A 121,896-nucleotide genomic window follows, 5' to 3' on the forward strand; every position below is an offset into this window, starting at 1 on the left:
TAATTGATCTAAATATAATCAAAGAACTAATCCATTCAATAGAAAAAGCATGACTAAATCCATAAACAGAATAAATTTTTTGATTATTCGGAGAATAAAACATCAACAATGAATTAAAAATGATAAAATAAGAGAGTTTTAGTAATTGAAAATCAAATATCTAAATTAAAAATACCATCTAATGTACAAGTTCATTTCTAACTTTACTTGAGAATTTAGTTTGTTTATTTATTCATTTTTTTTTACAGAAGAGCCAAGGATCACCTGTCCAACAGTGACCCCGTCCTAATTTTATTAAAAAACCCTTACTTATGGCGGAAGAAAATCATGGTTACAGACTGATACTTGGGCTTACAAAATAAGCGAAAAAGTCCAAAACCAAGTGTCATAAAAACCTAGGAGCCTCTAACTAGAAAGAAAACAAAACAACGAGAATAATACAAAACGCACCAGAGGAAAGAAAAACCACACCTGCAAAAAAGACATCAGCACAAGAGAAAACAAAACAATAAATTAAAAACTTACCAAACCAACATGACAAACAGAACTCCAAAATAGAGATGACGTTAGTTGCAGTGCAAAGAAGGGAAGCCCAATTTATCCAAGTGAATTAAGCCTCAAGGAATCCTAGACATATCCCCAATAATATTCCAATCCGTGTGAAGGCCAACTGCACCACTCCGAGCCAACTAGTCAGCAACTTTATTACCCTCTTTATAAACATGCCGAAGCATACAAACCATAGAGTCGGTAAATACAAGAATATCCTCCAAATACCACACATCACATCTCCTCCTATTCCACCACGAGATCACCACTTGAGAATCTAGTTCAATTTCCACCAAGTTAATCTCCAAATGTTTACAGGTTTTGAGACCCTGCAAGAGAGCTAACAACTCAACTCTATTATTCGAACCAAAACCGATATGAGAAGTAAAAGTATGAACCAGATGATCGCGATCATTTCTAATAATCCCACCCACCCCTGAAGGACCTGGGTTACCAAGACTACTGCCGTTTGTATTCAACTTGAACCACCCTTGAGTGGGTTTTTTCCAAGTCACAAGCTGAAAATGCAGTCTAACGGGAGCCAAAGCCAGAATGTGCAAGGCCTGCAAAATTTCCTAATCTTGCATGGGACAAGTTTTAACCTTATTCATATCTTGACATACAGAAACCATCAAGAGCTTAATAGCATGCCAAACTGAATTAAAAACTCAAAACGCCCCTCCATACAGCCGTACATCATCCGCGCTAAAGCTGCCAAGTAATAATAGAAGGAAGAAACCTCACCATGCGCCCCACTTGAGAAGAGGAAGAAGCACATCGAAACCAGGTTGTCACTGTCTCCATCCAAGTACGACCAAGAGGAAGACCAAAGATAGCACCACAATAATGCCATACCTTTGCAGCAAAAACCCCTTCAAATGGTACATGGTTTTGATCTTCATAATTACCTTCATCACAGCATTCGCAATGAGAAACTATTGGAATTCCAATTCGTCGAAGACGATCATCAACGCTCACAACCATATTCCAAGCTTTCCACATAGCAACCAAAATTTTAAGAGGAAGTGACTTATGCCACATCCAAGAATGCCATTCCATGCTTGAACCTCGTATACGAATACAATCCCAGGCCAATTTAGTATTGAAACTGCCACTCTCATGTTTCGTCCAAATCAACACATCAAAACCGCCTTACAACCGACCAAAACCTCAATAATGTCATCCACATTATTCTGACCCACTAAAGTAGTCAACAACTCCACATCCAACTATTAGACAATTTACAATCCTTAATTTTTAGCAATGGGTTTCCCACAAGGTGGAAATCATCAATTAACGGGCACTTATCCCTCCATTTGTCATACCAAAATAAAATGTTCCCATCCCTAACACGCCACTTGGAGTTATTGAGGATACCAGGAATACTTTTAACGATCATTTTCCAAAACCTCGTACCCTTTTTCATGTCAATGAGAGACCAAGGGCAAGACCCACATATTTTTCCTTAAAGAATCTAGCCTAGAAGGACTTACCTTGAATTAAATTCCACGCAAACCGCATGTGCAAGGCCTTTTGCATATCATCCAAGTTACGCTACCCCAAACCACATTCCTCAATTGGCTTACAAATATTGTCCCAAGCCACCTATTGTTTTTCCTTTACCATTCACCTCACCCCCCAAAAAAGTACTCATTAGTTGATTTAAGATTTTGATAATAGACTGGAGAACCTACAAAATAGCAAACAGATGTAAAGCCATGATAGAAAGTACATGCCGAAGAAGAATCAGACATCCCCCTGAGGAGAGGATCTTCATTTTCCAACCATTTTTTTTATTTCTAGACTTTATTCACCACGTCCTCCAAATGCACATGCTTGAGAATCCCCAAAACAATCGGAACCCCTAAATAATTAAAGGGGAAAGAACCTTTCGAGAACCCTGTCAACCTCTTGAGGGCTCGCTTACGGACCGAAGAGATTTTTTGAGAAAAAAACTTGGAAGTTTTATCTTTATTGATCATCTGACCTGACCAAGTTTCATACTTCTCAAAAACACATAAAAGTTCCCTAATAGAATTCTTACTACCATTCAGAAAAATCACAATGTCATCTGCATACATAAGATGAGAAATCTGAGGAGTTCCTTGAGCTTGGAAAAATTGACCAATCTTGTTTTCCACCACACTATGCTTCAAAAGTCTAGAAAAAACCTCTTGAAGAATAAGAAAAAGATAAGGAGAGAGGGAATCCCCTTGCCGAAGCCCACGACCACCACAGAATACCAAATATTGGAAATGCAAGCATGAATTAAATCACAGAAAAAGGGGGAGGGGGAGGGGAAGCCAAAACAACGAAGCACCTCCAACAAAAAATTCCAACCCACTCGATTGGTCAATAGAGCACTTACTTGAGAATTTAGTTACCCATAAATATAATGGACAAAAAAAAAATCCAGAGAAAAATAAAGTAAAAGGAGGCCATGGAAGTGATTTTCTCCTATATTCAAATATGCCTCTTGTGCTTCTCCTCTCCCTCAATTTCGGGCTAATGATATACTTATATAGGATAGGAAAGAAACCCTAATGTCTTCATAATTCCTGTATAAAAAAAGCCTAAATTTTTTGACTAATCTTGGTAGCCACGTACATACTTCAAGAGTTTGAATTTAGAAATTCTTATTAGATATATATTTATAGCCCTTTAAGAAAGCTGTCCAATGTATTAAGAATCACATCAATCCAATATGTAAGTAGAAAGTTATGATTAAAATACTAAAATATATCCATGCTATCTCCTAGTGAATTTCGGATTTGGATTTCTTGCAATTTCCTTTTGTGATTTTTTTTTTCAGGATCCAAATTTCTCTCAAACCCCATGAAAGTCCTCATTTAAATTTGATTGAGTTTTGACTTGCTCTTTTATAAACTATGAAGTTAAACATAAAAACCTGCTTAGGAGTTTTCCAAAGTTAATAGAAACTCAATTCAAGAATACACATTAAATTCTATTATTTCTCTTTACATATTAGCATTTTAATCCAATAATAAGATATTTGAAGTGCACTTCAACACTCATCAGGCCTGGAAGTGGCACGTATAAACAAAGACATATTTTTATATCAAAGCATTATGCCTTGGAGCTTCTAAGTGATGCAAGTTTACTTGCTTGTAAACCAGCACAAATTCCTATGGATCCCAATCTCAGATTAGTAAAGACAGATGACAACATTTGATCAGATGCTACAAGCTATAGGAGACTCATTGGAAGATTGTTTTACTTAACTGTCACTAGACCAGATTTAGCTTTTGCTGTGAACAATTTGAGCCAGTTTATGGATAAACCTACTGCTGTGCATTTAGATGTTGCCACAAAAAAAAAAAAAAAAAAAAAAGTACTGCATTATATAAAGAATACAGTAGGACAATGTGTATTTTTCTTTGCAAATTCTACATTACATCTAAAAGGTTTTTTGGATTCAGATTTGGACACATGTCCAAACACTAGAAGATCAATTACTAGAATTTGTATGTTCCTCGGAGACTCACTTATCTCCTGAAAATCTAAGAAGCAAACTACTGTATCACGATCATCTACAGAGGCTGAATATCGAGCTCTTACATCCCGTGCTTGTAAAATCACATGGCTGATTTCTTTACTTAAAGATCTTGGTGTGACACATTCTACTCCAACTGTGTTGTATTGTGACAGTAAGGTAGGCTTGCATATAGCAGCAAATCCAGTCTTCCATTAGAGAATCAAGCATATATAGATCGATTTCCATCTTATTAGAGAAAAGCTACGATTAGGCCTCATTCATAAACTGCATGTCTCTTTTCAACATCAAATAGCTGAATTTTCACCAAAGCTTTGCCACCTCAACAGTTCTGTTATCTACTTTTCAAGATGGGTGTTATGAACATTCATTCCCCATCTTGAGGGCGAGTGTTAGAGTTGTATAGTTTAGTTTTAATTAATTGTCATTAGTAATATCACACGTGTGACTAAACCAAGTATATATATTTAGTTGATCAGTAGTTTAGTTACTTTTTGTATAAAGAAAATAAGGTTATACACGGAAGTCCTTTTTTCCTCAGTTTCTAGATTTTCTCTTTTGTTCCTTTCTTCTCCGTTTTGTTTCTACAATTATTTTAGCCCAGAAAAGCTAAATAATTGTGGTTGACCATAATTTCTCTCTGAAACTTCGCCGAGCAGATGAGCTATTTTCGACCAATTACCTACAAATGAAAATCGCAATTCTAGTTAATTGCTGCGAGAAAACAGGGAAATTGCATTGATCTTGCTCCCCCGCAAATAGGCAAATTTATTGTAGAATGAACAGTGTAAAAATTTATCCCTTGTACTTCATTTTCGTGCCTATGCTTAACATGGAAGCTTAGGGATTATCAGTGGGGAACACGTGCAAGGTATGCGTCTAATTCCCCGAGTATAAAATGCGATCAATAACATAAAAATAAGTAGAATATTCTTCTCCCTCGAATTTTTTATTTTTGAAAATAATATGAAAAATATTTTTATTTTTGAAATAATAATATATATAAATATTATTTTTTAAAAAATTTCTTTTATAATGTTACTTCAATAATGTTATGGGATTAGTTTGGGTGATGGGAAAAAGGGTAAACGACCTCCTAGTGATTTGGGTCAATGACAACTCAAGATAACGGTTTGAGTCTCTAATTGAAGACCCTTTGGGCTGTGTAATAGGTCTATGGTTTGGTTTTTTCAACACACAATGCTATCATCGTAGTTCGACAAATTCCCAAGACAACGCCGTGAGTCTAGGACTCAAACTCACATCGTCCTTGTTAATTTCACAGATCCACTTATGTGGGTCTCTCATTCTCACGCTGTTGTGCATCTGGTTTGGTTGGCTTGATTTGTTGCTTGACTTGATTTCTGGATGGTTGGTTTGATTGGTTGAATCATCTAATTTACGTTGGATCGTCTAGTTTGATTTGGAGGACATTTTAATCCAATCATTATTTATAGTACAGGCATTTTAGGCCTAGTTTGTTTTTCATAAACATTTTTATCTCATCTCATCTAATAATTATAATTTTTTTTAAATTTATACACAAAATAAAATAAACAACTCAAAATTTTCAAATTTTAAAATAAAAATAATATTCTAACAATATTTTATTTAATTTTTAACTTTTATCTTAACTCATATTTCTAACAGTATTTTAGTCAACTTTTTAACAAAATGATACTTCAGTTTAATTTGGAATCCATGGTAGGGTCATTTTGATGTGATACATAGCAGAAGCATTTTAGTCCAACCTTAAGCCTATAGCATAGTTATTTTTAGTTAATCAACTGCAACAAAACATACATCACGGGCATAAACAAATGTTTTATCATAGAAACTGGATTTGGTCCCACTTCCCCTCTTCCCTGCCCGCGTGTACGGAAAGCTAATCAAGTCTGATTTGAGAGAGTCTTATGTTCAGTTTCTTTTTTCAAACTCTTTTAATGCTCTCTCAACTATTTCGAACACCCAAGGGCCCTCTGCTTCGTCCCATAGTCCCATATTGGGCTGTACTGATAGGCTCTGTCTCTTGCCTTCTGTTCCCACAATTATCCTCCTATATGTGGCCTTCGCATACATGTTTTTTCGGTTGCTCTTCTTTGTTTTACTAGGAAAAATAAATAAGTATTTGTGCAACTCCACAGCTACCATTGACAAGAGTCACTTCATAGGTCCCTAAAGTTTGCATCTTTATCTCTAGCCATTCACTCCTTGTCTTGGTCAAGCATGCCGGCCACGTGTTCAGATTGTCAAGTGTAAGCCTCTATGCATCCTCATGCTCTCCTGCCAAATCCGCAATTTCGAATTTCCTTTCATTACCTTCAGAGCTGTTCGTTTGCGGACCATCTCAAAACTCACTCTTGCCACCGCCATCTATTGGCCTGAACTTAACGTTCACCTCAATTTAGAATTTAGATTCTTATCGTAGAGCCCTCCTTAGGCACTCTATTTCTTGATTATATTTATTTCTATTTAGCTTTGAAATAGGATGAATTTGTTGGAACGAAAAAATATTATTCATTATCATTTTAACCGCAATTCTCACGTCATCCTCTAATATAGTATTAAATGATTGAAAATTTATTTATTATCATTTTCTTATTTTTCAATTAATTAATACCGCGTAAGAGAATGATAGTTAAGTATACGATACATAAAACTTTTATTGTTGGGATCTTTACATAGTCTATCATTTATGTGGACCTTCCTTGCAAATGATAATAAAGTTCCCAAAAAAACCAAAAAAATAAAAAATAAAAAAATAAAAAATAAAATTATTGAGTAATTTTATGAGGTCCATTAATGAAGAGGCAAGGAAGTGCTGAATCTTAAATGGGGTCACTAATACTTTAAAGATTAAAGAGAAGAAAGAGTTCTAATTTTCCTACTTGATAGTTCCCTTGAAAAGACACGTGGTGGAGAGGCCTTAGTACTTTAAAGCTTGGATGTTCCATTTGAAAAGGAACCAGCTGAGTTGGGTCATCTCCAAAATCATATACTTAAATTAATTCATTTAAGGGCACCATTTTTATCCCAATTAAATTCTTTGAATAATTTGCCAAAATTTGTTGGCAATACGTAATTGGAGCATTGTTGTTGAACAAAAGGCGTTTCTTACAATGTAACTACTTTTTGGAGCCTTTATATGATGGACACGACATCCCACGACAGTGCTACGAGTCTCAAATTGAGGACCTTTCGGGCAACCATGGATCTGTGGTTTGGTTTTATCAAATCCACAACGCAATCATTGTAGGTCAACAAATTCTCATGGCAACACTATGAATCTAGGCCTCAAACTCACACCGCTGCTGTGGGTTTCACAAAACCACTAACACGGGTCCCTCGTTCTCTTGTTGTTGTGTATCTGATTTGGTTCGCTTGATTTGTTGCTTGGCTTAATTTATGGATGGTCGGTTTGATCTGGATTATCTGGTTTGGTTGGTTGGATCAACTGATTTATGTTGGATCATCTAGTTTGATTTGATGGAAGGACATTTTAGTCTAGCCATTATTTGTAGTAGAGGTATTTTAGTCCAATCTGATTATTATTGGTTATGTCTCTCAATTTCGCTTGGGATCGAATGAACATTTGAAGTATCGAGACATGCAATACAAGATTACTTACCCTCGTTCATAACAAATAAGATGCAATGTTCCTAATATTCTTCTAGTATTATGCAATATTTGCAGTAGATGATTTTTTCTTGAACAATACTATGCATCAAATGGATAATACCACAATTATTAAAACATATCCATACATATTGAAATACTAAACATCTATGATTACAACATGAATCCAAAATGACTGTAATCATAAGGGTATTGGAGATCAAGCTTCTTAAGTCTAAGTAGTAAACTAAAGCAACTACTAGGCTATCCATCGAGGCTCACGCAACTCATTTAGGGATGCCATAATACTATCGATAGATCAGAGCATTGAGGCTATGAGCTCTATGTCTTATTGTCATAGTCTAATCGACCGTCTCTAGTTGGTCGACTTTTGGTGCGCTTTCTGATCTTGACACATGGTTTACCATTCTGGAGAAATGGTAGTTGAGATTACTACAGTGAGATTTAATTACAAATTTCAACAAGTTAACAAAGAACTTTCACACAGGTTAATAATGCATGCATGACAATAAATGCATGAATGTATAATCAAATTCATAAATAAGTATAACACAACTTGACATATAACATGGCATGAAATGAAATAACTTGAATTGAACTTGAAACTTGATATGACATGAACTTAATATGAGACTTAACTTGACATGACATGAACGTGAACTTGAACGTAATATGAACATAAACTTGAATTTGAATATAACATGAACTTTAACTTGAATATGAAATACATAAATTTGAAATCTTGTTTATTAAACTTGATAAAAGTGACTATGTGGGTGCTACATGGGTCCCTTTAAGCCATGTATCACTGCCGATTACCATATCACAACACAGGCATTTGCATCAGCTTTGAATGTGTTAATATACATGCCACACATACGGTAGACACACGTATTGTACGTGCCAATTCACAAGTACCTGCACTTACTATGGACACACATATTATACATTCTAGTTCACATGTATCTGCACCTGTTATAGACAGTACGTATCTAGTGTCAAGTATTTGCACACGCACGAGTACGCATAACGTGAAATGAAATATGGCTCCATTGGCATTAGTGCCTATGCGCTCTGGTGACTAGTTACTTAGGCCCCATTAGTAACTTGTTGATTGTGCTTTGTCAACTTAGAAAATTTCACACTATTTTAGACACTCTATCATGAACAAAGGAGTTCCATATTACCCATCCTAGCACTTAAGGGTGTGATCGACATGAACAGACTTGACATGACTTGAAAGATTGTTCCTGAGATACATAAACTGTATTCGAGATGGTACGTGATATGACTACGAAAGGACAAAAGCCTTGATATAGTGTAACATGACATGAACATAAGTCGATAAACATGAAGTATTTTGAGATAGAAAATATTTTATAGCATGAAAGATATCATGTAAAAAAACAGATAATATTTCGTAACGTAGCATAACATGTAAAAAAATATTATGTTACATAATATACATGTAACATATATCATAACGTAACATGACATACTTGCCATATGTAGCAATACGTGATAGAATAGATTGCATAACAAATAAATATTTCGTGATAGAATAAATAATGTGTGATAGATAAACATGTAATGATATAGCATGCTGTAACATATATGATAACATACATATATAAAATGTAGTTCACTTACCCATCACACATTCACAATAAATTAATAGTAAGTTAAAAGCTAACTTACTTTGCTCGTCACATTTTACAAAATTCAAGTGCGACCATGAGAAACTATAATTAGTGTTTCTAAAAGTTAAAAACTTCATCATTAACAACTTGTAAACATGGAAAATGCTAACTTAGAGTAAAATTATCATTTTACTCTCTACATGTGTGACATTTTTCTAAGAGCAACTATGTTTTGAATCAACAAACAAAAGTCACCAAAAATCAGAAAACATCACTTGGAGTACTCGGCTCCATACTTTGTCCTAAAACAATTTTTTTTCTCTTAACTAGTTTTGATTAACCACTTGATTCATGGCTTAAAAAATTAGATCTTCAAACCAAAACATCACATAGTTTAAAAATGTGTCCTAAAGCAAGTCCAAGATTTAAATTTAAAATTACAAGACTAAAAATAAACCAAAACACGGATCTAGCCAAAAACATCAAACCTTTGGCCTAACTGAGTATTCTCTTACATAAAAATCATATATCTCAAAATAACTTCAAAAATTTTCAAAATAACATCATAACATGTATATAAAAAGCTTATAATCCTTAAATAAATATATCAAAACCATTGGAGTAAGATTAAAGCACAAAACATCCAAACTTTCTTAAAACAGAAACTGTTTTTCTTCTTCCAGTTTCTAAGTTTCTAGATTGAGAAAAATTTTCATCAAAAGTTTTAATCATGTAACAAATCCTCAACCAACATTTATATACACATATTAATAACACTCCATAAAACTATCAGACCAAGATCTATTCATTATATTGGTCAAAAACTTTAAACTATAACACACTCTCTAGCTTATCACCTAGAATAACCTTTCCATGGTTAAAACGACTTTTGACTGATCAAATGACCATCAAATGGAACAAACAAGATATCCACGGAAACTAGACTCCAAGACTTTAGGAATAAAACTTTATGAGAAAATACTTACAAAAACTTCAAATAGGGTGTGTAATGTGACTAAGAAAAACTATTCGAGAGAACATTTTGCTTTTTTTCCAAGAAAAGTGTGAGAAAGCAATGGAATGAGTGTGAAATAGGTTAGACTACCTCTTACAAACATGAGGGGCTTGTGAATAACCTTGAGTGATGGTTTTGTCAGCCCAAAATAGTGGGCAAAACCAGTGCATGGCATTGTTCTCCAAGGTCTCGTGTGAGAGGAGAAGAGTGAGGTAGCTCTAGTTTTCACTTCAAGTACACTCCAGGGCTATAATAGGCAGAGGCTGATCAGCCATGTGGGGGTAGAAAACTTAGCTAAGAAGTATTTCCAAGGTGGCTTAATTCGTAGGCCTTAATGGGCCTTATCCGAATGGGTTTCAATTTGGGGTTAAAAGAGGGTTTGAGATGCTATCAACCCTAAATTCAATTTTTATTAACTCAATAAAATTTTCAAGATTTAAAAGGTTGGATAATGTTGTCATAACATAAAAAATTAAATGATTAATAACATGTAGAAGTGATTTAATCAAGTGATTGAATACAATGCTAGAAATCGAATCAGTTAGGGTTTGGATGTTAACTTTAGGGTTTGATAATAGTTACTCTTGGTGCCAAGTGTTCATTACTATTCATCAAGCGTGGCTAAGATCTTGACAAGTGTTTAAATAAAACTTCTCTAACCTAATTTGAATATTTCACACTGTGATTTCAAAAACATTGTACTTGGTGTGCTTATCGAGATTATTATTTATCCGGTAAAATCCTAAATATTCATACAAAGCTAACAGTACAAGTCGTTTATCAAAATTCAACCTCAAAGTGCATCGAAAAATAAAAACACAGTTTTGAATAGGCGTTTCATTTGAAAAACTGAGAAAAGGGATTATTATTCCCTAAAATCCTAAATATTTGACTAATTCTAATGGTGTAGACCATAAAACATTGTGAAACTTTTAACTACCTTAAATAATTAAAATCGTGCCTATGGCATTATAGTAAGTGATAACATTGACTCTGCTGATAGACTAAAATTTACATTATAGGTCGATTAGTGAAAACTTACGAGGTTTTTATGAGGTTCCTAAAGCCTATAAAAATTCTACCATTAAATTTTCAGTGGGCTATTACAATAAAAATGGTACTTTAGTCAAATTCGAAATCTATGGAAGGGTCATTTCGATCTTATATGTAGCAATAGCATTTTAGTCCAACCTTAAGGCCTCATTTGGTTATACAAACAAGATGAGATGAGAAATATATAGATAGTAGTGAGATGATTTGTGAATAATAGTGAAATAGTTTGAGTTAAGATATTCTGTGGGTTTTCGGAAAGAAGAGAAAAAAAAATTGAATAAAAATATTATAAAGTTAAAATTTTGTTATAATATTATTTTTTAGTTAATCTAACCGAACCAAAACCTACATCACAGAGCGTAAACTCAATGTTTTATCATGGAAGTTGGATTTGGGCCCATTTCCCTTCTTCCAAGCCCGTGTGTACGAAAAGCTAATCTGGACTAATTTGAGAAAGTCTTATGTGCAGTTTCATTTTTCAACTTTTTTTAATGCTCTCTCAACTATTCAAACTCCCAAGGGCCCCCCATTTCATCACATAGGCCCATATTGGTCGGTTGTTCTGATGGACTTTTCCTCTTGCCTTCGGTCCCCTCAATTGTCCTCTTATATCTGGCCTTCGCTTACATGTATTTTCAGCTGCTCTCTTTGTTTTGCGAGGAAAATTAAATAAATATTTACAGCATCATCTTTGTGTAAATCTACAACTACTATTGACAAGAGAGTCATTTCATAAAGTCCCTAAAGTTTTGCATCTTTATCTCTAGCCATTCACTCTGTCTTGGTCAAGCAAACTAGCCATGAGTTCATATATCAAGCATAGCCTTTAAGAACTATCATGCATTATTTTTAAATTTAAAATTTTGGCTTTCCTATCGTTCCCTTCAGGGTTGTTCATTTATGGACCATCTCAAAACTCACTCTTGTTGCCGCCATCTCTTGGCATGAACTTAACATTTGTTGGCGTGAGCTGCCAATGAACAACTGATTGGAGAAATTGCAAGAGTGGTGTGAATTGAAAATCCCTTCGTTAATGGTTAATCATAATATTAGTCTTACAGATTGTACAATCATAAATAACTTCCATATTCTTTCTCAGTATATTGCTATGTAATTATATTTGTTCTATACAAAGAAAGATGAATAAGAAAAAACCTTTTTCTATCATGATATCAAAGCGGGATACTAGGATTTCCACTACAACTGAACTCTCACTAGAAAAAATTCAGAACTAATTGAACATATGGAGGACTCAACTGAGGTGGTGCAGCATGGCTCCAACTTGGATGAATTAACAAACAGAATGATGGAAGTCTTGACCAAAAATCAAACTCAAGTTCCCACTCCCAACTACAATTCATCTACCGCACAGATCGACATTATGTTGGGTGGCACCAACTATGTTTTATGGTCCCAAGCTGTTGAGATGTATATCTCTGGCAAAGACAAATTTGGATATATTAATGGAGACTTCCCACACTCTCCACCCACATACCCTACCTTCTGAAAATGGCGAACTGAGACTGCAATCATGGAAGGATGGCTGATCAACTATATGGACCCGCCTTTGATCAGAAATTTTATTCGGTTTCCAACTATAAAAATGGTATGGGACTCTATTAATACAACTTACTTTGATGGGAATGACATCTCCTAAGTGTATGATCTAAAAAAATGAGTGACTAGAATGAGACAAGCCGGAGGATCAATTGAAAAATATTACAATGATCTTCAAGGCTTGTGGAGAGAGATTATTTTTGATCCTAACACAATGAGTGTGCTATGGATATACAGAAATACAATTCAATTCAACAAGAAGATAGAGTCTTTATATTTCTTGATGGATTGGATGATTGGCTAGATAAGATATGAAGTTATGTGCTCTAGCTATGATCGTTCCCTACAGTAGAACAAGCTTATGCTCATGTTCAAAGGGAGAATATTAGGTAGGTAGTGATGAGAACAGACATAGACACTACACCTGGCGTTGTTATGGCTTCTAAAGGAGTCAAGACGGGCTAGGCCGCATCTAACAACTTCACTTCAAATGTACAAACACAAATCTCCTACTACAAGGAATGGAAAATTGAATACAACCTCTAAAGCAAAGGAACAATCAGAAGGAGGAGGCTGTACTCATTGCGGAAACATGAAACATATCCGTGACACTTGTTTTAAGCTACGGGTACCCCGAATGGTGGGCTGAACTCAAGGCATGAAAACAATGTGAAGCAGCCTCTGATAAAGGCTCGAGTTGGGCTGCTTTGGTAACTGCAAAACCTCAGCTATCTTTCATCTCACAAGTAAAACATTCCGCTGATCCTACTACTCTCAATGATCAAGTTAAATGTGATTATGCATTGCTTAGTGCTAACCAAGGTGACGACAGTGACTAGATAATTGATTCAAGGGCAACAGATCATATGACAAACACTCCAAGTGACTTTATTGTGATCACTCCACCAAGGTGCATGAGGATTGCTAATGCTAATGGAGTCACATATCTAGTTACAGGGTTTGGAACTGTTGCTTTATCACCCTCACTCTCTTTATACAATGTTGTACTAGTCCCGTCTCTCTCAAATAAATTGATGTCTGCTGGCCAAGTTATTGAGGAATTGAATTGTGTTGCACTTAAATTTCTTGCCTTTTGTCTCCTCCAAGATATTCTCACCAAGGAGATCATTGGGCGTAGTTCTAAGAGGGGAGGGTTATACTATATGGATGACTTCGGTCCAAGTAAAGCTAATCATATGCATCACACGAACAACATCAAGGAGAGATAGATTTGGCTATAGCATTGTTGTTTGGGGCATCTGTCCTTCAGTTATATGAAGTATTTATTTCTAGATTTATTTTCAAGTTTACATGATTCATTTTTAAAATGTGATACAACATTTTAGCCAAGAGTCATCATGTTCCTTACCCAATAAGTTTGAATAAAAGTGATATTTATTTTACCTTAATTCACTCTGATGTTTGGGGACCCTCTCCAATTACAACTTTTGTGGCATTCGTTGGTTTGTGACAGTTGTTGATGATTGTACTCGCATGACTTGGCTGCACTTGTTGAGAAACAAAGATGATTTGCTTGGGGTTTTTCAATCTTTTCATGCAATGATTCAGACTCAATTTTTAACTAAAATTCAAATTCTCCATTCTGACAATGGTGGTAAATATGTCAACAAACAATTTAAAATTTACTTTGAAACTCATGGCTATCTCCATGAAACTTCTTGTACTCAAACACCACAACAAAATGGGATAGCCGAATGTAAAAACAAGCACATTTTAGAAACAACCCATGCCCTATTGATTGGAGCCCATATACCTACTCGGTATTGGTGTGATGCGGTTATTACTGTAGTACATCTTTTGGATCACATACCTTCGAAAGTATTGAATTTTAAGACCCCATTACAGATTCTTTCTAACCATGTCTTCTTGCCTACTATGTTGTTAATTCCCCCACGTATCTTTGGATGTGTTGCCTTTGTTTGTCTTCATATGAATCAACGCACCAAGCTTGATCCATGAGCAGTTTGGTGTATTTTCTTGGGGTGTATGCAACACATAAGAAAGGATACCACTGCTATGATCTTGCTACTAAACGCACTTATATCACTATGGATGTCACTTTTTTGGAATCAGATTATTTCTTTTCTCCGTCGGAATCCAATTTAGCCCTTTAGAGGCGGGTTGCTGAGAAGAATTGGTGGAATTGGCCAAGATTAGAGGACAATCTAGTATAAATTGGAGAAAATGAGGTAGAGACTAGTGAGGAAAATAAGGAAAACAGTGCTGAAGCTGAAAAATATTCAAGGAGCTAAATCATCTGGGCCTGAATCCCTTCTCTCCTTAGTACTCAAAGACCATTCTCCTAAGAATATTCTTGAGGTAAGCTCTCCTACTACACCTTTACCTACTAATGACTTGGATACGTCTGTTGGCTATCAATTACCTTTCATACATAATCGTTGCAAGCCACTAAATCGGTACTCTCTAGAATCTAAGGATAGAAGATCAAGATACTCGATTGCCAATTATGTGTTGACTTAACGACTAATAGAACCTCTCAAGGCGTTTGTGCATAATTTATCCTCATGCCATCTTCCCAACGGAATACAAGAAGCATTAACAAATCCGAAGTGAGTTTAAGCTATAAAGGAAGAAATGGAGGTCTTTAGAATAAGAACAATGCTACGCCGCGCAAACGCCGCGCAATCGCTTTGAAAAAGAGTGGGGTCCACGATTAAAAAGTTAGTTTTTTTTTTTCATGTGGGTCCCATATTAATTCATTTTTTTCAAAGCGACTGCACGTCGCTTGCACAACCATGACCACAAATATCATTTCTCTTAGAATAATAATACATGGACTCTTGTCCCACTACTGAAAGGGAAGAAGAAAGTAGGATGCAGATGGGTCTTTTCCCACGAATGATAGAAGGCGAGACTAGTAGCAAAAGGATACACAGACATAAGACATGGATTATCAAGAATCGTTCTCACCAGTGGTAAAATTGAATATTGTGAGTCTTGTTGTCTCTCGTAGCATATTTAGATTGGTCGTTACATCAGTTTGATGTAAAGAACACCTTTCTTCATAGCGATCTTGAACAAGAGATTTACATGGATATTCCACCACGGTACAATGCATCCTCAAAGACTGAAGTTGTGTGTAAATTACAATGATCATTATATGGATTGAAATAATCATCCCAGACATGGCTTGGTTGATTTAGCATGGCTATGAAAAAATAGGGCTTCCAACAAAGCAACTCAGATCATACTTTATTCCCAAAGCACCGATTGGGAATAATACCCTTAATTATCTATGTAGATGGCATGATCATTACAAAGGATGACGTGGAATAGATCTCTAGACTCCATAAGTCATTGGCAACTGAAGTTGTAATGAAAGATCTTGGAGGACTCAAATATTTTTTGGCTAGATCAAAGCAAGGTAGATTTCTTTCTCAAAGGAAATATGTGCTAGATTTGTTATCAGAAATAGGATTATTAGATTGCAAGCAAGTTGATACTCCTATTGTGCAGAATCATAAAATTGGAAAATGCTCAAATCAAGTGCCAACTACTAATGAGAGGTATAAAAAATTAGTTGGTAAGCTGATTTATTTATCTCATACTCCGCTAGGAACCTGTTCTGCGACAACAAGGTGGCCATTGACATTTCCCATAATCTAGTCTAGCATGATCGCACTGAACATGTAGAAGGGGATCACATTTCATCAAACAGAACCTTGAAACCAAGGTAGTTTGATTTCCATTTGCTAAATCTAAAGACCAACTGTCAGACATACTTACAAAGTCTATTTCTAGCAAAATCTTCAACAACTCACTTGACAAGTTGGGCATTAGAGATATATATGCACCAACTTGAGGGGGAGTGTTGTCATGAGCTGTCAATGAAGAACTGATTGGAGAAATTGCAGGAGTGATGTAAATATGGAAATCCCTTCCTTCAAGTGATTAGCCTTAGAGATTGTATAACCATAAATAACTTCCATGTTCTTTCTCAATGTACTACTATATAACTATATTTTTTCAGTACAAAGAAAGAAGAATAACAAAAAACCTTTTTGTATCAACATTCACCTCAATCTAGATTTTTATCATAAAGCACCCATTTGGCGCTCATTTTCTTCCTCATATTTATTTCTATTTTGCTTTGCAATAGGAGAAGTTTGTCGGAACGACAAAATATTATTTATTATCATTTTAACCGCCATCTAAATCAGCAAATGGGGTGACTAATCATGTTAGGAGAAATAAATAGAAGAAATAATACTAATTTTTCTAGGTTTTGGTGTAGAGGCCTTGGTACTTTAAAGGTTGGATGTGCCATTTGGGATGAACATATGAGGTTAGAGTGGATTGTTTGGAATGTTGGGATTTAACGATGGAGTGTGATCGGTGCAAAACTACAAGTGCACAGTATCGTAGTTTTATAATAAAGTGATAAGAAGAGTATCGTCCTCAGGGATTGGTACCTTACTTTTGCCAAATACCAAAATTACACTAATCTCAATTTTATCTAGAGGAATCACTAAGATTTTTGTAGCTGCCAATTAAACTAAGATCAACTCAGAAAGTAATATGCAAATGAAATAAAACTGACGTTCGAAGATCAAATTAATGGGAAAGAAAACTTCTAGGAAATCGATTTCACCTAATTCTTCACTATGCTTTTCTCATCCAGCTAACTTAATTTAATTCTTTTTGTTCATTAGCAAATCTCTAATCCATCCAACAACCTCTTTCAATAGTCAATTGGAAATTATTCTCGTTCATCAATTCACACAAGAATATGCAAATTAATAAAGTAAGAAAGCAATAAAATCAATGATTTAATTACTACATAGGTTCATACAAGTCTTTCGATCTCTATACTTACCTATGCTGAAATATTCAAGATCTGCCCTATGATTCCCTCTTTCGATAGCAAATCACAAGATTAAATATCATCTAATCATTGGCCAGTTAATTAGAAGCAATAAACTTAAAATAAATCAGATAAACAAAGAGAGAATTGCCTTAAATTAGCATAGACAATCAAGCATAGTTCAGAAATAGGTTACATCGTTTTCCTAGAATGAATAAAATTTAGCTCATGCTAAAAATGGAATTCAACATAAATGAATTCCCCATAATTGTTCTGAGAAGATTGGAAGAAAATAAACGCTGAAAAATACTCCTCGAGCTCACTGTCAAGCGACCAAGGAAACGATTCAATGTTTTTCTCCCGTCTGTCCTCGTGTATGATTCCAACGTACGTGCAAGAATTAGAATTCCCTCGCCAAAACAATTGAATTGAATCCTTCTATCTGTCTTTTTCAGTCCCAAAAGGTGTTCTCCAGTCAAAAAGTATAGCCATAGAGTGAAAAATCTATTTTATATCGTTTGACGGCGGAAGACCCTAGATCTGTCAAAATACGATGTTCGCTTGAGCGGGGTGTCTAGCGCACGTCGAGCGTTCGACTCTGCCTGATTTCGCTCGAGCATCCAATCAAGCGCACATCGAGTGTTCGACTCTGCCTGATTTTGCTCCAGCAGCCAATGTCTCCGCTCGAGCGATCTTGGTTTTTCAGCAACCCGCTCGAGCTCCCTGTCTAGCAGCAGTCGAGCGTTTGAATCTGCCTGAATTCGCTCGAGCGGCCAAAAGCCTCCGCTCGAGCGAACTTGTAAAATTTGCAATACGAAATTTCTGCAAGTCATCAGAGTGCAGTGGGTTGAGAGGTATGATACTGATGATTTGTACATCTGTAATGTATTTTGTATGGGTGGCAATTGTAAGAACAAGTGGGTACTTAGGAGGATTATATGTTAATTTTAGGTGATAAAAGGGTATGACATATGTATGTTTGGGTTGGAATGTGTAATTTGCTGTAGGTGAGAAAGTGAGTAAGGACTTAGAATTGATGTTGGTTTGGATAATGAATGGGGGAAGGATGTTATTTAAAAACTGGTACTGTGATTGCATTTGGATTGTATGGTGAATTGAGGTTAAGTTGTAGGCTCATAAATAATTGTTGGAGATTAAGGTGAAGCATGAAACCTCACTTTGTTAATCAGAAAATGAAATTGGGATTTTAGATTCATAGTCTAGGCCTAAGATTTATGAAAATGGTTAAACTTCGAGGAATTGGATGATGACATGTGTAAGTGAGGTGATGGAATATTTGGGATACCTAGAGGTGTAAGTGGCAGAGATTTAAGTAAATGGCCAATTGGTGATTAAGGCGATTGGAAGAGAATGGGCTAAGAGTTAGAGATAGTTTCATTATGCAAGTTTAAGTTTCGTGTTCATTAAATGAAAAAGAAATGATGTGGGGATATGAATGTATGTAGGTTTTCATCTGACACGCACATGAACAGGCTGAATGAAACTTGCTTAACATGGAGTCCAAATAAGTATTACATTCATGTTCTTTTAGAATTTTCTAAAAGTCTGAAAATGAAAATGAATGTTTTATAAAAATGTTCTTTTATGAAATGAAAAGAAAAGAAATGATTCTTATAAAGAAATATTTTGTGAATCTATGCTAAGTATAAGTTTTTAATATATGTATGTACTGGCCCTCTTTGGTAGCCCATTTTTATGCATCCCAAGAATAGTTATATGCATGTAATTAAATATTATACGTAGTATGTATTGTATATATGTATCATGAATTGAACGATGAAGTTTTATGTTTTAAGTCATAAAAAAGATGTTTTATGAAATGACTTGATGCACCTAAGGAATGAAAGAAAAGTAAATGACTGAAATGAATGAATGTTTTAATGTATGAATATACGTAATGGCCACGATTGATGAATGATGGTACCAGAGGACTAGGCAGATGGTAATATCGAGTAAGTAGTACTAGTAGTGCACCCAATGCTGTCCCCTAATAGAGGTATTTCCAACCCGCTATCATGGGCGGAATCAGGACCGTTAACCCTAACACATTGGGTGTCATTGTGTGTACACCCAAAGGAAAGTGATAAGCTTAATTGTATGCATAAAGGTTTTAGTTTTATGAAGGAAGTGTAAGGTGGGAGATGTTAAATGAAAACCCTTTTAAGAGAAAAACTCCACCTTGTAATGTTTTAAATAAAAAAGAATATTTTATGTAAAGTATGTATGTGAGTGAGAATGTATGAATGAAAACGTATGCTTTTATATTTTTAAAGCATGAAGTAATATTTACTGAGTATTTGATTCATTTTGAAATGAGGCCGAAGCATCAGAACATAGATAATCCAAGGAAAAAGTGACGAAAGCCTAGGCCCCCTTTTTTTTTATGTAATCTTTGAAACCAATTCTGTAAAAAGACTTGTAATTTTTTTTTTTTTTTTTTTGAAATTGAAATTTCATTAAGCATTACTCTAACTTCACCTCTGGGTTCGCCTAGCAACTAGGAAACTCAGAGAGAAGACTTTAAAAGACTTGTATTTTTAAATAAATGATTTTCCTCTGCAAAATACTCTCTTAGATTGTAAATCCAATTTTTTAGCTTTTAACCATAGAATCTTTTATATCCAGGAAAGGGAAAGAAAAAATTTTAAAAAGTTGATAATTCTCATCTTATTTTCTAAAAACAATTTTTCTTAAAATCCAACTACAAGGACAAACGTTACAAGTTATACAGTAGGAAACACCATATGTTCAACAGCAATGCTCTAATTACATATTGCTAACAAACTTTGGTGAATTATTCAAAGACTTTAATTGGGATAAATATGGTGTCCTTAATAAATGGATATTCAAAAGATGGACAAGCTCAAGAGGTCCTTTTTCAAATGGCACATTTGAGCTTTACAGTACAAAGGCCTCTCCACCACATTTTTTCAAGGGAACTATCAACTATCAGCTAGAATTCTTTCTTCTATTTATTCTTAACGTGATTAGTGATCCCATTTGAACACCCAGACCTTCCTTGCCTTCGCAATAGACCTAATAAAATTACTTAATTTTTTTTTTTCCGCACTTTATTACTATTTGCAAGAAAGGTCCACATATTGAATAATTTTATTAGGTCCATTGCGAAGGCAAGGAAGGCCTAAATCTTCAAATGAGGTCGCTAATCATGTTAAGAATAAATAGATCCAAGAAAGAATTCTAGTTTTCTTAGTTGATAGTTCCCTTGAAAATATGTGATGGAGAGGCCTAAGTACTTTAAAGCTCGGATGTGCCATCTGAAAAAGGACCACCTGAGTTGGGCCTATCTCCTGAAAAAGGACCAAACTCTTAAATCACTAAATTCATTTCAAGTTAAAACTTTTTTATATGTGAGTCCCACAAACTTTTTTTAATTAAACACCTCTTTACACACGGGACGCATAACCTTTTTCAATTTCTTAAAAATAATATAAATTCATATTAACATCCAAATATATTTAAACTCATCTTAAGTAAGTTCTACAAAACTTACTCTACAAAACTTATTCTAACATCTCAACTTACTACTAGTCTTTCAATTAACTACTACCATGTAAGAGAATGATGAGAAATTAATAATGATCATGTAGACGATAAATAAAATTGAGAAATGTTGCTCCTCCGGGGCTTCCAATAGATGTGTTTTTTTTTTTTTTTACTTGATAATTAAGAAAGCGTTTTAATGATGTAGTGATTTTTTAAAATATTTAAAAAAAATTAAAAAAATGAATGAAAAAATAATGAAATGTACTGTCGGGACATCCTGGTGGTGGCTGATCCAATAAATTTTCTATTGTTGGAACCTTTACATATGCTATCGTTTATGTGGACCTTCTTTGCAAATGGTAATAAAGTACGGAAAAAAAAAAAATCAAATTTGAGTAATTTTATTAGGTCCATTGCAAAGGTAAGGAAGGTATGGTTCCGTTTCGTTTTCTAAAACATTTTATTATTATAATTTTTATAAATTTTCATATAAAATATAATAAATAATTTAACTTTTTTAAATTTTAAAATAAAATTAATATTAATAAATTGTTATAATAATATTTTATTTAACTTTAAAAAAAAAAAAATCTCATTTCATTTGTATAATCATAGAGAGCCTGAATTTTCAAATGGGGTCGCTAATCACGTAAATAATAAATATAAGAAAGAATTCTAGTTTTCTTAATTGATGGTGCTCTTGGAAAAATGTGGTGCAGAGGTCTTAGTACTTTAAAGCTCGGATGTGTCATTTGAAAAAGAACCATCGGAGCTGGGCCATCTTCTGATTCAGGTACTTATATAAATATATATATATATATATATATTATTTGTTAAGGACACTGTCTTTATCCAAATTAAATTCTTTGAATAATTCACCAAAATTTGTTAGCAATATGTAATTGGAGCATTGCTACTAAACAAATGGAGTTTCCTAACTACTTTTTGGATCCTTTATTTGATGGAGATATTCTTGAATTCTTACCGATAACTTTCTTATATTTTACGTGGACAGAAAGAAAGATAAAAGAAAATTAAAAAAAAAATATTTAGGCAAATTTAGTATATATTAATCCCAAATACAGTATTAGAGTGTGCAATTTTTATATACTCATTTTTCAAAATAAGTTTAATCCACCAATAAATTTTTCTTATGCAGATTACAAATTTTTCATATTTTTTCAAATGAAATACGGCAAAATTGCACACTCTAGGATTATATTAATTACTTCATTTTTAGGTATTATAGATAAGTCTTTTGAAAGGTGACTTGGGTTGCCATGTACGAAGGTGAGGGTGGAGAACTTGTATGGGTTTTGAGTGCGTGTGTGGCGGTGTGACAGAGTGGGAGAGAGTTGGGGGAATGGGAGACCATGGAGGTGGTTGTGTCGGTGGAGGTGGTTGTGTCGGTGGAGGTATTCAGTGGCTAGCACGGCGACGCAAGTAGGAGATAAATGAGTTTAAAACCCATTTCAAATGGAGTTACCGTGGGAGGAGAGAAAGAGCATTGGGGGCTGCCGATAGTGGAGAGGGAACTTGCCGATGGAGAAGAGAGCTGTCAATGGTGGCCGTGACTAATGGTGGTTAGTGGTGGAGTTGGGCTGGGAGGAGGCGCATGGGTCAGGGGGGAAGGGTTGGAGAGAGGGAGAGGAGAGAGAGGGAGGAGAGAGAGGGAAAGAGAAAAAGTGAGGGAAAAAAGTTAGGGGTTTAAGTATTTAATTCAGACCCTTCATCGTGAGATCCATAAAACAATCTGACGATGAGTTTAAAGATTGATTTGAAAATGTGTAAGTATTTATTTAATTTAAAACACTAGCTAAGAGGAAATAAAATAGAATATTATTTTATAAACTCAAGTTCATAAAATAATATTCATTCATCATTAATTAAAATGATAAAGTCTTGTTAATCACTTGAATATGATAAAACCATTTAAATTTATTTAGAGCTTTTAACATAATTTAAATATCGTAATATTTTAAATGACTAAAATCATTTAAATGATTTTCTATAATTATAATATTTTTGGAACTCTTTAAAAATATTTGTGTTATTTAAAACAAAACTTAGTTTGATAATACTGGAAATATTAATAATATTTTCAAGGCATTTAAAATATTAATAAATTTTAAAACATTGAACTTGCTTTAAAAATTCGCTTGATATATTTAAAAATATGCTATTGAGACTTCACACGTAAAACGAAATTCGTAATTATAAAAAAAGGAAAATGAGAGGTTGTTACATATATTATTTGGAACAACTTCCTTTGTCTCAAAAAGTTTCGATCGAGTTAAATATAAAGCAATCAAACTATAAAGGTTCTATTTTAGTTCCATAAAAAAATGCTTGAAGTTCGAACAGTATAAAAATTGTTCGAATGGTAAGTCTATTTTCCCACTTAAATTAAGCTCTCGATACCACCATTTTTTAGTTGAACATCACTAATTTTCGTTTGAATAGTTACTCTTCTATGGTTGAATGTTTTATTCATCGTTCAGACTATTAGAGACGACATATTTTGTCACTAAATTATCTGTTTGAACGGAATATTTATTGTTTGAATAATAAACACATATCATTAGTATTTAGGGGCAAATTTCGTCCATAAAAATCATTTTTTGAGACGATTTTTGTATTGTTTAAAAAAAAATCTCAAAGACTATTTTTGTTGTAGTACATGATATAGAAATGAAAGATTCTATTCATAAGCCTCATACACCACAGCTACTGCTTTTATTAGTTTTTTAATTTTTTTTCTTAACAAATATATGGTATATGGATAATGAGTAGAATAATTCAATTATTTAAAAAAGAATAAAAGTAAAAAATAAATAAATTAAAAAAAATTAAAAAAAATTGTGTGGTGTAGTGTATTGTATGTGGCTTATGAATAGCAAAGCTTGGAATGAATAGAATTGCAAAATTTGAACTTAATAAAATTAAGGGGCATAGAGAGATGCTACACAAAGCATGAAACTTATATTCTACCTCCATTATAAATTCATCTTAAGATTTAGGACCCGTTTGGTTACACAGATGAGATAAGATGAGATGTTTTAAATAGTAATGAATAAAATATTATTATAATATAATTTTTTAATATTAATTTTGTAATAAGATTTGAAAAAGTTAAATTATTTATTATATTTCGTATGAAAATTTGAAAAGATTGTAATGATAAGCTAAGATGAGATGAAATGAATTTCTTAATTTTAATTAATCAAACAAAACCTTAATTTGAATAGATGATGTCATTTGAATGACATCACCCTGTAACCTCATTCACAATCAATACATTAATTATTGAGCCTCCCAACAACCAAATTGTGTGGAGTATACAATCTTATCTTATAAATCATGTTAATTCTCAAAACCTGGCCTTATGAGTATTATGTCATGTTCTTCAATCTTTTTGGAGTGTGAAAAAAAAAAGAAAAATCCAATCCAATAAAAAAATCAATATCTTTCTCTTGTGAAAAGAAAAATCGAAATTCTTTAGGTTTTCAAACATGAGAAAGACACTATGATATATACATGAATTATAAATATTGCTGATGTGAATATATCATAACTCTTATTATTATTTTTTATTATTAAAAGAAAATATTGTAAATATCTAATTTGATAAGATGATTGTGTGAGATATAACTTACATATATCAAAATCGATAGAAGCATTTATCAAAGAGAAAAAGGCCTTTATGAAAGAGAAAAAGACTCGCAACTACAAACAAATTATGTGAATCAATTTCCACTTAAATATCTTACAATATTAAATGCTACATGTGATATATGTCGGTAGTCGCAAATACGTACTAATAGCTGTCGAGTCCTCCCAACTTATCTTATAAATCATGTTAAACATGAAAGAGAGAGTACCCCACAACATTAAAAATGCTGTTCATAATTAAATAGTATCAGAAAATGATTTTTTTAAATAGTTATTCCGGTGAAAAAGACTACAAATAGGGCTGTAAAATAAACAGGCTACTCGACAGGCAGTTCGAATTCGACTCGAATAAACTCGAAATCGGCTCGAATCAAATATTAAATGGGCCGTTCGTAAACACAGAAATAAACTCGATTATTAAATGATACAAACTTGTATAAAACTCGACCGACTCGATTAATGTTCGTGAATATACTCGTATAAAGCTCGACTCGACTCGTGAGCTCGACTCGTATATATTTATACATATATAGTAAAATATAATATATATATATAATAATCAATAATTATATATGTATTATTAATTATGTATATAGAATTATAGTGACTTATAGTTAAACATTTTCTTCTACATATACTATAAGTTTATATATTTAATTTATAATATTAATATATGATATTGATATATTTATCTTATTCTTATCAAATAGTGAAATGTCATATAAGAAGTTATGCTTATAGGATAATAAGGCTCTAGGTTATAGTCTATAAGCTATAGTCATAACTTATTGCCCTATAACATATCACTCATAAATCATAATTATATCATTCTATTTACAATATTTTTATTAATCTATCATAACATAATTATTAAATACTTATCACCTATGATTCTTAGATTATATCATTATATATTCTATGAATTTGCAACACTACTTGCTAGTTTTAAAAATTAATTTATAGAACAATTAACATGCATTATAATTTATAACTTATAATATTTTCTAAAATAGAATACTCTTTTTGGTTAATATACGGTATTAGCCTATAGTATTATTATATTATACTAATTAATATAACTATAAATTTATATTATGAGTACCAATTTGGAGAATGTTTGATAAAATATAATGTTAGACAATTTTATAGTATAATTAATTATTATAAATAAATATATATTTTTTTTACAACACTACAGTCACTACTTGCTAATTATAAAAATTATAATATAAAAAAATTAACATGTATTATAATTTATAGACTATAGTATTTTTTTTAATAGAATAATATTTAAATATACTTTTTTATGCTAGTATAAATTTAATTAAAGAGCCGATTAAACCCTAGATTGATTTGAACCGTTGGATATGTGGTTACTTTTTCTTGGGACTTTGGAGCCGTTGGATTTTAATGGAGGCACATTTACCCTAGGGTTACAACTTTCAATGCTTCCTGAGTCTTCTACAGTTCTACTGCTGCGCCGTTTCACGTTTCACTTTCACCAAGTGAAATTTCACTCTCTCAGCCTTGCCGCTTCACTTTCTCTCCTCTCACTCTCAGACCCATCGAGAAACCCTAGCTTCTTCTCCTGTTATCCATTCTCTGAATCTCTTATGCTTACACGGTTACACCGATTACTATTTACTAGTTACCTCCTATATGCCATCTTAATCTATCATTCGATTTATGTGGTGCATTTGGGCAGCATTTGTTCTCGAGGGGCCTCGGGCCATCGAGTGAAAATGGCTGCTTCTGCAGTCTGCTAGAAACCCTAGCAGATGCAGTCGGCGTCCGTTTTAGAGGGGAACCATGGCTGTAATCTCAGCCTTTGAGAAAGCAGCCGGTCCTCGACAAATGGGTCATTAAATGCATGCATTTATGACTCCCAACCACTGCTTCCTTGATTTTGTGGCTTGTGGTTCTCTGGTTCGTCGATTCGTCCATCTACGAGTCGATTACCCAATTTAGTTTCCTTTTTCTACGCATTTGGTTGAGAATGTTGGCAGATTTGATTGATTTATCTAGTTATAGTTTTATCTAGCTATTTTCAATGCCCATTTTTGGTTCTATCCTAACTCTTTTTCATATTGTGATTTGTGGTATTGTGGGCACAATAGATCTACATGAAATCATCTAAGTACACTGTCATTCATGAATCGTGATTATGAAGCAGTCGTATATGCTAATTTTGGTAACTGTGAGACACTGAGACTATGACTGTTTTGGTTGTCCATCACTTTGATTGTTAAGTTTATGTTTTAATTTTAATTTTTTCTTTTAATTTGTAATAGTTGAATATGCCCTGTTAGAACTTAGACCTTAGGCTGTTAAGTGTTAACTTCATGTTTTGGTTATTTTGCTATTGCTTATAATTTTTGAACTTGGCGTCTAACTTGAGCTTTCTGCTTTTATATCTGTCTTTGCTGCTTGCCTAATCATCTTGCCTACTGAGTTGTGCTCAAAGAAAAATTTATAGTCGCAAGTGAGTTCTCTCAGCCTCTCAAGTTAATTGCTATTTAATGATGCTTTATGTTCTTGCTTGAACTATTTAATAATGCTTTATTGTTCATGTTTGGGTTGATTAATCTGATCCTATGGTGATTTTGGCCTTAAGTAGTGGTGCATGTTTTATTTAACATGTATTGGTTGTATTAAATTTACAATCTGTCTTGTAGTTGTGTAACTGTGTTTATGTTCTAATTTCAAGTATTTAAATATACCTTTTGAATCTGTTTTGGTTGCTTATAAAGGATCATATATGGTGATTGCTTCAAGTATTAAATTTACAATCTGTCTTGTAGTTGTGTAACTGTGTTTATGTTCTAATTTCAAGTATTTAAATATACTTTTTTGAATCTGTTTTGGTTGATTATAAAGGATCATATATGGTGATTGCTTCAAGTATTTAATGTTGTTATCTTTACCATGTGTTACTTGATTCATCTTAATTCTTATCCAATCTGTTTTTTGTTTATGTTCTAATTTCAAGTACTTAAATATGCATATGTAGAATCTGTTTTGGTTGATTATAAATGTTTATACATTGTTCTTGAGAAAGTATTTAATTATGCCATAAAATTGTGTTGCTTGATTAATCTGTTCCAATCTGTTTTGTGTTTTTGTTCTAATTTCAAGTACTTAAATATGCATATGTAGAATCTGTTTTACTTGATTATAAATGTTTATACATTGTTCTTGCTTCAAGTATTTAATTATGCCATAAAATTGTGTTGCTTGATTAATCTGTTCCAATCTGTTTTGTGTTTCTGTTCTAATTTCAAGTATGAAATGGCATTTGTGTTTTTCATGTTTCTGTGGCAAGTTTTATCCAGTTTCTTCTATGTTTATGTTTTTGAGGTGCCTTGCTTCTGGAGGCACATCGAGCCACTAAGGCAAAATTGAATACTAAAACTGTTCAAGTCAAATTAGTTTGACTTTAACATCTGTTTTAGTTGAATTAAATCAACTATATCAGCCTTGCCTTTTGGAGGCACATTGAGCCATCAAGGCATGGCAGTATAACAAAACTGTTATTGTGAAATTGTTTTGACTTTAACATCTTTTAGTATCCTTGCCTTCTGGTGGCACCTTGAGCCACCAAGTTGAAAGGTTGTTTTGATTTCTGGTCTATGATCTCATGCTTATTGGATGTTTCTGGTTTTGTGTTTACAAAATATTAGATCCCACCAAATGGGTGATCCGGTTAATGATGTTGATCCGGTAGAGGAGTATGAAAATGAAAACTCTGTTGGAATTAGCTTAGTAGAGGCCATATCTGATAATGATAGAGACACTGCCCAAAATTCTCAGGCCCCTAATACTATGTCTACTGAGGGCCCTTCCACAGAAGTTCAAACAGGAGCCTATGAAAGAAAAAAAAGAAAGAGGACTTCTGATGTATGGAAGGATTTTGTTGAAGTTGATAGCAATGGGGTTAAACAGCCTCAATGTAAGTGGTGTAAAAATATATTTAAAGCTTCTCGCTCAAGTTCTACCACTACATTACGTAGGCACTTGCTGACTTGTTTGCCATACATGGGGTTTAAGAAAAAACAAAAAGTCTTAGCAGTTGAGTCTAAGGAGGCAGATGGTGCCTTCACTGTCTCAAACTTTACCTATGATCGTAATAGGGTCCGAGAGCTTGCCTCTCATATGATACTTTACCATGAATATCCATTCTCTTTAATGGAACATGTGGTATTTAATAGATTCATGAGTGCAAACACTCCATATTGGGAAAAAATGTCTCAGGTTGCTGCAAAAAAAGAATGCATGAGAACTTATGAGAATGAAAAGACAAAGTTAAGGGCTTTGCTTAAACATGTGAATAAGGTTCATATCACAAATGACATGTGGACTTCTTGTCAAAAACTTTCATATATGGTAGTGACATGTCATTTTATAGACTCTGATTGGCACCTTCAGAGGCGTGTCTTGAACTTTTGTAATATGCCACCTCCACATACTGGCCTTCTTATTGCTGATGCTTTAGAAAAGTGTTTCCAAAGTTGGGGGATTGAGAATAAAATTAGTTCAATTACTGTTGACAATGCTAGTTCTAATGATGTTGCCATTCGGATCTTGAAAAATGATTTTAGATTGAAGAAAACATTGTCTGTAAGTGGCCAACTGTTTCATGTACGTTGTTATGCACATATAACAAATTTACTTGTACAGTATGGAGTTGGGGAGATTAGGGATATTGTTGATTGTGTTAGAGATGCTATAAAATATCTGGTAGCATCAGAGAGTAGGCTAAAACAGTTTAGTGAAATTGCAAAACAGTTATAATTGCCCTCAAAGAAACTGATTTTAGATGTGCCTACAAGATGGAACAACACTTATTTAATGTTGGATGCTGCAATTTAGTTCAAAGAAGTTTTTCCTAGATATGGTGATAGAGATAGATGTTTTGAATGGGTTCTAACTGATGAAGAGTGGGGGCAAGTTGAAAATGTTTGTCAACTATTAGCTATTTTCAATGAAGTCACCAATATTGTATATGCAAGTGATTACCCAACAGCAAACTTATTTCTTTCTGAAATTTGGAGAATGAAGGACATCTTAGGTAAGAAGAGTAGAGATGAGAATGAGTACGTGAAATCAATGGTAAGAAAAATGAGTGCTAAGTTTGACAAATATTGGGGGGAGTGTAATCTATTGATGTCAATTGCTGCAGTGTTAGATCCTAGATTCAAAATGGTCCTAATCCAGTTTTGTTTTCCTTTAATTTATCACGGGCCGGAGGTTGCAAAGAATATTGATCATGTGTCTGTTGTGTTGCTTGAGTTATATAATGAGTATGTTCATGAATACAATTCAACTGTTGAGGCACAAAGAGAGCAGGATAATGCTCGAATGAATGTATTTGGTTCTTCCTCAAGTGTTGGGACTGGGAGAAGCATGCAGGGTGGCCAGTCATTATTTAAATCTTTTGTTAGAAGTGTTGATACCTTGCAGCCTAGTAAATCAGAACTGGACAATTATTTAGAGGAGAGCATTTATATTTGTGAAGAGGGTTCAGATGCAAGTTTTGATGCCTTGGAATGGTGGAAAATAAATAGTCTCAAGTTTCGAACTTTGTCCAAACTGGCCCGAGATATTTTGGCTACTCTAATTACCACAGTTAGCTCAAAATCAACATTCAGCGCAGGAGACAGAGTCATTGATCCTCATAGAGCTTCATTAAAGACTGAAACTGTCCAGATGTTATTATGTGGGTCTGATTGGGTTAGAGCACTATATGGGCTTAAAAGATCATCCACAAATTCTGTAAGTGTATTTTATTTACTTTAATTGCCTATTGCTATTATACTATTTTATACTTACTATTATTAATTTATTCACAAAAATACTAACTACTGTTTTTTTCTTGTCAATAGATGGATGTTTTATCAGAAACTCATATTCTCTTGCCACAGCAATAGGCCCATACAAACTTACATTCTGTTTTTTGAGCATGTTGAAAAAATGGAGCATTTGGGCAGTTTTCTAGTTTTATCTGAATTTTTTTGTTTAGTCTATATTATTTGCTATATGATATTTGGACAGTTTACTTTGTAATATTTGGACAGTTTGGTTGTTCTATTTGATTTTGTTTGGGATGATATGAGTCATGATAGTTCAGGTAATTTCTAAGCTCTAACTCCTCACCATTCAGATTTCCTTAATTTACTTTAAATGACAAATTAAATTTTGCATTGCAAACATCCCTTGACAATATTACTAAGTTAAAAGTACTTGAGTAATTTTGCAAGGGAATAAAAATTATATTAATGTTTTTTTATTGGATCAGTGTGTGCAGGTTGTCATGGTGATTTTGTTCAAGTTTGGGAACTTGTTGACTTCTGACATGGTGAACTCCGATTTTGTATAAATTTGGTAACTTCCTGTCATCGTGAATTTCCTGAAATTTTGGTAACTGCAGTCTGCAGTTAGAAGAATGAGATTAATTTCAAACTTTGGTAACTTGTTGTGAACATCTATTTTGGACACTGTAGTTGGCCATCTATATGTTTGTCTGGCTGATTTTGTTGAACTTTGGTAACTTGTTATGAACTTGTAACTTCTTTGGTAACTTATTTGGTAACTGCCAATGGTATGAGAATGAGAGTATTGTGGGCCTGTGGCTGGTAACTGTCTCAAATTGCATTTTGTATCTATTTTGTATTGATATTTTGTGGCTGGTATGAGAGTATTGAGTTTTGAGTATTTTCTATGTGTGTGCCCATTGAAGTTGTCAACTTGTCTACCTCACAGTTTGCTGTCTGGCTGATATGAGTCATACCTATTGGCTATTGCCTATTTCTGGGCCGTTGTTTTGGATCTGTTCTGTGGTAACTTCATAATGCATTTGGTAACTTGGCTGAATCACTGATGCACATATTTCTATCAGATTTTGGGAACTTGCTGACTTATGTGACTGTCACGGTGATATCAGATTTCAAAACTTGTCTAAATCCCTAATGCACATATTTATTTATGATATTGCCTATATAATTGTATTGTGTAACTTGTTAGAGATATGATATTGATTTTTCACAGCAAATTAAGTTTTGCATTTTTTGTGGAATATCCCTTGACAGTATTGCTAAGTTAATGGTACTTGAGCAAGGGATTAAAAATAACACCAATTGTTTTAGTGTATTAGTGTATGCAAGGCAACAATGTCAAGATTTCTAGCTGGCTCCATGCATGATTCCATGAAGATTGAGGATTTTGTCATTTGACAGCCCATTTTTTGTTTTGAAATATAATGTATATTATTTCATAATTTATTGTTGTAATTAATTTTTTTATTCACTTGTTCTGTTAAGATGTAAAGCTTCGTCTAATATTGTACCATAAGTCCATAACCATGATACTCTTAATGTAAATTTGTATTTAATTTGTTATCAGTATTGATGCATTTATTTTAATTTTATAATTTTATATGGTTATATAAATAATTTAATTAGTGGGATTTTAACATAAACGAGCCGAGCTCGAGTCGAGCTTGGGCTTGGCTCGTTAACATAATCGAGCTCGAGCCGAGCTCGAGTTCATTTACCTATTATACGAGCCAAGCTCGAATTGGCTCCTAGGCTCAACTGATAAACGAGCCGAGCCCAAGCTCGACTCGAGTAGTGAACGAGCCGAGCTCGCACACCCCAAGCTCGCTCGAACTCGGCTCGTTTACAGCCCTAAAGTCTACAAATAAATAAAATGGCTATCGTAATATTGATTATTCATTTAATATTATTCAAAATATTTTTACTAATAGTAATAATTAATACCATCAAAATTATTTTATTTCTCTATTTCTCTTTTTTCAGCACCCTAAATTTAGATAAAAATTTAAAAAGAACTTGATCTAACAGGCTGAAAGTCCGTATTAAATGAGATAAAAGTGCAATATTGACTTTTGTTTATAGTCCCTGGAATCAATCAATTACATTGCGGGGTTTTGCTATTTATCACACACATATTATATACTATATATATATATATATATTTATCTTTTTGGTAGAAATACAAATTATTATTTTTATGGCCGCCCTCTCTTCACCTCTCCATATCATGGACATTGTGAAACTCAATCAGGAAAAGGTTGTCTCCGACACTTTTGAATTGTACCCCTCTTTTTTTTTTTTTTTTAATAACAGGAAGACTAATCCTCCATATATATAAATAACCTCATTTTTGGCTGAGAAACCATATGCTTAGTGACAATACAACACAAAAAGGGGAAAAAAGACCTCTTGCTAAACCATTCTATAGAGCACAAGGATGGCCCTTTACAGAGCATTTCTAATATAAGGAAGGCCAAGTTTATCTGTCCTATATAACCCCTTCAAGAGGCAGGGGATGGATGCCAACTCTGTCCAAAAACCTGCACTATTTTCCGAAGCTTTTTGGGCCAAGAAATCAGCTGGTGCATTGGCTTGTCTGAATACATGTTGGATTGAGAATGTTTTTTCTCTTAGTGCTGCCATCAATTCCTCCCAGAAGTCTACCAGGTACCAGATTGGGCATTTTTTCTTTCTCACCCAATTTACCACAATTAAGGAGTCCATCTCTATTTCTATCCTATCCAAACCTCTTTGACAGATTTCCCTCACTCCCAGGAGGAGTGCCATAAATTCAGCAAAGTTGTTTGTGTCGTGAATCAGTGGGGAAGCAAAAGCAAAAATCATATTACCTGCTGCATCCCGTAAGATACCTCCTGCACCTGCTTGTCCCGGGTTGCCTCTACTACTTCCATCCACATTGAGCTTTAGCCAGCCATGCTTAGGACGATGCCAGTAAACAACCTGCACCTTTTTCCTCCTTTGGTATTTCAGTTGGATTTGCAAGCCTTCTAATATCCTTTCATCTTGGAGTGATAAGGCCTTTGTTACACGCAGCTTTTCACTTAGCTTCACAATCCAAAATTTTATCGTCCTCCAAGTCTCCTCCACCAATGTGGAAATTCCTTCCATTCTAGCCTTGCATCTTCGTAGCCATAGCACCCATGTGACGATAGTGGGAATTATCCCAATCAGTAGACCTGTTGTGGTCGACTTGGAGGCTCTGTTAAACCATACCTGCACCATTTCTTTCCAAGTATTAAACTGGGTTCTCAGCATGCCAACTTGGGTCGCACATTTCTGCCATATGTACCGTGCCACTTTCCCATTAGCTAGTACATGGTTCAGGTCTTCATAGGCACCTTTCTCACAACAGTTGCACTTGGAAACTAGATGAATACCCAGTCTTCTTATTCTATCATCTAGACTAAGTGCATTGTTAAAACTTTTCCACATTGTGATAACCATCTTTTTTGGGAGACATGGGTGCCAAACCCAATTTGACCACCTGATTTTTGGGGTTCTAACACGTATACACTCCCAAGCACTCTTGGTAGAGAAGATTCCATCTTCCTTAGGTAACCAAATGAGAATATCATCCCCATTCTTTTGGCCACTAACCGTGTTAACTATCTCTTGTGCTTTATGGGTTCCAACCAGCCGATGTAATAGATCTAGGTCCCATCCCTCCTCAAGCCAAATATCCTTTATTTTCAACTTTGGATCCGTGATGGGGGTGTTTGTAGCTAGAATTTCCTCCTCCAACCATCTATCAAACCAAAAAGAGACATTTCCTTCCTTTATCTTCCATTTAGAGTGTTCAATTACCTCCGGAATGCATTTCAATAAAAGTCTCCAAAACTGTGACCCTTTCAATGGGGTTAAAAGAGAAATGTGGCCATCCGTCACATATTTAGTTTTGAAGAAACGGGACCATAGCGAATCAGTTGTCAATAATTTCCAGGCTAGCTTCATGTGTAGAGATTTTTGGACTTCTTGAAAGTTGTGGATACCGAGGCCCCCTTCACTAGGTGGACTGCATATTTGGTCCCAGCTTTTCCAGTGTTTCTTTGGCTTATCATCCTTGTATCCCCAAAAGAAATTGCTCAGTAACCGATTTAGTGATCTCAGTATTGTCTGCGGAACCTGTAAAATAGAGAGTAAGTGGATGGGGATGCTACTTAGAACACGTTGAATTAAAATCAGTCTGGCCCCACTAGATAGGAGCCGAGATTTCCAGCCTCCAATTCTAGCTCCAACCTTCCCAACCAGGTCATCAAAATGGTTTGTGCTTAATCTGCCTGAAACCATAGGAACCCCCAAATATTTGAAAGGAAAGGAGCCTTCCGAGAATCTTGTGGTTCGGAAAAGTTGTCTTCTTCTAGCTGGAGATATTCCTTTTGAAAATATAATGACAGATTTTTCTTTGCTTGCTTTTTGCCCAGACCATTTTTCGTAAAGCACAAGGGATTCAGAGATAGCCCTCAAAGATGATTTACTTCCATTCGAGAAGATTACTATGTCATCGGCGTAAAGAAGGTGTGATATGGTTGGTGCACCCCTATGGAGAGAAAAAGGAGCAATTTTCCCCTCCTTGAGGCTTTTTTTCAGAAGCCTCGACAGAACTTCTTCCACAATAATGAAAAGATAAGGGGAGATGGGGTCTCCTTGGCGCAAGCCACGGGCTCCCTGGAAGAAGCCTTTAGTAACCCCATTCAGCACCACAGAGAACCAAGGAGACGAAATACAGTGACTGATCAATGAGCAGAAGGCTGTAGAGAAACCGAAATTCAGCAACACATGGGTCAGAAAATTCCATTCAATACTATCGTAGGCTTTAAGCATATCAACTTTCATCACCACATTTCCTCCTCTAGCCGGCTTGTTTAAATATTGGATCATTTCCTGTGCTAAGCTCACATTCTCGAATATGCTCCGGCCTTGGATAAAAGCACATTGTTCTTCTGAGATTAACTTAGGTAGTAGAGAGGAAAGGTGCCTCACCAGAATTTTTGTACACAGCTTGTAGAAAACAGAACATAGACTTATTGGTCGGAACTTGTTGAAGCTCTTTGGATTTTCTACCTTTGGGATCAGAACAAGTAGAGAAGCAGTGAACTCTCGCGGAATAGTAATACCTTGAAAGAACTCGTGAACCGCCATCATCACATCCTCTTCCACGATATCCCAACAAGCCTTGTAGAAACCTGACCCAAAACCATCTAGTCCGGGGCTGCTGTCAGTTGGGATGGAAAATAATGCCTCTTTGACCTCTTGGATTAAAGGAAGTTCTAGAAGAGAGAGGTTATCCTCTTCTAGCACCACCTTCTCAATCAAGTGACTCAAGTCCAGGGGTGCCGTTTGATTGTTCGAAGCAAGAAAAAGTTTAAAGTATTCTACCGCACCTGAGTGGACCTCCTCTGGTGTTTTCAGGGAAATCTCATCATTAATTTTCATTTCTTTTACTGTTTTCAGATTCTTAGTGGCCATGATCTTGAAGAATTTTGAATCTGCTTCCCCCTTTTCTAACCAAATTTATTTAGCTTGTTGGGCCACACGGGTTTCCTCTCTACTGACCCAAGTATCAAGCTCGATTTTGGTAGCCAAAAGATCCAACTCGACTTCCTCCGAGAAGCCCCCCTGCAGCTGTTCTTCCAGCAGGCAAATCCTCTCTTCCAGTCGGCTAATATGATTAGATGTCCACCCAAAAACTTCTCGATTCCATTTTCTGAGTACTCCCCTCAAGTGTTTTAGTTTTCTTGCGAGTCTCTTCATTCCAACTGAGTTCTGATCTGATGCCCAAGCCCTTACCACACATGCTTTGAACTGGTCATGACTTGTCCACATGGATTGGAATTTAAAAGGGTTGAATCCATATTTGATTTCCGCTGGTTCCAAGCATACTAACATGGGTGCATGATCCGAGCTCAGCTTGGGAAGGTAATCCCCTAAACACCTTGGGAATTCTAGCAACCAAGCTAAGTTGACTAGAGCTCTATCCAATCTCGCATAGCTTCTAGAGCTTCCAAGGTGTCCATTACACCACGACAGATGATTTCCATTAAAGGTCAAGTCTGAGAAACCAACTCTATCTATGAAGTGGTTGAATTCCTCTATCGATATACGAGGCCTAGGCCTACCCCCTGCCTGTTCTGTGTTGGATCTAATCACTTTAAAATCACCCAAGACCATCCAAGGGGAGCTCCCCGGATTTATCTTCTGAAGTTCTTCCCACAAGGATCGTCTTTCTCCATAACTACATTTTGCGTAAACAAAAGACACCCAGCATTTCCTCTCATTAATTACTAGAGTGATACTCTGATTACTAATACCCCGCACCTCAATACTGACCCCTTTATCCCACAAAACCCAGAGTTTTCCCCCTTTCTCCATATTCGAGATATGTCCTTCTAGAGCAAAATCACTTTTCAATCTTTTCAGCAGTTGTAAGTCCCCAAAAGGCTCTGCAAGAGCTATAATACTCGGCTTATTTTTTTTCATTAGTTTAGCGAGTCTTTTCCTAGAGGTGCTGAGCCCTCTTATGTTCCAAAAAAGAATTTTGTACATCACAAATTGAGTTTTGCGGGCTTGTTTTTTGCCCGAGTAGATTGCCTCTGATTAGAACCCCTTTTCTTCCCAACCTTCTGTGTTCTCTCCTCATCATCCGAAAGAAACTCCTTTTCCTTTTGTATGTGTACCCCTAAGGTTCTTACCTCGCCTGCCGAAAAGGATCGAGGTAGGCCCCCTTCAACCCTGGGATTGTCTTCTGAAAACTGTGTCTCGTCTACTCTAGAAAGCAACAGATCATTACTTCCTGTGTCTCGTCTCCCACTTCTATTACAATCTCGGGTTCAGCCACCAAGGGGATAACCCCAAGGGTAAACTCTCCTTCCCCTAGAGTCTCCTCAGCCAAAACAACATCGATTGCCTCCTGTCGTGGCTTAAATACTTCAACAGCAGGGTCCGCTGCCACTAGAGCCTGCACTGGCGCTTCTTCAAGAGTTCTATCTTCTTCCTCTACTACTTGAGTGATCACTATATTTTCTTTATTCGCGTTATAGTCCCCTGCTAAAGCTCCGGCCTCAACTTCATTCACAGCCCCATTTTCCAAGTTCAGATTTGCTCTCGACTCTATTAATATCTTCCCACTAGGTTCTCCAACTTCTATTTCACCCTTTAACATTGTGGCCTTGAAAACTTCTCTGTTGATGATTTTGTCCGCCACAATATACAAGGGCAATCAGACAAAGCCTTCCACATCTAGGCACCACTTCATCTACGGAGATATATATATCAATCTGTACCTCCTTCTGTTCAGCCTTAGTCAATCTGAGGTTGCCCCAATTTTCTTGAATTTCTTTTGACTTCTTTCCCCCCTCCTCAGTTTGAAACAAACTAGGAGACTACCTTGCCCATAGCAAGACTGCTTGTCCTACATCAGTACGTTTTATGTAGTATATTATATTATAATTTTTTTTATATAAAATAAATATGATATATCTTATTATATATTCTTATAAACCTACCACTTCACTTCACGATTAAGAATTAGTTGTAATGGTAGTATCTCATTTTAACAAATACATGATTATTAATCTAGAATAGCTAGTTACAATAAATGCACATATTATAATTAAAATAATCTTTTTTAAACTAAGGTGCAGTTTGGATAGTGGGATGAGATGAGATAGTCGGTTTTAGATAAAAGTTGAAAATTGAATAAATTATTGTTATAATATTATTTTTTAATATTATTATTGTTTTGAAATTTAAAAAAAGTTGAATTGTTTATTATATAATTTTATGTAAAAATTTAAAACAATTATAATGATGAGATAAGATGAGATGATATAAAACCGTTTCTGTGTCTAGACTGGGCAAGAAATCACACGGACCGGTCACTATTTAGTACTTTCCTCTTTTGGCCAATTTTCTCTCATCTAGTTGGTGAAGTATGATTGCATGCAGTTGAAGCAAAATTTTCAAACTTTGGTAAATATGACTCTTTGATAAGAAAGATCAGTATATTTAATTATTTATATATTTATCTTAATTAACAAACGGTGATCTAATATTGATGAAAGTAAAAGTAGGATAAAATATGATATCTAAGATTATTTTTTATATAATGCATGACTCTTGTATGCATGATAAGATTGATAGTTATTTTTAATTTTGGTTCTTAATATCATGAAAATTTAAAGGAGAGTGCATGGAGTAGGTTTGAGGGCTACCTTATGGTAGTCTGATTCGACGTAATAACCGGTAAGGCTCGGTTCGGACACTGCCTCACTAAATACAATTCATTATGTCTCTGGCCACCACCTTCTTCCTGCATCTACTCTCTCTCTCTCTCTCTCTCTCTCTCTATATATATATATATATATGATATTTCATTGAAAGAGTGTGAGTTGGTTTTAGTTTCTCTTCTCTCTGGTTTTCTCTTCCTCTCTAACAAATGGAGATCATGTACTGGCCTTTACTGGGCGGAGAAAGCAGTGGAACTGGGGCGCGTTATGAAAAGGCTGCGGCGCTGGTTGATCTGGTTGGTTACATTCGTTGTTTCACCTGCAATATTATCATATAAGAAATACTGATCTATAAATGCTGATCCCTTCAAGTTTAATTTTTGTTCTTCTGGATGAGCTATAGTACTGGATTTAGCTGTGGCTTGGTAATGCTTTGGTGAATTCAGTGGTGGGTTTGTGTTTGTGTTTAAAACTAGTTGAGAGTACTGGGTGATATTTTTGGAAGTGGAATGGGAGAAGTTGGATGTCACTCAATATTTCTGTGATGACCCGTTTTTGAGTGTATTTTCGTTGAAATGGTTGTTTTTATTTTAATTAATATATTAGTTATTTATTTTAATTTAATCGCGTTTTAAAACAAAAAAATTGGTTTTTTATTTATTTGATGTGGTGTTTTATTTCTTTTTGTTATTTTGTGGTTTTTAATCTCTTTTCGGCGGTTTGTTTTGTTTTCCGGAATGAGGATTAGACCTCATCTTTTTTCCCTACACCTCTTTTCCTTTTTCTCTTCTTTTTCCTTTTTCTTTTTCCTTTTTCCTTCTTTCTTTTTTTTTTTCTTTCTTTTCTTTTTTTTTCTTTATTTTCTTTTTTTTCCTCTCCCCCGCGTCGACCCCCCCGGCCTCTCTCTCTCTCTCTCTTCTCTCTCCCTCACGGCCGAACGCTTCCTCAGCCCAGACCCACCGCCGGCGGCCACCGTGCGGCACACCACCTCCACCAAAACCTTCCCCTCCCTCCGGCGCACCACCCCACCGATTTCCACCCCCATCCGGCCGGCCGTTTGGCCGGAAAAGCTCTCCAAAGGCTGCACGGATTTTGCCCCGATCCGCCGCCGTCGCTCCACCTCCGGCCACCATTTCTTCACCACTTCATCACCGGTCCCTTACCGTCCTAACCCACCTATTTTCGGCCTCCAACGACCACCGGAATAGCTCCCACGAGCTAGCTTTCCTTTTTGGGAAATCCGGCCTCTTTCCGGCGATTCTGCCGCCACCCACGGCCAACCACCACTTCCAATAGCTTCACAATCATCCTTAGACCATTCCCTATCAATCCCAAGCTCTAGTTTGTCCCCGTTCAAAAGTGGGTTTTTCACAACCCACGGCCACAGTGAATTTTCACTGTGACGTTGCTTTTTCGGCGCCGTTTGCAACGCCGCGTGTTTTCTAAAATCGCCATATAGCACTGTAAGTATTTTCCAAACCCTATTTTCAGATTTACATATATATTGCTCTTTCAATTTAATTAATCTGCTGGTTAGTTGATTCCGGACTGAATCCGAGGAGTTCGGGGGTCGGATGGATGGAGGACGGAGTTGCTTGATTTATTGTTTTATTGTTGGTTGTTTGTTTTGGAGCATTGATAATTGCATTTGCATGGCGCATGCTTGTGTATTTATTTTATTTGAGAAACCCTGTTTTGCTGACGTGAATGGATTTTCGGGTGCGTGTGTCTCACGAGCCCAAGCCGAGATGGGTTATTATCTCGGTGGAGCTCCTCTGGTCACTCGGGAGTGGATAATACTGAGTGACGTCCCCTGAGTTGTCGCTGGGCGACGACGGGAGTGGGGCTAGAGGATGGCCCGGCCAGGTACGCGCGGGGCGCGAGTCTGGGCATCGCTCTACTCACCGACTCTGTGGCCCTTCGCTGGCGAGGGCTAGAGGATGGCCTGGCCAGGTATGCGCAGGGCGCGAGTCTGGGCATCGCTTGTTTAGGTGTCACATGTGTAGTCGTTACCTGCGGTGTGGCACAGAGCCAGGGTGTGCGGATGATCCCTAGGGGAGATCATGGTGCATGCATAATCGGTTTGTTTTTATGGTTTTCGGATGCGGGCCATTTTCTGGGAAAATGGCGAGTTTTGGTTTTGAGGCTTTTGATCCATTTTCTGGGAAAATGGTGGTTTGGGCCATTATCTGGGATAATGGCGAGGTGTGATTTTTAAGATTATGTTTTTATTGGGCCAAATGGGTTTTTGGCGTGTGTGGGAAAAATCGTGTTTTGTGGGCTTTGTGCATTGGGCTTGTTTCATGCATATTATTTGAGTTCTATGTGTTTTTATCTGGTAGCGTTTGGGTTTTACTTACCTGCGGTACCATTTTTGGTTCCGTAGCTTTTGGTGCAGAGTTTGAGGACGAAGAGGAGGAGGCTGAGCCCGAGGATGTGGCTCCGCCGGGTTGCTGATGATATGTTTTATATTTGATTTAAAACTGTATTTGTGTTTTTGTAATATTTTATTTATGTAAGTTTTAAACAGCTTGTATTACGTTAAGAAAAATTCTGGTACTTAGTTAATGACTTTCGTTATCCGCTGCGTGTTTATTTGTGCACATATGTTGCCTTTGCACACACTTGGCACCCGTCGATAGGACGGTGACCCGGGTTGTCACCATCCGGACGTCTCGATTTTCCCGTGTTCGGGCGTGGGGATTTGGGGGCGTCACAATTTCTGTTCAAATTTTATAACGTGTACGTTTGAGATACGCACTATAATGAATGATCTTAGTTATGGTTGTTTACATTCATTTTGTTTTCTTTGGATGTGATTCGAAGAATATTATATATTGAAGTGAATTTTCCAATGGATTTATTGTGATACCACATATGATAGGAGTATGTAGTATATGAGATCACATATTGTTTGGGAATGAGAAGTTCTTGCTCTTTATAAGATTCTAATTATATAATTGGTTAGTTCTTTTGAAATATAGATAATGTTATTTGGGTTTTCTATTGACGCGTTTCATTTACACTGCCGGTATATGCAGTTTAATGAATTGAAGATCTTGGTGATGGTCGTTTAGTCTGTTTGGTTTGGGGGTGGACTTTTGAAAACTATAGACGTAAATTTACAGTTCTCATGAGGTGAATTTTAATTTATAACCTGTTTTTTTCTTTTCTTTTTTTTGATATATTTGGGGAGGGGGGGGGGTTTAAACTCATGGTCTCCATTTTAGAGGCTTGAGGGTTATGTCAATCAGGTCACATGCCTTTGTCAATTTATAACCTGTTTATATTTGATTATATGCAGTTTGATGAATGATATTAGCTTATGGCTGTCTAAAATGATTTTGCGTTTGTTTTGGATGTGGAATATATATAATGGATTTAGATGTGATTTTCTGAGTTCGGAATGGAATATAACGCAGTTTAATTAATTATTTCAAGATCTTCAACACTAATGTTTGGCTCAACTGTTGAAGTACGTACTGGTATATATGCACTTTCATTTTTAGTGGACTACCTTTAAGCTTATATTTCAATAGAATTTGCATTCTTCTTACATTTTTTGTGTTTAGATTTCGAAGTCGGTGTCAATGAAGAAAAGTTATATCATATGTGCGAGAGAGAGAGAGAGAGAGAGTCATGTGTACGTGAACTCATCATAAATGTGATTTTGAAATTTTAATTTGTAATAGAAGGTACAAGTGGTGGCATATGTGATATGTTTGATATTTATTAGTGCAGATAGCTAGGTATATATTTTTTCCTTCACAAATAATGCTAAGTGGTGGCATGTGTAACCTCATGTTTGACATTTACCGCAGAGTGATGCTTGTATATATAATTTTCATTTCAAACATTCCTTTTTAATGGACTATTATTGGAGTAATAAGACTCCACAGAGAGTAGGTTTTTTTTTTTCTTTTTCTTTTTTCTCACTTTCTTTCTTTCTTTCTTTTTTTTTGTTTTTTTTTTTCCTCTATGGGTGCTCTAGGAAAGATTTTTAATGATAATCTAATTGATTGTCATTCACATGGTAGAAGAAAAAGAACCCATCAACAAATTGACAGTTTGTGAGTTTTTCGTACGTATTACTTCAATAAGAATTTTTATTCTCAATTTTCTTTCAAACAAATAATTAGTTTTCGTTGTTTAAAATGCATTGTGCAGGCTGAAGATGGTATTGGTTTACCCGAGCAAATAATTCTTGATCCACAATCAAACTTCCAGAATGCTCGAAAATTCTACATCTTATTTTTTCGGCTTGATTTCATTTGGTTCCTCAATTATTTTGCATTGATAATCCTAAATTTCTTAGAAGTTAGTACACTTTGATCTCTTCAATTTTGGTTGCTTTTTGTTCAACAAAGTGCATTGGTTAATTAAGGCCTTATTAACCCATGCACTTTCATATATAAAAAGAAGTACTTGCATGTTTATTCTTAACTTGCCAATGTGTGTGCAGAAACCTTTGTGGTGTACCAACTATTCTGGTACATATTCTTGCAACATCAGGGACTACTTTTATCTTGGGGAGTTGCCCTACTTAACTGGGGTGGAGTCTCTTGTATACGAGGTAAGATCAGTTTTTTTTTCTTTTTTTTTTTTTTTTTTTTTTTTTTTTTTTTTTTTTTTTTTTTTTTTAAGGAAAACTCATTGCCATTTCATTAACTCAAGTGGGAAATACATGAAGAGGTTTCCTCCATTGTTACAATCAATTCAAAAATGGACAGAGCATCTTTTGCTAATAAGTGAGCCATTGTGTTACCATTTCTCCTAACATGAGAAACTTCCCATTTAGCAAAAAGTTTTAAGAAATGCTTAACTTCATCAATATACATACTCGCATAGTTCCAACCTTCTTTATCACCTTGGAGAGCTGTAGTAACTTGCAAAGAGTCCCCCTCTATGATGACTTGTGATAGTCCTAGGTCCCGACCAAATTGGATTGCATGTAGAGCACCATATGCTTCGACAAGAAAAGGTATAGGGAACAAAGGTTTTCTAAATCTCATTGTGGCTAAGATTTGGCTTTCCTTATCCCTCACAACTACACCAACCCCAATCTGACCTTGCTCCTTGTTAATAGCATCCCAATTTGACCTTGCTCCTTGTTAATAGCATTGTCCCAGTTTATCTTAAGCTAGCTCGAGAGGGGAGCTTGCCATCCTTCAGCTGATAGGCAAGCCTTACTAGGCCTAGCATCTCTAGCATTTACCTCAGCCTCTAGCATTTACCTCAGCCTCTAGCATATTGAGTAATCCTCTTGCCTCTTTAATGAGCTCATTTGGGTGTGAAATTCCGAACGTAACCCTGTAAAACCAGGAAATTATCTACCAATTTCCTTGAATGAATAAGTTAGATCTTAATTATCAAGATTATGAAACGAATCAAATAATTTAAAATAAATAATCAAACTTACAGGACACAACGATTGGTTACGAAGGGAATCCCTTTAAAGAACTCTTTAAAGGTAAAACCCTACGGGGCAGCCAAATTCAGGAAAGTCAATCTTATTATTTGAAGAAAAATTACAAGCAATAATCAATTACAAAACCTTTGCAATTCGGCTCTCTTACTTGCCTAGACAAACGACCCATTTGTCTTCTACCGTAGTAGCAGCTAGAACCTTTGACAATCTTCAAATATTGACTTCCCTTCTGGAACTCCAAAGGTTGAAATCCAATCGATATTACTTTATCCTCAAAGCACGATCACACTCAGGAAGATATGAAAAATTCCATGAAAATTCTCAAGTGAATTTTCTCTCATAAATCCTCAAAATATTCTCTCTAAAATTCGTGGCTCAAAGTCTTTAAAAAGATACAAAACTGAATCCCTTTAAATAGAAAGTCTGGAAAGAGTTCTAGTCATAGTAGGACTCTACTGACGGTTAGCAACAGTCTCGAAAACGTGTTCCGACGGACTGCTAACATTTTGTGATAACTTCTTTTGTTATAGACTAAACTCTGTTCAGTTTTCTTCTGGATAAGTGCAAAACTATTAGAACTCGATTTTGACTTCAAGGACTTATCTAAACAACTCCTAAAACTTCTAGATAATTATCTTTACATTCATCCAACAATAATAAATAATATGATAAGATAAGCCTTATCATTTACTCATCTAATCCTAATCAATTTTTGCCTTTACAATCTCCCCCTTTAGCGGATTGATGACAAAACCAGTTTGATGAATGTAAATTCCCTGAAAATATGTCAATTATCAAATCACAAAAAATATAGAAGATTATAAAGAGTTGTGATTTAATGAAAATAGATCAATTGATAGTTATCCTAATCAAAACACATGCCAAATTGTATCTGCATTCACTATAAGATATATGATTTTTTGAGACAAAAAATTGTCTCAAAAAATAGAAATTTCATCCTTAAAAGTTTTGGGAGATGAAAAAATTTCGTCTCTATTTTGTCTCGAAAAGGCTGTCTTAGAAAGTTTTCAGAGATGAAAACTTTTCGTCTCCGAAAAGTATTTTTAGGGATGAAATTGGGTGAAATCGGTTGAAACCGTTTAAACGAAAAATTTTTTCTGAGATAAAAAAATATCGTCTCAGAATCAAGTTCAAACGAAAATATTTTTGTTCGAACAACATGAAATGTTAATTCGAACTAATAACTATATCTGACCAAGTCCGTTCGAACAAACAAGTTCGTAAGTGACTTTAGTTTGAAGAAAAATATTAATTGTTCGAACAAATAATCTATTTATAGAAATCTTCTATTCGAACGGACTTTTAGAAATGCATTTATTCGAATGAGTATTTAATTGTTCGAACGAACACATGGATTGTATTTCCCGGTAAGTTCGAATGGGTATATTTTTATTCGAATGGGAAGTTTTTGGTTCGAATGGATATGTTTTTGTTCGAATGTATGCATAAATGGTAATTTACCATTCGAACGGCATTGATCAAACAAAATGAAATTGATACTAATACAAATTGTAATCTATATACATCAATTGTTCAAATGTTTACAAACATCATAAATATTAAAGGCAATTAAAAAAAACCAAATGAATTATGATTGTGGTGGTAGTGGTGGTATAGGGTTTTGGGACATCATTAATTGAAATTGTTCAAAGATTTTTTGGTTATTTAATTGTAGCCTCTCTTCTAATCTTGCTTCTAAATCTGCTGCTTGATCTAATCGGGTCAGCAACTCTTTTTTCTTCGATCTCAATCGTTCCATCTCAAGTGCAGCTTCCTCTAATTTTTTAGTCTTGTCGTCATTCGATCTGGCTTTAGAAGATGATGAAGATGTTGAGGATGGCTTCACGCAACGTCCTAAGCCCCTCAAATATCCAAAATGTGATCCAAGAACTTGAGAAAAGATTTGAGCATCGTTGACAGCTGATTCATCAGATGGATCCGCAATAGTGTCTTTAAGAGATATCATCTTGTCCTGGAAAAAGAAAAACATTAAAATTAGTGTATGTAACAAAAATATATTTAGACAATGAAATTAAATAAACTTAAACTTACATAATTTGCCTCTGCCTCAGGATTGCTCCAAACAACATCAAAATTTTTATGTGCTTTAGCATACAATTGAGTCAGATCATAATCAGTAGGATTTTCTTCTTGCTGCAAAATGAAAATTAATATCATAATTTATACGAAAAAAGTGTATATATTAAGATTTAATGGAGACAATAAGAACTAACAATTTTGTTTTTACAAGCGATGAAAAGATCGAGAACCCGCGTGATTGTGTATCATTAAATTTGATCTATTTGCTTTGTTCACTGTACTCTGTTTCTAAAAAAAGTATTATAATTTTTATTTAATACATCTATTAAATATTATTAAAAAAAAGATAGTAGCGAAATTACCTGATAAGCAAGATCTTCAAACAGATCACAAACTTTCTCCTATTCGTTCAGTGGCATTGCTTGGAATGGATTTTGACGCGTCTCTATTGTAGTACTAAACTTCTGATAGTGTGCATGGCATCGACCTTTGTACCTCTGGAATGCATTCGACATTAGTTCTTCAATCGTTAGTCGATCCTCCCGTCGACCAAAATTTAGTTCAAACTCGTCCTTCAAAGAATTATAAACAATTAGTATAATTTCAAACATTTGCATTTAAATAAAAATGTTATACAAAGTAACTTATTACCAGACAACAATTTTTGATGTGGTCTTTCACATCTTGGGGAACTTTAGCCCAGGAGGATGTAGCCATCGGTGCATACGTGCGAGTAAGTGTACCAGCATAAGAAGCAAGCCAAGCTGCCGAATCCCCAGAGCTACCGGTGTGATTATCAGATATATCAACTTGAATTTTACCGACTTTCCTTACTTTTTCTATGCAGACACCCCTCATAATGCCTCTAACTCGACGCTGGTTTACAACAGCTATATATACAAAAATTAAAGCATATATTTTAATTAAATTAATTTTATTTGAAATATATACAGTGAAAAAATACCTTGTTCTGGTTTTGGTGACGGTGGCCTACCATTGTTGGCAGGTGAAGCACACGGGGATTCGCTAAGTGGTGGGGATGGCTCATGTGTTCTTTTGCGTTTAGGAGGCATATCTGTTTGAAATTATAATAAATTATTATTCGAACAAAATACATGAAATATTTTTATAAGAATTTTACCTACACAAATATCTGTTTGAAAATCATTCGGTATCAGTATTGCTGGAACAATCGCTCTCATCCTCAGTAGACACTTCAATTGATTCATGTTCTTCTGACATGTCACCTTCAATTACTTCGGGTTGAACATCTTCTCTGCGCAATGGGACCATGTCATAATGGCTTAGATCAACAAATAGATTGATGCTTGATTCATTTTCTTGATATGCTTCTTCATCGTCTGGACTATCAACTTCTTCATGTGGTTTGTCTGCCTCTGGAATATAATCATATACATTTCTTGGCGCAAATTTCTCGACTATTCTCCATGGATTTCCGAACTCCGGATCATCTAAATAAAAAACTTGATTTGCTTGGCATGTGAGAACAAATGGGTCGTCCTCATACCATTTACGAGTTGTATTGACACTTACAAAATATTCATCCTTACACACTCCCAACCTAGGATTTGAGACATCCCACCAATTACATTTAAATAACCAGACCATATATCTCCCCACATACTTTAATGCTATGAAATCTTCCACAATTCCGTAAAAATCAATATTATCATCCTCATGGCTTCCTTCGATAACAACCCCATAATTTTGAGTTTTCCTATATCGTTCTCGTCTGCTGTGTGAAATCTATATCCACGCACCAAACATCCTGAATATTGGATAGCCCGCTTAGACGGACCACATGCCAAAGCATATATTTCTGGTGAGATTTCACCTGGATGTTCATTATATTTCGATGCAACCTACATAAATAAATTTTATTCTACTTATATCAATATCATATATAAATATGATGACACCTACAAATTAAATAAAGTTTAAAATACTTTCAAGCATAATTTTTTCTCGAATAATACTGTATGTGCAAACCATGAGGCAAATTCTTCTTCGTGCATCTTTTCTATGTCAGTCACACCATTCTTGCGAAGTAGTTGTATATGTTCGCTGCATATGTTAATGTGAGTTATTAATTTGTATCAATATATACTATATTATTAGAAATGCAATTAATACTACTGCCAAATTAGATGATCATCATGAACATCAAATACTGTTCAATCTCTTCACAATTATTTAAGACATACCATCGAGCTCTTTCAAACTCTCGCCCACATAGGTCATAGCCCCCTTGTGCACCTATAGGACGTACTTTCTGGGAAAACACGGTAAATGCTGATGAAACTCCCATTTGTCCACCTTCATAATTTCGATCTGGTCTCGTAAATCTAGTATCAACCCCACGAAAATACATTGAACAAAATGTATGCCACTCATTATGAATATATGACTCTGCGATCGATCCTTCCGGACGAGCCTTATTCCCCACAGATCGCTTAAGTTTTCCCAAAAACTGTTTAATAGGATACATCCATCTATACTGAACGGGGCCAGCAACTAAAGCCTCACAGAGAGATGCACAGCTAAATGAACCATTACATCAAAGAATGAAGGCGGGTGCAAACTCTCCAATTTACACAATATCAATGCAATGTCAGCTTCCATTTTTAATAAGGCATCAACTTTCAACGTTCTACTGCAAATATTTCTGAAAAATCGCCCTAATTCTGTGATAGCTGTACGAACATCAGGAGTAAGCTTTCCGCGCACACCAACTGGCAACAATCGTTGTAAAAATATATGGCAGTCGTGACTTTTTAGACCAGTTATGGAAAATCATGAGGTCGGACGCATCTTGACATGTTCGAAGCATAACCATTGGGTAATTTGATTGTCATGAACCAATCACATAATTTCTTTCTTTCATCACTTGAAAGTGTATACCATCCAAGGGGCATATAAGCTAATGACCCAGTATCTTACAAATGCAACTCTGATTTGATTCCCAACTCTTTCAAATATTTACGAGAGTTGACTGTATCTTTTGTTTTTCCTTGTATTGACATCAGGGTACCCAAAATATTCTCACATATATTTTGTTTAATGTGCATTACGTCTAGATTGTGACGCAGTGTTAAGGTAGACCAGTATGGCAACTAAAAAAAATACTTTTTTTGGTCCAATTCAATTCCACTGCTTGTCTTTTCCTCTTTCGGCATCTTGCATTCTTTCTAAATATGTTGTCTGGGACATCTGCCAATTGAGTGAGAATATCACTGCCAGAATACTCTGGCCGTGATGACCTACGATCAACCGTTCCATCAAACATTACCCTATTGTTTCGCCATCTATGATCATGAGGTAAATATCGACAGTGTCCCATGAAACATAATTTCCGGCCATTTGTTAACCACTGAGACTGTGTATCTTTGTTACAAACAGGACAAGCCATTTTTCCCTTTGTGCTCCACCCAGACAAGTTCTTGTATGCCGGAAAATCATTTATTGTCCAAAGTACTGTAGCATGCATTTTGAATTCACGCGAAGCGGCCACATCATATGTATTGACACCCTGTTCCCACAACTCTTTCAACTCTTCCATCATTGGCTGCAAATATACATCTATTTTATTTCCTGGTGACCTTGGCCCTGGAATCAATAGAGTCATCATAAAATAAGGATCCTTCATACACTTCCATGGTGGCAAATTATAAGGCATTACTATGACAAGCCAAGTGCTATGAGAAGTGCTCATGTTGCCAAATGGATTAAAGCCATCAGTTGCTAAACCAAGACGTACATTGCGAGGTTTATCAGCAAACCATGGATACTCGTAATCAAATTTCTTCCATTGTAAGGAATCTGCAGGATGAGTGAGAAATTGATCATTTTGAACTCTTTCTGTGTGATGCCCAGTCATATCTTTCGCAGTCATCCGGGAAGTAAATAATCTTTGAAGTCGAGGAATAAGCGGAAAATGTCTTAGCACTTTCTGGGGTACATTACGCTTATCTGATGTCCATCTTGACTCAAGACACACCGGACATTATTCACATTCTGCATATTGCTTCCAGAAGAGACACAATCATTCTTACATGCATGGATGATATTATAATCAAATCCTAACCCCCGCTTCAATTTTTTCGCTTCATAAAAATTTTGAGGTACTACGTTATCCTCTGGCAGAGGCTCTTTAAATAATTCAAGCAGCATATCGATAGCTTTTGCAGAAATACGAAAAATAGACTTTATATGGAGCAACCTGACAGTGAATGACAACTTACTATGATGGGTGAACCCTTCGTACAATTCTCGTTGTGCATCCTCCCACAATGATCCAAAGTCTTCATTTCCCTCAAATGACTGGGTAGATGTTCCTTCTCCAACCCTGGCACCAAATATGCCTGCGCCAAGATCTCCTAACATTTCAGTCATATCTTCTCCATTATCATAACTATCATCAGAAATATCAACATTTATGTCCTCCGTGTCGATCTCGTTACATTCATCCATTTGGTTGAGATGATTGCCAAATCTAACTCCTTGGGGTAATGGTTCTCCATGTAAAACCCAATGTGAATATTTAGAATCAATTCCATCTACGAATAAATAATCCTCCACAGCCGTCATATTATATAAACTAAGGTTTTTGCACTTCTTGCATGGGCATCTTATAAATCCTCGACGATCAACACTCCCACAAGCAAATTCTAAGAAAGACTTCACCCCTTGTGCATATTGCTTATAGTCTCGACCAAGTCTATCTCCCAACAACATCCAACTCTTATCCATCTATAAAAGAAAACACAAATTATGGGATAAACACTATCATTCAACTATTACAATACATGTGTTTAATTACCCTGTACTTTTAAGGTAGTTGGTCCTATCCCATTCAAGAGACTATCATCTACATCGCATATATACTTAGTCTAAAACTCGTATGCTAGTAAAAATTTTGGCAACATTTCCCTACAATTCTCCAAGTATGCTAGTCACGATAAGTCGTCGACCCTATTCATTAGCTGAGAAACTTATGAACTACATACTCGAAGAATGTAAGAAAATGCTAAACCAAAATTTAAATTGATTAACACAGGAGTTTTAACTAAGTATATATGCCATATAGATAATAGAATCCCAAACTGTCCACTTTGGACAATTCAAGAGTTATACCCAAATATTCTTTAAGAGAATACTTGGCCACAACTCTCGAACGGGTCTAAGGTTTAACTGCATGTAAAATAACTACAAAATCCAAACACTAAGTAGTAAACATAACAAGCATACATCACAAATACATGAGAAGATTACATTACAAGTATACATGATGGGCCATTAAAGATTTTGAAATATTTAATACTTAAGTACTTACTTATGTTCAAATATTTAATTATAATTTTTAATTAAATATCTTATTATTATATTTGGAGTATTAAGCTATTTAATTAGTGTACTTAGATATAATTAATTATACATTATGTATTAATCATCTTAATACTTGAGTACTTAAATATCTTCATATATTTAATTATAATTTTTTAATTAAATATCTTATTATTATATTTGGAGTATTAAGCTATTTAATTAAACACTATCATAGATATAATTAATTATACATTATGTATTAATCATCTTAATTAATACTTGAGTACTTAAATATCTTCACATATTTAATTATAATTTTTTAATTAAATATCTTATTATTATATTTGGAGTATTAAACTATTTAATTAAACACTATCATAGATATAATTAATTATACATTATGTATTAATCATCTTAATTAATACTTGAGTACTTACTTATATTCAAATATTTAATTATAATTTTTTAATTAAATATCTTATTATTATATTTGGAGTATTAAGCTATTTAATTAGTGTACTTAGATATAATTAATTATACATTATGTATTAATCATCTTAATACTTGGCTACTTAAATATCTTCACATATTTAATTATAATTTTTTAATTAAATATCTTATTATTATATTTGGAGTATTAAGCTATTTAATTAAACACTATCATAGATATGATTAATTATACATTATGTATTAATCATCTTAATTAATACTTAAATACTTACTTATGTTCAAACATTTAATTATAATTTTTTAATTAACTATCTTATTATTATATTTGGAGTATTAACTGCTATTTAATTATCATTACAAATAATAAGTATTTAATTGATACTGTTCGAATGGAACGCTAGTCAAGTTATATTCTGTTCGAACAAATAAAAATACATTCGAACGGTATTTAAAGCGTTTGAATTAAACCAATCCAGAAACCAGTCACGAAACAGAGCACAAAACTGAACCACAAAACACAATTTTCACATTCATGATGTCATATTTCAATACAACACATTGAAAACGATATGAATATCCCTAAATATGATTATTAAACAACTTAGAAAACTAATAAAACTTACCTCTTGCACTAGCAATTCAAATTTCAGTCAATCCACAATACCTATATATACATAATACACATTAAACTGTTGTTCTATCCCAACAAATAAATGCAACAAATATTAAGATATTTGTAAACGAAAATCGAAATGAAAAATACAAAAAAAAAAAAAAAACTTACCTCTTGTCCTTCTCCTTTCTCTCTCAAGAATCTCTTCTCTCTCAATGCTTTCAAGCTCTCTTCCACAACACTCTCTCACAGCCTCTGCCACGCTCTCTCTCCTTTTCTCAATCTTCAATTCAAGTGAAAATGAAGTAAAATGATCGGATTAATAATATGTGCATTTCCGTTCGAACTAAATTTTTATAAGTTCAAACACGAAAATCAAAAACCACTAATTTTTCCCACAATTTTTTCCTGTTCGAATTAATATTTTTCCAGTTTTACAAAAAAAGGAATATTCTCCAGTATATGCCAATAATTTGGCGCGAATTTTCCCTCTAAACAAAAAAAATTCGTTCGAACATGAATTATCTCTATTCGAACTTACATTATATTAGTTCGAACAGATAATTAGAGAAATATATAACTATACACATAATACACCCAATATTATTATGTGTATATGTAAAAATTATATACACTATATAATACTAAGTGTCACTAATATCATAATACTAAGTTTCTTATCAATCTATAATATTAAGTATTTAAAATAGTATAATATTTTATTTACAATCACTAATAGTGTTATACTTATAGTTAGTATCACTATAAGTATAATACTAAGTATCACTAATAGTATAATACTAAGTGATATTAAAGTATAGATAGCATCAAAATATGAAAACTAATAATACTGTAATACTTTATAATATAGTCCAAGTACTTGGTTTATTATTAATATACAAATTAAATATGTTAGAAATATGTTTTTTATACTTATAATTAATGCAATGTTTTACTATATACTTACTATATTTACTTTATAATGCAATGCTTTACACAATACTATTTTATACTCATCTAATGCATAATATATATACTAGTTACTTACAATATATATAAGTAACTAGTATAAAACTCTATACTATCTATATATAGTTATCTAATATATATTATATATACTAGTGAGAAATTTTTTATTAGTACTAATACTAGTATTACTAATATAAAATGTACTGTTTTACCTCTTGTACTTATATATATATTTTTATGAAGTATTATATAATTCATTCGAACTTATATCCTTTAAATTCGAACTTATACCCTTTTAGTTCGAACTGATTATACTTCCGTTCGAACTAAATTACGTTATTTAAGCCGCGAACTAGTTTTTTCTCCATTCATTTCGTGCCTCCTCTCATTCGATCTTACTCTTCGATTCCTCCGCCGTTAGTAGCCACAACGCCGTCACCAACTCTGACCAACTCCTCAAATCTCCTAGAACAAGAGGTGTGGGTTAAATGAGTTTTATTTTTATTAATTTTTTGGTTAGTTTTGGGGGGGTCGGATTTTGAATCAATCTGTTTTGGGGCCAAATGGCATAACGTTAATTGGTAGAAATGATGGGGATTTACTCCTAAATCATTTCTACCGATTAAAATATTGGATTCCTTGTGAAAAATGAATGTGTTGGTTCGGGACTGAGTCGACTCAGCCATGTTTGTTTGGCTCAGGTCCGTTCGAATGAATATAAATTCCATTCGAATGAAAGTCAAGTCCATTCGAATTAAATTTAGGTTCATTCGAATGGAATATAATTTTATTCGAATGGAGTTATCTGAGGTCATTCGAATTAATTTTATGTTCATTCGAATGAATATAATTTAATTCGAATGGAATTAAAGGCCATTCGAATAAGCAGTAGTCAAACATGACAGCACAACATCATCATTCCTCTAATTCACTTTAATTAGATCACATATATATTTTATACATCAACAATATACTAATGGCAAGCAGCAGCGGAAAAAAACGTTCCAAACCCTAGACAGTCGAAAGTACCTCCGCAGCTCCTTCTCAGCGGGCCGTGAGGCCTATACTAGTTGAGCGGGAGATCATTCTAGGTGACTTCCGTGACCTCACTTGGGTGGATGGACCCCGATCTGTCGACAGAGGGGTACAGCATATCCTGAGATGGTCGGTGAGTTTTACCGTGCCATGGGTAAGCAGTCTGGTGATGCTCTATGCTATAACTTAGTAGTCCGGGGAGTGAGTATTATATTCTCTCCCCGCGTTATTGCTGAGTTTCTAGATTTGCGGCGAGAGCCCGGTGCCTATCCTGCGGCAGCAGCAGCGAGAGCAGCAACTGCACCATCTGGAGAGAACACAACAGTCGCATCCTCATCACAGACCGCAGAGCTGGATGCTAGCTCGGATGATAATGAGAGCGGTGATGAGGTACCTGATGATGGTCTCACAGATGATCAGGTTCGTGACCTAGTGCGAGACCCTGAGGCTCCTCCATATGATGGCTAAAGTGATCCGACAGGCCGACTGTATAGCATTTTTTAGAATGCTTAATTTGATTTTCGTATAACATTGATCCGAAAAAACACAAGACTGATTTCGGGATTGAGCGGGCCAAATTTTTGTTACAGTTAGCACAGGGGGAGCTGATTGATCTGGCATTATATTACTTTCTCCACATTCGCACAGAGTCACGCTATTCGGGTGGAGGTAGTCTACCATTTGCGCTTTGATATCTAACCTCTTACTCCATTCAGGGGTTACAGTGACTTTGACTGAGCGGAGGTTGCCACAGATGGGGCCCGTTAACAAGGTCACATTCAGTAAGAGCAAGGGTCACTTGCCGAAGACTCATGCAGTCCTACAGGATTAGCCTCCGCTTACTGATCCAACTTCTACTGCTGCTAGCCCTATTGAGAGACACCCTGCTGGGGCTTCTCCGGATGAGGTACGAGCTATATTGGCGGAGCAACGCGATATTTTGTTTAGGGACTTCATTCAGCCCATGAACGAGAAGTTTAAGGACCTAGAAGGAAGCTTGCAAACGATACCAGCTCTTGCAGTTCCTGGGGCGCCAGCATCTACGTCTCTCTGAGTGACAGCATATACTCTAATGGGTATGTGCACTTGCCGTAGTTGTGGATGTCTAAACACATTGGTCAGCAAACTTACCACCTCAACTAATCCTTCATCCATCGGGAAATTCTGATCCTCTTGATTGTTATCTCCCTTAGGATTCCGAGGTATTCTATCACGAGTCATGTGTCCCTTCTTGAAACACACGAGTATATGTATTAAAACCACATACTACCTTTCATACCTTAAGAAATTCAAGCCTACTGACAACTAAAATTTCAAGCCTAATGTTTGGTGCATTTCCTAAGGACATGTGGATTTACTGCCCAGAGACGTATTGCTCTAATACCACCTTGTGACACCCCCAAATTTCGTTTGGGATTGGACGAACATTTGAAGCATCGAGACATGCAACACAAGGTTACCTGCCCCCGTTCATGACATATAAGATGCAATGTTCCTAACATGCATCTAACATTATGCAATATTCACAGCGGATAATTTTTTTCTTTAGCAATACTATGCACCAAATTGAAAATATCCCAAATGCTTGTGATAAAGGGTTAGAATTGCATAATTAAGTTGTTTAAATGAGTGATTTATTTTATCAAATAAGAATTGAACACTTAATTATGCATCAAATTCTAATATTGAATGTCAAATTAATTGATGCCAATATTTTTGCACATCAAAGTCTCATATTTGCCCTTGAAATACTTAAACTATAATATCATTTCATTTATATATTGTAGGACATTTATGGAAGGAAAGAAAGAATGGGACCTATGAGAAAATAGAGAAGTTAATTATGGTTTTATGTAATCTCATCTAATAGAGATCAAATGCAACATCATTTGGATCACACCAACTCACACATGAAGAAAGAAAATCACATGGACATTAACCACTCATTCGGACACCATGCAGTGGACACACACATGCAAACATGCAGACCATTCGGACACATGCAGGATCACATGCACACATGCAGAAAAGTGCAAACACATTCGGACTCACACATGCGTGCACACATGTACACATGCAGACCAGCTCACACATGCAGGACAACAGCCACTCACACATGCAATGCACATGCAGAACGAAACTCACACGGACACCATGCAGCGGATCAACACATGCAAACATGCAGCTGACAGCAACCACTCATTCGGACACAGCACTTGCAGAAAACTCACACGTGTAGCAGCAGCATATTTGTTCTTTCTTTTTTGAGTAGCTGGACGTGCAGCAGGAGATCAATAGCCTCACTCGGAAAGCACTCATTCGAACTCTCACACATGCAGACCAGCAGAACAAACACATGCAGATCTTTTCTTGGGCATGCGAATTTTTATAGGAGATTTATCAAAGACTTTAGCTCTACTTCTAAGCCTCTATGTAAGCTATTGATGAATGATGTAAAATTTGATTGGACACCCGAGTGCCAAGAAGCTTTTTGTCGGCTTAAAACTTTGCTAACCACTGCTCCTATTCTTCAACCTCCTGATTGGTCACTTTCTTTTGAAATCATGTGTGATGCAAGTGATTTTGCTGTAGGAGCTGTTCTTGGACAGCGTAGGAACAAACTTCCTTATGTCATTTACTATGCAAGTAAAACTTTGAATTTTGCTCAAAAAAATTATTCTACTACTGAAAAAGAATTACTTGCTGTGGTATTTGCTTTAGAGAAGTTTCATGCATATATTCTTGGTTCTCCTATAGTCATCTTTACTGACCATGCAGCTCTCAAATATTTATTGACAAAGAAAGATGCAAAACCAAGGTTGATTAGATGGATACTTTTACTCCAGGAGTTCAATATTATCATCAAGGACAAGAAAGGAGTAGAGAATGTGGTAGCCGACCATTTGTCTAGGCTCACAGTTGCTGAAACTGAACAACCGACACCTGTTCTTGATTCTTTTCCTGATGAACATCTTATGTTAGTTGAAAATTTGCCTTGATTTGCTGATATGGTAAATTTTTTGGTGACAGGACAAACACCACCTCATTGGAGCGCTCAAGATACACGGAAATTTATGCATGAGGTGAGATCGTTCTTCTATGATGATCCTTACCTTTTCAAGTATTGTTCAGATCAAATCATTAAGAAGTGTGTGCCCAATGACGAAATTTCTGGTGTCTTAAATTTTTGTCATACGAAAGCTTGTGGTGGACATTTTTTAGCCCACAAAACAGTGGCCAAAATTCTTCAAAGCGGATTTTATTGGCCAACCATGTTCAAGGATGCCTTTAGTTTTTGTAAAACTTGTGAACCTTGTCAGAAATTAGGAGGAATCACTAGGAGAAATATGATGCCTATGCAAACCATACAAGTGATTGAAATTTTTGATTGTTGGGGGATAGATTTTATGGGACCATTTCCTTCTTCTTATGGCTATTTATACATTTTGCTTGCTGTTGACTATGTTTCTAAGCGGGTTGAGGCAGTCCCTTGCAAATCTAATGATCATCAAGTTGTTTTAAAATCTTTAAAAGAAAAAATTTTTGCAAGGTTTGGCATGCCTAAAGCCATAATCAGTGATAATGGCACCCACTTTTGTAACAAGCATTTCTCAGCCTTAATGAAGAAGTATGGTATCCATCATAAAATCTCTACTCCCTATCATCCTCAAACCAATGGACAAGCTGAACTAGCAAATAGGGAGATTAAAAACATTCTTGAAAAAATAGTTAACCCAAACAGGAAGGATTGGTCTTTGAGATTGTCTGATGCCTTGTGGGCTTATAGAACAGCCTTTAAAACCATTTTGGGCATGTCTCCATATAGACTAGTGTATGGTAAGGCTTGCCATTTGCCTGTAGAGTTGGAACATAGAGCGTATTGGGCCATTAAGCAATGCAATTTTAACATTGATAAAACTGGTTGTGTGAGAAAATTGCAGTTGTCTGAGTTGGATGAGTTGAGGAAGGACGCCTACAACAACTCTAAGTTGTCCAAAGAAAGAATGAAGAACTTCCATGACAAACACATCCAACGTAAGACTTTTGAGCCTAATCAAAAAGTGTTATTGTACAACTCTCGGTTACACTTGTTCCCTGGTAAGTTAAGGTCTCGATGGAGTGGGCCTTATGTGGTACAAACTGTTTTTCCTCATGGTGCTATAGAGATAATGAATCCTCTCAATGGTAACAATTTTAAGGTTAATGGTCAATGGCTCAAGGCTTTTATTTCTAACTTTGCACCTGAGGAATCTACTCTACATTTGCTTGATCCTAATTGATGGTTCTTGATCTATCCCTCTCTTTTCATTGTTTTCTTATGTTCTTCAGTTTTTATTTTTATTTTGGCTGCATTCCTTTCAAAGCTATCCAGGTACTTCCTTTTCCTCTTTCCTTCAGTTTTTCTTTGAATTTTCGGTTCTTCTGTTAGTTGTTTTGCCCCTTAACTACTCTATTTGTATAAATTCTTTCGTTTCTCTTGCATCATTGAGGACAATGCTACAATCTAGTTGGGGGGTGGAAGAGAATTTATTTCTCTGTTTGCATGCCTTAGACATATTTTGGTCCACTTAAAAAAAAAAAAAGAAAAAAGAAAAAAAGGAGATTTGTTGAGGTCATAGAACATGTGGACTGTAGTGCAAATAAGAGTATATGTCAAAAGAGGGATTTATCCATTTTATTTAGTTGTTAAACCAAGGGAAAGATGTTAAAAGTTTTGTTAAAACACACACAACACATACCCGGAAGGCCTAGAAAGACTACATCATTGTTGGTTGACTTACACCTCAATTATTTGAGACTCTAATGAACCATCTCCTAATGGCTTAGGAAGAGATCTGAAATGAATTAAATGAGAAAAGGGACAAGCCAGGGATCCAAAAAAAAAAAAAAAAATCCTTTAGGTAGACTAGTGGTAAGGGCTGACTTGTGAAAGTGTGGGTAGGCGCACATTCATAGGTCCGATTACCCCACTAGGAAATCTAAAAACATAAAAAAATAAAAATTACATTTGTGTAGTGGAAAAGGCTGCCTATTACCGGGGTCCTTACAAAAAAAAAAGTAAGCGCTTTTCAAAGTGTAATGGCGTGAAAGCCGCCACTACAATGGTTTTGAATTAGAGTAAGACCATGTGGTTTTCTCAGATTGGTTGTTATGATTGAAACTGTTAATGTCTCTTGGTAGTCGATCTTGGAATTCTAACCCCATTTCCATGCACTTGAAAGAAAGCAAGCTTTGTTACATGTAATTCCCTTGGTTGATTAACTAAATTGTGTATAAATCTCTTAGTTGATACAAAATTCAGATTAATTTATCTCCAATGTTCTTAAACTCAACAAGTCTATTTCATGGCATGTGATTCTCGAACGTCTTTTGAAATTGTAGTTGGAAATCTCACCTTTGCATGAATTCATTCAGTTTATTTGCTAGAGTCTAGCAAAAAGCTAGTTGGGGGGTGTGATAAAGGGTTAGAATTGCATAATTAAATTGTTTAAATGAGTGATTTATTTTATCAAATAAGAATTGAACACTTAATTATGTATCAAATTCTAATATTGAATGTCAAATTAATTGATGCCAATATTTTTGCACATCATAGTCTCATATTTGCCCTTGAAATACTTAAACTATAATATCATTTCATTTATATATTGTAGGGCATTTATGGAAGGAAAGAAAGAATGGGACCTATGAGAAAATAGAGAAGTTAATTATGGTTTTATGGAATCTCATCTAATAGAGATCAAATGCAACATCATTCGGATCCCATCAACTCACACATGAAGAAAGAAAATCACATGGACATCAACCACTCATTCGGACACCATGCAGTGGACTCACACATGCAAACATGCAGACCATTCAGACACATGCAGGATCACATGCACACATGCAGAAAAGTGCAAACACATTCAGACTCACACATGCATGCACACATGTACACATGCAGACCAGCTCACACATGCAGGACAGCAGCCACTCACACATGCAATGCACATGCAGAACGAAACTCACACGGACACCATGCAACGGATCAACACATGCAAACATGCAGCTGATAGCAACCACTCATTCAGACACAGCACTTGCAGAAAACTCACACGTGCAGCAGCAGCAGATTTGTTCTTTCTTTTTTGAGTAGCTGGACGTGTAGCAGGAGATCAATAGCCTCACTCGGACAACACTCATTCGAACTCTCACACATGCAGACCAGCAGAACAAACACAGCAGACAGCACACTTGGAAAGCAACACGTTGCAGACATTCAGACAGCAGCAGAATTATTTCTCTCTTCCTTTCTGGAAGTTGAATGTGCAGCAGCAGAGAGTTTATTACCTTCTTTCTTTTGTTTTAGAAGCTGGAGCAGCAGGAGATCACATGAGATCATGGAAGGCAAGCTGTTCATTTCAGCTTTCTTGCTTCTACACATGGAAGGTCACCACGGCATCACATGTACAGCTCACAAACACACGGCTATAAAATGAAAGAAGGCTGAAATGCTATGGGGGGGTAGCTTAGCTTGTATTTTTATTTTCATAGCTTTACTTTCTTTCTGTTTTTTGTTCTTCCAGACATTTTCTTTCTCTTCCGTTAGTAGTAGATGACTTGCTTGTCTTACTGGAGTTGTCTTCGTTTGGACGCAGCAGGTGGCAAGACAGCAGCCGGCTGGTTTTGCTTTACAGACATTAATATCAACTTTGCTTTTCGTTTAGATGCTAGCAGTAGAGTAGTCATTATTTTTATTTTCTTTCTTCTTCGTTTAAGACAGAAGCAGCTGGTTTGAATTTTATACATTAGTTTTTCTTGCTTTTGTTTTGAGTCCTTCGGTGCAGCAGTAACTTGAATTTTAATTTCTTTTCCTTTTCGTGTTAGACACAAGGCGACAGAGTAGAGGTTTTTAGTTTGTATTTTTTTTTTTCGTTCAGACAGAGAAGAGGGGCGTAAGCTCCCATTTCGGCTGGTTATTGTTTTATTTTGTTGATATTTTCATGTTCCAGATTTTAGGCATTTTATATTTTTGCAATTTTTGCTTTCTGTGCAGCTTGTTCTTTGGTTTCCTCTCTTTGTTTACTTGTTTCTTATTTATTTACTTCAGCTTTCAATAAATTCACAAGTTTTAGACGAAAGCAGCAGAGTTGGTTTTATTCAGTCTTTCTTTTTCGTTTAGACGCTAGGAAGTAGGAGAGTCTTTAGCTTTTATTTTCTTACTTTACGTTGAGTAGCAGGAGGAGGCTGATTTCTTTTTCTTTTCTTCTTAGCTCTTTCGTTTGGCGTCTTGAGGTGGCAGTTTCATTTTAGTTTTCTTAGTTTATTTATTTATTTAGTCTCGTTTGTTTTATTTCTTTGAGCTGATATTTTATAGACTATTTATTTTTCATTCTAGGGTTTATTAGTTAGTATTTTCTTAGTTTTTGATATGGCTTTAATTAGATTAATTTTTACAACTAGAAACATCATGTGTAGCTAATTTTAGAAACTTGGGTTGTGGAATGGGACGTGATTTGTTTTGGATTCTAGATCGATGCAATATTTTATGGTTGAATGTTGATTTCACTAAGTTACTGATTGGATTTAAATTGAAAATAGATTGAAGCTCTTGCCCTTGTTTTGTTGTTGACGTAAGGCACAACAAAAGCTTGAAAATTATCAAGGCTTCTCTCGATTGTTTGTTAATGTGTGTTCGGCTAGTAAAATAGAAAATCCCTTAGGAAAATATTGCAAAAACTTGAGCTTAGCCTTTTTATCTTCCGATTATCAATGCCTTGATTGGGTTGTTAATCGAGAAAATTATCTAGAATCCGAAATAAAGAGAGTCTCATATCCAACCCAAGTGTTCGTTAATTTGTTTGTTTTAGAAACTCTAATTTCAACTTCAATTATCTTCTTGCATTGCATTTGGATTTTATTTTCATCTCTCATACTTGATTCATTTGTTACTCACAAATCTCTTATACGCTTTGATAACCCATTGTCCCTGTGGAATACGATCCTGGACTTATCCTTGATACAACTTGACACTTCTACACTTGGAAGCACATTCGACCACGAGTCACTTAAAACATACTTCATACATAAAGACCCATTGAACAGATCACAACACTAGTCCAAAATGGTTATGATCCAAAAAGTACTAGAGATGCAACTCCATCGTTCAAGTAGTAATTTACGTTAACTACTATATTAACATTGACGTCGCACCGTCGCTTACTCAACTGTGTCTAGTTGATCAGCTCTTGATTCTCCTTCAGGTCCTGTAACAAGATCTACCATTCGAGAGGAATGGTAGTTGGGACTACCAAAGTGAGATTTGATTACAAATCTCAGTAAGTTAACAAAAAACTTCCACATAAGCTAATGATGCATGGATGACAGTAAAAGCATAAATGCATAATCAAATTCATAAGTAATTAAAGCATAACTTGGCGTACAACATAACATAATTGACATAACTTAAATTGAAACATGAGCTGAACTTGACTTGACATGAACTTGATCTAAAACTTGACTTATCATGAACTTGTTCTGAAACTTGACTTAATATGAAAAATACATACTCCACAGTTGTTGTGGCCCCGTGTATTCTACGTGTAAATACATATTCTACAGTTGTTGTGGCCCCATGTATTCTACACAAACTTGACTTAACATGAAAAATACATACTCCACAGTTGTTGTGGCCCCATGTATTCTACGTGTAAATACATACTCCACAATTGTTATGGCCCCATGTATTCTACACAAACTTGACTTAACATGAAAAATACATACTCCACAGTTGTTGTGGCCCCATGTATTATACACATCACAATGCAGTTAAATACATACTCTACAGTTGTTGTGGCCCCATGTATTCTACGTGTAAATACATACTCCACAATTGTTGTGGCCCCATGTATTCTACACGTCACAATTGTTGTGTCTCACGTAGTGTATGCGTCACAATTGCTATGACCTCATATTTTGTGTGCCACAGATGTTGTGGACCCCACGAAACTGAATGTACTCAAGATGAAACGTGACTGGAATACAAAATGACTGAAACCCTGATGTAACATAACGTGACTTGAACATAACTTGAAATGCATGACCAACTTGAGATAGAAACATTTCGTAACATGGCATAACATATAATAGACAACATATTTAACATGACATACTTGTAATGTACAGTAATACAGGACAGAATATATTATGTAACAGATAAAAATTGATGACAGAATAAATTATATATAATAGAAAATTATGTGATAACTTGGCATGGCATGACATATATGATAACATATATACATACACTGTAGTTCCTTTACTTAGCACACATACACAGTAGACTGCTAGTAAGTTAAAAGCTAACTTACCTCGATCTTCGCGTTTCTTATAAAACTTTAAGTGTGATCACGAGGAACTGTAATTAGTGATTCTAAAAGTTAGAACTAAATCACTAATAATTTAAAATATGGAAAAATACTAATTTAAAGAGTAAAATTTTCATTTTACTCTCTACATGTGGGAAAATGACCGTTTTACCCATAACTTAAGGATTTTGCATACTGACTCCAAAAGTTTTCAAAATTTATATTCCTCATGTAAATTTTGTCCTAAACTTAAATATCAACTCAGAAAAATTTAAAACAAAACACAACTATGGAAAACACACTATGGCCGAAACATCCATAAGCCATTTCCCTTTATTTTTGTTTCTAACTTGTTTTGATTAACCTTTTGATCTATAACTTATAAAGATGTGATCTTCAAACCAAACCATCACATGGTTTAAAAAGATATCCTAAAATATATATAAGCTTCTAATTCAAGATCACATGGTTAAAAATTAACCAAAACATAAATTTAGCCAAGAACATCCACACTTTGGCTTATCTGAATATCTCTTTGCATAAAATTTCATATCTTTGAAACTAACATCAAATATATTCAAAATAATAATATAACATGTATATAAGATGCTTATGAAAAGGTTTAGACCACCAAAAAGTTAAACTTTCTCAAAACAGAAACTGTTTTTCCTCTTCCAGTTTCTAAGTTTCTAAATCTAAGAAAATATTTCATCAAAACCTTTAATCATGCAAAACTCCTCAACCAATAGTCATATATACATGTTAACAATACTCCATAAAAATTTCGGACCAATATCTATCCATTAGCTTGGTCAAAAACTCCAAACTATAACATATTCTCCAGTTTATCTTCCAGAATGACCTTTCTATAGTTTACATAATATTTAACTTACCAAATGATTTTCAAATGAGACAAATAAGATATCCACGTAAACTAGACTAAAAAAAGGAATAACTTATATGAAGGAGACTTTATGATAAAATACTTACAAAAGCTTCGAAATGAGCGTGCAAAAGAACTCCTAAAAGCTGTCCGAGAGAGAGTGTTTGATATTCTTTTAATGGAAAGTATAAATGAAGATAATTTTGTGGGGAGGGGTGGTTGGAGATACTTGTGGATGAGATATGGAAGAGATGAGGCTGGAGTGAGAGTTAAGTGTAGGACTTTCTTACCCGAAATGAGAGTTAAGTGTAGGACTCTCTTACCCGGAGTGAGAGTGGAGTGTAGGACTCTCTTACCTAATAATATCTACAAAAATCAATTCAAAATATTTTTACCCAATAATATATACGAAAGTAGCTTAAAATATTTTTATCCAATAATATCTACAAAATTAGTTTAAGATATTTTTATCCAATAATATCTACAGTTTTGAACAGACATTTTGTCCGAAAATATGAAAGAATGTTATTGCGCCATAAGACCTTAAATAACCCTCCGAGTCTAATGGCACAAACCGTAATACATTTTGACACTTCTAACTATCTCCAATAATCAAAAACACACTTCTGATACCATAGTAAATAACAACACTAACTATGTAGTTAGACAAAAACCTATACGATTAATGGATTTGTGAAAACTTATGGGGTCTTCACGAGGTTCCTAAAGTTAATAGAAATTTCACAATTGAATTTCTAGCGGACTGTTACAGACTGACCTCCCACTTAGCTGTGAAGCCATCAATCTTCTGAGATAACAAAGAGATTTGCTCAAGAACTTGAGAGACGGGGATGGGAGGTTCTGGTGGAGAAGATGCTGACTCAGTAGTTAGGGGATGCTTCTTAGTGATGACAGCCTTTGATTTAACCGCACTTAAGGCTGAAATAGGCCCTGGCAGCTTCATGGTAGGTTTATTTGCTCGAAGTGGAACTTTCGCAAGCATGGCCAACTTAGTAATTAGACTTCCAAACGGGAGATTTAACTCTTTTTCCACATGTGAACGATGAATAATATCAATGACATGCCGTGAAAAATCAATAGACACACCAGTAGCAAGAGCATACATAAAATAAGCTCTCTCTAGAGAAATCTCTGTGTGACGACTAATAGGCCAGAGATTGGTCAATACTATTTTGGCTAGGAGCAGATACTAAGGGAGCATATTGTGAAGAGGCAGCCTATGCGTTTTGGCAGTCCATTTGGGGCTAGTGGGACCAACAAACAGATTGCGTATCGCAGTCTTTGTTGGAGCTCCCATGCCCTTATATGGGTATAGAGGGGATTCTACCTCGGGAAGAGTAAATAGACTTCAGAGAATAGCAGGAGATACCTCAATTTGAATCCCTCGAACAGTAGAGATGATGCTATGATCATCTAAATTGAAGTGAGCGATATTTGAATAAAATTCCCAAACGACGCAAGGTGTAGGAAAGGCATGAGTGAGCTTCTCCCATCCTCTTTTAATGAATATACGGCGAATAATTTGGAAGTCATCCATAGGGAAGTCATTTATGCTTACCTCCCATTCACCTAATATGGGTCTCTTGGAGAAGGTATTCCTATATGCATTCTCGGCTTCAATGGATGTGAAGCGATCAGGAGTGGCTTCTGTGGGAATAGGCACAGATGGAGATGGAGATGGGGGAGGAGCTGAAATGTCTCCTAACTGCATTGGTTCAAGTAAGGCTACATCCTCACTTGAGGAGTGCTCGGATGGTACAAGAGGAGTGATCTTTTTGCGCTTTGCCCTTTCTTTGAATCTCATCTGAAGCAGTACAATAATCAAGTTTAGAAACAATTTTCAAACTTTTAGAATATAAGAATAGATTGAGATTAAAAACCCATATGAATTTTTCTTAATAACCATTATATTAATTTTTTTTTTCATAAACAGAATGTTGAGAACAAAACAAAAACTATATATGCATAAAACCTTACTATGTATAAATAAGAAAAAAAACGTCCTAACAATTGCCCAAAACAAAAACGGAGATGAGTCAAGAAATAACACAAACACTTGGTGTGCACCCGTGGAGAACAAAAACAGAGAGTCCATGTGCAATAAAGCTTTGTCCTCAATACATGTATAGAGTGGATAGAATCAACACAAACAACCCATTTACTAGGAGTGCAGCTCAACCAAACAACCAAGATTTCAAAAAAAATAAAACCCTCCACAAATACTCTACTTATCAAAATGCTGAAACTGAGAGAAGAAAAGAAGAAAAAAAAAAAAAACAGAGAAGCCGAGAATACTTACCTTGAAGAGGGAATGAGGAGGAATAAGAGTGAAAGGAGCACCGTATATGGAGGCTTGTGTGGAGGAATCAAGATGCCGTGAAAATGGGTAAAGGGGAGGCTATGAGGGTCGGGGTTGAGTGCAGGAGAAAAAGGGCAAGAGGTATGGTAAAAGGTTTTAAAAGAAGAACCCCCCCCCCCCCCCCCCCGGGTGCACGTGCTAGACCAAAGAGTCCCATTGGGACTTCTATACTTAGAAATAAAAGCACTTGATACACCTATTTAACACACTGAAAAAATATTTATTATTTTTTTAATTAATTTTTTTCAAATTTTTTTTATATTAAGGGCACAAAAAAAAAATAGATTCGAAAAAAAACTCTGTATTTTTTTATTAAATGTTTTTTTTATAAGAAGGGAAGGTGACAGAAAAAAACAAGATAACATGCCTATGAACACCTTAGTTTAATCAAGACAGAAATTACAAAAAAAAAAAAATCAATAATCCTTAGAATGCTCATGTTTGCAACAATCCCTTTTGGATGTTCACTCCTCATAGAATCAGCAATGTCAAAGTTCATGTGAGTGTGTGAGTGAGTATAGGTATACCATAACATGTTATGAACTCCCTTATTTTTTTTTTTCATTTTGCTTCCCCTTTTTTTTAATATATCTTTGAGACCTTTGTTCAATGAAAGATTACGTTTGATGTATGCTCTCAAGAGTTTGTTACTTGACCTTAAAAGTCAAATTTTATGCTAGGGCCTAGATACATGAGTATCTCCTCTAAACACTAGTTTGTACACACCCTTTGTTCATGCTGGTTGCTTATCTTTTTTTCATAATGATTAGAGCAACGATTTTTTCTGTAAGAACTCAAGATGGTAGATCCGTGTAGGGTGTTTGTCTTTTTCCGCAATGAATTAACACCGACTTTTTCTATATGGATCACTCTTTGTGGTTGGCAAGATGAGAGCTCTTTATATATGTACTAGGTTCAACTAGTGTTAGTCAATTCAAGGCATGAACCCCCCCTTTGATGAGCATCTAAAAAGAAACATATTAATTATAGGATGCTTACATATAGAATGAACTTTGCCAAGTTGACCTATAGGGTTAGTATACTTAAAGAGAACTGCACAAAGAAGAGCAATACATAAGATCAAAAATTTTTTTAAAGCAATTCCATACATGCTCAAACTTTGATGTGTCAAACATGTACCTTAAAAGAAAACAAACAACCCAGTTTTTTCTTTGTTTTTTTTTTTTTTAAAACTAAAACATTCATGCATCAAAGAAAAATAAAAACTAGAAGAAAATATCCTAAAATTAGTATGATGGAAAACCTCTCACTTGGGATCACATATACCAATGAATTTTCTTAAAAACTCAAACCTAAGTCCATCTAAAGGTTTAGTAAACAAGTCAGCCAGTTGATGTTTAGTAGACACATGTTCGAAGGATATTATTTTAGACTCAACCAAGTCTCTTATAAAATGATGTCTAATATCAATGTGTTTGGTTCGAGAGTGCTTAACAGGATTTTTGGAAATACTTATAGTACTTGAATTATCACAATATACTGTCATAGTATCTTGAGAAAAACCATAATCATCAAGCATTTTTTTCATCCATAAAAGCTGAGTACAACAACTCCCTGCAGCTATGTATTCAGCTTCAGCAGTAGATAAGGAAATAGAATTTTGCTTTTTACTCATCCAAACTACAAGATTTCCACCTATATAAAAACACCCACCCGTAGTACTCTTCCTATCATCAGCATTCCCAGCCCAATCAGCATTCGAATAGCCAACAAGTGTAAGATTAGTGTCTTTTGAGTACCATATCCCATAATCAACAGTTGCATTAAGGTATTTTATGATTCTTTTTACTGCAGTAAGATGGGATTGTTTAGGATTAGCTTGAAATCTAGCACACACACCAACACTGAAAGCTATGTCAGGTCTACTTGCTGTAATATATAATAGACTTCCTATCATGTTTCTATAAAGAGTGGGATCAATATTTTTACCTGTGGAGTCATTGCTGATTTTCACTGAAGTGCTCATGAGAGTGCGAGCATTGCTTTTTCCTTCCATTCCAAATTTTTTCATAAGATCTCTTGCATATTTAGATTGTGAAATGAATATTCCTTCTTTACATTGTTTTACTTGAATACCCAAGAAAAAATTTAACTCACCAATCATACTCATGTCAAATTCAGATTTCATTTCATTTACAAAGTTATAAGCAAGATATTCGAGCGTTGCTCCAAAAACAATATCATCAACATATATTTGAGCAATTAAGAGTTGTTTACCTGATCTTCTTATGAACAAAGTCCTATCAACTTGTCCTCTAACAAAGTCATGACCAAGTAAGTAAGCTGTTAACCTTTCATACCAACCTCGAGGTGCTTGTTTTAGTCCATACAGCGCCTTCTTCAACATGTAAACATATTCAAGGTAGAGATGATTAACAAATCCTTTTGGTTGTTCAACATATACCTCTTCTTGTAACACTCCATTTAAGAAGGCACTCTTAACATCTATTTGATATAATTTGAAGTCTAGATGACAAGCAAATGCCAGTAGAATGCGGACAGATTCTAGCCGGGCCACAGGAGCAAATGTTTCATCAAAATCAATCCCTTCTACTTGTGTGTAACCTTGTGCAACCAGCCTTGCTTTATTTCTCACAATAGTACCATGCTCATCGGATTTGTTCTTAAAGATCCACTTAGTCCCAATGATGTTATAATTTTCTGGTCTAGGAACCAACTCCCATACATCATTTCTAGTGAATTGATGGAGTTCTTCATGCATGGCGTTGACCCAACTTTCATCATTTAATGCTTCCTCGACTTTCTTGGGTTCAACCTGTGACAAATAACACACAAAAGAAACCTGATTTAGTACTCTTCTTCTAAGCCTCATACCTTTATCTAGCTCACCGAGAATGTTTTCTTTAGGATGATTTTGAGTAATTCTTGAAGAAGGTTCTTTGTTTTGTGGATTTCGTGATGTCTCCTCTATATGATCTTCCTCATTTTGCACTTGTGAGTCTTCTCCACTGGTCTGCCCCAGTTCCTTCATATTTTCAAGCTCCTTCATGGTAGTTTCAGCTGAAATGTCACCACAACTAAGTTAATTGATTCTATAACAGATTGTGTATGTAAGTTGTAAACTCTATAAGCCTTACTATTGGAGGAATAGCCAAGAAACAATCCCTCATCACTTTTGCTTTCAAATTTATGATTGTTTTCTCTGTCTCTCAGAATATAACATTTGCTACCAAAAATTCTGAAATACTTTACTGTAGGTTTTTTATTTTTCCACAAACCGTAAGGTGTTTGATTGGTGCCGGGTCTTAGAACCACTCAATTCAAGATATGATTTGCTGTATTCACAGCTTCTCCCCAAAAATATAAAGCCATCTTCTTGTTGCTTAACATTGTTCGTGTCATTTCTTGAATTGCTCTATTTTTCCTTTCCACCACTCCATTTTGTTGTGGAGTGATAGGTGCAGCAAATTCTTGATGTATTCCCTGTTCATCACAAAAAGAAGTAAAATTAGTATTATCAAATTCACGACCATGATCACTGCGTATTCTAGAGATAGAAACTTCTTTCTCTGTTTGTAGTTTCTTGAATAGCTTTTTAGCAAGATCAAAAGCTTCAGATTTTTCTCTTAAGAGCATTATCCATGTGAATCTTGAAAAGTCATCTACAATCACCATGATATACTTCTTTCCTCCAAGACTCTCTGTTTGTGTTGGACCCATCAAATCCATATGCAATAGCTCAATAGGCCGAGAGGTAAGAACATGAGAAATCTTCTTGTGTCGAGCTCTAGTTTGCTTTCTTTCTTGGCATGCTCCACACACTATTTTCTTCACCTTTATTACCTTGGGCAGTCCATCAATAATTTTTCTTTTTGAGTTCTTTGATAAATTTTTAAAATTAATATGCCCAAGGCATTGATGCCATAATTCAGCTTCATCAAGTGTGACTCTATGACATTTCTCCAATGGTTTTGGAGAAATTCCATAACAATTGTCTGAGGTTCTAGTACCTTTTAAGACCCATTCTCCACCTTTATCATATAGGTTGCATTCATCTTTTGAAAACTGCACAGAAAAATTATTGTCACAAAACTAACTAATGCTGAGTAAATTAGCTTTCAAACCATTAACAAATAAAACATCATGCAACACAGGTACTCCTGGTATTTCAATACTCCTTTTCCCTTCTATGACAGCCTTGCTCCCATCTCCAAAGGTCACGGTGCCTCTATGAGATGTTTCAACTTTCTTGAATAAGGTTTTGTCTCCAGACATGTGCCTTGAACAGCCGCTGTCCAGGTACCACAGACAATCTTCCATTGATTTAAGTGCTGTGTGAGCAACAAGACACACTGCATCTTTCTTTCTCACCCATTTTGTCTTGAGTTTTGACTTGTGTTTTTCTTTGTTTTGAAGGCAAATATCTGCTAGTTCCCCAAGCTTAAGACTTATGAAATTGATTTGTTGACTCATGTCATCAACTTGAGTCTGTAGGATCTTCCCTTTTCCTTTTCCTTCAAATTTCTGCCTTTGATTCATGTTAAAACAATGTGGTCTTATATGACCTACTACTCCACACTTATGACATGTAGGGACAAATTTACCATGCAGATTTTTTGAATAAACTGGCTTAAGTTCAACATGATTTTGAAGACTCTTACCTTGACTTCCTTTGACAAAAACAATACCTTTGGAGGTTGTGGCAACGGATGATGAGACCAATTTTTCTTTCCCTTTAGAAGTCGTGTACCCTAGGCCAATTCTGTCACTACTCATTTTTTAAAAACTCAACATTTCTTCTAATTTTTGTGTTGCTATTTTTTCTTCAACCTTTTCCAATTCCTTTTCTAGTGCAATATTTTGATTCTTTAATCTGGCTATTTCACTCTCAGAAATTTTTAATGCTTCAGACATGTTGTTTTTCTCACTCTTCATATCAGTGAACTTCTTATACAGCTTCTTGTTGAGTTTCTTTAATTTGATCACTTCTTCACACACATCATTGTAAGCCTCCTGTAAACTCAGTTCTTGATCAGCATCAACAATTGATACATTTGAATCACTGTAATCACAACTACTTTCAGATTTTGTCAGTGTAATTTCAAGAAAATCATTCACAACAGTAGAGAAAGCCATAAAAGATTTTTCATCATTAGAAGATGAGTTTGAACTTTCAGAATATGAAATATCGCTAAGGGTGACATTCAACGCTTTCCCTTTGTTTTTCTTGAAGTTTGGACACTCAATTCTTATATGACCATACCCAGAATATTCATGACATTGAACTTTATCCTTTTTTTCAGTTTTTTCTTTCTTCTAATTTTCATATTCATTTTTCTTAACAAAAGCATTTTTTCCTCGTTTTTGTTTACCATTTTCTTTATTAAACATAAACTTTCTGAATTTTCTAGCAAGTAAAGCAATCTCTTCATCATTTAGACTTTCTTCATCAGAAACATTTTTATAATTTTCTTCTATAGTCTTTAAAGCCATGGACTTACTTGTTCTTGTTTGAGGAAGTGAAGATTCATATGTTTGCAAAGAACCTACCAGTTCTTCTACCTTTATTGCGTCCAGATCTTTACTTTCTTCAATTGCAGTAACTTTGAGTTGAAATCTTTCAGGTAAAGACCTTAGAATCTTCCTTACAACTCTTGAATCTTCTACCTTTTCTCCAAGATTAAACCTGCAATTCACAATATCATTCAGTTTAGCATAAAAGTCATTAAAACTTTCTTCTTCCAGCATTTTAATCTCTTCAAATTTGGAAGTTAAAAATTGTAATTTTGAGTTCTTCACAATTTTTGTTCCTTCATGTGTAACCACCAGGATATCCCATGCCTCTTTAGCAATCTCACACATGGAGATTCTCTTAAATTCTTTTGGAGATACAGCCATGAATATAGCATTCAGCCCCTTGCTATTCTAATTATAATTGGTGATTTCTTCTTTCTTCCAATCATCAATATTTGTTTCTGGTCTAATCCACCCTCGTACAACCGAATACCACACTAGCTCATCCAATGATTTGAGAAAGGCTCGCATGCGTACTTTCCAATATGCATAATTTTCACCATTGAAGTGCGGTGGGGCAGTCAATGATGAGATATTGCAAGGGCACGGATCACACTCGAAAGAGTGAACCACGCTTTGATGCCAATTGAAATTCCCAACATACCCCTATAAAACCACGAAATTGTCTACCAATTTCCTTGAATGAATAAGTTAGATCTCAATTATCAAGATTATGAAACGAATCAAATACTTTAAAATAAATAATCAAACTTGTAAGACACAATGATTGGTTACGAAAGGAAACCCTTTAAAGAACTCTTTAAAGGTAAAACCCTACGGGGCAGCCAAACCCAGGAAAGTCAATCTTATTATTTGAAGAACAATTATAAGCAATAATCAATTACAAAACTTTTGCAATTTGACTCTCTTACTTGCCTAGACAAACGACCCGTTTGTCTTCTACCGCAATAGCAGTCAGAACCTCTGGCGATCTTCAAATGTTGACTTCATGTCTGGAACTTCAGAGCTGAAATCCAATCGATGTTGCTTTATCCTCAAAGCACGATCACACTCAGGAAGATATGAAAAATCCAATGAAAATTCTCAAGTGAATTTTCTTTCATAAACGCTCAGAATATCCACTCTAAAATTCATGGCTCAAAGTCCTTGAAAGGATACAAAATCGAATCCTTTTAAATAAAAAGTCTGGAAAGAGTTCTAGTCACAGTAGGACTCTGCTGATGGTTAGCAATAGTCGCGAAAATATGTTCCGACGGACTGCTAACATTTCGTGATAACTTCTTCTGTTATAGACTAAACTCTGTTCAGTTTTCTTCTGGATAAGTGCAAAACTATCAGAACTCGATTTGACTTCAAGGACTTATCTAAATAACTCCTAAAACTTCTAGATAGACTCAACATTGTTTAGATACAAATCAATAATTATCTTTACATTCATCCAACAATAATAAATAATATGATAAGATAAGCTTTATCATTTACTCATCTAATCCTAGCCAATTTTTACCTTTACAGGGTGGATGAAGTCACCCTTAAAAATAAGCGTGTTCGTTCTCCACCAAATTTTCCTAGCTACAGCAGTAAACTCCTACAATTCATGATTGTGTATAGACAAAATTAAGGAATAAAAAAAGTTCAACAAGGTAAAATCAGTTAGACATTCAGAAAAAGTATGTTCTGCCCTACTAATGTATGTATGCATGCATGCGGTTGTGCTTATCCAAAAGTGCTGTGAATATATTCACTTCTTGTTTGAGTGCGTTAGTGTTTGAGTGCTGACCCACTCACACAAGATTTAGGCTTGGTTTGGTAATATAGTTTAAACTATCTCATCTCATGTAATTATTACAACTTTTTCAAACTTACATACAAAATATAATAAGAAAACTCAACCTTTTCAAATCTCAAAATAAAATTATATTAAAAAAATTTAATTTTAATAATATTTTATTTAAATTTCAACTTTTATCTCATCTCATGAAAGGCTAGCTAGGAGTGACTGTAAATGTTTTTCACCAAGTAAAACCTCATCAATAGATAATCATTTGGAACCACCCTAGAAGAATCAAATCGGGAGAACTCCTAGTGTGAAGTTGAACCTAGAATGTCTAGATCTATAACTCATCTGCCCTTTGACCACTTGGCTAGCTGCACTATGATGTGCGGGTGGTGTGATGATAAAATGAATCTACAGCTCATCTGCCCTACTTCTGTCAAGTATTTTTATTTATTTAAGTTCATCATATGATTAGAAAATTAATGATGCTAAGGTGGTACCCAAATCTTGTGGGGAATGGGAATGCCTCGAAGTTCAGAGCTATTTGCTTTTGGTTGGGGATCATGGTTTAGATGGCTACTCATTGGCAAGTTGCATAAGTTTCTGTTCTCATGCAGGGCATAACTCTTATCATACTTGTGGCACATACTTTCTTTCCAATCTCATATGAAGGTCGTCAACTTTATTGGAAAGATCCTCTTAATCGTTTGAAGGTACTTTCCTCCAATTATTTCTTAAAGTTATTTTTTGTCTTGCCAAAAAAGAAAGTTATTTCCTGATTTTTATCTTTTATAATTGCCAAGAAGCTATTATTATTATTATTATTTTGTTAGGTAGCTAGAAATTCATATCTATAGCTTTTGCTAGGGCTTCATATTACTAACTCATTTAGTTAAGAAGTTTACCAAAGCTATTATTCAAATCTTTTCATGGGCTTGACCTATTTTGTTTTGAGGTCATAATCTCAATTAATATTGCTACTTTTAATTCTATCTATTGTAGCTGAAGTTTTCTGTGCTTGATAATTCACCAGAACCATCTTTGGTGGAGTCGAACATGGTGCCGACAATGATGGGAGGGTTGTAGGGCTTGATGAAGGGGAAAGTGATGGTTCAGTTAGGATGGCCGAGAAGTTGACTAAGTAAACTAGGGTTTTGGTAGCAAAGCTTGTAATCCTCAGCAACTGCACCCACCATCATGGCTAAGGGAACCTACATCAACTAGTTGCAAGATAGGTTGAATGGGCTGAAGAAGTCGGCCGAATCCCAGCTAAAAACATTAACATTGAGGTGTTAGCACTCAAAAGATAGTTAGATGCTGCAGTCTAGTAGCTAGCAACCCTAACCTTGGAACTACAGAAGAAGAACTCGGGACACTAGCATGGAGAATCTTCATCCAGAGTGCACCACAAAGTAGAAGGTTATGGTGAGGTTAATGGAGACGTTATTCCCAAGTCAATAAGGATTGATTTCCCTTCCTTCCAGGGGGAAGATCCCTTAGGTTGGCTTTATAAGACTAATTAGTTTTTTCGATTTAACGACACTTTACCTCACAACAAGCTGAGATTGGCTTTCTTCCACATGTAAGGAAGGACCAAGTTGTGGTTCCAAGAGCTAGAAGAGTCAAGGACCAGCACAGATTGAGAGACCTTTGTTAAGGCTTTCCTAATTAGGTTTGGCCCTAAATCATATGGTGACCCATGGAAGCCCTAACAATTAAGGAGTATAAGGTGGAGCTTGAGGCTATATGCAATAGGCTACATAGGGTATTTGACCCCAATAAGCTGAGCTATTTTTTGAATGGTATGAAGGATGAAATCAGACTACTTATTTGAAAGTCCAACTCTCCAGACCTCTTAACAGCCTTTAGCTTGGCCAAGATACAAGAGGAACATGTTAAAATTAGTAGAAAAGGGTTTAAAAGTCACTCCACAAATTTGGAATCAGGAATGTCAAGGGGGTTAACCACCAAGCACATCAAAATGCTAGTAAGGCCATAGTGCTAGTTCAAAAAGTCAACCCCAACCAAATGAAAGAAAGAAGGGAAAAGAGGCTATGTTACTTTTGCGATTCCAAGTAGAATCGAGGATACAAGTGCAAGAATCTCAAGTTGTTTATAATAGAGGAGGTGGATGATTATGAGAAGGATGGGATAGAGGTAGCCAATCAGTTATTTCAAACTAATGTGAGTAAGGAAATTGTGGAATTCCCTTCAGTGAGTTCTAAACTTGGAATTTCCATCCATGCTTTAATAGGATCATCTAACCCTAGAACCATGAGGGTTAAAGGGAAGGTGCTAGGTTAGTGGGTTGTGATTTTAATTAACTTAGGCAGCACTTAATATTTTTTGGAGTACTCTGTTGTGGCAAATAAATCTAGGTTCCCTATTTGTTTGGATGAAAAGGTGAAGGTTAGGGTGGCTAATACTAACCAATTGTTCAATGAAGGTAAAGGGATGGGATTCAAGGTGAGGATCTAGAGAAATTCTTTCACCTCGGATCTGGTTGTACTTGAGTTAGTTGTGTGTGATATGGTTTTGGCCCTTGGGGTTTAGTGGTTGCAAACTTTAGGTACTATCTCATGGTGTTTTAAAAAACTTACCATGCAATTTTCCTTATAGGCGCATTGACAAGGGTCTGTACACCCTCATGATTATTCGTGATGCTATTCTTGAACACCTGGTGCCAATTGAAATAAAAATTTCCTTACAAGAGCAAAGCATCACCTTGCAGGGGATGATGTCTACCTAGTTGCTGGAAGAAAGTCATTGCAACAAAATTAATAAGTTAGAAATGAAGGGGTAATTTTGTAGTTGATAAATGAAGGGGAGTTTACCAGTGAGCAAGCTTATTCTGAGCTTATAAAGGAAGTATTGGATCAATATGCTGATGTATTTTAGGAACCAAAGGGGCTTCCCCTTTAACCACTCCATTAATTTGTTGCCAAGGGTTAAACCTATGTATGTCATAAGGCCCTACATGTACCCATTTTTCCCAAAAATGAGATAGAAAAGATTATCAAGGACTTGCTCAACTCAGAGGTAATTCAGTCTAACCAATGTCCCTATTCGTGTGGACTACATGGCTCTATATCAAGTCATTGTCAAGGATAAATTTTCCATACCATTGGTAGAGTAACAGTTAGATGAGTTTGGTGGATCTAGAATGTTTTCTAAGTTGGACTTCATATCTGGTTATCACTAGATTAGGGTAAAGCCTAAGGACATTATGAATTTTTAGTCATGCCCTTTGGGTTGACTAATGCCCTAGCCACCATTAAAAATACAATGAATAAAGCTTTTTAGACCATTTCTGAAAATATTTGTTTTGGTGTTTTTTTATGACATATTGATCTACAATAGGGATGACGAAAAGCATCGTAGATAGAGTGGGCTGCCGTCTTCGAATTTGAAAGCATGATGGAATGTTATGATCTTGAGGATTAAAGGTTTAACTAAATTAGTATCCAACAATTCTAGGGCTTTTGGATCAATAGTTAGGTATTTAACATATTTAGAAGGCCTAAAGAAATGGTCTAGGATTCTAAAATGTATAGATATAAATGAATAATGTTGATGTAAACATTGTCTCATGAAGTCGTAAGTAACAAAACATTCTTCATAGGATAAATAGACCTTCCTAAGTTGCGATTGATGCTTGGAATCATTTAAAGCATCGGCAGCTGTAGCATCATGAAGAATAAGAATGAGTAGTCAAAATTAGCATTTTTGCATCTTACAAATCATTTGATCTTCCTTTCTTTTTTTTTCTTTTTTTTTTTAATTCCCAAGTTCCATCTTTTGTATGAAATATGTAGAAAATTTGTCTGTTATACTAATCAGAAGTAAAGGCAAGCTGACATATTTGATTTATCTTCTGAAAGTGTAATCTTATGATGTTGTTTTCCTTGAGTCTGATATGAATTGTTCCCTTTTATGGTTTTACAGGTGGTTTGCTTGATAATATTGGTGTATGCCATCTATTTGTCTCCAATGACCTTTGGCTATCTTCCATTCAGACTTGCACCATATAGCAGGGTCATGTTTTTCACGCTAAACTTTAGGTAACATGTGATAAATGGGTAGTTTCTTTTTTTTTTTTTTCACATGAACTATCCACTTGCATGCTTAAATTTAGAAAATGTAGGCATGCACATTGATTTTGAAGATGTTTGTCTTATGAACTTGGTATTTGAAAAAATTATGATTTGATATATGATATTGCATAGATGATAAATGGAATCTCGCCTTCAAGAATGAGAAGTTCAAGCTCTTTATGATGATTGCAAAGGATTTCAATTGTACCAGAGACTAGTCCTTTGAGATTATGGCTCAAATATGGTTTGGCCCTTTCCTTTGGGTGTTATAAAAGTTATTAGAGCCTATAGCAACTAGAAATGTTAGATTATTTTATTTGTGTCACCTATGATGGAATGGTCCAACGAGGACATTAGAAATCTTAAAGGGGAGATTATGATACCCCACATTTAGTGAGTATATGTGATGAATGAGATTCCACATTACTTGGATGAAAGTTTGTTTTATGAGATAACAATTTGTTACTAGAAGTAAATAGTTATAGGCCAAGTATATAGGAGGGATACAAACAACATACACCTAGTTATATAAAAGGGAGCTAGAAAGAGATACAAGAAAGTCATTGAAGCAAGCTTCACTAAGTAGACAAGAGGATGCCCAGAGAAATAAAGTATAGAAGAAGAAACTTCTTAGCACATATGGAGAATGCTCATTGTTTTCAAAACTTCAACCATTCCTTTCAATTCACAAGCACCACATGATACATAGAGGAATCATCCTCCATACATTCTCAATATGTGAATTGGCCCGGCATCTTTTCCAACATGCAAATAAATTAGCCACCCTCTTGGGCATTATCCTAGCAATGCCCAATCTATAAAAGATTTATGCTTGTAACATTTTTACCACCTCATAGTAAAAGATGGTTCATCAATTCTCCACTTTTCTTATACATACAACACCATTTCATAATAACAAGACCCATATTTTTCAAATTATCCAATGTCAAAATTTTTACAAGAGATGTTGTCCAACCAAAGAAGGCAATCTTAGGTGGCATCTTACTTTCCACATAGTCTTCCAAGTGAACGAAATATGATTTTGGCTTGACAAAGCCTTATACAATGACTGTACAGAAAACTTTCGATTCTCAATCTTCATCCACATCTTCCTATCCACCTTATGATTTCCAAATTATAAGGAATACAATAAAAAAATCAGAAATAGTTTCAATTTTACAATCATGATCAGCTTTATTAAAAAATTCCATGAAAGGAGCCCACTAGAACGATCCAGCAACTCAGATATCGAAGTCTCCTGATTAAGAGTGAAATCTAAAAAGAGAGGGAAATGTGGTCTTAAGGGCTGAACTACCATACCATAAGCCATGCCAAAAGTTGATCTTCACACCAACACCAACCTTGAATTTAATATACCAAGTAAAAGCCGCACATCCATTTCTAATATTCTTCCACAAACCAACATCATGTACACTTCTCACTTCATTTGAACACCAACTCCCGAGCAAACTCCCATAATTCAATTTAATAATATTCTTCCAAAAGGACTTTCTTTATTGATGAGACCTCCATAAGCACTTCCCAAGAAGCGTCTTATTAAAGATTCTTAGATTATGAACTCCCAACCCTAGACTAGAGATTGTTGTACATACCTTATTCCACTTGACTAAGTGGAACTTAGGCCATGTTTGGGAAGTAAGATGAGTTGAAAACATCTCATCTTATCTCTAAACTTCCCATAATTTCCTTCTCAAATATTGTTCAAAGACAAAACACTTTTCAATTTCAAATCTTCAAATTTTTCATCTAATCATTACAACATTCTCAAACTTCCAAACAAAACACACAAAAAAAAAAAAAAAAGAAGAAAAGAAAAATTTTTCAAATTTCAAAACAAAAATTATATTCAAACAATTTTTTAACTTTATAATATTTTTATTTAACTTTTTCTCTCTTATGTTCCAAAACCCAATAAAACACCTTAACTCAAATCATTTCACAACTATTCACAAACCTTTTTTATATTATTATTCACATATTTCTCATCTTATCTCATTACCTAAACATGCTCTGTCTCCTCTCTAATTCCACCCCATCAGAGGGCTTGAAAAATCTACTCAATTCGATTAGCCACAATTGTTGGCAAAGGAAAATGAGATAAATTCACTGTTCACTTCCATTGTCCATCCCGTGATTTATGGGATTCCCTGTTTGTAAAAGCGCTTCCTTCATCTATAAAAGGGCGCTTCATTTCATTTGGAAGGCAGAACTTTCTAGCCGAACTAACCTTCAGCAAGAACTGCTTCCCCTACTTACTTACAAGCCCAAATTCACCTTCCTTCTCTTCTTTTATATATTCAGCTTGTAAGTCATTTGTTTAAAAATCTACTTTCAATTAATAATATTTGAAAGTTTTAGTTCATTATTTTCTTATATTTTGCATTTCATGCATCGGCAGTCTGAGACTCCAAATATATTCTGTTCATGTTTAATTCTTGCCATTAATCTTTGAGCTCTTTTTCTCATTATCCGCACTTGATTCCGCACTTTATGTTGATTCCACACTTTATGGTATCAGAGCCATCTTCTGGTTCTGGTTGCTAACAGCTTTGCTTTATCTTTATTTCTTTCTTATCTTGATAATTCCTAGAAACATTTTGGTTCTTCCTGTTTCTAGTTATTTTCTAGCTTTCCTGTTGTACAGCACCGCAGTCGAATAGACCCTACGAGATATCTCTGGAGTCCCAGTTGTCCGTGTAAGCCAGGTAGGCGTGTAAAGGACGTGAAGGGATATAGAGATTGTGCTTTGGTCTTGTGGCCCTCCGGTATGTGTGAGTCCTGCAACTAGGAAAAGGAAAAGACCTAGGTCTAGGATGTACCAAAGAATTTGGTTTCAGTAGTTACCAAGGTGAGCAAGATGTTTAGATCTAGCTCATCTGCTAGTTCCCAGTCAGGTATGCCTCTTGATATTATTAATGAAGAAGATTGTGAGATTTTAGAAAATGATTCAAATATTTCTGATCAATGGAACATGCCAAAGATAAAAATTGATTCTCTTTATCACCGCACTTGGATACAATCAAAAATGAAAAGCTTGTTTCAGGTTAAAACCATAGAACAAACTTTTCCTGTTTCAAGAACACAAGAACATTGTGTTCTATTTCAAAAGAAAACAATAAAATCTTTTCAAGAAAAAGGTTATAAGTTTATGCATATTGCTTCTGTACAAGTTGCTATATTACCTTTAGTAAGAAAAGGTATTGATGCTTGTGTTCTTCTATGTTTACGTGATGGTAGACATAAGAATTTCAGTAATAGTGTTCTAGGGATTGTTCAAACTTCCCTGATTGATGGACCAGTTCATTTTAATTGCTATCCTGATTTAACTGTCGATTTGTTTGATAAGAATGTTTTGTCTTCTTTAACCTTGAATATTCAAACCTCTGGTTTTGATATGGTTGAAGGTAGCAGACTGAGATCCTTAGTATACCGCATCTATTATAGAGTCTTAAGCACTAGCCTTGAGCCAAAGGCTAAGATTAAGTCTCCAAAAAATGAGACCGTTTTGAGGTATAGTTCAACTTTGAACTCTAACATCACAACACCCAAGATGCTCTTCTGGAAAGATGTAACTCTTCCGGATGAATGGGTACTTAAGCAGGAACTTCCCCCCTTGGAAGTACCAGCTCAAAATTCAGACCTTAAATATATCCAACAGTATCTTGATGGTACTATAAAGATTTCTTTTGACCAACCTTTAATCAAAGAAAGAAGAAATTCTTTCATTGGTTCTAGGTCATCCTTTAGCTCGGACCAAGATCTAAGAGATAAAAATCTCGAAAGATACTTGAAGGATCGAGATAATCCTACTCGTCCGATCATGATCAGGGAACTTCACTCAAAAGAAGGACCCTCAGACCAAGACATAAAGTTGGAAGGAATTTCAACTAAGTCCCAGGTTAATTCTGCTTATTATTCAACCAAAGATGATATTAAATCCAAAGGTAAATCCATAAAGGAAGAGGTGCAAGTAGAAGATGATGCCGAATCAACATCTCCTACGGCTTCTGATATGGTTGCTCCAGTCCATTCCAGTCTAATGGTTTTGGATAAAGCATTGGATGATTTAGATTCTAAATTGCTTGTTATTGACATGATTAATTTATATGCAGATTTTATGTCTAAAGAAAACCATGATAAGCGAAAAACTTATCATAGGATTTACTCGATTTCTGAGAAACAAAAGATTCGAAAAGAATGGAAGAAAAAAATGTACAAAGACAATAAGCACATCTTATTCTTTGATTTCCTTGAAAATCATTATGTTTCAAAGAAAGGTAATTCAAAACAATATTTGAATGTTTTGAAATCAAGTTTTACTAAAGAAGAAGGCAGGAAAGTCGTGAAAACCAGCCACCCTCCTTTAGAGACCATCCTTGTTTCTGTCAAAGGGAAAGAAGTGAAAGCTTCACCCTTTAAAATCTCAGATCCAGGTCCGAATGAAAATGTTTTAGCCGAAACAGAAAAGATCATAGAGCAAAACAATTTCATCAACCAAACTCTCCATACAATAGGTCAGCAACTTGACCGTATAGAGGATAAAGTTGAAAAACCTGTTTTAGAAAAACCTGCTTCAACAAGTTTAAAATTGATTGAAAAACCTTTGATCGTCTTGCCAGAAGACAGGTCAAAGATCCATTTTGGAGTGACCAATACTATGGCTAAACTTGATCAAATGCTTGCTGAAGTTAAGCGAGAAAAACCCTCTGTTTCAGTTATAGACAGAAACAGCCTAGGGGTTAATTTCGATGATTTTTTTTTGTGCATACTTGGAATAATTCTGATGATGATGTTTCTTTGTCTGATAATTCCTTAGTTCAAAAAATTGATTTAATTGAAAAAGAATTTCAAGGTCTTCAAGTTGAAAAACCCGAACTTGCCAGGATATATTCGAGAGACATTAAGCCAATAGGTCTCACGAAAAACTGGTATTCTAGACCCACTTCTCCTGATTTATAGTACGAAGAGAGAGGGTTACACTCTCAATTCTCCGTACTTGCTGACCAAATGTATGAATGGAATATTGATGGATTCTCTAAGTAAGAAATCCTCAATACTCTGAATCGTATGTCTATGGCTGCTGTTGCTTATTACAACAACAAACTCAGCCAGCTTGAGATTGTTGATATCTTGACCCATGGATTTTCAGGGATGCTTCGTGCTTGGTGGGACAAACATCTCATCGCCGGAGATAGGGAAACCATTCGTTCAACCATCAAAAAGGATGAAGATGGTTTGCCCATTTTAGACACTGAAGAGAACCGAAGGGAAGGAACCCAAGGGTCCCCTGATGGTGTTAATACCCTGATTTATACCATTGTTAAACATTTTGTTGGAACCCCTTCCAACATCACAAATAGAATTTTTGATTATCTGAATAACTTACGATGCAATAAAATGTCTGATTATCGTTGGTATAAAGATGGTTTTATGTCTCGTGTTATGCTTAGGAAAGATTCCCAAAAATCTTACTGGAAAGAGAAGTTCATTGATGGATTGCCTCGTTTATTCGCCATTAAGGTAAAGGACTCACTTACTGATATCTCGGGTTATCTGAATTATGATAATTATACTTACGGTGACATTGTAAGTATTATTTAGACTTGGTATTAGTATGTGCAATGATCAAAGGATGATCGCTCAACAGATAAAAGATAGAAAGAAAGCCAAATACGAGATGGGAAACTTTTGCGAACAATTTGGCCTTCCCCCTATTGCTCCATCTGTACAGCGTAGAAAAAGTTCTAAAAAGTTTGTAAAACCTCGCAGGAACTATAACAGATCCCGTGAGGAGTTTTATAAAAAACCTATTTCAAAATCAGTTTCAAGAAAGAAACCATTTCAGCAAAAGGTTTCAAAAGCCCCCGTAAAGGGAACATGTTTTAACTGTGGCCAACCTGGACACTATGCGAATAAGTGTACAAAGAAGCCACAAGGTTTTAAAAAGAAGCTTAATGAGTTAAATATCAATGTCGTTGATCAAGAAGATCTGTTTCGTTTACTCGAACATAGATCTCCTACATCTTCGGATAATGATGAACTTAGTTCTAGTGGATTTGATTACCACTTGGACTCTGATCATGTTAACTCATCAAATATCAAGTTTGGTTGCAATGATTCTTGTTGTGCTTCTAAAGTCAAAACAATCAATGTTTCAGACGGAAGAAGAGAACAAGGACCTGTTTTGAGTAAAGAGCAGGAGCATGAAAACATGCTCCTCTCTATCATCTCACAAATTCAAGACCCTGAGCTGAAAGAGAAATATCTCAAGAAGCTTAAGGAAATGATGACTCGTAAACAACCATCGACTTCCAAGGGCAAGAATTCTTTTAAAGAAACTTTGGGACGCTTTCAAAAACAAAAACCCAAAGATATTTCATTCAAGGATTTACAGCATGAAGTATCTCTTGTTAAAAAAGAGATATTTGAACTCAGAGAAGAGATCAAGAATCTCAAATCTGAAAATGCATCTTTTAAACAAGATTTAGTATGTTTAAAGTTAGATAAAGAATTTGATCATGAATGTCCTTCTGGTGAAGAATCAAACCAGTCAGACCATGCTGAACCCTCTGATCCAAATAAGGAAATTTGCTTAGTTCACCGTTCGGTTCCACAAAAATGGTTTTGTTTGGTAGAAATTATTGTTAATCATGAATACGAATTCTCTGCTATTGCTTTGATCGATTCAGGAGCGGATCTTAACTGTATCCGAGAAGGCTTAGTCCCTACCTCCTATTTCGAAAAGTCCGAAGAGAATCTATTCTCGGCAAACGGATCTAAGATGAAGATTCATTATGAGTTGAACACAGCTCATGTCTACCAGGACAACGTTTGTTTTAAAATTCCTTTTGTGCTTGTTAAGAATTTGACCCATGATGTTATTCTTGGTATGCCTTTTCTTAACATGATTTATCCATTCCTTTCTGAAGCTGATGGGATCACTACCGACCCCTTTGGACAGAAAGTTAAGTTTAAGTTTGCTTCTAAGTTTGAACACGATACTGCTAGAAGATCTATGTTTTTGCTTTTTGCAAAAAGAAAACATTTAGATTTTCTTAAACAAGAAATCAAGTTCAAACGTGTTTCTGATAATTTGCATGATTCCTTGCTTAAATCAAAAATTGAAGATTTTCAGAAAATTTTGATTTATGAAGTCTACTCGGAACTTCCTAATGCTTTCTGGCATAGGAAGAAACATGTTGTTTCTTTACCTTATGTTAAAGATTTCTCTGAAAACTTAATTCCAACCAAAGCAAGACCTATTCAAATGAATAGAGAAACTTTGGAGTTTTGAAAAAATGAAATCCAGGATCTTCTTGCTAAGAATATCATCAGGCATAGTAAGTCACCCTAGTCTTGTGCAGCTTTTTATGTCCAGAAAAATGCTGAGATTGAGCGAGGTACACCCCGTTTAGTCATTAATTATAAACCACTGAACAAAGTGTTAGAGTGGATTAGGTATCCCATTCCTAACAAAAATGACTTGGTTAATAGGTTAAGTGATGCAGTTATTTTCTCCAAGTTTGACCTTAAGTCCGGATTTTGGCAAATCCAAATTAGTGAGTCAGACAGGTACGAGACTGCTTTAACTACTCCTTTTGGTCATTATGAGTGGAACGTCATGCCATTTGGGCTGAAAAATGCTCCTAGTGAATTTCAGAACATTATCATTGACATCTTTCTATCATTCACTAATTTCACCATCGTCTACATAGATGATGTTCTTGTATTTTCCAAATCTATTGATGAGCACTGGAAATATCTTAAAACGTTTCTTGAGATCATCAAAAGAAATGAACTTGTTGTTTCTGCAAAAAAGATTAAACTATTTCAAACCAAGATTAGATTCCTTGGTTATGACATATTTGAAGGCAAAATCAGGCCCATCTAGAGAGCCATTGAATTTGCTGACAAATTTCCTGATGTCATCCTTGACAAAAACTAGCTTCAAAGATTTCTTGGTTCTTTGAATTACATTTCAGATTTCTATAAGGATATGAGAAAACAATGTCGTCCTCTCTTTGCGAGATTGCGTTCCAATCCTTCTCCGTAGACGGATGTTCACACCAATGCTGTTAAACAAATCAAGACATATGTCAAAACTCTTCTGTGTCTTGGAATTCCTACTTCAAATAGCTTCAAGATTGTCGAGATTGACGCCTCAGACATAGGCTATGACGGCATCCTGAAACAAGTTGTTTCACCAGGTTCCTCTGAACAGATTGTTCGATTTTACTTCGGAACTTGGAACCATGCACAACATAATTATAGTACTATTAAAAAAGAAATTTTATCTGTAGTACTATGTATTTCTAAATTTCAAAGTGATTTGCTTAATCAGCATTTTCTTTTACGCATTGATTGCAAAACTGCTAAAATTGTTTTAGAACAAGATGTTAAAAATATTGCATCAAAAGAGATTTTTGCATGATGGCAAGCCATTTTAAGTGTTTTTTATTATGATCTTGAATTTATCAAAGGTTCTGATAATTCGATCCCTGATTTTCTTACCCGTGAATTCTTGCAGAAAACATGAGTAAGAAGAAGAAACCTGTTCCACCGATTACCTCACCACCCCCCCAGGCCAGTTTTACCAATGCTTATGCCTCCGGCATCTGCATCGACCCTCGCTTCCTCCCCACTGGAGATAGCCAACAGATTTACCAATCTAGGACAAGTTCCTAGACCTATTCCCCCCAATTCTTTTGCTTCTACCTTAGCCATGCCATACAATCCGTATGTGAACCCCTTGGCTACGGTAACCCCCAGGTTTCCCTCTGCCAACAAGGCAGAATATTTCTTGAAAGATTGGTTTCAAAATCTGTTTTACATTGAGAAATCGGTAAAAACAAATCCCTTCCAGATTGCTTCTGATTATTTTCCCCGAGGTTTCCATTGGATCCCCGAAGATCTAAATAAAAACCTCACCTACTATCTTGGAATCTTGGTTGGCACCGGTTCCATTTCCATTAAACCCATTTATTGTAAAGTTGATCCCTCAAAGGTCATCTTTCACAATTGTTTTATTATGTCAGTTATGATAGAAGAAGAATGGGAAACCCACCCTTCTACCTTCAAAACAATCAAGGATTCTAACACTCAGTATAATTATTATGATTATATTGAGGCTTGGTTAAAATTTCCTTTATTCCAAACACCAGTTATGCAGCACTCTTGGTTCTTCAATTTCAACAAGAACTGCAAACAATCATTTCCATTGTGGTTTCATAAATGGTGGTATTTCTTTGGCCCCATTAATGATTTGTTTCCTGATAATCTTCATAAGGCTATCAAGCATTATACTATTTCTAGTGTATCAAAGATGAAAGGACGAGACACCTTACTCCCGCCCTTACTCCATTTTTGCGCCAAATACAAAACACCCTGGATTTGTAGATGGCAATACACTAAAAAGGATCATATTTTAATCCAACAGTATTTTGTCAAGTGGTGGGACAAATTTCCCCACACTAACGATATTGTCTCAAGAATTTCAGTTGATTTTCCCCTTGTTGTTCCTAACCTTAAGGATAAATAAGAATTTCCTTCCCCCACCCCAACTCAAGCTTTGATTACATATCCAGCCATTCCAGGTTCAAGTGATCAAGCTTCCGGTTCAGGATCAAAGAGTTCTTCATCAAATCAGAAGAAAAAGTCATCTTCAGCCAAAAAGAACAATTCAATAGATTCATCCTCTTCTCCAAAACTGAAGAAGCAGGATTTACTTTTACAAATAGAGCTGTTGAAAAAATCCATTGAAGGAAACTCCAACAATGAAGATTCAGATAAAGAGTCAGAAGCTTCGTCATCAGATTCAACGGCCTCTGCTCCCTGCAGCAATACTTTTGGTCATGACTCAGAACACTATCCCCCTAGACTGGGAGATAATTGAATCATGCCCGACCATTTGGCCTCTTCTCAACCCTAGAGTCTCAACTTTTTGGGGTGGAAAGATGGTTGTACTCATTACAGTTTGCTTTCGGCACAATCAGACAGCACAAGAGGACAAAAATGCTTTCAGTGCTTGCGGAAAGAATATTTCACTTTCGGCGAAAGAAGACAAAATTACTTTCGACGGATGCATGCTTCTGAAAAGTGAATAGTTAAAAAGTCACTGTTCACTTTCACTGTCCATCCCATGATTTATGGGATTCCCTGTTTGTAAAAGCGCTTCCTTCATCTATAAAAGGGCGCTTCATTTCATTTGGAAGGCAGAACTTTCTAGCTGAACTAACTTTCAGCAAGAACTGCTTCCCCTACTTACTTACAAGCCCAAATTCACCTTCCTTCTCTTCTTTTATATATTTAGCTTGTAAGTCATTTGTTTAAAAATCTACTTTCAATTAATAATATTTGAAAGTTTTAGTTCATTATTTTCTTATATTTTGCATTTCATGCATCGGCAGTCTGAGACTCCAAATATATTCTGTTCATGTTTAATTCTTGCCATTAATCTTTGAGCTCTTTTTCTCATTATCCGCACTTGATTCCACACTTTATATAAATATATATATATGTGTGTGTGTGTGTGTGTGTGTGTGTGTGTGTGTGTGGGAAGTTAGAAAGTGTACTCTTAATAAGAGTTATTTTTTGCCCTCTAGACAAGTACAATATTTTCCAACTAGCCAATCTCCTCTTAAATTTCTCTACAACCCCATTTTATATAGCCTTATCCTTGAAAGGGCCCCAAGTGAAAGGCCCAAGTACTTCATTGGTATTGAAGCAACTTTACAATCCAAAATGGTTGCGAACCTTCCAATATTCCTAACATCACCCACTAGCACCATCTTAATCTTCCGAAGGTTCACCTTAAGACCATAAACGACTTCAAAACATATCAATGGATCCTTCATCATCTAAATGTGACCCTGGTTCATCTCACAAAATAATAAAGTGTCATATGCAAGAAGAAAATGGGACACATTAAAGAAACCATACAGAAAACCAACACCGACCATAGCTTCCAACAATGAATAAGTGGATCTGTAACAATTATAAAAAGAAAATATGAGACCTGGTCCGCCTCTTGTCTCAAGCATTGTGAACTGTTACAAAAACTAGCAGGGGTTCCATTAACCAAAATGGAGAACCGAACTATAGTAACACAATGTTTAATCAACATACGTCATCTCTCCCCCAAATCATATCTCTCAAATAAATAGAAGAGAAAATACCAATTCATGTGGTAAAAAGCTTTTTCTATATCTAGTTTACATAAAATGCTGGGCACTCTCAATCTCAATTTGTTCTCCAAATATTCATTTGCAAGAAGAACCAAATCAAGAACTTGACACCTCGTCACAAAAGCAATTTGAGGTTTTAAAGAAAATTTTCTCCATAACTGTATTCATACGATTAGCAAGAACTTTGGAATCCCATTTATAAGGCTAATATAATGAAAATTCTTAACATTCATCATGCTCACCCTTTTAGGAATGAGAGCAAGAAAAGTCATATTAAGACTATTAGAGGAAATTATTGTAATAGGTACAGTTTATATCTGTCTACTGTATGTTTAGTAGATTTTTTGTGGAATAGTAATGAATAAAGTAAGATAGTTTTTTTATCAAGGGATTTTTTCCTCTAGCATTCACCTACTCAAGCTCTCACATCCTCATCGTCATCTGCTTTTGAATAGTATTGTCACCTTGGTCACCTTTCCATGTTCCTTTCGAAACATCAAATTAGGAATCTTGGAATTGTATCTTCGTAAAGCATGTCAACTTAGCAAAGATCATTGTGCGTCTTTTGTTCCTCGAGATGATAATCAAGCCTTGAGTCCTTTTAAATTAATTAACTCTGTTGTATGTGGACCAATCAATATTAAATCAAATACATTTTATTATTTTTTACATTTGTGGATAATTAGTCTCGTATGACATGGTTGTTTATGATGAAGGCATGATCTAAACTTCTTTCCATATTCCAAATCTTTCGAAAAGGATTTAAAACCCAATTTGGACAAAATCTAAGTTTTACATCATGACAATGATAAAGAATATCAACATAGTTTCTTTGCTACTTGAGTAATAAAGGAATTGTTAATCAAACCTCATATTCTTATACTCCCAATACAATGGTGTGGCTCAATACAAAAATTGTAATTTGTTAGATGTAACCCAAGCACTCTTACTTCACATGAATGTTTCTAAACATTATTGGAGTGATGGCATCTTTATTCCTGGTCACCTTATCAATTGCATGCCTTCAATACTCTTTGATGGTGTCTCTCATTTCTCCATCTTGTTCTCTACATCTTCTTCATTTATCTTTTTCCAAAAATCTTTGGGTACGTTTGTTATGTTCATAACCTTGGCCCAAGCTTTGATAAGCTTGATCCATGTGCTACTAAATGTATTCTTATTCATTATTCCCAGACTAAAAAAGGAGATCGCTTCTATAGTTCCATTCTTAGACGCTACTTCACTAGTGCTAATGTCACGTTCTTTAGGTCCATACCCTATTTCCAAGACACATCGTCAATTGGTGAGTGTGATCTTCTTCCATTACCTACTCTTACACTTCCTACCTCACCCTTACCCACTATACATTTACAAGTTTATTTGCATCGCTTGCTGCCAATCGCTCCCATGCCTCCACCAACCTTGTCTCTATCTTCAAATCCTAAGTTACCTAGTACTTCAAATTCTCAACCTATTGCTTTCAAAAAAAGGTATTGTACTCATTCTTGTGTTACTTAACACCCAATTAGCCAGTTTGTCTCTTGTCATGCTCTATCTCCTTCATTTTCTTATTTTACTTCTCAACTTTCAAAACTTTTTGATCCTAAGACAATCCATAATACTTTATCTGATCCGGGGTGGAGAACATATATGAAGAATGAAATGCAAGCTTTTCACCATAATGATACATGGGATCTTGTTCCACTATTACTAGGTAAACAACTGGCTAGTTGTAAATGGATGTATAAAGTCAAATTCCATCATGATGGTTCTATGGACCATCTCTAAGCTTGCTCGGTTGCTAAGGGTTATACTCAAACTTATGGCATTGATTATGAGGAGACATTCTCTAAGTTAACGTGACCGTTGATCATTCTTGCCGTTAATTTAGACTTACACTTATTTCATTGGATGTTAAAAATGTATTTCTACATAGCGACTTGTATGAGGAAGTTTATATGGAGTAACCACCTAGGCTTGTTGCTCAGTGAGAGTATCGAGGTGCTATATGCAAGACAAAAAAGGCACTTTATGGTTTATAGCAATCCCTTCGAGCATGGTTTGGAAGGTTTTCTAATGATCTATTGGCATTTGGTCTTCATAGATGTCAAATAGACCATTCATTATTTTAGCTACATAGTGATGCAGGTCATATTTAGTTGGTTGTATATGTTGATGGTATTGTAATTATTGGGAGTGACTTAGTTATGATCTGTAAGTTGAACCAATTTTTGCATGATCAGTTTCAGATAAAGGATTTGGGCAAGCATAGATATTTCCTTGGGATTGAAGTTGGCAAATCTAAAAAGAGTATTGACCTATCTCAGAGAAAATATGTATTTGACCTATCTCAGAGAAAAATATGTATTTGACCTTTTGGAAGAAATTGAGTTGTTGGGTGAACAACCTATTGACACTAGAAGGGGAGTTGTTTGAATATCCAAGTAATTATCGATGAATTATTGGGAAATTGAATTATCCTACTATCACTAAACCAACATCTTTTATGCAGTGAGTATAATGAGTGAATTTTTGGAAACATCTAGAGTCTTACATTGGGATGTTGATTGGGCATGGTCTCCTTCAAATAGAAGATCTGCTACTAGATATTGTACCTTTGTGGGAGGTAACTTGATTGCATAGAAGAATAAGAAATAAATAGTAGTATCTCATTCTAGTGCAAAAGCTTAATACAGGGCAATAGCTCACACTACTAGTGAGTTGACATGGTTGCAACACTTCTTTAAAGAGATTGGCTTCCTCTTTAGTTATTTTGTAATGATCAAGCTGCAGTGCATATTGCCTCTAATCCTATGTTCCATGAGAGGACTGAACAATAGAGATTGATTGTCACTTCATTTGAGAAACGATACTGAGTGGTGACATTACCTTTTGTGAAGTCCACTGAATAACTTGCAAATTTTTTTACCAAGTCCTTGTGCCATAGTTAGGTAAGGTTTACCTATTCTAAGCTAGGTTCATATGATATATATGCCCCAACTTGAGGGGGAGTATTAGAGGGTATTATTGTAATAAGTATAACTTATGAGGGTATAATCATCAATTATATGTGTAGCATATAATGGAACAGTATGAATAAACTGAGAGTATTTTTATCAAGGGGTTTTTCCCTCAGGTTTGGGTTTTCTCCATGTTTCACAACAAAGACATTTCTCAAACTTTTTATAGGCAAAGAACTCATGAGAAATGCTCCTAATGTCTCCCTTTATAACATCCTAACACTCCTAAAAGAATGCCATAGAGAAACCATCTAGCCCTAGGGCTTTGTCCCTTGTCATCCTTTTAACCACAAGGTGCACCTCCTCTTCCTCAAACTGTCTCTCTAATCAATTTTACTCAAAACATCTATAGACTCAAAAGGCATCCCATCAAGTTTTGGACTCTATGAGTGCTGTTATGACAGAAGTATTCCATACTAATGAACCACAAGGTTCTTAATATAAGCTTGATCTTCAATAACACGACCATCATAATAAAGTATCTCAATAGCATAGTTCCTATGATGAGAATTGGCTACTTGATGAAATTACTTTGTGCATCGATCTCCTTCATTCAACAACAAAGCCCAAGAATTTTGCCTCCATGAAATCTCCTCCAACAAAAGCACCTTTTTAAGTTCATCTGTCATTGAAATTTTTCTACCCATCTCCTCTTCCAATAAAGCCCCAATCTCAGCCCTTCTCTCTAACCTCTGCAACTGCTTAGATAGACACTTTGACAGTTGGCAATCCCAAAACTTCCTCATTCCACTTATTAGGATCATTCTTTAGAGCTTTAAGCTTATTAGCCAATATAAAACTTGGGGGTACCAATCAACTGATAAGAGGATCACTATTGTCTCACCATATCCACAAACGATTCATACCTACGATCCCCATGAATATCCCCACAACCCAACATGATAGGAAAGTGGTTCAAACAAACCTTAAGCATTCTCCTTTGGCAGCACTATGGATAATAAGCCTCCCAAGAAGGGGAAATAAGAAATTTGTCCAACCTCGACAGAACTAGGTTGTTGGACGAAGTGAAGGCACCCCACACCAAAGGCAAGTCCAATAATTCCAACTTAGAAAAAAAAAATCAGAAAATTCTTCCATAGCCAGATTTGACCGATGCTCTCCTGACCTCTTGCTTTGGAACCGAGTAACAATGATATCCCCTCCAATATACCATTGCACATCCCACCAACTATACATACCAGTAATCTCATCCCCCAAAAACCATTTAATATCATTTGAGTTAGGCCCATAAACGCCCATGAAAGCCCATTCAAACCCATCATCCACATTCTTAAAGAGACAAGCCACCAAAGAATCCCTAATACACTCCTCAATGAGTTCCACAGTCCTCTTATCATACATCACATACCTCCAAAAGCACCCGCAAAAGCCCATTCATCATCCACATTCTCAAAAAACCAAGCCATTGAAGAATCTCCATTATACTCCTCAAGGAGTTCTATGGTCCTCTTGTCCTACATCACATATCTCTGAAAGCCCCACTTGATGTAAGAAAAACCCAGCCCACATAAGGGCATCCCTATAAACCCAGCCCACATGATGATTCTCCTATCAACCAACTATAATTTTGTTTCCTATAAGCAAGTCATGTCAACCTTCACTGGCAAAATATGTTTTTAACATGGAGGCACTTATTACGTTTACTAAGCCCCTTGATGTTCTATGAAAGAATCTTGGGCTTCATAACTTAATGTTAGAAGCCCTCCCCTCCTTCCTTCCATTACTTATACTCTCCTTTTTAGCGTCATAATTTATTGTACATGTCATTCTCTTCAATTCCCTTTCTTTTTTTTCTTCTTTTTTTATGCTAATTTTGCAGATGAATGATGGCCAACTTCAATGGCAATAAGTAAAGCTCTAGACTCATTTTAAATACCTCCCCAAAAATTTGCAAACACTCCTAGATTTCTTGGACCTTCTTTAGAACTCATTTTGATGAACATTCGACCAAACATACCCCAAGGAGTAAAGTACATAATGACATTTGATTAGGGGTGAAAGCCAAACGGTCTGAACTGGAGAAACTGACCAGATCAACCATTTTGGTTTGGACCAAAGCTTGGATTGGTCGATCTCAGTCTGAGAATTTCTAAACTTTCGGTCTTTGATCTGGTCTCGGTGTGGGGTTTCCTCAAACCGGACCAGACCGACTGAATTGGAAAAATATATATTTTTAATTTTTAAATATTATATATATTATTTTATATAATAATTGTATAATTAATTATGTAGTTTTCATCTAATTTATTATCATTGAACATATAAAATATTTTTTTAATAAGTTAGTTATAAAATCCACATTAATAATTCACTTAATTTTAATTTATTAATTTAAATAATTTATTTTTACTAATTTATTTATAAAAAAAAAAAAAAAAAAAAAAAAAAAAAAAAAAGAGGAAAAAAATTGGACCAAATGGATCAACCGAACCAACAGCTACCTGTCCGGTCCAGTCCAAGAAAAATGATGGACTGAAAATTTCGATCATCAGTCAGACCAAACTGATCAATTTACACCCCCACACTTGATCATCCCTCCACCTTTTCACTTTTCGTCTAATTATAAACTAGATTCTCCATGTCTGTTAGAACCAACTGCATCTTAGAACAATATTGGTCTTCCCTTGAAATTATAGACTCATCTTCCACCATAAAATAAAAGAGGTTCACTCCCTCACACACTCCATCATTGTAACGAAAAACATAAATTGGACTTTCCAATAAATTTTCATAATTGGAAGTAGTATAGGAAATGTTACATCATCACATTCTAACCTAGATAAACCTTCAGACTTGAAACAGTTGGCAAAACCACCAGTGAGACAATGGGAGAGCCCATTAATGTAAGTTCTAGTATCTTAGGACTATTAATGGGAGTAGCCAGCGAAATAGTTTGTGACAACCCGGTTGCTTGAGGGGCCACCATTAGAGTAGCGACCGACAAAGATAACAATTAAGACTCAGGAGAAGTCTTCATCGTAATGTCCTAAAGTTGAATACCAGCCTTGAGACAAAAATGGCCAGCTAAGGAATCTATGAAGTCACCATGCTTGAGAAGCCACCGTCAGTAGATAAGTTTGGTTGTTAGAGGTAGAACTCGAGAAAGGCCTAGGTATGTTTTTAGCCCTCCACATCACCACGGGCTGAGAAGTCATCCCAAGTTCCAGCCTTATGTTTTCTTTATCAAGGATGTTGCATTTAGGCCCCAAGGTACAATATGGATATGCTTCACAGTAGCCCTATTATTCATAGCTACCCCATTCGACCTGTCCATCACATGTTATGGCCCACTAGCTCCCCGAAGTCCATCACCTTGTCAACATAAAAGACTGTTGATCTTTTTTTTAATGTCAATCAAATCCTGTTTCACTTCCATTAGCTACTCTTACACTACCCATCTTGATGATCCACCCTCAGAAAAGCCTTTGCCACCAATTCATTGATTGGGAACGCCAACAAATTTCATTGCTCCGCCCTCTATCGTAACATACCTCAAGAGTCCAAACCAACAGAAGATGGTTTTAAGTTCAACAGGCTGCCTTATAAGACCCATCACCACCCAATGATCTTGACTTAAGAGGGACTCAACCACCACTACTGTGATGACCCGCTTTTGCGTGTATTTTCACTGAAGGATTGTTTTTTAATTTAATTAATATATTGATTTATTTATTTTAAATTAATGTATTTTAATTGGTTTTTAATTTGTTTGATGTTGTGTTTAATTTATTTAGTCGTTTTACAGTTTTTAAAATCGTTTTCAGCGGATCTGTTTTGGTTTCCGGAGTGAGGACTGGACCTCATTTCTTTTTCCTTATCTTTTCTTATCTTTTCTCTTTTTTCATTTTCTTTCTTTTTCCTTCTTTTTCTTCCTTTTCTTCTTCTTTCTTCTTCTTTCTTCTTCCTCCTCTCACGCGTACGCACAGCAGCCCCTTTTCTCTCCTTCCGTCGCTGCCTGTTTGTCAGCCCGGTGCGCCGCCGTTCAGCCGCTGTGTAGTGCACCACCCCCACCATTCTCTTCCCCTCCCACCAGAGATCATCCCCACCAATTTTTAGAGCCATCGGACCAGCTGTTAGCCACCACGAGCCCTTGAAAGTCACGGCACCTGCTCTATTTTTCCCCTTGTCACCGGTTGCTTTCGCAGCCCAGAACCACCACTCACCGGTGGCGTGGCCTACACTACCCACCCAGTTTTCTTCCCCTCTCACCAGTGAACATCCCCACCAAGTTTCACCTCCATCCGAGCTACCGTTAGCCACCACGAGCTCCTCCAAGCCACACGATTTTTTATCGATTTCAGCGCCGCCATGCCACCTCCGGCCACCATCTCTTTACAGCTTCTTCCCCTACCTCTTGCCGACCTAAACCACCCATTTCCAGCCTCGATCCGTTGCCGGAGCAGCTCCCACGAGCTCAACTCTGATTTGAGCTTTTTCCGCTTCCTCTGCCGTTTCCACCACCACCCACGGCCAAAACTCATTTCCCTTAGCTTCATAAATATCTCAAGACCATTCTCTATCAATTTTGTGCCTTGGTTTGTCCCCGTTCGAAAGTGGGTAATTTATTACCCACGGCCACAGTGTAATTTACACTGTTACGTTGCTTTTCCTCCACCGTTTGCAATGCCGCGAGCTTTCAAAAAATACCATATAGGGCTGTAAGTATTTTTCTAAACTATAATTTTAGATTTAAATGTATTTTACTCTTACAATAAATATTTGCTGTTGGTTGGCTGATTCCGGACTGAGTCCGAGGAGTTCGGGGGTCGGATGGATTGAGGACGGAGTTGCTTGATTTGTTGATTTATGGTTGGTTGGTTGTTTTGTGCATTGAGATTGCATTTACATGGTGCATTCACGTGTATTTTATTTAAATTGAGAAAATCATGTTTTATTGGCGTAAATGGATTTTCGGGTGTGTGTCTCACGAGCCCAAGCCGGGATGGGTTATTATCTCGGTGGAGCTCCTCTGGTCACTCGGGAGTGAAAGATACTGAGTGACGTCCCCTGAGTTGTCGCTGGGCGACGACGGGAGTAGGGGCTAGAGGATGCTTGGCTACGAACGCGTCGAGCGCAGAACTGGGCATTGCTCTACGCACCGACTCCGTGGCCCTTCACTGGCGAGGGCTAGAAGATGCTTGGCTATGAACATGCGGGGCGCGGAACTGGGCATCGCTCGTTTAGGTGTCATACGCGTGGTCATTACTTGCAGTGTGGCACAGGAACCAGGGTGTGCGGATGACCCCTAGGGGAGGTCATGGTGCATACAGATTAATCGGTTAATGGATTGAGTTGGATATGGGCCAAATATGACTTTTGGCGTGATATTTGGAAAGGATATGTTTTTGGGCCAAATGGAATTTTTGGCGTGTGTGGAAAATTATGGTTTTATGGGACATGTGCATTGCATTCTTTCATGCATGTTGTTTGAGTTAATATGTTTTTATCTAGTGGTATTTGGATTTTACTTACCTGCGGCACCATTTTGGTATCGTAGATTTTGGTGCAGAGATCGAATAGGAGGAGGAGGCTGAGCCGAGGATGCGGCTCCGCCGGAGTTCTAAGTTGAAGTTAATATCTTGTTGTTGTTTTAAATAATATTTGTATCTTGTAATGTTTTATTATGTATGTTTTGAATAGTTTTGTATTAAATTAAGAAAAAATTCTGGTACTTAGTTATATGACTTTCGATATCCGCTGCATTTTCTTTTGCACATTTATTGCTTTTACACACACTTGGCACTCGTCGATAGGGTGGTGACCCGGGTTGTCATCGTCCAGACGTCTCGATTTCTCCGTGTTCGTGCGTAGGGATTTGGAGGCGTCACAGGTGGTATCAGAGTGGTTTGGCTCTAGGTAAAACCACATATCCTATAGGTAGTACCAGAATGTTTTTAAAGTTGTGTTTTAAAATTTATGTTAAGTAAAGTTGCTAGTTGATTTGTTTTATTTATTTGAGCTTGGTTGCTTGTTTTTATTTATTTAGTTATGTTATTGCATGCTGATTTCTTTTGTTTCTTGCTATGTGGTGTTGGTTTTGGTTTTTGGTTTTATGTTGGTTTTATTTGTTTTTGTTAAGGGGGGTCAAAGGTTGTGTTGTGGCAGGAAGACGGTATAATCGAGGATACTATTATTAGGCTTGAACATTTTGTGTAGTAGGCTTGAATTTTTAGCGATGTGGTTTGCTTGTATGATGTTGAGGTCTAAAGGGAATGTCATGGTTTAGGCAATCTTTGTAAGGTGGGAACTCACGTAGCAATGAGGAGAGGAATTAGCTTTAAGTCGCTTAAGATGATTGAGGTCAAAGTTTTGTGGAATTTATGTAACGAGGCTATAGTATGGGAGAGTGTAGGTTCAACAAATTTTAAGGATATGCTTAAAGGAATTTTATTTAAGGTTTGGGGTCTTTTGCCGCTGTGACCTGGCAATGCTTCAAGAAAGAGTTTAATGATCACTTATTTCCCGCTTCCATGAGGCGGCAAAAAGCAAGAGAGTTTTCAAGCTTGGTCCAAGGGAGCATGACCGTGGAATAGTACACCCGAAGATTTATAGAACTTGGGCAATTTGCTTCCCACCTCATCGCCACAGAGGAAATGCGAGCCGAGCATTTCCAAGAGGGTTTACATCCTGATATACGTCGTATGGTGGTCAGCCACCGTGTATCCACTTTTCAGGATTTAGTGGATGTGGTCACTCTTGTGGAGCGAGAAAATAATTTGAAAATGGGCTCCCCTCCAGGATGTAAGAGGCAGAGTTTTTCTGGTGAAGGAAGTAGTTCGAGTTCGCCTCAGAAGTTTGCTCAGCAGACCGGGATTCGACCATTAGCAGCCTCAGGAGTGTGTATGGGAGGACGAGTGCCAGTTTGTGGAAGATGTAATAGAGCTCACGGAGGCTAGTGTCGTCTGGGTAGTAACCAATGTTTTGAGTGCGGTCAGACGGGGCATCTTGCTCGTGAATGCCCTAGTCGAGTTCAAAAAAGTCGTGGAGCTCGTCGCAGTGGTAGAGCTAACCAGAGGCAATTGGCTCGGGCTCAAGTGTACGCAATGACTCCTGGTACCATTGGAGGTGAGGTTACGGAGACTCAGAATGCTGGAGTCATGGCAGGTATGGGTCTAATTTAATCCTTCATGATGAATGCCTTGTGTGGTTTTGTTTTCTTTTATATATGTATATTATCGAGGCTTGGAGAGAATGGCATGATCTGGGTGATCTTTTAGGGAAGTAGAATACTTGAGTTCTCAAGTTCTATGGAGTTTATGAAATGGTCTATAACGTAGTAGATTGTAAGTTCAACAAATTTCAAGGATAGATTTTATGAAGTTTCAGCAAAGTTTTAAAGTTTGGGGCCTTATAGATTTTAGGAAAATAAGATTATGGTAATTAAGGTGTTAGGTTCGACAAGCTTTGAGGGGGGGATAATTAAATTTCGAGTTTTAGATTTCGTGATTCGGATGAATAATTTGGTGGCAATTAGGGCTTTAGATTTTACAAGCTTTTAAGGTGAATATTTTGGATTAAAGCTACCAATCTTGAGAATTTCAGAAAATGATTTATTATCTAGTAATGTTTTAGAATTTGAAGGATTTGAGAGTGGATTTTTCTTTTATGGGATGTAAGTTCCTTGATCTTAGAAGTTCTGGAAGATGATCCTTATTTGATTTAAGGTTTTAGACTTGCAGAATTGAAGGACTGACTTATAATAAGAATTGAGTTCTTAGTTTTACAGACTTAGTGTTGTAGCTTGATCTACTCTAGTGAGTGATTAATTTGTAACCATTAAAATGGGGTTAATTGGAGTTGAGTTATTAATATGAAAATTTTCTAGAGTAGATTCCTTTGAGAATTGGAGGTAATGATCTAGTTCGTGTATTTCTTTGAGAATTGAAGATATCGAGCTAGTTTAGAAAATAATTATTGTTAACTCGAGGTTTTAGTGGCAGATTTTAGGAAATGATTCTGTCGATTCGAAAGATATAGGTCCATCAGGGTGTTGGAAATAGTAGATTTTGTGTTGGTATTGATTACGATTGAATTTGCGGCTATATGATCTGTAGACTTTTGGGAATGGATTCTTAGCAGGTTTAAGGTCCTTCTCGGTACCAAACTTTAAGCAATGGCTAGTTGCTGATTTAAGGATATAAGTTAAGTAGAATCAAGAATGATTCTTGTTGAGTTGAGGATATAAGTCCAGATGATGGAAATGTGATAATGGAGCACTTGTACATTTGGATGATTTTTGGTGTTGGATAAGAGTACATGAGATCGATGAGTAGTAATGGTAAGTGAGTATGGATTCTGGGGAGTGCGGGTCCTAGTCTCATCTATTTTTGGCTTGGTAGGAGTTGAAGAGGAATCTGTATGGTAATATTAAATTCAAGAGATTTTGGCTTTAAGTTGTTTGGTAAGTTGAACGGAATGTGTAGTCAAAGCGGGTTACCCATTGGGATGATGGTTTGAAACGACTGTTGTGTTTATCTTGAGGAATAATTGCGACTTGAAGTCATAGGAATTTAAATTTGTGAGGCTATACTTTTCTTTGGAGATCAAGTATCCAGTTGGGAGAATTGGGGATGTAGTTATTTAACTTGAAAAGAGATGTTAGGTCACCATGTGTGGTATGTAATCTTGGAAATCTTGGAAGTTGAAACTTACACACCAACGGTAGGTAGCATAATCATATGTGTGAAGTAATAAAGCAGTAGGATCCTTGAATGTTGTTTAATAGTTTTTGATGGATTGAAGATTTAAATAGTATGGCCTGTCTTGAGATGTTTTTTGTGAAGTGCTATTGAAGGAACTAGTTGTGTTAAAACTAAAGTTTTTGAGAGTACAAGTAGGTGGGTCAGTTACCAAGAACGTTTCGATTATGTCTAGGTGAAGTCAATGGTAGTTTATGGTGAGTTAGTTATTGCAAGATTAGATGTTATTCAAAATATATGTAATGAGCTTGAAGTGTGGGATATTGGATAGAGGTTATAGGCGCTCTCGTTGGTTGGCTGGGAAGGACTTAGGCCTTTTGGAGATGTTCCTTATCTTCAGGAGAGACGGGTGTATTTTGGGATGATGTTATGTGTTTTCAAATTAGGGCCTAGAGGTTGAGGTTTCCGTCATCAATCAATGGATGTATTTTTGCGGAATGTTGGTTTTCGTTTAGGGCAACGATGGCCAACTGAGGAATGAGTGGAGATTTGTGTTTTTTTGGAGGTATATGATTTTCTATGGAAAGGTGGTAAAGCTTTTCTTGTGATTAGGTGTGGATTGAGCTTATACTTCATGATATTAATTTTTGAGGATAAAGCTTTTATGTATTTTGGTGAGGTATCAGAGTGCGCGTGAAAGCATGATTTTTGGAGATTCTTAGAAGTTCAAATTTTGTGTTGATTTTGAGGAGTTAGTAGTGATTCGAAGTTCTAATGAGAAATTAATCTTTTGATCGTGCAATTTGGTTTATGGATGGTTAACTTTGGGAGTAGCTATTAGGTTAACAAAGGTGAAATGGGATGAAAGTTTGGAAGGTAAAGCAGAGATGTCGTTGATATTAATAATTTATGGTGTGAAGATAATAACCTTTGGATTTATTGGGAGTTGTCGATGATATGTATCTCTCAATTAGGTTCAGAGTTGTATCTTGTATCTTTTTGGCGTTGATGTTGATCTTGCAAATTTCGAGGATGAAATTGGTTTTAATGGGGGGAGGATGTGATGACCCGCTTTTGCGTGTATTTTCACTGAAGGGTTGTTTTTTAATTTAATTAATATATTGGTTTATTTATTTTAAATTAATGTATCTTAATTGGTTTTTAATTTGTTTGATGTTGTGTTTAATTTATTTAGTCGTTTTACAGTTTTTAAAATCATTTTCAGCGGATCTGTTTTGGTTTCCGGAGTGAGGACTGGATCTCATTTCCTTTCCCTTATCTTTTCTTTTCTTTTCTCTTTTTTCATTTTTTTTCTTTTTCTTTCTTTTTCCTTCTTTTTCTTCCTTTTCTTCTTCTTTCTTCTTCCTCCTCTCCCACGTACGCACAGCAGCCCCTTTTCTCTCCTTCCATCACTGCCTGTTTGTCAGCCGATGCGCCACCGTCCGGCCGCCGTGTAGTGCACCACCCCCACCATTCTCTTCCCCTCCCACTAGAGATCATCCCCACCAATTTTCAGAGCCATCAGACCAGCCGTTAGCCGCCACGAGCCCCTGGAAGTCACAGCACCTGCTTTGTTTTTCCCCCTGTCACTGGTTGCTTTCGCAGCCCAGAACCGCCGCTCGCCGGCTGCGTGGCCTACACCACCCACCCAATTTTCTTCCCCTCTCACCGGTGAACATCCCCACCAAGTTTCACCTCCATCTGAGCCACCGTTAGCCATCACGAGTTCCTCTAAGCCACACGGTTTTTCACCGATTCCGGCGCCGTCGCACCACCTCCGGCCACCATCTCTTTACAGCTTCTTCCCCTACCTCTTGCTGACCTAAACCACCCATTTCCAGCCTCGATCCGTTGCCGGAGCAGCTCCCATTAGCTCAACTCCGATTTGAGCTTTTTCCGCTTCCTCCGCCGTTTCCACCACCACCCACGGCCAAAACTCGTTTCCCTTAACTTCATAAATATCTCAAGACCATTCCCTATCAATTTCGTGCCTTGGTTTGTCCCCGTTCGAAAGTGGATAATTTATTACCCATGGCCACAGTGTAATTTACACTGTTACGTTGCTTTTCCTCCGTCGTTTGCAACGCCGCGAGCTTTCGAAAAATACCATATAGCGCTGTAAGTATTTTTCCAAACTCCACTTTTAGATTTAAATGTATTTTACTCTTACAATAAATATTTATTGTTGGTTGGCTGATTCCGAACTGAGTCCGAGGAGTTCGGGGGTCGAATGGATTGAGGACGGAGTTGCTTGATTTGTTGATTTATGGTTGGTTGGTTGTTTTGTGTATTGAGATTGCATTTACATGGTGCATTCACGTGCATTTTATTTAAATTGAGAAAATCTTGTTTTATTGGCGTAAATGGATTTTCGGGTGCGTGTGTCTCACGAGCCCAAGCCGAGATGGGTTATTATCTGGGTGGAGCTCCTCTGGTCACTCGGGAGCGAAATATACTGAGTGACGTCCTCTGAGTTGTCGCTGGGCGACGACGGGAGCGGGGGCTAGAGGATGCTTGGCTACGAACGCGCCAGGCGCAGAACTGGGCATCGCTCTACGCACCGACTCCGTGGCCCTTCGTTTGTGAGGGCTAGAGGATGCTTGGCTACGAACGTGTGGGGCGCGGAACTAGGCATCGCTTATTTAGGTGTCATACGCGTGGTCATTACCTGCGGTGTGGCACATGAGCCAGGGTGTGCGGATGACCCTTAGAGGAGGTCATGGTGCATACGGATTAATCGGTTAATGGATTGTGTTGGATATGGGCCAAATGTGACTTTTGGCGTGATATTTGGAAAGGATATGTTTTTGGGCCAAATGGAATTTTTGGCGTGTGTGGAAAATTATGGTTTTATGGGACATGTGCATTGCATTCTTTCATGCATGTTGTTTGAGTTAATATGTTTTTATCTAGTGGTATTTGGATTTTACTTACCTGCGGCACTATTTTGGTATCGTAGATTTTGGTGCAGAGATCGAAGAGGAGGAGGAGGCTGAGCCAAAGCCAAGGATGCGACTCCGCCGGAGTTCTGAGTTGAAGTTAATATCTTGTTGTTGCTTTAAATAATATTTGTATCTTGTAATGTTTTATTATATATGTTTTGAACAGCTTTGTATTAAATTAAGAAAAAATTATGGTACTTAGTTATATGACTTTCGATATCCGCTGCGTTTTCTTTTGCACATTTGTTGCTTTTACACACGCTTGGCACTCGTCGATAGGGTGGTGACCCGGGTTGTCATCGTCCGGACATCTCGATTTCCCCATGTCCATGCGTGGGGATTTGGGGGCGTCACAACCACAAGCCTAAATGTTAACTCTAGCAACAAAACCACCTCTGTTTTTGGTGATCAAAAGAAAGGCTTTCCCAAAACCCAAATTAATGATCATTTTAGCTAAATGCCTCCCTCCCTTCCCATCCATGCCCTCAAGGATGACAATGAAGCCTTTTCTACCACCATCGCCATATTCTACAAACACCAAATAGTGCCCATAACTATATGCACACTGTTGTGTTAGAAGGCTCGGTTTCCTTCACACGACATCTTGTAGAACTCACTAGTTCCTAATTCAGTAAAGGTAACCATTGTCTTTTTTAGCCATCTTGCAGTCACCTTAAAAATGTTAATAAATTTATCAACTTTCCTACTTCTTTCTATCATATGATAGAAACCTTTATTCACCTTTGAGAACGTGAGCAACTTCGAGTCCACCAAAAAATTCTATTGGACACCATACAAGCAATACAAAACAAAGCCTTAAAGAAATAAAAATGAAAAATGGAAAGTAGAGAGAGAAAAGAAACAAAAGAGAAATTAGAGAAGGGTTAAAAAAATTTCTGGCAGGAAGCGTCGGAAATTGGAAAATGAGGGGAGGTCATGAGAGACCTGATTAGTTGTTATTTATTTTTATTTTTTTTAAATCCTGTTAGGATGGTACTCTCTTTCTTCCTTTAAATCACCCAAATACCCTTATTGGGGGAAAGTTGATTCTCTTTATAATGATTCTAAGAGACTCCAATTGTAATATTGATTAGTCCTTTTTAAGTATCATTTATATATGGTTTGGGCTTTCACTTGGGACATTACAGCTAGAGAAAGAGAGAATAAGAAAGAGATAATACTGTGAAGATGAGAGGAAGGCACAATGCAACTTCAGTTTCTACACTGGCCACATGAAGAGAAGGAAGAGGATGGAGAGAAGAGACAAGAAAAAAAAACCTTTTTCACTATTCTTCAGCTTTTATTTATAACGAAGGCTGCTATTTGCATATTACACCGGATCATTAATCATCTTTATAACATCTTAGAAATTGTGGAAAACTTCTAGAACATTTCCTAGCCTATATATATATGTTAATACTAAAAATTATATAGCACTAAAAATATACACTAATACTTAAGCAGGAATAACCTCATAAAAATATATAGAATCTTTAGTAACATACTTAAGTACTGTGAAGCAGCCTTTGTAACACCTGTTCTCGTAGGTTTGGATCGTCATTTACATTTATAGCATAATGCCTGGTAAAGAGATTTGAGATTATAAAAATACCTCATTTATTGAAGTCATCAAATTAACTTAGCATGATAGTCTTTCATAATATAAAAGCTGAAACATAAAAAAATGTCATAAAATAGTTCTATGTGGTGATCAATTATTCAAATTTCTTAATCATAAACTAAGTCCTTATGAAAATAACACTTATTCAAGTCTAGGTCTTTGAAATTAATCTACTCTTGGCACTCCAGCACTGCATCCATGCAATCAACATCTGGGACATTAAAACATAAAATTATAGAAACAAATGAGTCGATGACTCAATAATAGCACATCATAATGTAAACTTAACTTAACATTAGGCTTAATTTTGAAAACTTATATACATCATCACACATACATATAACATATAAATCATTCGTTAGTAACATAAGTAGAATCAAACATAATATGGTGCTACATGTAACATGAGTGCATAAATTACTATCTCCATGCATTTCCTATCATTCGTACATAACTTACTCATCTTGTCTTTCACTTATTTAGTGGCCAACATAACATGTGTGCATTGATCCAATTGTCGTTGACCATATATAACATATCATACATATGGTGAGCCACGCTTGGCTTCGTGACACCATATAACGTATGATAACATGTAATGAAACATGCTTGGGTTAAAGTTATCACATAACATATGGTTAACCATGTTTAAGTCCGTGACACTGCATATCATAACCTGTGTTGAATTACGCTTGGGTCTGTGTCACCTCAAAACATCATAGCTTACATGTGGTGGACTAAGCTTGAGTCCATGGCTTGCACATCCACCCATAACCTTGAATTGGTTCATAGCATAGGGTAGGTAAGCATCACATTTCTTGTGCAAAACAGAATATTTACAATACACATAAAGTTAGGATCATGCTTATTACCTCTTAGCACTACTTCTTGGATCCTATTTCATAGCTCATTACCTATATGAAGTACTAGACATTAAGAAATTTCTAAAAAACGTGTCGTAGCATTCTACTCAATTGAATACATATCATGAACTTTAATCTAATTAAATATTCAGCTATATACTAAATTTCGATAAATACTAATATCATATAATTATTAAATAATAATATCATATCTAATTCTTCAAATATAATTTAGTAGGGAATATATTTTATCTATTATATAAAATAACAGTGGAAATATTAACTTCATAAAATAGGTTTAATGATACTATAGGCTAATCATAATTTAGTACCTAGCGATATATGTTTAAATCCCTTAAATATTTTCTGTAAAAAATAAGTCCATGGGCTACATATTTATTCAATCAAACCAAGCCCAACCCACTTTAAAACATAAGTCCAGTTTAAAAATTAAGCCCAACCTAACACAATTCATGCCCAACAAGACTCATCTTAATTAAAAGGGTGTTTTGGGAAATACTTATAGATAAGCATGGGCTTTTCAGGTAGGTTGGAAACAAAACGGAAAATCTAAATGTGTAATAACAAAACACTAAAGGAAGTAAATGGGCCTTGCAATAGACTAAGAAAAGAAAGCAAAATTGAAGGCACTTGGCAGAATGGGCTCAAGGCGCAAGGCCCACTTTGATTTAAGAGGAATAATGATCTTGGAAAAGACAAAGGGTTGAGGCACATTAGATGCATGGGAGAAAAATAGTTGTGCGACAGGGGAGTTCAGACTCACCGAGAGAGAGAGAAACGTGCAATGTGTCTAGGGTGAGAGGAAGTGACCGATGGAAGATTTTTGCCAGTCTTGGTAGCTTTTTGACTCACGTTGCAGCGGCCAACAGTGGGGTAGAAACATAATCAAGTATAAGAAATTTCATTACCCACAATTGAGAAAAAAAAAAGTAGTGGAGGAGAAAGATCCTTTGGGCTATTTGTCGACTAAGAGAGAGCCTTGGTTTTTGTGAGAGTGGGTTGGTTGGAAAGATTTTATGATGGTCTATGTAGTGTGTTGTTTTGCTGATGCTTTGAATGGGAAGGTTGTGGTGTGAAGGAGTAACTTTTCATGGGGAATGTAAGAATAAATACGTTAGGGCTTGATGCTTGTAAAATCATAGCTAGAATATTTGGAAGGTTTTTGAACTAGGAAACAAGTCCTCCTAACAGAAAAAGGGCATGAAGAGGGGTTGGAAAATAGACTTAAAATATATTGATACTCTTAAAAAAATAATTTAAAATAACAACAACAACAACAACAATGACAACAACAACAACAACAATAATAATAATCAAAATCGTATGTTACAATTGCTTCCTTTAAAATAAATTTCATCCTTGAGATGAAATATATCTCAATCGAACAAGTATGGATATTTGGTTCTCATGTCTTCTTCTTGTTCCCAGATGACCTCTTTCTCCATGTTATTGCTCCATAGCACTTTGACCATCGAAATGGTCTTTTTGCCAAGCATCTGAGCCTTCTATACGAGAATCCCTACTGGAAACTCCTCGTATGTGAATATTTTTGTGAACTTGGAGGGGCCTATATTGTAATACGTGTGTAGGGCCTTATACATATGTATTCTCGAAGCCTAGAGATGTGGAAAATGTCATGAATGGCTGATAACTGTGGTGGGAGAGCCAACCTATATGCTAAAACTCCAATTATTTCTAATATGTCGAAAAGGCCTAAATATCTCGTACTTGGCTTACCTTTCTTTCTGAACCTCATGATTCCCTTCATCAACACAATCTTTAGGAACACTTTTCTTCTTACCTCAAAATGCAGCTCTCAACACCTATGATTTGCATCCTTTTTCTGTCGCACTTGAGCAGTGGCAAGCTTCTTCCAAATGACCGCTACTTTCTTATGCATATCCTGTATGGTTTTTTTGCCCGAGGATCCTATGTTCTCCCACTTCATCCCAATAGAGAGGTGACCGGCACTTGCAACCATAAAGAACCTCACATGGTGCCACTTGAATGCTCTATTGGTAACTATTATTGTACACAAACTCAATCAAGGGTAAGTATTTAATCCAGTTGCCCTTGAAGTCCATCTCGCAAGCTGTAAGCATATCCTCGAAAATCTGCATTGTTCTCTTTGACTATCCATTTGTCTGAGTATGAAAAGTTGTATTGTAGGTCAACTCTATCCCTAACTCTTTATGCACCCTCATTTAGAATGTTGAAGTGAAACGAGTATCCCTATCTGATACGATCTTGGAGAGGATTCCATGCAATCTGACAATCTCGCATACATATAGATTCTCGCATACATAATCATCTTAATCCCTACTCACTCATACCCAATCAAATATGCCTTTGAGGGGTGTACATAGTAGCAAGGGTACTGAAGGAAGATTTTGGCTAAGACCATCTGCCACTATATTAGCCTTACCCGAATGGTAGTTGATGTTGTATTCATAGTCTTTCAAAAGTTTTAATCATTCGTGATGCCTTATATTCAACTCTTTCTATATGAAGAAATACTTCAGACTTTTATGGTCTGTATAGATCTCACACTTTTCTCCATAGAGATAGTGCCTCTACAATTTCAATGCAAAGACAACTACTGCAAGCAAATCATGTGTCAGATAATTATGCTCGTAGCTCTTGAGTTGCTAAGAAGCATAAGCAATAACTTTTACATGTTGCATCAAAATACAACCCAATCCCTTGAGAGAAGCGTCACTGTAATTAACAAGTCCCGTGTTCCCTAAGGGAACGGTGAGCACTGGTGCAGTCACTATTCTCTTTTTCAGCCCTTGGAAACTTCTTTCACATTCTCAGTCCAAAGAAATTTCTCATTTTTCCTCAACAACTTAGTCATCTGAGTTGCAATACTAGAGAATCCCTCAACAAACCTCCTGTAGTACCTCACAAGACCTAAGAAGATTCTTACTTCATTTACATTGGTTGGCTTGACCTATTTCACAACTGCTTCAATTTTGGCTGGATCTACTAAAATTCCTTCTTTTGACACAACATGCCCAAAAAAGTAATCTATTGCAAACAAAAATCACACTTCTTGAATTTTGCAAACAACTGTTGCTCTCTTAACATCTACAACACAATCCCCAAATGTTCCTCATGTTCAACTTGGCTTTTGGAATAAATAAGGATATTTTCAATGAAAACAACAACAAACCAATTGATATACACCCTAAAAACTCTGTTCAGCATGTCCATGAAAGCTACTAGGCCTTTCTCAAACTGAATGGCCCCAAGACCTCATCTTGACTTCATGAATTTACATGGCATGAAAAGCTTTTGTGCATTTTCATAATGCATGTGAACATATTGACTTCATGAACTTACATGGTGTGACTTACTTTTGTGCATGGCATAACATTAAACATGGGGTTTTTCAAGCCCAAAGCAACACAATTCATGTCCAACAAGATATACTAATTAAAAGGGAATTTTGAGAAATACTCATAGACAAGCATGTCTTTTCAAGTAGATTGGAAACAAAAAGAAAAATATGAACGTGAAATAAAAAAACATTGAAGGAATCAAATGGGTCGTGCTTTAGACTAAGAAAAGAAAGCAAAACTGAAGACACTTGGCCGAATTGGATTAAGCCCAAGGCCCACTTTTGATTTAAGAAGAATAACATTCTTGGAAAGGAGAAAGGGTTGAGGTGTAATACGCACATGACGCCTCGTTTGGTTACTTAGGTGAGATAAGATGAGATGGGATGAGATAAAAGTTGAAAATTAAATAAAATATTATTATAATATAATTTTTTAATATTTATTTTTGGGATTTGAAAAAATTGAATTGTTTATTAGATTTTGTGTGGGATTTTAAAAAAATTGTAATGATTATATAAGATGAGATGAAATGGTTTGGTCTGCATAGCCAAACCAGGCAAGAGAGAGCAACATTTGGGGAGACAAGAAGTGACCGGTGAAAATTTCTAGGTAGTTTGGGCAGCTTTTCAACTCACGCTGCGGTGGCCAATGGTGGAGTAGAAACAAAATCACTTATAAGGAATTTCGTTAGCCATGACTGAAAGAAAAGTAAAAAAAAAAAGAAATGGAGAAAGATAAGGACTTACCAATCGGCATCCTCTAGGCTATTTTTCAATGAGGAGAGAGCCCCGGTTTTTGTGAGAGTGGGTTGGCTGGAAAGATTTCACGGTGGTGTATGTGCTGTGTTGGTTTGCTACGACTCTAAATGTGAAAGTTGTGGTGTGAAGGAGGGACTTTTCGTGGGGAATTCGAGAATAACTATGTGATGGTTTGATGCTTGTAAAATCTTAACTATGATTTTTGGAAGGTTTTCAGACAAGGAAACAAGTCCTCCTGGGAGAAAAAGAGGCGTGAAGAGGGGTGGGAAAATAAATTTAAAATATAATTAAACTCTTAAAAAAAGATTTTAAAATAACGACAACAGCAACAACAACAACAACAATAATAATAATAGTAATCAAGACTATGTTACAGCCTTCGGCCATGATTTAATGAAATCTACTTTGCTCTGCCGGTAATCCCATAAACTAGTAGCACTGTCAAATAGAAGCTAAAGCACATCATTAAGAATTCTAGGTGCATGCAATTACTTAGTTCAAAATGACTAAGAACAACTTGACATAATTTGTGTCACTTCACAAGGAAGTAAAAGACAATTAACGGATTCTGCATTCTGCTTGCACATACAAAAAACTTTTCACCATAATTTGTGTTTTCCATAGGTTATTCAATAGAAGGATCTTTGCTAGTCTACAAAAGGAAAGCTCCTTCAAAGGAGCCCCATTGCAAATGGTCTTCCATACGATTGAGGACAACCCTCATATTTGACCACCTCCCAACAAGTTTTTAAAATTGCCACAGGACACCCATTTGGTCCTGGGGCCTTGTCTCCATTCATTTCTTAACTACCTCCTCAAATGGCATTTCCTCTCACAGAGGCTCAAAAGCCAAACATTCATTTCATCCCATCATTACAATTTTCTTAAATCGCCACACAAAATATAATAAATAATTTAACTTTTTTCATATCCCAAAACAATTATAGTATTAAAAAATAATATTCTAACAATATTTTACTCTTTCATCTATCTCTTCTCATCTCAACTTACTATTCAAACGTCACATAATGAGTGATCAGCCTATGATAAAGAGGTTTAAAAAAGAAATGCTAGGCAAAACATTCAGGCATGTGAGGTGTTAAATATAAGACTGTTTTGTCAAACATGAAGGCTGGTACAATTATCAAATTACATGTTCAAATGTGCACTACTATGTCGTAGGAGATTGTTTTAGGTCCATATAGGGCTTTCTTTAGTTTACATACTTTACCATTGGGTGAGGATAATAAGGGCCAAAAGGAAATTCCTATGCACTTTAGATCTCCATAAAGGAATGGATTCTTCACACCAAACTACTAAAATGGGCAATCTAAGTTTCTTGTCAAAGAAACCAATACATAAATAGAATTCATCTTAGCCATTGGAAAAAGAAGTGTCTTGCTAGAGTCGAATAATTGGAATTTTTCCTATATCATTATCAAAACCTAGACTTGGAGTTTTTTATTAGGTACAAGGGCAATTCAGGTTGAGTTATGCACAAGTATTAACAGTGTTGGGATAAGAAAACTTTCCATTTTCTGGGGACTACCTGATTAGAAGAATTGGGCCTGTGATATGTTATCAGAGGCTATAATCAAGTCTTAATGGGCTGAAGACCTAGACAATGATTAAATGGATGGTGCAAAAACATTTTGGGAACTAGAACTTGCTTAGTCTTTGTAGGTACCTATAAATGATGATGCACATGCTTGGCTTACACTGTTTTTCACTACTAAACAATTTATGTTATTAGTTTGATGTTTTCTCATTCTATTTTGTATCAGGGAATTACGAACAACCATCCTCATCTTGGCTGGAATATTTAACTACAACCTCTTGATTGTCTTGGTATGTTCACTATCTTATAATAAGGGTACCTATATTCTCCCAGCTTGCAAATTTTAGTTGTGCGACTTACTGCACGAGTGGTCAATTATTGTTGGCAAGAGTTCTACTCCATTAATAGATCTTGTTGGTGTCTTCATTGGTGTATGATTCATTGGGGCACTTTTTTTTTATACTTACTCTATTTGAGGGTCTCTTTGCACTAAACTTAATTGTTTCTTAAAACGAAAAATATCTCTTTTTCAGTATGTAACTCTAGAAATGGTGCACTTTCATTTGCATCTTTTTCATTTTAATCCATTGTCTTGTTTTTAAAAATACATACCATTTAATGCTTTTACTTTTCGAGTTAATTTCTTACTGATTTGGTTCAACTGCAGGCTTCAGTGCTGTTGTTTCTTCTATTTTTCACTTGGTTAGCTTATGTTATATTTGAAGATACCTAGGAGGGAACAACAGAATTTACTTCATTTGGCACCACTCTCTATCAGATGTTTGTTTTGTTCACTACATCCAACAATCCAGATGTTTGGATTCCTGCATACAAGTAAGAGGGAGCTTCAAAATTCATTAAGATGCTTTAAAAATAGTTATTTTCTCTTTCTAGTAGTGTTCAACTTCTAGCTCGCCTTGGGTAAACAATCTTGTTTTCAGGTTCAAATTGTACATGCATTTGCGATGTGCTAGTTTCTGTTCGTGGCTATATAACTAGTTGGTCTATTAGGATTTATTGGTTGTGATTTGATACAAACAGGTTGAGAAATGGTTGGTTTTAAATTAGGAACTATTCATCTAGATGGGTTTAAATAGTTCAGGTCTGATATGCTGTAGGCAGCAAATTAAAGCTCTATGTAAAGTTATTGAGTGGAGCTTGGTTTTATACTCTAGTGAAGGTAACCCGAGATTTTGGTCAAAAGAAACTCGGGCAGAGAGTTCACTCAACAGTTGGTTTAAACGAAGTCCAAGCAGAGAGTTTGCTCTAGTCTCTCTCGATGGGTTGCTTGAGTGTATACCAAACAGAGAGTTCGCTAGAGTCAAGCTCGACACCTCGCTCAAGCGAATAACTTGAAATTCAACCCCTTAGTGTTTTATTGCATCGTGTGTGTGTGTGTGTGTTGATTGATAAACTTCAGGAAACGGATCAAGACAGACGGAAAATAGAAAAAATAGAGAGAAAGGCATCTTGAGAGAGTGAGTGAGGAGAGAGATTTAAATTTCCACTGTGTACTTCAACTTTCCCACTGAATAAAAATTTCCTGTAGCTCCATAGATGTAGGCACATTGCCCAACCAAGTAAATCTTGTGTTGTGTGATTGTTTTTCTATTTTCTTTACTACTTTCTCTCTATTTTTATTTTCCCAACAACTTGTATAAGATCTTTAGGCTTGGATTTGAGTAAGAATGATGGTTGGAGAAGAAGTGAAGGTGTCTAGGATCAATAATTTAACGGCACAGATTTCGGGTATTGAAGAATGCATATTGAAGATTATCTCTATGGAAATAGACTAAATCTTCCTCAACTGTGAACGAAGTGGGAAATCATGGAAGATGCTTATTGGAATCTTAGATCGATAGGTTTTGGTGTTATCTAGTTGACTCTATCAAGGTCAGTTGCACATAATGTTATTTAATAAGAAGACCATGGTGAATCTTATGGTGGCATTATCTTAGATGTACGAGAAGCCGTCGACGAATAATAAGGTGTATTTGATGAAGACACTATTCAATTTGAAAATGAATGATGGAACGTTTGTTACCCAACTTTTGAATAAATTTAACAGTCACAAATCAAGTTTTGTATGTTAAAATTGAGTGGTTAAGCTAATCAATGACGTGGCAGGTTTCTCTCTAGGAAGTACGTAGCCCTAGGGTTTGCATGGAAAACCCTGTAGCGCCGTTCTCCTCCACTGCTGCCCAGCCACTGGGGGTGCCTGGAACGGTGGCTGTTGTGGCTCTCTCTTCTTCGTTGCATGCTGCTGGAGTTGGCTCTCGGAGGGGCTTTTCAGATGTGGTGGTTAACCGACCACAACCTCTGCCTTCCTTGGATATTTCAGTACGTGAACCACGTTTTGTGGATGGGGAGATGTTCTTCACTTTCTCTCCGGCTGAGGTAGCGAAATCGGTAGAGCCTTTTTGTTTTGCAGTTGTTCTGAAATTTCAACGGCGCCGGCCTTCTTTGGATCAGATTAGAATCTTTATTAAAAGCAAATGGGGTCTTAAGGCTATGCCAGTGGTCGGTCAGTTGAGAAACTCTCTGAATATATTGGTTCATTTGATTAATGAGGGTGACTTTGTATCGGTTACGGCAAGAGGATGTTCAGACGTGAATGGTGTGCCGTATAAGATCTTCCACTGGACTCCGGGTTTTAATGAAGAGGCTAAGCCCCCATTGGTCCCTGTTTGGCTTACACTACCTGGATTACCACCGAATTACTTCCAAATGTCCATGTTGAAGAGTTTTGGTGATGGTTTTGGCCGGTTCTTGAAATGTGATAATGATACGTTGTGTGTGACCAGACTGGAAACGGCTAGAATTTGTGTGGAGTTGGATGTATCGGCTCCGTTGAAGAATCACTTCTGGATAGGATCACCTGGGCTGGAGAGCAGTTTTTTTCAAGAAGTTATTTTTGAGAATTTACCGATGTTTTGTAACTGGTGCAAGAAACAGGGGCACTTGGAAGGTTCCTGCAAATCTAAAAATCAGTACAACATGAAGGGGAAAAAGAAAATGGATTCGGTTGATAATGGGAAGGGGCTAGAAACCAAAGTATGGAAGGTGGTAGGGGAGAAGAAAACAGAGGAGAAAGTGCAGGCTGGAAACGAGAAGCAGGAAATACCGAGTAGTCGACGGCAAGCAATTTTGGATCGAATTGCCCAGAAACAGAGTATTGCTCTGTCGACCAGATGGAAACCTTATTTATGGATGCTAATGGTGTTTTATTTTCACAGACCCAAGCTCTCTTGGAGGATAAAGAGATGAAAAGGATTGAAGACACTCAGCTGACGGAACATGAGGAAGAACATGATGCGGAACCGAACGTCTATGGGAGTCAATCGGCTGGTAAGTTGTCTTGGTTTGAGGATTCTGAAAAGCTGGATGAAAAGGATGAGGGTGATGGTTTGGTACATATCCGTGGGTCCCCTAGAAGCTCTCTAAAGCTGATTGATGAAGCTCTTGAAGGAGAAGTTTGCTGCAATGCTATAGGTACTGAAAATTGTTTGAGGTATCCTTTTTTGGCACATTCTTTGACTGATAATGATAATGAGGATGAGATTGAAGAATTGGCTACTAAATGTTATGAGTCGGATAGTGAGATTGAAGTTCCGAAAAAAAGAAAATATCGTGGTAATAAAGCAAAGAAACCGATTGTTGTTCTTGAACGAACGACACGTTCTAATAAACATTATTAAATGATGAATATTCTTGTATGGAATATTAGAGGGATTTGTTCCTCGAAGGCAAGTTTGAGGCGGATCAATAATAAATACCATCCTTCGGTTGTGGCAGTTTTAAAACCTTTTCTTTCAGTCAATAAGTGTGCTCATTGGGCACGGTGGTTACGTCTTCCAAATTTCTGTAATAATGTGGACGCAGGTGGTAAAGTTTGGTTGTTCTGGGCTAATGGCATAGAGTTTCAACTGCATTCAGTGATGGCTCAAGCTCTCTCAGGTTGGTTTTCTATTGGCAATTCTAGAGTGTTGACTACTTTTATTTATGCAAGTTGTTTTCAAGAACAGCGTCGGGTCCTGTGGTCTTATCTTCAGGATTTAGATGGTGGTGCAAATATACCGTGGTTTCTTGGTGGGGATTTTAATATTATCCGGTCTGAAGGTGAGAAAATTGGTGGAGTTTGTCAGTCTTCTCGGGGGCGGGACGAGTTTAATAGATGTATTCAAGATTGTAGTCTTGTTGATCTTCCTTATTCTAGCAATCGTTTTTCTTGGTGTAATGGGAGGTTAGGGGGTGGAAGAATTTGGGCTCGACTTGATAGAGTGCTGGTGAATACTGGTTTTCTATCGAGGTTTCCAAATAGTTGTTTGATGTATCTTCCTCGAACCTCGTCTGATCATTGTCCTATGATTACTTCTTTATGGGTTGATAGGAGGGTTGGTCCTATACCTTTTCGTTTTCAAAGAATGTGGTGTTTGCATGAGGATTTTTTAGGTGTGGTTAGTGAGTGTTGGCGGCAAGAATTTCAAGGATGCCCGATGGTGAAATTTAGTAGAAAATTAAAAAAATTGAAACAAGTGTTGAAGAAATGGAATAGGGAGGTCTTTGGTAAAGTGGGAGTAGATCTTAAAATTATTGAAGAGGAGCTTCTTGAGTTGGAGAATAATGTGCAGCATAATTATACTCAAGATATGGAAGTTGAACTTTTGAGATGCAAGCAAAAGCATCTCCAATATTTGTATAGAGGAGATTATGGGGTGTCAAAAATCCAGAGTTAAGTGGATTTGTGAAGGAGATGAAAACACAGCTTTCTTTCATGCTTCTCTTAGATGTAAAAAGAAATTTAAGGCTTTAGAGAGTATGACGCTTGAAGATGGTAGTGTTCTTGATTCCGGTGAAGCAGTCCTTGAGGGGGCGGTTGATTTCTTCCAACAGCAATTAACCACGTCGGCAGTGTCCTTTGAGGAGCCTGGTATGAATCTTATAACTCCTATTATTACTGAGGATGATAACCAGTTTCTTTGCAGAGTTCCAAATTTGATGGAGGTTAAGGAGGCGCTTTGGTCGATTCCACAAGATAGTCCGGGGCCTGATGGTTTTTCTACTAGTTTTTTCCATCATGCCTGGGATATAATCAAAGAAGATTTATTGATGTTGGCGATTGAATTCTTTGAGGGTAAGCCTTTAACTACTTTCTTTGGGGCCACCAATATTGTGTTGATACCGAAAGTGGATGACCCGAGGGGTTTTTCGCAATTCAGGCCTATCAGTTTATGCTCTGTTGTTTATAAAATTTTAGCCAAGGTGATGGTGAATAGGTTGGAACCAATCATGTAGAAAATAATCTCTGAGGAACAATCAGCCTTTATTAAAGGTCGAAGCATTTTTGATAATATTTCTATTGCCCAAGAAATGGTTCAGAGTATGAATAAAAAAGTGAGAGGTGGTAATGTAATAATTAAAATAGATATGGCAAAGGCGTATGACAGGGTAAATTGGAGGTTCTTGTTGGAGGTGATGAAGAGGTTGGGTTTCTCAGATCATTGGAGGGGCCTGATTTTTAATTGTATCTCTTCTCCTATGTGTTCGGTGATGCTTAATGGTTCTTTGAAGGGTTTTTTCAAGCCTTCCCGTGGTATTAGGCAAGGGGATCCCCTATCGCCTTACCTTTTCATTTTATCCCAATAATTGCTTTCTCGTATGATTAATGTTGATTTTCAACAGGAAAGAGTCAAGCCATTTAATGCTAATGGGGGTACTCTGATCTCTCATTTGTTTTATGCTGATGATGTGCTGATTTTTTCAAATGGGGGTAAAAGATCTCTTCTGCAGATTATGAAGACTTTGCAAGCGTATCAATCTATGTCTGGGCAGATGATTAGTCCGGCTAAGTCATCTATTTTTTTCTCCTCTAAGTTTTATGTTGCTAGAAAATTGGAGTCTTTGAGGATCACAGGTTTTATGGAGGGGAAATGGCCATGCACTTATCTGGGAGTTCCGCTACATGTGGGGCGGATGACTATCAGATTATTTGAGCCTTTGTTGTTAAAGTTGCAAAAAAAATTGGCTGGGTGGAAGAGTAACATTCTCTCTTTTGGGGGTAAGATTATTCTTCTCAAACATGTTTTATCTAGTATGCCAATTCATGTTCTTTCTGTTATGAATTTACCTAAGGGTGTGTTCAAGGCCATCAAAAGTATTTTCTCTAATTTTCTTTGGAATTCGACTGATGATAAACGAAAAAGAAAATGGGTTTCTTGGAAAAATATTTGTTTGCCGGTTGAGGAAGGAGGTTTGGATATTCGAAATCTACACGATGTGCAAAAGTCTCTTTTCATGAAATTTGCATGGAAACTGTTGGAGGGGAACTCAGTGTGGGCAAAATTCTTTCTGAAGAAATATGTGGGTGGTAAGCACCCTATGGCTCTTTATAATTCCACAGGTTCAAGATTTTGGAAAGGTATTTTGTCAGTAATGCCGATTGTGCAACAGAATTCATGTTTTTTTATTAGAAGTGGTGCTTGTAATTTTTGGTTTGATAATTGGTTGGGGGATAGGGCCATTGCTAATACAGAAGAGGTTAGTATAGATGAGAATTTATTGGTGGCTGATATCTTAAATAGTTCTGGATGGGATGTGGTTAAATTGCGTTTGCTGGTGTCGGAAGAGATGGTGGCAAAAATTATTGCTTCGCCAGTTCAAATCTCAGGTGGCTCAGATGTGCGTATTTGGAAGCCTAATCCAGACGGTAATTTCTCTACCAAATCTGCTTGGCATTTAATTAGAGAGACGGGGACTATTTGTCTTTGGAAAAAATGGCCATGGCATAGTATGGTGCCAAAAAAAATGTCTTTTGTTTGCTGGCGTGCTAAAAAACATGTTTTACCTGTGGATGACATCATTTCTAAGCTAGGAATTCCTCTAGCTTCAAAGTGTCATTGTTGTGTTTTACCACAACAAGAATCCATTGATCATATTCTTTGTAGTGGTGAGTTGGCTACTATGGTTTGGATGTATTTTGCAGGTGTTTTGGGGGTTCTGTTGCCTAACCTCCAAAACTGGACTGTGGTTATGAATGTGTGGTGGTTTCGAGCGTCAGAATCTTCTCAAGGAAGTTGTTGTCGTGGCATCTTACCAATCATTATCACGTGGGCTTTATGGAGAGCACGGTGTGAGCATAGAATGGAAGGCAAGATTTCTGATTGGAGGGGTGTGGTAAGGAGGATCAAATTGATGTTAATTGATATTTTTTTCCCTGCATCGAAAATTTGATAGATTGTATGCAAATGATATCAAGGTTTTACAAGAATTAAATTGCCCTTTTTCTCATGTTAGGGAAAAAGTATGAAAGCTATAGCTTGGAGTAAGCCAAATGTAGGTCAGTATAAACTCAATGTTGATGGGAGTTCGCTCAGAAATCCTGGGTTAGCAGGTGGAGGTGGGGTTATTAGAGATCATGATGGTAGAGTGTTGGCGGGTTTTTCTATTCATTATGGGCATGTCTCTAATATTGTTGCTGAGGGGAGAGCTTTACTGGATGGGTTAAAGGTGGCACAACAGTTGGGTATTCGAGACATCTTGGTGGAGTCCGATTCAGATGTTATTGTAAAATGGATTCAGGCTGGGAAATGCAGTTTATGGTATTTGTGGGATTTTTGGGATGACATCCAGCGTTTGTTTGTTGGTTTACAGTGTTCCATCCAACATATTTTCAGAGAAGCAAACATGGTTGCAGACTATCTTGCCAAAGAGGGGGCTTTTAATAGAGGTAAGTTTTTCACAGGGTTGGCCCTTGATAGGGGAATCCTTCGTGGGTTAGTACGTACGGATATGTGGGGTCTTCCTTATCTAAGGATGTAATCATGCTATCCTTTTTGTTGTTAGCTCTTTCTTTGTTTTGTTTTCCTTTGATCACAGGGGTTTTTCTATTTTTTGTTTATCTTTTGTAAAATCCCTGTTGATAGTGATGTAACCACGGTTTTCCTCCGCCATATGTGAGGGTTGTCTTAATAAACTTGGGACGGGGCTGCTATGTGGGTGGCTACCGGCTTTAAAAAAAAAAAGTATGTTAAAATTGAGTTTGATGATGAGATTTAGAGATATCTTAATGGTACAATTAACCTAGAGTTATGGTACCTTAAGCACGCATCTTTCGATCTAATCAACTACACAAATGCAGATTATGCTGGTTGCAAAATTGATTGAAAAATCACTAGTGGAGCATGTCATTTCTTAGGTCATGCACTAGTTTCCTGGTTTAGTAAAAAATAAAATTCTGTTGCATTATCTACTGCTGAGGCAGAATATGTTGCTACGAGTAGTTGTTGTACTTAAGTTCTTTACATGAAGCAACAACTTGAAGATTTTAAACTCACGTATAATCGCATTCTAATCAAATGTGATCATACAAGTGCTATAAATCTTTCAAAAACCCCAATACAACATTCTAGAACTAAGCATATTGAAATAAGATATCATTTTCTTCGAGATCATGTGTAGAAAGGCGATATAGTACTAAAGTTCACAAACACACACGATCAATTAGTAGATAGTTTTACAAAACCGTTGCCAAAAGATAGATTATGTATGATTAGAAAAGAAATATGTATGATGCAAGCTATGAATATCTCTTAAAAGACAGACCAGAATTAATAAAAATAGAGAGAATTTTTATAAATACTTTTACATAAACTTGAGGTTCTTAGCCTCATGTTTGAGATGCTTATTCTCTTCATACAATATCATGTCATCCCTATCCATGAGAACTGGCAAGCGGAATGAAGAATTCAATAGGGATTTCAACTGTTTATTTTTCAAACCAATGATTCCTTCCCTTATGTGAGACTCTTGAACAATTCGCTGAAATATAATAATTTGTTCTTTAAGCTTTTCAATCTCATGGTTTCTGACTTGTAACCACTGAGAAAAAATAACTATAGAGGAGGAGTAGTGAGTCC

General features: G+C 36.0%; 2 protein-coding genes and 1 pseudogene across 2 annotated transcripts; all 3 read left to right on the forward strand.

Moving 5' to 3' along the window:
• The first annotated feature begins 28,700 nt into the window (after positions 1-28,700).
• On the forward strand, positions 28,701-30,937 carry LOC122306325 (zinc finger BED domain-containing protein RICESLEEPER 2-like). Its single transcript, XM_043118758.1, has 3 exons — positions 28,701-29,747; positions 29,880-30,782; positions 30,893-30,937. The coding sequence occupies exons 1-3, from the start codon at positions 28,701-28,703 to the stop codon at positions 30,935-30,937; spliced, it is 1,995 nt and encodes a 664-aa protein (XP_042974692.1).
• An 8,255-nt stretch (positions 30,938-39,192) lies between these two features.
• LOC122307998 lies at positions 39,193-113,968 on the forward strand (annotated as a pseudogene).
• Positions 113,969-115,144: 1,176 nt separating this feature from the next.
• Positions 115,145-117,717, forward strand: LOC122306327. Its single transcript, XM_043118759.1, has 3 exons — positions 115,145-116,122; positions 116,218-116,614; positions 116,864-117,717. Exons 1-3 carry the CDS (start codon positions 115,145-115,147, stop codon positions 117,715-117,717), a joined length of 2,229 nt encoding a protein of 742 aa, XP_042974693.1.
• Positions 117,718-121,896: the final 4,179 nt, after the last annotated feature.

The sequence above is a fragment of the Carya illinoinensis genome, chromosome 4 (genome assembly GCF_018687715.1).
Source record: "Carya illinoinensis cultivar Pawnee chromosome 4, C.illinoinensisPawnee_v1, whole genome shotgun sequence".
Classification (NCBI taxonomy): domain Eukaryota; kingdom Viridiplantae; phylum Streptophyta; class Magnoliopsida; order Fagales; family Juglandaceae; genus Carya; species Carya illinoinensis.

What these genes read in the sequence shown, in the direction of transcription:
- LOC122306325 (XM_043118758.1), top strand. Translation starts at nt 28,701, where the DNA reads ATGGGTGATCCGGTTAATGATGTTGATCCGGTAGAGGAGTATGAAAAT. An exon ending in GAGATGCTATAAAATATCTG is followed by an intron (nt 29,748 to 29,879) that starts GTAGCATCAGAG and finishes GCTGCAATTTAG; the next exon opens with TTCAAAGAAGTTTTTCCTAG. An exon ending in AAAGATCATCCACAAATTCT is followed by an intron (nt 30,783 to 30,892) that starts GTAAGTGTATTT and finishes TCTTGTCAATAG; the next exon opens with ATGGATGTTTTATCAGAAAC.
- LOC122306327 (XM_043118759.1), top strand. Translation starts at nt 115,145, where the DNA reads ATGGAAAACCCTGTAGCGCCGTTCTCCTCCACTGCTGCCCAGCCACTG. An exon ending in TACCGAGTAGTCGACGGCAA is followed by an intron (nt 116,123 to 116,217) that starts GCAATTTTGGAT and finishes TTATTTTCACAG; the next exon opens with ACCCAAGCTCTCTTGGAGGA. An exon ending in GAAAAAAAGAAAATATCGTG is followed by an intron (nt 116,615 to 116,863) that starts GTAATAAAGCAA and finishes ATGTGGACGCAG; the next exon opens with GTGGTAAAGTTTGGTTGTTC.